Consider the following 140,161-nt stretch of genomic DNA (forward strand, 5'->3'; position numbering starts at 1 on the left):
GGAGCACCATTATTGACATGCCATACTGAACCAAGCCATTTAGGTATGGCCTTGTGAATGTAAGAAAATTCTTTCTTTCTAGACAACATATGAAAACTTGAAAACTGGCATTAATCTGCAAGATTATAGAAGAAAGGCAGATATAAGTAGAACTTATGCAATCAGATTATATCCAGAATGTTACCATGAAAGCTTTATGCAGTTGCATGAACGTAAGGGCCTAACAGTGCAGTGGCCAATGAGGATGGTTCATGAACTAAGGGCAACCAAATAATTTGAGTGATACAAAGTGATTTATGAACAAATACCAATATTTTGCAGATCCCAATTATGCATCAATGAAAGCAATAATTTTAACAAATGACTCCTCCTTATGCCTGCCTAGCTAGTTAGAATATACTGTAGAGAAATAAGGTTATTAGCAATCATAAATAATAAAAATTTTGGAAAATATTACTTGCAGGTCTTGTGTCCTCAAAGGAGATAGATGAGGCAACAACCTTGAATGGAAGAACAGAAACTGAACAAACTAAAAGATTTTGCAATTTACATCAAGGAGAGGACCTCATACAAATGACCATGGTCCTGATTGGTTTAGAAGGATACATGCAACGGAAATCTCATGACAGCCAGCAACTCGACATAGAAATGATGGTTTAGGTGGCAAGCTTCCTTGTAAACTTTAGGTGGAAACAGTGATGTGGAGATGCAGGGTTAACTACATCTAATAATTACAAACAACTTTAGGTGTAAGCTCCTGATGCAGAGTTAACTACATCTACATGGTAATGATCTACATGTTACCACCATTACTATGGATCAGAAATTTAAACCTGAAAGCAAATAAAATGTAGGCACAATTTATCCAAGCAACTTCTCACTTCCTTCTTTTCTGCTTGAGACAACATCTCCAAATCCCCCTCAACAGATCTGCAATAAGTTGATCCATGTTATTTCAATGAGCAAGGTATGCTTTTAGAAAAGTAGTATAGTTTGCCAATGAAAGGAAAATATTTCAGATGTTATTAACATGGAAAAGAAATAAAGTGTAGATGAATCAATAACCAAAAATCAGTTCATCTACAAGCATTCTCTAATAGGTAAGATGGACACTGGTAATTTTGATGGATGCACCGGAGCAGGACCTAAAGGATTCCGTTTCGGGAGGAAATTATCTACTCAGACATAATATTAAAACAGAGTTTGCACAAAAGAAATCTTTCTTGATTATTTTTTCCTGCTAAATGTGCTTGCTTTTATGCTTCAGTTTTGCAAAAAAAAAATAGTTTACAAGCCTTAAATCCTTGCATAGGCAAAAGATACCGACAAGGTAGCAAGAGCATTATGCCCCACTTATATTTATAAAAGTAGGACATGTTAGGCAGTTCAGACTTCAGACAAAAGAATTAACCAAGTACCGTATCATCAATAAAGGTAGAACTAAATAATAAACTTTAACATAAAGTACTAAAGATCATGGTTCTTCAAATGATCGCTCCTCCTATTTTGGCAAGTTTTTTTGTTGACTTGTTCTTTCAGAAATTGTGGGTGGCCAATTACAGCCCATATTTGGTGAAACAAGTACACCAATCCTTTGTAACGGAGGTCAATGCAGTATCCAAATTCATACTACAATAAAGTAATCTTTTTACAGTCAAATGTTAAATAGGTAGGCGGCTTAGATTAGATATGAAGGAAGTAAAGATGAATGTATTCATTTGATAAGTGATCAAGAAGAAATAAAATTGGTAAAGGACGGCTTCATAACTAAAAGTCTCAAACCTGATACAGAAGTTCCAAGGCTTCCCAATGCTTCAGTGGCTGGTTTAGATTCACAGATAGACAGCGATCACATAGTTCCATTTGAATACAAAGTTGCTCGTTCTCAAAACAAGATGTGAAGTATCAAACTATGTTCTCACGAGAACCTGGAAACACATGACACCGATGTTACAAGTTACAACCTTCCTCACAAATGCAGCTGAAAGAAAAGGGATGTTCTCCTGCACAAAACCAGTAAAACTGTTAGCGAGGAATGCAGATGAGCAGTCAGGACAGCACAATGTTACTGCACTAACACACACTCAATAAGAGAAAAATCTCATCTTACCCACCTTATCGTCATTGAATTCGTTGGCCACCTGCGTCATCTCCAGCGTGATGTAGTCCGAGGTGCTGCAAAATAGCAAGAAGATGAATGGGGTTAATCTGAGACTGAAACCATACTGTCAGAAGACCAACACAAAGCTCGAATCGGAACCGACCCAAAGAAATCCTGGCTAAGGATGAAGCAATCCTTCTCCTCCATGGGTCCGTCCGCGTCCATCAGCGAGGCCTCCTGTGGCAACAGGGCCGGCAGCAGCGGCTGAGGAAGCGGCGGCGGTGGCGGGGCCGGGTCCCCGTGGTAGCCGTCCTCCTCCTCATCCAGGAGCGTCTGGCGAGGGCACGCAGTGCGGGGAGGCGGTGGCCCGGGAGGTCGAGGGCGAGGGCCGCGTGGGACGATCTGTTTCTAGGATGGGTGGGAGCGGGACAAATCCGCCGCTGCCGCCTCCTCCGCGCAGAGGGTAGGTGGCGTGCGGTGGTGCGGCGACGGTGCGTAGGATCCTCGAGTGACGCGGAAGGGGCGGCAAAGGAGGTGCGCGGCGGGGCGGCGTAGGAGGTGGAAGCCGTGGTGGCGGTGCAGCGCTTGTGGCGGCGGCAGTGCGGCCCGAGGCTCTCGCGGGGTGGCGGCTGAAGGGAGGAGGAAGGAGGCCTCGGGAGGTGGTGGCGGAAGGAAGGAGGCAATAGGACTCGGGGGCTGGTGAGGATTGGCAACCGGAGAGAAACAGGAAAGGGAGCAAAAGCATGGAGAAGAGAAGTACGTGATACCTGAGCAACTGAGAAGCCTTGATTCTTGAAAAATCTTGCACCAGCTTTCCTTCCTTGGTGGAGTGCTGGAGGTGAGGGAAGGCTGCTGGAGGTCTGGCCCGGTAGGCGCCGGATTTGGCCCCCAAATTCCGGCGGCGGCTAGGGTTTCCCCAACCCTCCTAGAATTCAATTCTCCCTAATCCTCCCCCAACTGCTTTTTCTTTCCTCTCCTTTGGAAAAGGCACCCTTTGAACTCCAGTTGGGCGCCGGGATGGAGGCTTCGGACGCCTCAACAGCGAGACAATGCCATGGCAATGTACGGAAGACTCAACTTGATCTCCAACCTGAGCGGCTGCAACAAACACAAGTAGAAAACAAAATTAATCAGATCTTCGCGCATAGAATGTGAATCGGGCTCGAGATAAATGGCCATTGGATTGGAGATTCGGGAGCGTGCGGGGTCTGATCTGTGTACCATGGAGTAGACGCCGGCATAGGTGAGGCCCGAGCTGCCTCATGGCGTCGCGTGCCGCCCAGCCGTCCTCTACCGCCGCCATCGAGGCGCACTACCACGTGCTCTCTACGTCTGCCGCCGCCGCCGTTAGGCTAGATGGAATCGAGCTGCAATGAGTGGATGGGGATGGAATGCCGGTGGTGGAACAGAGCGAGGGGAGGCGGCTTCGGCCGAGCGCTGAAGGGTGGGGATGGAGTGAGGACGGTAGCTTTGTCGAGCGGTGGGGGTGGCGGGGGATGGAGCAAGGAAGACGGCGGCGGCGGGGGATGGAGCGAGGGAGACGGCGGCTTCTATTTTGCGAGCCGCTGCGAGGCCGCTCCGCCGCCCCTCCCTGCTTTCCGCCGGATCCAGATCCGGCACGAGGCGTAGAAGAGAAGGCGGGCATATCTCGGCAGAAGGGTGGCGGCGGGGGGAGCGCAGAAGCTGGCGGCGGACGGGACTGCAGACAGGACCTCCTTCGCCTCTTTGTTTTGGAGAAAGAGAAGCATTTTTCTCTTTAACCCCCTCCCTTCCCTCCTTTTTCCACCCGAGCCATTCCTCTCTTTAGAATATGGACTGCGGGTTGATTCCTTCAAAGTTGAGGGACTTTTTTGCAAAATGACCACGACGGACGAAAATTGCTGGCAGAAACGTTACTCGCTTTAATAATAGGTATAGATTTATTGATCAGTGAACCATTGCGGGTGGGTAGCGAGAAAGCATTTTTTATATGCCAAATCTCAGTCTCCAACCGGCAAGATGTGGTGGAGAATGCGCTAAAGCACTCTTGCTCTAGTTGCTTAATCCGTTGCTTGTTTGGATAGACTACAATTATGGAACAATGTAGAGTGTGTAAGCAATATTAGGTGGCTCTCAAAAGAGTTGTCTGCTTCCCACGGCAATGCTCCATTGCCTACTCTTAGAGCCGTATCTTCTGAAAAAGAACTAAATCACTGAATTCAATCTTGTCAATGCAATAGTGAGTTTTATCCCTCCTAGAATTACAGTACCCCAGGCTTGTACTGATTCGCGCACCATACTATAACCCCGGTACCAGTGTGAGTGTACCATCCACAATGAAAGGGCCGAGGCTTTTTTGAACGATCTCAATGAGCGCTTCACCCATCACTGGTGAAAAACCTACCTTAATCCCATTTGGTAAGCGTATGTCTCGAAGGACCAACCAGGACTAATCATTCGGGACAAAAGGTCCCCTCTTTAGTCTCGATTGGTATTACCAACCGGACTAAAAAGGTTTCAAAAAATTTTAAAAAAAAAGTGCCCGCTCCGCGCCAGGCCCTCGCCCGCCGGCGCCGCGGCAGCGCTGCTCCGCCCACACTGGGCCCACGCCCGCCCACCCGCTCATGCCCCCCCCTCCGGTGCTCAGCTTGGAAGAAAGGGCCTGTGCGAGATAAGGGAGGGGAGAGGAGGAGATAAGGTGGAGAGAGAGGGGGGAGACTAAAGGCTCGAGGAAGTGTTTAGTCCCCGTTGAAAACACAACCGAGACTAAAGGGGGGGCCTTTAGTCCCGGTTGGTGTTTTCAACCGGGATAAAAAGCCCCCTCGTTCCACTAGCCGTTACAACTGGGACTAAAGGGGTCTCTTTAGTCCCGGTTGATATTACCAACCGGACTAAAGAGGCCCCCGTCGGTGGCCATCGGTGGTGAATTTTTGACTCAGGACTAAAGGCTCTTTAGTCCTGGGTCCAAAGACAACCGGGACAAAAAAAACGTTGGATGGAAGGTCTCTTCTACCAGTGCATGGAAAGATCACAAAGAACTATAAATAAAGCTAGGCAACATCAACAAGAGCAATTCTCAGTTAGCTCTTCTTTCACAAAACACAAATCCTTTTTGTACGAACGTGTCCTTGTTGACGACTATTAGCGCGCCAATTTGAACCGCAAGCGCACGGATCAGTGTAGCTTTTCCCTTAGAGTATTCATCCAAGGTTTATCAATCCGTGGAAACAAGGTCACAAGATCTAGACTAACTAAGCATCGGAAAACATGATTCTGGTTGCAGGATGGTTGTGAATACAGATGAATAGACATGAGTAGATACGAAGCATGAGCAGATATGAACAAGAGGTAACTCATCGAAAGCAAAGCCTAGACTATACATATGTTGTAGTTCTAGCTAGATGGCAACCAAACACATGGTTCTCATTCAAAGCATCTTCAAACCACCACCTCCGGTATGACTTCCAAAAACCCCCGCCTTACACGGTATGAGACCCTATCATGATCCTACCTATCAGCGCACAAAGTCTAAGGGCATGAAAATAAAGCACACGTCTAGCTGTTATGATAAATCAGGCATGCAAATCTAGTCACCATGACTATAAGAACACCATATGCAATCTACAACATTTATAGATTGGAATAAGCAAACTCATAATAGTAGAAATCATAGAAGAAGGCATATGGATCACTATTGAATCGAAACTCATCTATTACTTTACCATGAATGATTGTTCATGACAATATCTCTACTGAGGCCATGCCCGCGACTTGTGAATCCTAGCTCCAGAGCTCCGGCGTGGATCTTCCTCGCAGGGTGATCACACCTTCCAAAACCTAGCCTAAGCTAGCCTTCAGACAACTGCGTGGCCCTCAGCTCTCTGTAGATGGTTGTCCCTCAAGTTCCTCGGCTCATTTCGCTTCGAATCTGAACTCATATGCCTCGTACCGATGGAAAATCGGGGTATTTATACCCTACAGAGGTTGTCATCCAAAAGGGAAGTCAAATGGTCGAAGGAAAGGCCCAAGCCAATCGGCCTAGGGGTGTCTAGGCCGATCGGCCCAGCCCTTCCTTTTACCCCCTCGCGTCCAACTTTATCGCCAAGTCTTCTCTAATGTTCTAGAAGCTTATTTTCACTTGCATGTAGCCTAGCTTGATGATAGCTTCGGGATAAGATCGATCCTTGATAACTTTCCAAATCTCTACTTGATCTTCTTTGATCCCAAACTCATCTTGCCATATCTTGTGAAACTTAGCCCCTAAGTCTTCTTGGAGGAGTGCTCGCCAAAAATGAGCATGATCGGGGCCCTGAAGACCCTAGGCCAATCGGCTTGGGCTCCATAGGCCGATCAGCCTAGGCCCTTTTTGGGCCCGTTGGCGTTCGTCTTTCTCTGGGTTGTTGCTTGTACAGGACCTTGTCCAATTATGCTCCATTATAGTCTAATTTCCTACGAAAACAAAATGTCCTGCAAAATACAATGCATTTGCAAAAACGGCTCGATTATTGAGTATGATCAATAGTTATGATATCATTTGTATGCCAATATTGAAGATAAACAGGGGTAAAAGTGTGTCAATAATAAGCATCAACAGTCCTTCATACCTCTTCAGTCCGTTTTCACTCCGTTTAGCTACCGGAGTTGTTTAGCTTCCTTTCATGGTACTTGTCATAGGTATAGATGTCTAGATGGCCCGCGACCCGACAGGCTGCCCGGAAGCCCTTTTTTTGGCTCGATCCAAGCCTGGCCCAGCTCGGCAGCCTTTGTGCTCGTGCTAGCCTGGCCTGTTAGCTCGTGCCGGGTGTGGGCTGTCACCCCAGCACATCAGGCGGCCCAGCCCAGCACGTAGTTAACAAGCCGGCCTGGTAGCGGCCCGCCTCTCCGCCAACGGTCGGGAGCCTGGGGAGGGGGCATATATAATCCCCCCCAGCGGCTGCCCCTCGCAACCCCACTCCCCCAACCCTAGTCGCATTCCCTACCCGTCTTCGCCACCTCCTCGGCTCTCCTCTCTCTTGGCTCCTCCGTCGCCGCCTCGCCTCCGGCTCTGGTGAGATCTCTGGCTCTCCGCGCTGCGGGACCGCGACTTTGTTCCGCATCTTGCATCTCTTCCTCCTGTCTCCTCCTCGGCTCCTCCTCTACTGTCTTCTTGTCACCTTCTATCCTCCTCCTCTATGCCTCCGCATCTCGCCACCGTTGGTCGTCATCTTCACTATCTTGCCGTCGACCTCTCATCCTTCTCCGGCTCCGAGCTCCGGCTGCACAGGTAACTCCCTAACCCTAGTCCTTGGATCTAGATCTCGAGTTCTTGTCATCTCATTTTTGTGTTTGTGTTCTTGTTCTCGTGTTCGTGTCTGTTTTCTTGACTTTCCTCATCTGCTTTTGCTTGGCTGCAGGTCTCGGGCTGGTGCGCCATGGGGTCGCACGCTGTTGAGGAATGGAGCTGTCGAGGGCGGAGGTGGAGGTGGGCTGCAGCATAAGGTCGTCGTGATGGACGACATGGAAGAGTACACCATCAACGATGACCTCAGGGCCTGTGGGCTGCCCGACGACGACGAGGATGACCTAGCTGCCAGTGGTGAGGATTGTTGGGTAGCTCTGTTGCTCCGATCAATGTGGATGGCGGTGATGATGCCAATGCTGTTGGAGGTGCAAGTGCTGGTGTCGGCGCGTCTGCGACTCAGACGCCGTCCACAATGCTATCCTTGACACCATCTGCCTCTACTAGCACTAGTTGTCGATTGAAGCATGCCAGGTCTGCTGCCTGGAACGACTTCGAGGATATCTATGAGACTTTGCCCACCAGCAAAAAGGTGAGAGTTGCTGCTAAGTGTTGTCATTGTTCTCATGTTCTTTCTAGGCGTTCTTCTGCTGGTACTGGGTATTTGCTCCGGCACCAGAAGGTATGTGTTGCTCAAGCTAATCATGTTGCTCTAGTTTAGTCTCATCTTCAGTTCAATGCTGATAGTTCTATCCATACCTGGGAGTATAAACATGATGTTGCTCATAGGGAGTTGTGTCGTTTAATTGCTAGACTTGATTTGCCTCTTGGTTTTGGTCACAAAGATGCATTTGAGGAGTACATTCAGCGTGCTCACAATCCTCATTTTGCTAGAGTCTCTAGTCAAACCACAACTAGAGATCTAGAAAAGTATTTCTTGGATCGCTGCGCTTCTCTAATTGAATGTTTGAAATTTGTTTCTTCTGTTTGCCTGACATCTGACATTTAGGACTGCAATTTCTTATTTGAACTCTTCTAACCAACGCATTGCTGAATTTCATAACTTTTGCATTGTTAAGGGGTACGCCCTCGTAAGTTTGGTTTGGATATGGATGTGAGATGGAATTCTACTTATCTCATGCTCAAGCACCTTATACCATACAAATACACCTTCTCTATCTTTGTTGGTGCTAATTATGACTTGGTTAATGGTGAGCCACTACTCAGTGATAGTCATTGGACTATTGCTAAGAAGATTATGGAGTTTCTTGAAATGTTTTATGAGTCACCTATTGTTTTATCTGGTGTTTACTATCCAACAAGTCCTTTGATGCTGCATCATATTATTGACATTGCTGGTCATTTACATGACAAAGAGACTGATTCATTACTCAGTAGCATTGTTACTCCTATGAAACTGAAGTTCCTCAAGTATTGGCAGAATATCCCTCTTTTGGATCCTAGAGCCAAGATGAGAGGTTTTCATAGTGTTCTCTCCAGTTTCTTTCTCAGACCATTGGTGTTGATTATTCTAGTTACTTCAGTGAGGTAAGAAGTGAATTATATAAATTGTATAACAAGTATGAAAACAAGTTTGGTGCATGTAGGTTACAGAGGCCCCCTCAAGTAGCAGGATCTACCGGTAAGAAAAAAACAGCATGGGGTAAGATATTTGGGGCTCCTGGTACTACTTCCAGTGGTTCTGGTTCTTCAAATTTTGCATATACATCTTCTCTTGCAGGCTCCTGGTACTACTTCCAGTGGTTCTGGTTCTTCAACTGCTCTAGCATCTACATCTTCTTCTGCTATAGCATCTGTTTCTGAGTTGTCTTCTTACTTGGACAGCGACACAATCACATGTTATGATGATGAATTCAACATTCTAAGTTGGTGGTATGAGCACAAACTTACATATCCCATTCTGTCCATACTAGCTAAGGATATTATATATGTTCCAGTTTTCATTGTTTCTTCGAAGTCTTGCTTTAGTCTAACTGGCAGGGTGATCGAGGAGCGGTGACGGCGGTTGCTGCCTCATACGGTGGAGATGTTGACCTGCATCAACGACTGGGAGTTAGGAGATGCAAGGGCACAACAAAATGGGCCTACAAACTGGACTGCCACATCAGCATCCACATTGGCAGCCATGTCAGCAGACATGTTAGCCTAGTGGTGACATGACCATTCAATCCATGACAGTTATTTTCGTCACTAATTTTGGGCTTGGGTTGGGCTGTGCGGACCTAAGTCTATTTTATGACGGTTTAGAAACATCACGGATTGGGTCGATCTGTGATGATTATGCAGAACCATCACATAGGTTAATCTGTGACGCTCAATACATGACATTATCAAAAATCATCACAGATGTTGTTTTATGACGGTTTTTCGGTGATCTATGATGAAATTTGACCGTCATGATTTACAGGTTTTTTTAGTGTTGCTGCCTCTTTCTTTATGCGAGGCGTCTAAAAAGGCAGAGGGAGAAGAGAGAGTCAGCTAGGGTTCTCAGTGAGGGCGTCACTAGTTTTATTCAAGCTACGGGTGTCGGCGTCCATCGGATTGAGAGGGATGGCTGAGATCACGCAAGGATTAAGCTGGATCTGTAGTTGTTTTTGCCGAAAGTGGGGGTGCGCGGGATTTAAGTGGGCTAGGTTGAATACAGTCCGTGGTTGTTTCAACTCCAATAATTTATTCTTTAACATTTTCGGCTGCACAACTACTAGTATAAGCTGCCCGAATCACATTAAAGTTTTATGTTGATATTTATTTACCGCATTTTTCATGCATTACTTTTTTGAGAAAACAGGAAGGGTTACCCCTACTGATTAGATACATATATTTAAAGGAGAAGGACAAAAAAAACAAGTTTCGAGCAAGAAAAAAGAGATAAAGAAAATTAGCAAAATTATAATAGAGAATAGTGCTTGGACTGTTCCTTTGCTCGTAGAATAACTAGAGCAAATTTCCTTTTGAACCCAAACCAACAAGGAGAAATATTAGGTTGGATGCCATTGAAAATCAAGTCATTCCTTGCCAATATTAAGGTATTTTTATAAATAATTGTTATTACCAATAATGATAAATTACTTTTGGACATTTGATACATTTTAAAAATAATCAGTACATGTCATAAATCTAGTTCTCACCATGTGTTTTGGTCATGCTTATTGGACTAGGGGCATACTAGGATTTTTCTTTTCAATGGATGAGCATATTTTGCTTGTAAAGATATATGATCCTTCTTCCTTCCATTCATGTGGTAGCACCGTAGCAGGCTGCCTGCAGCCTATGAGATGCCATCAATGTATCATGCGTGCAGATCTTGTACACCATGAAATGAAAGGCATGCAGAAGAAGAGCAGGTCGAGGAGAGGGGTGATGCTTAAGGCCGGTACGACTTTGGATGAATATGATCAACGAGTAAGGTTAGTAATTTAGTATATATGTTGAGTCAGGGATGTTGGTACTATTTTTTGTACAAATTAGTAACACTAGCAAATAAATGTCCTAATTAACGTTGCAAACTTGCAAAGGTCTCAGACGAAGGATTAGATGGAAGGAGCATGAATGTGAATCATTCTTTTTATGTGGACTGTATCTTGTAAGGGAGCACAAAATAAAAACAACACAATCGATTTTGAATTGCAAACTCCAAAAGTATAATGTAAATTTAGCTAATCTTCCTTTTAAATAATCATTTCAAGATAACCATATCCGTGTAGTTTGTGTAGACGTACTTAGATAAAACAAAATAATGAAAATTGGAATATTCTCTAACTCACCCTCACACTTTAGAAAGTTGAAAATGGACATTCTCTAGGAAGGACCTCGGTCTGAATCCATTGATTTATACAACAGGTTTTCATAGCGATGGACTTCTTAGCAGGGAGTATTGTGTCGCATCGCACATCGTGCTTTTCATGGTTTCTCTTTGCTTATTTTTACTCGGATGTCATGTTTGCATGGAGAAAACATGGTTGTATAGTACATACAAGTTAAAGGAAAATGGCTGAATGCTATATGAAGGATATCTTCACATTAGGAATGAGAAGTACAAGGCTAGGAAAGAGAGATAAAAAAAGTTACATCACAGTTTGGGGAAGAGGCAAGTAATATTTCAGTGGCACTTTGCTAAAGAAAATTGTGTTTATAGTGTTATCATTCTATCCATTATTTCTCTAAACCCTCTATTTTCTTTTGCTACAACTCTTACAAGATGTTGGGGGAAGTGGCAGGTTGGTACCGGTGGTGCACAAGCACATGCACGTGTTGCAGGTGATAGTGTTTCTAGGGACAAAAGAAAAGGGTCTAAAGATTAAAGGTCAAAATTAACGTTCAATGAAGCTCTTTGTGCTCCAATGTCTGAATCTTAGCGAGCACCATTGGGTGCAGAAGTTATGAAATCCTTGCTGAATGGTCCCTCTTTCTTGGCTTGATATTCTTGAGATTAATCAAGAAACACCAAACAGCCCTGAAAATAGGATATGCATTTTGTGCTACGATAAGACCATGTACATTTTTTTAATAAACAACTCAAAACACTCGTCATAACCAGCAAACTATACGGCTTTTAGAAACCCGTATCTTTAGAAACCGATATCTTATGTGATTTTCGGTGTTTGAGATTGGCCATCGGATGCTTATCCTTCTCACTTCTTAGCCCTAGCCTGCATCCCGTGAGTCGTGAGTTTGTGACCCGCCGCGGCCCCCGACCTGGATGTGCGCTACACGCCGCACCGGCTACAGCGCCGCCGCCCCCGCGCCGGACATGCGGACACAGATCGGGTGCGATGGTAACTGCCACTGCAAGATAAGAAGTGGCCACATCTGAGCCATCGAATGGACAAGCAACGACTAGGATCGGAGTCCTTGTTTCTTCTCTTCTCCTATCCTTTCTCTGCTTCACCCGGACGCCGCAAGGATGCCACGCCGTCACCTACTCGCCTTCGTGAGAGTCAACGCTCCTCCAATGCCTCTTCCTGCCGCTCGGTGGAGGCACCACTGCTCCTCTTGCGCCGGAGCAGCCGTCCTCATCCCACCTCCTGGAGGCGCAACGCCGGCGCCAAGCCAGGCGCACATATCCAAAAAGGCCAATGCTGCGCCATGGACGATGCCCGGCAGCAGCTCGAGGAATTGCCGACAGGGTCTGTGCGTGGTCCATCCGACGTGCCAGCGTGTTAGTTAACTAATTTCTGCAGAGCTGAATTACAGTCGTAAATGAGCAAATCCGATCGATGTGTTGCTTAAGCTTTGTGTCTCATCGCAAGCTGCTAGCACGTCAAGCTGCACAATCTGTGTCAAGCTGGAGCGCGCCTGTTGCCGCAGCGCCGGTTGCGCAGAGCCGGCAATTGACAGAGGGACATGCAGGGCCAAGAGCCACAAGGTCGTCGGCCCGTCGCCGCGGGTCTCCTCACCATGCTCGATCGGTGGCGTTCACGGTTCAATTCGTCGCCGTTGTGCAAGTCCTGTAGCGGTGGCGAGACGTGCGTGCACCTGTGCCTCTGGCGAGGTGTGCATCGTGCCCATCCGGCATCCTAAATTAAGGCATGTCTGAGGTCCTGGGCAAGGAAGACATCAGGGAGGAGGTGCAGCACCTGGACAGGAGAGAGGGAGGCGTGGGGAGTGGGAGTAGAGGAAGGAGAAGGGAGCTTGATTTGTTTTGCACGTTGGATGATCTTTAGATGGCTGAGATCTTGCAACTGCTTAAGTTGCAGTAGCTAGTATAACTGCACTGGATCCAGGGACCCCGCGCCCGTGGCCTCGCCGTCGCCTTCTCAGGTCAACGCCGGACCGCGAGGCTTCCCCAGACCGACGGCGACGCTCCCCTCCCCAAGCTCACCCGGGCGCCTGCCGTTCTCTTACAGGCCGGCGAGGTAAGACCCAGCCGTCTCTTGCTCCACAGCTCTCTCTTCTCTCCTCCGACGGTTCGTGCTCGTCCAATTCTGGTGGGTGGTGGTAGACGGCCGGCGACGAGGCGGGTCCTCCTCCTCATTCCTCTCTCGGATTGAGGCATGGTGGTGGCTGGGTTAGGGTTTCCGGTTCGGGGTCGTCGGGGGAGGGCTCCATGGCGGGGTCGAGGCGGCTGGAGTGGTAAACCTAAATTGTACATTGAATTGGCATGACCAAACTGGAGTGGTAAACCTAAATTGACAAATTGGAGAGCTAATAACACGCATATGCTGATTCTGTCACAGATCACACTGGGAAATATGTTTTAAGTTGGTTTTGGTGTAAATAATTCTGAAAACACTAATGGATAGATCAACATAAGAAATTGTATCAATCAACGAGGCTTTTTATAGGGTATCTCAGGTACCCAAATTTGATATATAGGGATGGTAAATTAGCTCTAAAAAATTAATTAACCATTACCAGCCCCAGTTGCAGTTACAGTTTGTTGAGGCTCTTGTTTTGTAGACAATAATTGTTTAATCCTAGAAGCTAGTATTACAAGGAAAAAGCAAAATGAAACACATTTGTCTTAACTGAGAGTTATTTTCTCATGGGAGATAGATCTGTTTACAGTTCTTTGAACAGTCAAATCCAAATTTCCTTCAGATTTTGAACACTTCAGCTGATTGTTGGAGGGGCCACGGCCCCCTCTGGCTTGTGCTAGGCTCTGCTACTGGATAGCAATTTCTGAATCAATCAATGGAGCGTGTGAGAAGGGCTGTGCATGCCGGTTCTTGGTACACAAACAATGGTACTTACCTTCCAGACCCCACAATAACAATTTTGCAATTCTTTTAATCTTTTATCTTGTTGCATTTTAGATGCTGCTTGTTTTGCTTGTTTGATCTTATTCAACACTTAATTTACATAATTGATGTAGTTTCGACACTGGTCATTATTGAAGAAAACCGTAACCGTTTAGTTATCTGACAGTTTATTTGCTTGGAGTGGAATAATGTGATACTCTCTCTGGTTGAATTACTTGTTGTTTTAGCCTCTTTTACATTCTTTAAAATACCTGTTCTACAACTTCTAGGAACGCGTGGCCCATTTTTTTGCCAGTCTTACCTTCCTTGATTGCATCATTGTGAACTTCTTTCCCCATGCATGCATGCTTTAGAGAACATTAATTGAGGGTAGGATGGTGATTTTATCTACCTCTTCAGCTCTTGCATCCAAGTCTAAAACAACAAGTAATGTGACTAGGATGAACTACATCTTTTTTGTTTTGCATTCACCAACTTTAGCATTGCCCCAAAAGTTGTCTCAAGATGACATTCATATTTTTGCATTTGCCACCTTTGAAATTTTCTTCCCGCAATTTTTTATAGAATGTCCGTTCTATAAATAGTTGTTCTTGGCCATATAGGTATAACTAGTGCTGAAGCCACATAATTAGCCTAATTGTTCTGCATTATCAGTTTATCACTACATGGTGGGTGACACATTGAGTACCAGGCCACTGGTTTTATAAACTTCCAGGACATCAATGATTGATGCATGCAGGACATTGTATTTTGCTGTTCATTAATCATATTTATAACAAAATGAAATTAATCACTGTAGCATTTGCGTCCTGTATTCTTTTCAATGCAGCGAACAAATGCAGAGGCTACTTGTTGATTAACTTTTAGGGATGTGAACAATGCTTACTATTTCTCCTTTTGATTAAATCTTTGGTTTTGCTATTTTGGTTGCCCTATCCTAAAATCTAAGCACTGCTTGATGTTCACAATTAGCCAGGAAGCTGGAAGAGGAACTCGATGGTTGGCTGGGGGCAGCTGGTCTAACCAAGTCTCCTGATGTTAGGGCTGTAATTGCACCGTAAGTTGGTGTTTATTGTAGGATGTTAGATTTATGCTGATTACTGTTCTGTTGTAACATTCTTTACTTACCACTACAGCCATGCTGGTTATTCATACTCGGGGCGCTGTGCAGCTTATGCCTTTGGCAACATCGATCCGACTAACATGTGAGTTATCTAACACATTACCATAGTTTTCTTCTAATATCTCCAGTTCTAAAAACAAATCAATGCTCTTGTTGATTCAATCAGTGCTCAGTGTCATGGATGTTTTCATATCTATGTAAAAGCTAGTCTTGTCAACACAATAGTGGTCCTTCATTTAGGTGAAAACAAATGTCATAAAATGCAAACAATATAATGGATTCCATTTTTATCCTCTTAAGTTGCTGCTGCACTGTCCACTGACCACTAGTGCATTTGGTCCTCTCTCTGGGACACTAACCCCTTTAGAGAGTAAAATTACTATTTTCATTACCTGTACCAGAATGTACCACTTGCGTCACTTGGATGATGTTAACAGCAGTTAGTTTATTGCAAACATTCTTCTGTATCATTGCCACACATGTTTTCAAGTCAATGCAAAACATTAAGTTTTTTACATTGTTAAATTTCAAATACAATGTATTATAACCTGCTTGGTTCGATTCCAAATATTGCCAAGCCAAAATCACGGCCAACCAAAATCATGACTTGCCAAAATCAGGGAAGGCCAGACTTAGGGCATGAAAATTTGGTATTCACTTGGTTTGGTGACAAAATATGGCTACCAATGCCTTTTCTTCTTGCGAGCTTCAAGAAGTTTCTAGTTGCTAGCCATGATTTTGGCTACAAATATTGGTATGCCAATCTTTTGGTTGTAAACCAATTGGTAGCTAAAATTCTTAGGCTTGCCCTCATTTTGGCTTGGCAAATATTGGGAGCCAACCAAGCAGGCTTTTACTTTGTATATTGTAATTGGTAAAGGCTAGAAGTGAAGTGATATTCGCACATTATTTCACTGTTGTTTCCATAAATGTACTTCATCTACCCCTCAAAAAAAATGTGCTTCATTCTACACTCTGACATCATTCTAGGAACTTTCAAAACATGTGCATGATTGGTTATTGTAATTATTTCTGTACATATGCTTCCTAACCATATAGTATCTTTTTTTCTTCTCTGCATGTGTTTCAGTTCTCGGGTGTTTCTTCTTGGCCCTTCCCATCACTACTACACTCCAAAATGTGCTCTAACCAGGGCTACTGTCTATTCCACCCCAATTGGGGATTTGCCAGTAGACCAGGAAGGTGGATGACTCAATCTGGATGCTTGACATTTTTCAGCCAAGTTCTGTATTACATGCTGTACATATTATACATAATCAATCAACTAGTTTTCATTAAGAATAATATGTTTTGCTAATGGTATCGTGTGTATGGTGTTGCCTGCATATTCCCTTTGTACTATTATTGATGCCTGCTCCCTGGTTCTAATATAGGATGCAATGTGATCAGTATTACAGGGATTGTAAAACTACATTCCACATAATCCTGGGGTTCATCACTGTTATAACTAGATATAGACATCAACATGCATAATGAGACATCTCTAGATATTTCTCTGATATGGCCAGTAGGTGTTGCTTGAGCTTGTGATGACCTTGAATAGATTATTTAGCCCACCGTGTCGATTCATTCTAATTATGCATGATGAGTTTGTCCTTTCAATGAGGCCAATCCACTTCTTTGTGAACATTTTAGTACATTATTATACTAATTTTCCAGATACTGAGGAACCGCTGCACAAAAAAGTTTAAATTTAATGTATTCTATCTTAATCTACTGGTTTCCACCTTTGCAGTCATTGAGGAACTCAGCGCTACTGGAAAATTTGAATTTATGGATCTTAGTGTAGATGAAGCTGAACATAGCATGGAAATGCATTTGCCCTACCTTTCTAAAGTCTTTCAAGGGTAAATACTTTGTTAATATGTCTGACCCATTTAGTAGTTTCTTTGGAGCCAAATTCTCATGTCTATACATACTTACATTTTCTCTCTTTCTATGTTGATTTGACAGACATACTGTAAAAGTTGTCCCTATCCTTGTTGGCGCACTTAGCTCCCAAAGTGAAGCCATGTTTGGACAGCTGCTCTCTAAATATGTTGATGATCCAAATAACTTTTTTTCTGTGTCGTCAGACTTCTGCCATTGGGGGTCCCGGTAAGTGATTAGCGTTTATGTGTCTGCTTACTCATGTTTCATGCTCGTATTATCATGGGGAAAGATTATGAATTCTGGACATCCTGAGTGCATTTCATGCATGTCTATGGCGTACGGCATGTCGGACCTACTGGTTGACCTCACTTGCCCTCTGCACCACTTAATTGCCATCAGAAACAGCCACTTCATATCAGATGAGGCGGGAGAGAGAGCAGTTGCCATTGTCGTTCTTGAGCCACTGTTTTCAGTAGTCCAATACTCATGTTGTTGCAGCCTGTAGCTTACAATAATTTGTTGTAAAAATCTCAGGGCAACAAGGATAACTAGGGTAATTTCACTATGGAAATAGAAAATTGAGAGGACTGATAAAGGGCCAAGGGAGTATAGATAGGATGGGGAAGGAAACCTTGCAATTTTCTTTCTTGTTTTTTCCTCTTGCAAGCTTCCCCTATTTAAGCTCAAAAGGGTATGACTCTTGTACCACGCCAAGCCCATTACAACACAACCCCAAGCATTCCCATTTTACTTCCTCACACTTGTTTCTTGTTGCACAGCACTCTCTGCTTCACCTGGTGTGACAGCACCGTCCCCTTGAGATGCAGCTTGTCCTCAGTCGCTGCTATGGTTTTTAAAGCGTTAAGGCGAGGTGAGGTGAGCCACCACCGCCTTATCGCCTAGGCGGGCTAAGGCGGGATAAGGTGGGCTAAGGCGACACCTTAGGCGAGGCGAGCCACCACCGCCTTGTCGACTAGGCAACGCCTTAAGGATGCCTTAGAAACACTGGTTGCTGCTACAAATTTTTTTGGGCAGTGCACAATAATGCCCTATTCCCAAATAGCCATGAGAACTCTACCTCAGCCGGATCTGTAGTGAAAAAATTACCTCTCTTACCAAACAATGGTTCAGTATAACCATTTAGCTTGTCCATAGGTTTGGGGATGGTACGCTGAACTAAGCTGTAATTTAGTGTCCAGACCAGCTAGTGTTTTGTCTTGATCTTAGACCAAGGCTCATTTACTTATATATTAACATTATTGTTAGGTTAGATTATGGTGATTACATGTTCTGGTTTGTATTAGTGCTATTAAAGCGTTAAAGAAAGGCAAGGCACTAAAAATAAACTTGGCTAGAATTTACCTGTGTTCACTAAGTTGGTGGACAGAGAAAAGAAAACAATTGGTGCTTCTTATAGTCCCAGGAGCATATTGGTGGATAAGTGCATAATGATCTTTTAGTCCCAGGAGCCTGAACTGTAGTGCTAGAATGATGTCAGAATGTAGAAATAGTCCTGCAATAACTCCAACAGAGAGTGCCCCTTGTACTGAAATTGGTCTTCTGTTGGTGAGACTTGAGAGCCTCAAGAACAGCTCTTTTATTTGCTCTTCTTTTAGAACCAATGCAAAATGCCGTGGTACAAGATCATTGCCCATGAAGCCATCTGTCCTTCCAGAACCCCATCTCCAATTTCAGGAAAAAAGAAACCTGCTAAAAGAAAGCCTGACCACATTCATGTACCTAGGTAGGGAAAATGGACCATGGTCGATTGGGCTCAGTTTTTTGGGGTCATAGTCAACGCGTTCTTAGGGCCCAGTCATAAGATCTTGTTATTACCTCTTTAAGCATATGAAGATTTCTTTGTTGTTGATTTTTTTTCTTCATCTAGTAAACAGAAATAAAATTTTGTTGATCCCTTTCTCGCATCAGGTTCAATTATACATACTATGAGAAGAAACATGGTGCCATTCATAAATCTATTGAGGCCTTGGACCGTATGGGCATGGAGATCATAGAGACTGGTGATCCTGTTGCATTCAAACAATACCTGCAGGAGTATGAGAACACCATATGTGGACGCCACCCCATCAGTGTCTTCCTTCATGTATGTAAACCGACTTTCTTGGCTATGGTAGTTAATGCTTATTGCTTATCCTTTATTTTACCATGTTCTCATCCAGTGTGCATCAATTTTTTTCAGATGTTGAAACATTGCTCAACAAAGATTAAGATTGGCTTTGTTCGCTATGAGCAGTCAAGCCAGTGCAAGAACATGAGGGACAGCAGTGTGAGCTATGCATCAGCAGCAGCGAAGGTTGACCCATCAGGGGAAGAAGAGAACAAAGATTGAGCGAGCTATGGATTGTCTGATGTAGTTGCGAAACCTTGGCGCAACATGTGTGATTGGTTTGCGCTGGTCCTGTCAAATTTGTTAGCATTGGCACGATGCCAGTTTGTAATAACAGGGCCTGGTTAAGTGCCGAATGTATCTCCGGAAACGCCGGGAGACTAGGCAATCAATGAAACTTTGTTTGGGGATGTGTTTCTGTGTGTCTGCAGTCTACCTGTTGAGCCGCGTGAGGTGATGCCTGTCTTTGAATCAGGTAACTTTTACGCGCAAATGTGGTTCTCTGCTCACTGATGCAGCATCACCAATTGAGCTTTAGTTTGTCCGGATCATGTACAGTGAAACTAGCTGATGGGGTGTTGGTTAGTACCTGCTTAGCCGTTTGGATCAGCCAGCAAATGAAAATGGAACTGATATTTTCCATAAGGAAAAAACTAGCGGAAGTTGATTAGAAGGCCTCGCTGCAGCCCCGAGAATGGCCCATGGGCCCATTAAATTGGTGTGCCGTTGCCTCTTGCACGTTGTGGGCCCATCACGTTGTGCTGCTGCACCCGCCGTCTCGCCCCCTGCGTCCCTAGTGTTCTCCCTTTCGCAGTCCCTCCCCTAAACCCTAGCGAGTTTCTAGAATCTTCCAGAACCTCTCGCCGCCCCCCAAAGTCCCTACCCCTCGCTCAGCAGCCGGCGCCATGGACCTGGACCCCGAGGGCATCTTCCGCGACGACAGCGACGAGGACGATGACAACGTGCAGGTTCGCCGCCCCTGTGTTATTTTTCCGTCCACATTTTTTTTAATCTTTGGCTTAACACGCCTGCTGTGACGCCGTTTGATTTGTGGATACTCGATTGCTTGCTCGGGGAAACAGGAGAGGGAGGCAAACAAAGAGATGGTTGTCTACCTCGTTGATGCATCACCCAAAATGTTCACCCCCGCGACTACCCAGGTGAGGCACTGGTTGCTTGCCACCTAATTTGACAAGCTCGATGCATTTTCTTGCTGTGCGTGGCTGTTTCGAAATTGAGGTCTAGGTTTTTTTTGGCAAGCACTACATCAAAATTTGGAGTCTGTTTGTTCTGGTGAGTCTTGCCAGTAGTTTGTATCTGTTACAGTTAACTTCTGTTTTGGGGGTGTAAAGACTAAAGACCACGGGCGGGGAGTAGGTAGCTAATGTCATTATCTTTTAGAGTGCTTTCTCATGGATTAAGCTAGTTTTAGTCATGATTTGGGGGATGCTATGGTAAAAGTATGAGTTTGGCTGTTTTTCTTGTATTTAGTAATCCATACATTGTGTGGTTATGTTTTGACATAACATTCTTTTATGGTTTTACTTCATAATGTAGCATTCTTTTGTTATGATTTCTTCCAGGCAGATGAAAAGCAGGAGACACATTTTCATACCATAGTTAACTGCATTACGCAGTCTCTGAAGACACAAATCATTGGAAGATCCTATGATGAAGTTGCAATATGTTTCTTTAACACTGTATGTGCTTGCTCAACTCCGAAAGCTTTGTTTTATTGCTTTCTATGGTTGTGTTTCTAGGGATTTAATTTGTTAGATAATGTATTTTTCTATCTAAACTGTAGCATTTTATCATAATTCACAAACATTTATGAGGAGAAAGGGAGGACTTTCAGTTTCAGCTTAGTAGCCAATTCTTCTATGTGCATTATGTCATAATTCTATTTGGCCTGTTGCCAGCTTTACTCAGTATGCTACCCCTGGCCACAAATAAAATAAGTGATATTTTGGACACCAACACAATACCCAAAAGGTCCAGAACACAAAGTTGACTAGTGGTTTCTACTGTAACTTATTACGAACCTAGTAAATATGATATTATGATAGTATATTTTGAACAAATCTACACATGGTTATGGATATCCAATTTAAATGTTAATAGCCAGACTGCATGCATCACAGTGACCCCCCAGTGGTACTCGTTTTTTAAGGCATGGTTACTAAACCTGTTGAATAAGAAGTGAACTTGAAGACTACAGTGATACAATTAACTTGCAGTTGCATTCAGTATATAATGAAAGAATCAGAGTCGGGATTTGTGAATGATAGGTTCTGTAAGCTAGACACCGTGCTCCATTTCAATTGTTTTCTGAAAGGTGAATACTTATCTGGCTTTGCATGAGTTGAGTATTCACAATTATATTAGATTATTAGTCATTTCTTGACAAATCTGCAACACTCCGTGCTTGTTTTCCTTGTACTATTTATTAACTGTGTATGATAGCATTATAAAGTAGAACCAATGCACTGATACTGCAAAGTATGCTGCCTTGTGGCTTGATCTAGTTTACTCACAACTCTTGCAGAAAGAGAAGAAGAATTTGCAGGATTTGGCAGGTGTTTATGTTTACAATGTTGGAGACAGAGATCCACTTGATAGGCCCACTGCAAAACTGATTAAAGATTTTTCTTGCATAGAAGGTGACACCACTATATGAATTGTTACTTGGTCAGGCATGGTCAAAGTTGGAGAGAAATGCATGCTAAGCTTCTTTTATACACTAAATGTTATGTGGACATGTGGTTCATAATAAGTTTTGCTCTGTTTGGGTCTTCCTATTTTCCCTACATATCTAATATTGTCTCCACCCACTTTCTCAACCAGAGAAGGTAGTTTCCTTCTATGGTTTACCTTTATGTCCTAACTTGTGTAGCAAACTATATGTGCCTAAATCAGGCTAGAAGGTGTGATAAAAAAGAAATCTAAAATCTGACATCAGGTTGGTTTTGTGTTCTTAAAAATTAAGTCTAATGTGATGGCTTAGCAGTACTCCCTGACTATATTATCATAATCATCAGGTTTCTAGTTAATTTTGTTTTGACCTCACGAACAAATTTGATGGGTGTATCATAAGATGATAAGAAGTATACGAGATACTTGGTGTATTAAATAAAAGTCAGCAAAATTCTGTTTTATTTCTGGTTCTAAAGCTTGTTTCAACTTATGGCAGATTCTTTCATGAGCAACATTGGAAGTCGATATGGAATAACTGCTGGATCTCGGGAGAACACCCTTTATAATGCTCTTTGGGTTGCACAAGCACTGCTGCGCAAAGGGTATGTCCACTTCCCTCCTTTTGCTTTTATGCAGTGTCATAATTTAATAAATCTTGTGGGCTATTAACATGTTCTGTAGGATTTATACCTCTACCTTTCCTGGAGCTGGAGTAATATGCGCACTGTGCAAACTAATCTAGGTTGCAGCAGTTTATGCTGAATGTTGATGTAGATATTTGTGTAACAAAGAATGTAACATGCCATGAGTGCTATGACATCCTTTTAACGCACTTCTTGATACCCGTCTGGACTTCAGTGAATCCACATTCCTCTTTTGAAAATTTCCAGATCTGTGAAGACTGTCAGTAAACGAATGCTTATATTCACCAATGAAGATGATCCTTTTAGTGCTATTACAGGAGCTGTGAAGACTGATATGATTAGGACAACAATACAACGTGCAAAGGTATGTCTATATCGCAGATATGTATTGTTTCATACTACACGGCACCCACATATCCAAAATGAAATTTTATCTTCATTTTTTATCCTCTATTTACCATATCAGTACTTGCTTTCCTACAGGATGCACAAGATCTTGGCCTATCTATTGAGCTACTTCCACTGAGCCGGCCTGATGAGGAATTCAACGTGTCCCTTTTTTATGCAGTAAGATTCCATTATTCTTTTCCTTTCCTCTCAGTGTTAATTGCTAAGTAGATCTGATTTCCCAGGATTTGATTGGTCTGGATGGAGCTGAGATAACGGAGTATCTGCCATCTGCTGGTGAAAAGTACTGTTCTTGAAGCATAAATGTTACTTGTTTGATTTTTTTTAATTAGGTCATACATACTTGATTTGCATTTTATTCTTATCATCTCCTTGCACAACCTTTCAGTCTTGAGTTGTGGATGGAGATAGCTTGTTCTACACAATCACATTTGACTAGCATTTGTTTCTGTGTGGACTTGTCCTTTTCTTTTTTTTAACAGGTCGCAAGAGCTTTGCCAATTCGTTTGAATTAATGGACATAATTTTACATTACAACACCCTTTCATGTGTACACACTGAGAGAATAAAGGGGGAAAAAGCCATATGCACCACGCCTTCATAGAAAAGTATACATTTATATTTCTAGACTTTCCCGTCATAGAAAAATGAAGTTTGTCATGTTGGGAACTTTTGTTCTGAGTTCTCCATGTGTTGTTTTGAGAATTGAGAGTATATCGTACTAAGGTGAATAAGAATTATGAGCTGCATTTGAGCACATAAATGTTTTCATAAATTTTTGTGGGATTCTTGCATGAACTACCAATAATAGAACTCGAATTACTTGCATCTGCTTGGTGCATCTATGAAAAATGATTATATGTACTGTAGTGGTTTTGGAGACTTAAGTTATGTTGATGAAGTATTTATTCTTTGTTATGCTACTGGCCTGTTGATCTCTAATATCATTTGGGAAGATTGTGCTTCCTCTGAATGAACATAATTTCTTACTTTCACATAATTTTTTATTGTTGTCTTTGAAGGTTGGAGGATATGACTGATCAACTGAGAAAAAGAATGATGAAAAAGCGCAGAGTAAAAACTCTTTCATTTGCAATTACAAATGATGTATGTATAGAAGTGAATACATATGCGCTGACCCGTCCTACTACTCCAGGCATGCTCTAACTTTGGTCTATTCTGTGCTTCTTTACATAATGTCATTACGAGTATATCTAAGTATATGCTCGTTACTTATTTTTGTAGGGACAATTACATGGCTTGATTCAGTCAGTAACATTCCACTAAAGGTGAGCCTACATAATGTCATTACTTAGCTTTGGTGAAATTTCATCCCCTGCAATCTCTTTATGCCTGCTTTTATAATTCTTAAACATATAACGACAATCCTTATACAGACTGAAAGGTCTTTCATATGCAATGATACTGGGGCTCTACTTCAGGATCCACAGATGCGTTTCCAGATGTACAATGAGTAAGAAACACACTGTCACTGTCATGTATTTGTTTGATTTTTCATTTTGGGTGGTGTTTCCCTGTTGAATTGTATTATCTGCCTGCTGGCTTCAACATAATAAAGGAAGCTCGACTGCATGCTTGTACAAATTGATTTTCGTTTCAAACTCCTTCAGAAACTTTCATTATGAACCATTTGAGAAAAGCCTTGGGAGTTGGCATGTGAACCAGCCTCAGGATGGAAGAAATGGATTCCTGTTGAGTATGGCGTGTTTGCAGACATAGATGATACTCAAATCATCTCCAAAACTCAACCCGCACCCTCATATATTGAAAACTGTGCACTGTAACACCATTGATTTGTGCTATGCATACCAAGCAAGACATTCTTGGGTCTCATTGTTGTGTATTTGTGATCTTAAGTACTTACCCTATTCATGCAGCACGGTCGTCAAATTTTCCGTCCGAGAACTCTCTGAGGTTAAAAGGGTTTCAAGTCATCATCTTCGCCTTATAGGATTCAAGCCATTGGATTGCTTGAAGGATTATCATAACTTGCGACCATCAACATTTATTTATCCCAGTGATGAGGTAGTAACACTACCTTTTATGCTTCCGGAATTGCACCATTACCTAGTCAGAGTCTGAACTGGCAGTACTGCAGCTATATCCTTAATGCTGAGAATGTCTGTCATTCTCCATGCCGTCTTCTCTAGCTTGAGGCAGATAATATAATAGCTGAAAACTTCAAATGTTTTTGAATGACAATATTTGCATCTTGATTAGATAAGAAGTCTCAACTTGACACAGTGCTTTAGATGCATGCTTCCTTCAACCATGGTTTGACACTTTGTATCATGTAAGTTACTAATTTAAACCAAATTAAACCTTTGGTCATATCTCGATACTCTTTTTTAGAACCCTACTGGCTGTAGATTAATTTAGTAAATGCATGGCATATGTACAAAGGTTACAGGAATAAAATTACAATAATGTAGAATATCTACAAGACCTGACTACAGGAGCTGATAATACTACAGAACTAAAGGCTATACATCAACCAAAGTTTTTTGATTTTAACCAGTTCTCTAAATGCAGTAAAAACGAAGTGATGTTTTCATAGGATTGTTATGCGATAGGTATTTATTTCTGTCTTTTCCCCGCTCTTGCTCAGAGCTTCTAAATGTATTAATATTTTATTCTAGGATGCATTTGCCAGATACTCAGACTTACCCCATATGTTCTGATGCAGCATATATTTGGAAGCACACGCGTTTTTGTTGCTTTACATAGCTCAATGTTGCGCCTTGGAAGGTTAGTTGCCATCACCTATATTTTCCTTCAACCTTTTGTGACCACTATATAAAGAAAATACAATGCAAGAAAATATTGACAGTTACAATGTAGCTATAGCTACCTTAAATCATCACAGTTCATTGTGAATTGTTTTTTAGCTCTCATGTAACATTTTGGCCATAGCTTGCAATTATGTAATATATATGCACAGTAAAACATAGTCACCAGCTATGGTCGGCACTGTGTCTTGCAATAGCATGCCAATTCAACTCTTGAGTCTCAGGAGATAAGTGGTTCAGCATGTTCAATTTCCATGCCTTGCCTTGCTTAGCCCAACCTTTGCTACTAAGCAAGGAAATCCTTGCTAGTGGAGGCCCTCTTAAAGATGAGTAACCTTTTTGTGGGCAAGCTAAGGCAAGGGAGCCTTCACTTCTTGCACAACAGCAAATGTGCTGAGGTGTCCTAACAGAAGAAAGTTGCTTATTTTACCAATGTAAATTTCAGGTTTTGCATGTCTACACGACCATGTTTAACAACTTAAAATATATGTATGCTTTCAGGTTTGCGCTTGCATTTTATGGGAATCCAACTCGACCACAACTTGTGGCCCTTGTTGCTCAAGTGAGGGACACTTTCTTTCCATGTTTACATTTACTGCACAAACAGTAGCTGCTACACAGTATTAGTTCGTCCACCATGATAATGTTACATCAATATTATTGAGTACTGCACGTCATGCCAATTGCACTAACAAAATTCGCTCATCAGTTCTGTCAATTTGAATTGAATCATTGATTGCATCTTTGCTTGAGCTTATAGCATGGCACGATGTATGTCTGGAAGATGGGTAGTAACCAGGCAAAATGACCTTGCTCTAATTTTTCATTCTACTAATTACCTGAATGTATATTTGTAGGTCAGATTAATAAACCCAAAAAGTGGGGTTCTGCAAAACATCATTATACAAATCTATTTTTATAAGATGACATGAATTGTTTGTATGTGATTTGCTAACATAGACCTGCTTTCCAAATGAACTCGGGGGGTAAAAAAAATACAGGAAGAAGTTACTTCCTCTGCTGGTCAAGTTGAGCCACCTGGCATGCACATGATCTATCTTCCATACTCCGACGATATAAGATATCCTGAAGAGGTAAGGACTGGCATTTTTTTACACTTTACCGTCCGCCATAAGATAAGCATCTTACATTCTTACCTTGATTCGCAGGTTCATGTGACTTCTGATGAAGCACCACGTGCAACGGATGAACAAATCAAGAAAGCATCAAGTCTATTGAAACGCATTGATCTGAAGAATTTTTCTGTATGCCAATTTGCTAACCCAGGTAAGTAGCTATGAAGTCATAATTGACGATACTAACGTTAAGCTGTATTTTTGGCCTCCAAGGTGCGCTGCCCCTGTGCTGCACTGTGGACTGTCCCAATATTTTTTTTTGAAATGTATTACATTTACAAGATGTCTCTCTAATGTAGAGTTGTCTGCCAATGCGAAGCACAGATTTTATTCTAGTTTACATAAATGCTCCATGGCCAAATGCTGCTTATTGTACATGCCCTATAGCCTTTTGGGCTAACATGTCACGGAGCATCAAGATGTTATTATAACATGTTCATTAACTTGCACCATCACTGACTTCCTAAATTATCTGACGTGACTTCTGTTTCTTTGATGTCAATCAGCTTTGCAAAGACACTATGGGATTTTGGAGGCCTTAGCTTTAGGTGAAGATGAGATGCCAGATATAAAGGATGAGACCCTGCCTGATGAAGAAGGCTTGGCTAGGTACTTGTTTTCTTGGCATTTGTGCATGCTAAACATGACACGGAAAGATAAAATAGAAATGGCATATTTCATGCTTAAATAAGCTAATGATATGCCTGTATCCCCTACAAAAGCAATATGCAGTAGTCACATGTTACCCTGTCTGTGCGTTGTGTGGGATGTAGTTGAACTTGAAGCTCAATATGTTCGTTTGCCATTCTTATCTCAGGCCAGGAGTTGTTAAAGCTATTGATGAATTTAAGGCTTCAGTCTATGGTGAAAATTATGACCAAGAGGAGGCTGAAGCAGCAGCAGCAAAAGCTTCCCGTGGTGACGCTTCGAAGAAGCGGAAGGCAATCACTGATGCAGCCTCGCTGAAAAGTGCAGCTTATGATTGGGCGGAATTGGCAGATAATGGAAAGGTAAGTAGTCACGTCGTCTTCCGAAGATTATATATACCCACATGCTAAAGTTTATTTGGCAGGTTCTCGTTCTCCTATGAGTTATGACAGTCTATATGCAAACAGAATTCAACATATAACATGTCAGTGTGATATGCCAATGCATTTAGAGACCACCTGTTTTCTGCAAATGCCAATAAGAAATGGCATGCTCAACAAAATTCAACTATTTATGTACCTAAAATGAAGCCTCTGTACATCCTAAGCTAACATGACAGCAAGGAGCTATACTGCAGCTGCACTCATAGATCACTCCTCGTTTGGCTACGATAGATTTTCTTGCTCTACCTGCTGGGTTTCGAAGCAGCACCATTCATGTGAAACTCTACAAATTCTAAAAAAAATATGTCTTTGTCATTTGCAGTTGAAGGACATGACAGTCGTGGAGTTGAAATCGTACCTAACCGCGCATGACCTCCCCATCTCTGGTAAGAAAGAGGCACTTATCAGCAGGATCTTGACTCATCTGGGCAAGTGAAGCCACTTACGTGAACTTGGTTTTCCCAAAAGCCAACTGTCCTGGACTGCTGTCTCATGGGTAGCTTGAAAGCTTGTGTACGATCTCCCTGTGCGTGCTACGTGCCAATTTTGTATAGCGATGTTGCCAAAACCAGTTGCCAGTTGAACTTTGTTTGCTAGTTTATCTAGAGGTCGTGTGGTTTTGCCCTTTGCAACATGCATCATCGTATTCTGCTAGAATGGTTGGGAGACCCACTAGATAAAACACAACTGATTGCATTGAATTAAAAAAAACTAAAAAGAGAGGGGGGGGGGGGGGGGTGGGGGGATCACCAGGTATATATGCGCACTATTACAATTTGCTAAAGTGCTTTAGAATTTACAAAAAAAATTACATCGGTCTTCATTAATATTTGTTTATTACTCCTTCCGTCCTAAATTTACTATTTGTCAAATTTATCTATGTGCATTGCAGAAGCTTCGTACCTTGAAAAAAATCTAAAATAAATACAGCCTGTTCGCTTCAGCTTATTCAGCCGGCTTATCAGCCATCAAACAGTATTTTCCTCTCACAATAAATCAGCCGTTTCAGCTTTTCAGCCGGCTTATAAGCTGAAGCGAACAGACCCATAGTAATTTGGGATGAGGGAGTACAAAGATCATGCCCACTATATTCGCGTCGCAAGACTATAAAGAGATCTTTACTAATATTTGACAGATATGGATAATATGAAAGTGAAAGCCTTAATTACTGGGCATAGGATTTGAAAAACATGGCGGTTCTGTATTTACCAAAGTGATTTTATTCTTTGGTTTGGTCAAGTATAATTGACTACGGAATTAGATATGTTCAATGCACGTGCAGAGAATTCAACGACGTATCACGTTTAGGGTGCGTTTGGGACTGCTCCGCTCCAAGTTTTGCAGTTCCATTTCAAATTCATCTTGCCAAACATCTTCAGCTCCACTAGTACCAACTCCAGAAAAAAGAGCTCCACCAGTACCAACTCCAGAAAAAAGAGCTCCACTAGTACCAACTCCAGAAAAAAGGTGGATCTAGGGGTCAACTTCAAATTTTTTCTGGAGCATCTCAAAGGGTGCTCCGAAAATACTAGTTTCGAACCTTCTCTTGGAGTTGGGTGAAAATTACCTACCAATACCATTGGTTACACATACCGTTTCATGGAGGAAAAAAAGATCGAGGCTTTCCTCCCCCGCGCGTCTATTTCTCTTTTGCTGCGGCCACCGCTAGAGTTACTAATTAACAGCATAGCAAAGATCTAATTAATCTCCTTAGGGTTGCCTAGGCCCTCCCAGAAGTGAGTCTTAAAGAGGTAGAAGCAGCTCACACGGCGGAAAATGATGACCTCGTTCCACCACTGCCAAGTGTGACCGTGAAGGCGGTCAACATCTTTGGAGGATGGAAGAACGGTGAAGACAAGGGGGAGGTGTCGTCATACGCCATCCTAAAGTTGTGGTGGTCAAGCGTAGCGCCGATGTAGACCGACGCGGTGTACCAAGGATCGTACCGGTGCTGGTCTCTGACATAAGCCGCTGCCACTCGGTCGACCTTACCCTCCTGGAGATCAAGATGTTGCAGCACCGGCAAGGAGAGGGTGGTGTCCAGCACCGGCACATAGAAATTAGTTTGATTAAAGAGGGGGCAAGGTCGAATGCACATACAAATCGATACAGAGACTAGGGAGAGAGCCCTGTACTTGAGCCAAGAGGAGATGCGACAGGGTTTTCTGGCGCTTGAGGCCGGCTGAAGAAGAAGAAGTGAAGGCGTGTCGCATTTATAACTGTGGCGGAACACCTCGGATTAACTTAGCTAAAGCACGGTTAAGTCGTCTAACACGCAAATCCCATGCTTTAATCAAGTCAACTCGACTATCCGTCGGATTTCATTCGATTAAACCACTTAAACAGGACCGAGTTAGCATAGCTCACACGAAGGTGAGTGATTCCAGAGAATACAACAGATCAAATAATTAGTGCAACGATTCCTTACACACTGGTTCGAAATCAGAATTTTACAAGGTTCAAAAACAGCGGAAAAAGGTAAATATAGCAGAAGCTAGCACCGGTGTCGGATGTCCCTGGTGAGGCCAAACAAGACATAAGTGATCCCGCTCCTCGCCGTCTGAGGAGGGATCCCACTCAACCGTCCACCCAGGAGGAAGCTGGGGCGGCCAAGTGCCAACAGCAGCGAACTCAGGGGCTTCAACTTCACCTGAAAGGAGATGCCACAAACAAGGCTGAGCTTCTAAGCTCAACAAGACTTAACCGACCGGTGGGAAAACTACTCCAGCACTTCTAGACATGCAGGACTCTTTGGCTGAGGGGTTTTGTTTGCCAAAAAGCAACTATGTTAGGTCCTTACTTTCAATATTTTAGCTCAGATTTTAAGTTTCTTAACCAGTCTACATTGGCAACTTATGCTAAACAAACATAGTTTCCAACAACATGTGTAGAACAAGCATCGAGTTCATCTCATCATCATGTTCCATCTTTACTCAGTGTAGCATAGCAATCAAGCAGTCTCAAACTGTGAGAGGCAGACGAATCGATTCGAGTTCCTTAACCATGCATGGCGAATCTAACCTCACGACATCCACGCACCACCGAGGGTCGCTTCCTGTGTCGACCGTCCCCATCAATTTCCTGACCCGTGTCGGGCCCACTTCTCTTGGTGCAAGGTTCCACAGATCCGGCCTCTGCCGTTCCGTGACCACACTTGCCACCACATGCGGCCGCAGGGGAACTTTGTTCCAGAGACAGTGGATCGAACCGCTCACGTCCAGGTTCAATCAGGTACTAGGCTTCCCCATCCCATAATGGGTATGAGATTAGTACTTCCAAACACTTGATCACGAACACCACCACTGTCAGGCCTTAAACAGATTCAAGTAAGCAGACGGGGCGATTAGCCGACCACCAAAAGAGTTCACCAAGCCCTGCCCCGTTCATCGTCCTTATAGTTGTAACCAGAAGGAGAACAACCAACTCCTATAACTCGCGAGTGATAGGAAATCACTCGACTTCTGCCGAGCCCTATTAAGCATTGCAATTACTCGGACTCAACAGACTAGTATTCAGATCAAGGGAACTAAGTCATGCATCTATGGTTTCAAACAACTCCTATAACGTAAATACACATACATATGAAGGAAGACATGTGCAAGTTTAGAAAGTTGGGTTCATGCTCCGGAGCTTGCCTTCGAGCGGGGTGGAGGCGAACTGGTCCTCTGCGGGTTCTGCTTCAGCTTCTGCGGTCGGCGGCTCAGCTACTGCTTCGTCTTTTGGCGCCGGATGCAGTTCGTATGTGGCGTCGGCGAGATTCAGCTCTACACGGAAGTGCAATGCAGGGTTAAACATTTAGACGGTTATTTCAACAACACTTGCACGTTTTAGCTCAGACACTTGTAGCAAAGCTACAGGAAAGGTGTGGAGGAGTTCGACTTCAGTTGGTGGAGAACAGGATAAACAGGGTCGGATTGGGAGAAACTTATGATCTGACCCTTAGACTTAAGGAATAACTGTACCGGGGTCCTCAGACTTAACACAGAGAAGTCCGCAAAATTTTACACAGATACCCTCGGGTCAAAGAAAAAGATATAGCCGAGCCCTCGGGCGAGGCGGATAAGGGTCGGCGAAACAGATGAGGTCGAGCGAGACGGAAAAAGGGGTCGAGCGAACCGGGAAGGGGTCAGCAGCTTACCTTCAGGTCTACTGGTGAAGTCTTGGGGTCGGGGAGGAACAGACTTAGGCGGAAGAACTAAGGCGCTAAGGCTTAGGCGGCGGCGAGGTTCGATGGTGCTCCGGCGGCGGCGGTGCTTCTTCTGGACAACAAACAAGCTCTAGCACCGTGCGGAGGAACAAGCGACGGGTGGGTTGGGAGAAGCGGCTTGAGCGGAGAGGGAAACTTCCTCAAGAGCTTAAGCGGCAGTGCTCAAGTGCAAGCAGAGTATGGTGTGGCGAAGCAGCGATGGCGAAGGAAACTCCGGTAGGGGCTCTAGTACTCCATTTTATAGCTGCGCGGAAGAGAGAGAGTTTGAGCAGCACGAAGATCGGGAAGAAAAGGATGGAGTGCTCTACCTTAGCGGCGATTGGGCGGTGATGGGGCGGTCAAAGCGAAGCTTCGGAGACAAGGTCTTTGGTCATTGGGCACTGGAGACAAAGCCGGCGCAGGCGCGGTTTTGCCGGGATTAAGAGTTGGCGAGGGCGGGCAGGGTCTGGTCGCGTCAAGCGGCGGATTGTGGGCGGCGACTTGACTGACGTGTGATAGGAAGGAAGGCACTGCAAGCGAGGTCGCAGCAGGCGAGGTGACAGGGCGAGCGGCGGCGCGAGCGAGCGCAGAACAGCGGCTTGCCGGGGCGCGTTACTGGCAAGGCGGAAAAAGGAGCTGTCTCTGCCGGGGCCGTGGTTGGCGAGGGCGGTATCGTCGTGGAGGGCGCGCGTGGGCGGCACGACTGTGGAGGAGACGGAAAAGCTGGGAAGCATCGGGGCGCACCGCCGGGGATTCGGGCGAGGTGATGGGTGCGGGATGCGAGGCGGTCTGGCATGGAAGCGGCAAAACCTCTGCCACGGCAGCGACAGGGCGCCTTGGTGCGGCCGGCGAGGGTGCGAGCGAGACGAGGTGAGGCGGAAAGGGCTGCAGGGGCTTCCGCGCGCGATTAGGAGGGAGGCGCGCTGATCTATCTTGTCGCGGCCGGCGACTGGGCGAGGCGGCGCGCGTCGGGGAGGTCGAGCCACGCGGCGGGGAAGCTCTGAAGCGGGGCGCACGCTGGCTCTGGCGCGTCTGACTCGAGAGATCCATGGGATCTGGTTTTGGGTCCACCTTCCAGACTCTGGCTCTCCCACAGCCCTCAGATTTGGAGGAACACCGGTTTTGGGGACTTAGAGAGAACCGGCGGTTTGGCTGGGTTTTAGGGGTCGGGGCCGAGAATCGGACTCTAGGCGGTCAAGCTCAAGAAAGGCTGAGTCAACTGGATTAGGGACTCGTCTTAAGATTAACTCGGCTGATTGAAACCTGGGTCGTTACAATAACAAAACCACCGCTCCTTCGCCGGCAAACCTCCCAAAATAACCGGCTGCATGGACGATGTAACATTACACGTTGCTGGAACATGGACGGTTGCCATGTTAATAATCGGGTAAAAGAAAGAATCGCGATGTGCAGACGTATGATCCGTTCTTGGAAAAGTGAATATGCCGAACTAACATTTGCTTCTTTATTTTGAAAAAGATGCTTGATCTGAATTTTGACAAGGTGGGCAAGGATTTTCTTGCTTTTGAAAGAAAACCAAATAGGATCACATTATTTGCTAATAATCGTCCCATATTGATTTTCAATCTCTCAAAAAACAGATACACTATTCCAACTACATTCTCATTAAGTGAAACATAAAATTTTTGAGTAAAACATTCCATCCAAAAGGAAACATACCAAAATGTTCGATCCTTTGTGGGAAAAATGGTATTAATTTTGGCAAGGTGAGCAAGGATTTCCTTGGTTTTGAGACAGTCTAATAGGATTACATTATTTGTTAATATTTGTCCCATATTGATTTTCAACCTCTAAAAAAACAGATGCACTATTCCAAATACAATCACATTAAATGAAACATAAAACAAAGCAGTAAAACAGGGGGATTGATCTTCCATCCAAAGGAAATAGTTCATTGATCTTACAAATAAAAGATAACGGCATAGCAAACATGGTTAGGGTTCCAACAAAATCTAAAGTTACTAATTAACAGTATAGGAAAGATAAACATAAGGCAACATAACCAAAGTGACACTTGCTATTCTTGGCGAGGTGTATATAGGATTATGGAGCCATCCAGTACGGTTCGTCAACGATCATGAGCGGCGCCGCCCCATTGAGCAGGAACAGGTCCAGCACGACCCCCTCGCTCACTGGGACAATCGATGCGGTGAGCGCACTTAGCATCAGTGGCCGACGCCGACCACGGGACCCACGCGCGGCCGGCCCGACCTCTAGACCACTCCACCCACTGCACACTAGCTTCAGGTGGCAACGACGCCTGGTGGGAGACGGGGGGTCGCGGTATTCTAGCGGCGGCGTTAGGGCTTCCCCCACGTTCCCTTGCTGATCAGCAACGACCTCCGCGGGTGCTGCAGAGCGTGCGGGGCCCCATCGGGCTGGTCCTCCACTGCGACACATTCATCGCGCCGCAGTTGCCGCATCTCCCCGCCATCACTATGGCTATCAAGGACGGTGGGAGGTGGAGTGTCAAGGATGGCCATTGTATCGCTTCAGCTCAGACGTAAGGGACGCAAGGAATGGCGCTGTCCATTGGAGGAGATGTTGGCGGAGGCAACGAACAGGCACCGGGAGTCGTGTGACAGCAAAGAAGGAATAGTGAGGTTCAAAAGGCGATTAAATAAGGAGTTCCTCGCCTTCCATGGAAAGTTGCACCGGCTTTCCTGGGAAGCTAGGCAATCGGTGCCTCTCGATCTGAATGCAATTGGTTATGATTCTTGGCGAAGCTAGATCTGAATGCAATTGGTTATGATTCTTGGCGAAGCTAGACGTAAATTCCATTGTCAGAAAAATGAATAGACCGAACTAAAATGCCATGAGTGTGGAGTTAGTCGAAAACATTTGAGTAGCACAGTGGTGGATAGCAACTACCACACAGCAAGGATTGCCTTGCCAAGTCTTGGCAAGCAAGGCTAGTGGGCAAGCTTGGGTAAGACAACCAAGCAGACCCAGAGTTTCGTCCATGGTTTCCTTTTTATTTGTTGATGTCGCACTCTTGGAACAACAAAATAAAATCATGCAATGAGATTGGCAAAAGTGACAGTACATCATTAGCATAATATTCAGAAACATAAGGCAACATAACCAAAGTGACACTTGCAGAATACATCATCAGGAAAATATTTAGAAACATAAAGCAATCCTATGGTACTTTACCATTAGCTACCAAAATATAAGAGTATCATCCCACAATAAAAGAGGTCCTACGCACTAAATGCGCCCTCGCTTGAAACGAGGCTCATCGTGACCACGACCACGCCTTCCTGCCCACTATGCAGCTCTGGTCTGGTATTGGTCGTACATCAAGGGGTCTCGTGAGGCAACATCGCGAGGCGGACGTCCTGCTGCAGCCGTAGGTGGTGTTGCGAAGTCTTGGATCGCGCCCTGTGTAGAGCCTCCGGGGCGTCACGCAACTGTGAAGCACTGATCACGTCAGACTTGGGTCTAAAACTTTCATCTACCCATGCATGGACGCTGGACATTTGTCCCTTCTCCTCGACAGAGTCCTCCGAAGCCCCTCCGCGGGTCTGTTATGCAACCAAGGAGATGGTATTGTTAGTTTTGTTGCGTATTTCAAATGGAATAGAATACATTCATCATGTACCGTAGTGGCGTAGCACAGTGCCTGGTGCAGCAGAAGTGAGCCCCGCTCCACTATAAGCTCCGTATATATGCGGGGCTGTGTTAAGAAATTATTAGTTAGTAAGGTTAATTGGACAATATTTTGTTAATGGTGTACGATAAAATAACGTTCACGTACCTATCGGGGTAATACGGACAATGGACGTGCCGGCGGGGGCATGCCAAAACGGTGGTGGTATCGGTGTGGCCCATCAGTACTCTCCACATCTTCCTGCGCTTCAATTTCAGCACCTCCCACTTCTTCTTCCATCTGACTGCTAGATCCAGCCTTCATGAATAGTTGAACATACCATATGAGCGGTAAACCGCACCTCGTGCAACCCTTTACATAAACTCGGTAGCTCGGGGTTCCTTCAAGCGAGAGTAGCTCCCAAAAATTTATGTCGGGCTGTCTCTTCACTACAGCCCTCACAGACACATCTACTTGATCTCTATCAACACCGAAATCCTTACAAAGCCACCTGCATATGCCCCCCAAGTCCTCTCTCTTGCTCTTGGTAAATAGTTGCAGAAATACGGAAATTCACTCAAATCTACCCCTTCTGGACCATATCTAACCTCTCTCGGACCGTAGAAGACTTAAAAATATAAACTATCCGACGTGTCTGCCAACATACATGAAACGAGCAGTCCAAATTACTCTCAATAACTTAAATCAGTTAACTAGAACGACACCTTCATTTCAATAAACGGTGGAATCATTTAATTCTATCATCCACAATAACAACTATTTAAGAGTAAACTAACCTTACGAACTAAGGGCCAGTTTGCTAGGGTTCCGGCTCCTCAATAAATGACTCCGGCTCTGGCTCCTCTGGTGGAGTGGCTTCTCCGGCTCTGGCTCCTCCTTTTGAAAAACCGTTTGGCAAAATAGCTCTTCCGTGTAGTTTAAAATTGTTAAATAAGATGAAATACCCATAATACCCTTTCTTTTTCCTTTTCTTTTTTTTCCCTATTTATTTTCTTTCTTTCTTTCCTCTTCCTTTATTATCTTCTTCTCTTCCTTCGTTATCCTCCTCCCACAACAGGCCTCCCATTCCATCGCCTCCAGGCCGTCGCCTCCTACCGTCACCTCCGGCCTTCGCCTCCACCCACCTCCCCGCTCGTTCCTCCTCTCCTTCCCTCTCCGCCGCCGCTGCCCATGCGCTAGTCCGCGGACGACTGCACGGCCACCCCCCAGGCGCGTACGCCTACGAGGCCGCCGCCGACATGCACCCCAGCCCACGCATCGCCGTCGAGGCGAACCCCTTCCGCCTCCCCTCATCCGTCGCAGGGGCCGCCGGGGGTGCATGAGGAGGCGCCGGATCCCCCGCCGCCGAGGGTGCAGGAGGAGGTGCCGGATCTCCCGCCGCCGCTCCGCCGTGGGCGAGGCCGCCGTCTTGTGCCTGCAAGCGCGAGGAGAGAGGGAGCGCACGCGAGGATGGGGCGCGACAGAGGGAGCCGCACGGAGCGATGCGCTTCTGCCTGTCGTGCGGTGGCAATTGTGCCGTAAATTTGGTGAACTCGAGGGGCAAATAGGTAACAGGTGCGCTGGTGTGCGGGACGGAGCCGCAAGGAGCCAAAAAACCAGCTCCATGTCGCGCGTGCAAAAACGGCTTTGGCTCCACCTCGCTCCTCCCTGGGAGCTGTTCCCATTCAAACCCTTTGGCCCAGCTCCACCAAAAACGACTCCTGGAGCCGTTTTTGGAGCTCTACCAAAGGAACCCTAAATTTATCATAGGCCAGGACAATATACGTGACAAGCATGAAGGTTCCTACTAAATCTAATAATTCCAACTACCCCTATAACAACTACATTGTCAATACCTAAACAAAATATAACCGTAGAAATGCAAATAATATTCATCTAAATTTAATCTACATAAATCAACAAACTAAATTTAGTGTGAACTAAATACCTAAGCTAAATCCACTGTACTAACTAAGCTACATTTTCCTATGTCTAAAATCTGCTAGATTTTTTTCTAAGTTTCAAATTCACTAAACTAACTACTAGATCTATCTACTACTACATCTATCCACTACACTATCTACGTTAACTAACCTACAGGATTTAAAAAAATACCTGAAATGAAGTGACGATCGAAACTTCAATCTCCCCTCCCCTCCCCCTCCTCCTCCCTCCCTCCTCTCCTCTCCTCTCGGTCTCCCGCTCGCTCGCTTGCTCGGTCTGGCACTGGTGCTTGGGGCGCGGGCACGGGCGCGGGCATGCGCCTATTTATAACGGGAGGCCTCGTCGGCTCATCCACTAGTAAGGGATGGCTTCCGCCTTTTGAACTGGCAGGGCACCCTTACCGCTAGATGAAACGGCAAAATTTCCTCGATACCGGCGCCATTCGAATCCGTAGGCGGCCTGCCGGATGGGGGCGGTAAGGGACTTACCACCATTTCACCTAGTGATAAGACCCTTTACCGCCGTTTCAACAGGCGATAAGTACCTACCGCCATTTGGTCTGGCGGCATAGGTCCATTTTTACAAATTTTTTGTTCGACTATTTATTTCTACAAAATCATAAAAAATATAAAAATAAAAAAAATTCGAGCCATAGACAATGCGGGTGGCCAGAAGGATGCTCAGAACATTTTGCCTTCTTATCTGCTCGTGGTTTGAAGAAACTCCCTCCGTCCCAAATTATAGGTCGTTTGATTTTATTTGATTCATAGACTTTGTTGTGTACTTAGATATACTCTATATCTAGATGCATAATAATACATCAAGAAAAGTCAAAACGACCTATAATTTGGAATGGAGGGAGTATAAACTATTTAAATACCATGAGTTGAACATATAAAAATTTGGATGCTATTTTCCCCCAAATTCTCGACTTTTGGGGTTCGCTAAGACCAGCTTCTTGCTGAACCCAAGTCGTGCTATTCGGGTGCGAAGAATTCCGGACATGTCGGAATTTGTATTTCTAATGTGTCAGCAAGCTCTTGTCCCTGAGACGCTCTGTTCAGGCATCTACAACGGTCAACCTCCCCTCGAAACTCGTTATTTTACCGCAACAATTATCGTTCAGAGTAACCAAACAGATAGACTTCATTAACAACCAATTTAACCATGCATAAATGATTTTCATAGCAGAAGATATCTAGTTTCCCATAGAGGGTCAATACACCAAAAGCTATTATAGACGACGAAGCTCGATGACCAATTTGTGAGGACATTACTACAACGACTTGTCTATGAATGAAAAAAAAACAGAGATATAATAATTCATTTAAGAAAAAAACAGTTTTCCAACGGCCCTTGGTAGGTCTTATTTGGATCTACTCCGTACTGTGAGAAAGCTTCTGATTTGTAACTTTTTGGAATTTTGAAGTTTTGGATGTAAAAGTTGGAACAAAACTTGCTAGAGCATTTCAAAGCTCCAATGCACGGAGCTAGAGCTTTTAACAGTTGGATATATTCCAGTGGGAAGAAAAACAGAAACGTGGCAAATCGTGGCGTTTTCAAATGAATATACCTGATTGGCCACTGCTACTCATGCTTGCGTCACGTAAAACACACACGAAGCGCTTGTTGAGTTATTTTAATTTTTGCGGATGGAAGCGCTTGTTAAATTAGAATTGACAGTAGTACAGACGGTGATTATGTCCGTTTCAAAATATAGGTTATTTTAACTTTTCTAGACTACGTATATGGTATATCTAAGTGCATAACAAAGTATATGAATCTAATAAAGTTAAAACGATCTATAATTTGGAACGGAGGGAGTATTATGCATCTAGACATACACTATATCTAGATTCATAATAATATCTATAAACTTAGAAAAGCAAAAACAACCTACAATTTAGAACCGAGTGAATATAATACTATATCTAGAAGAAAGGAGCAGTTAAACGTTAATTAATTTAAAGACCCGGGTAGGTCAAGCGACGAAGTATCGGTGGAGCACAAATCCAGCCGGTTCTTTTTCGGCTTGACCGCGAAAAATTCCTTGGGTAAGCCACCATCAGCCGGGTGCAGGTAGTTATCACCTGAGCTGACAAATTCGTCACTTATCACCTGAAGATGGAGCAAATGCATCTATCTGGCCCACAAGGCCCAACTTTAGCAGGAGAAAATCACGCCCAAAGAGAAAAGATTCTACATGCATCCATGCAATCTTGATGACATCATCCACGTGCATGCAGTCTTAAAAATTAAAAAAAGTCATAAATCACAAACCGAGCATCCAAATTAAATTCCAATTACACCATTGTGTTTCTTACGACAAGATCTTCAAAACAAGATCACACTCAACTATGTTTAGATATTTTTTAAAAATATTTTTTGAATACAAAATATTAAATTTGATTACAGCGAACAAATACTTGAATAATCAGAACAAAATATTGTCTAATATGAAAAAAGAATAACAGAATGAAGAAATAATTATAAACAACAAATGAAATACTAAACATCACGAAGATTGTAACCATTGAATTTATTATACTTATTATAAGATTTTCGAAATAAGACCCAACTTGATTATGTTTTGATGATTTTTTCATATTTTTTTATCAAGTTGCTAGTTCTTAAATGCGATGCATATCATTCTGTTTCTGCATACGTGCAAGTGAGAATCCATGCATGCAAACAAGGAAAAAAAGATGATTTGGAACATGATACACCTAAACCAAGTGTGCAAATTAAATTCTAATTGCATTATGTTTGTTATGACAAGATCTTCAAAATAAGATCCCACTTGACTATATTTTGATCATTTTTTCAAAAATATTTTTAAATATATAATAATTAATTTTGGCTAGTATGAATAAATAATTATTTTCTATGAACAAATAATGGAGAAAGTGATTAAAGTCATGAACAATTTATTATATATGAAAAACAATAAAATTAAATATCACGAACAAATACGTCAACATTACTGAACAAATTATGTGAACTTAAAGAACAAATATGTATAGACCTGGAACATTATATGAACTCACAGACCAAATTGTATGAACTCACGGAATAAGTATTTATACAGCGAGAATAAATTATATGAACTCACCGACTAAAATTTGTACACTTGGAAGAAATACACTATGGACATATAATAATATTGTAATCCACGAATCTACATGGTTGACCAGTTCGGTCTATAAAATGAACAAATAATTTAACATACTAATAAATAATTATACATGAAGAAAAAATGATCGTATAATGATAAGAAAAAAATATTTATACATGGCCAATAAGTTACTAAAAAGAATAAGAAAAAAAGAAATGTTTGTACTCAACGATTAAACGAGACTACATTCTTAACCAATTCAAACTATAAAAAGCGGACAAATAAGTTACCATCTCCAAGGAATGAGGCTATATTCACTCAAAAAATGAGTCTATAAATTTAATAGGTAACTTTACACTACGAACTAATAGCTTTTCCTAACAACTAAATATACTAAATAATAACAAAAGTATCCAATAAATTAGTTTAAATACAATTTTGAATGTACCACATGACGTAAAATGATAAAAATGATAAAGAAACATAAAGAATGGGAAGGAATATCAAAAGAGGATTAGAAGTAAAAATAAGAGAGAGAAATAAAGGAAATGCATATAAAAGGGAAACAAAACAAATGAGTAAAAAGAGAATGGTGCCTCAGCATACAAGGAGAAAGTCATGTCGCTGTCATTCATTCATGTGCAGAATGCATATGTGTATTGTGTAGCAACACGTGAAAAGGAAAAAAAAAGCGTAAAAGTGTTGGGGGAAATATCAACGACATCTCCTGGACAGAACTTAAAGGTCCAGACCCATCTAAGGTAGCAAGATTGCCGTCAACCCAATATGAGAGGAAAGGTCCAGGCCCATCTAAGGTAGCAAGATTGCCATCAACCCAATATGAGAGGGAGAGGCCACGTTCCGCCTCGCTCGACCCGGAGTCCCGGGGTCGGACACTCCCGACCCCTTGAAGACAAAACTCCGCCTCGTCCGACCCAGAGGGTCGGGGTCGGAAGTGCCCGACCCCTACCGCAAAAACTCCGCCTCGCCCGACCCTGGGCGCGGGGGTCGGACTCGCCGGGTGCACAAGATGAATATCCGCCTCGGGCGCGGACTGGAGGATCAGGACGCCGATCTCGTGGGTCCCCCTGTCAACCTCGCCATAAATGCGCCGCGGCCCTGTCAAGCCAAAAGGGAGCGGCATCCCCAACGCAACCGGTCACGAATACCCGCGCACGGCCGTGCGGCGCGAGCCGCAGCGGCCACGGCTCCCTCTGATTTGCCGCAGGGTACTCATGACCCGCGCCGAACGGCACAGGAAGGCGCATCGCTTGCTCTCGCGCCCCGCGCTCCCAATGACGGGGATGCGACGTCCGGGTCTTACGGTAATCGGGAGGGCAACAGAATCGGACCTCCTCCCCGACGGGCACGGGTGCCGAGGCTGAGGCTCATCATCATGCTCGACAGCGACGGTGACCAGGGAGATCATCGACAAGATCGGAAAGGAATCGCCCTCCCTCGTGGGACGCGCTGACAGGGGCCAGAGGCCGGAGCAAGAGCGGCGGCCTTGGGACCCTCCCCTTGTATTATTTTTCTACTTAGCTTATCCCTTCTACTTCTTCTCCTGACGCCTGGCTCAACTGTAACCCCGAGCTCTATCTTGCGCTATAAAAGGAGAACCGGGGGTCCTGAGACAGGGGACGCGGGCTCTCAAGAAAACAGTACACACTCACACTCCCTTAGAGCACGAGCATACTCAAGAGATCTGGGATCAATTCCCTCTCTTCCCCATCTGTAACCCCCACTACAGAACCCCGCGTGGGTAACACGAGCAGCCTCGATACTGGACGTAGGGCCTTCTTTTGCCCGAACCAGTCTAACCCCGTGTCTCCTACGCCACCATCCGAAGCCTTACGCGCATAAAAGAAATTTACTAGTCTAGAGTCTTGATCCGCAAATCTTGACAACGATAAAAAGAAAAATAAAAAGTGATACATGCAAATGGATCGTGAACTTCAGGGCCGGCGTGCACATCCACTGGCATATCTACCAATCATACGCTTCTTGCTATCCTGAAGGTTGAAGGTAAGCAAATCATAGAGATGAATCGTCCACGTATACTTCTATTTTATAATCCGCAAAATTCTTCCTACCCACGTGAGTACTTGAGCGACACCAGGAATTTTATCGCATATGCGATACATATGTTTCCGCCCCATCGGCCGGTCACCATCGCGCGGCGCCCTTTTCGCAGACTCCCCGGCACCTGTCGCCCCTGCGTCCACCCCAGCGCCCCACGTCTCCGCCCATCACCCCCGTCGGCTCCACCCCCACCAAGTCCCGACGCGGCACCAATTTTCAAAGCGAGCGCGGCCCCCACACCTTGCGTGGCACCACGCCCGCGCTCCCGTCCACCCCTCCCGCTCGCGGCACGTCAGCCACGGCTTCCTGGTGCGCCGAGCAGAGCCGGTCGACACGACGCTGCTGCTGTAAACGTCGCCGCTGACCCGCGACCCCGAGCGAGCGAGAGAGGGAGAGAGATCTCACGGCAGCGGCACCCACCCACCACCCCCGCTTGCCTCGTTCACCCCGAAACCGACACCCCCAACCCAAACCGGAGAGGCGCGGCGCGGTCTGTCCTCCCCTTCCCACGGTTTTCACAGAGCCGCGCTCCGCGATCGCGACGGCCGACGGGCCACTGCCGATGGCTTGCCCATGCTAGCTACCCGCTGCGCGCGGAAGCAAACGTGTCAACGAATGCCAGCGGGGCACGTCCGGGGGCGGAATGAAATGAAACGACACGAAACGAAATCGTGCCGAAAGTGCGTGCGTGCGTTCCTCGGCGGGGCCCCGCATGCAAAGTACTCGCCCGAGGTGCCGAATCGCCCCGGCAATCCAAAAGCGGCCGCGCAAACGCGTCGTGTCTCCCCGGGCGCCGAGTCAAACGGGACACGAGTCCTCGCGCCATCAGGAGGCGGGGCGGCGGCCAATCCCCGCCCGGCACGCAGCCACCGCCTTTCGATTCGCGACGATCGCATCGAACGGGTGGGGGGGGTTTAACAAAAACACACCCGCTGCCGCCGCGCGGAGGGACACATGTCGCGCTGCGTGGCGCACCGGATCGCGGTGCCGATCCGGTGCGCCGGGTCGTCGCGTCAAGCAGCGCCCGCGTGGCCCAATCGCCGGCCGCCACCGCGCGCCAGCGGTTGGGTTCGTTCGGTCCGGTCCGGTGTGTGATTAGATTACACCATGAGGTGCGCGTTAATAATGCGGGTGGTGTGCGTGCTTATGACCAACCCGGCGTGACAGCGTCACGTGTCGCGCCCGGGCTGAACAGCGGCGGGTGGACGTGTCGGGCGCGGCGAGCCCGTGCGGGGGGACGTGGACGGCCCAGATGCGGTGGGCGCCACCCCAGCTGTCGGGCCCCGCCTCAGGGGCCGCGCGCCCCGCCACGCGCCCCCCCTCCCGCGCCGGCCGGGGGGCTTTAAGATGGGCGCACGGCACCGGGGGACCCTCTCTCAACTCTCTCGCCGGTCGTGTATTGTGTATTCTTTCTTCTCGGAACTCGCTGCTGGTGGGTAAGGCCGGGGAAGCTTCGAGGTTGGGTGGGGTGCTGCTGGTTGATGTCGATGGCGCAGGTGTGCTGCGACTCGGCGGCCGCAGCGGTGGCGGCGGCGGTGGCTGGGCCGGAGGCGGAGGCCCGGGCGAGGGCGCGCGCCGAGAGGAGGCGTCGGGCAGGGGAGGCCGGGAGGTGGAAGCACGCCGCCGCGGCGGCGGCGGTGGCGCCTGGGTCGGCCGAGGCCGTCGCGGCCACGAGGAAGCGCCGCGTCGACGCGGGGGAGCTGCTCGTGGCGCGGAAGCACGGGGCGGCCTCGGTGGCCGGCCGCAGGAGGGAGATGGAGGACGCCGTGTCCGTGCGCGAGGCGTTCGTCGCGCCCTCCGCTGCTGTGGACGAGGGGCGCCCCGCCGTCGGGAGCGGGAGGTGCGATTTCTACGGGGTGTTCGACGGCCACGGCTGCTCCCACGTCGCCGAGGCGTGCCGGGACCGGATGCACGACCTGCTCGCCGAGGAGCTGTCCACCGGCGGCGACGGGGCGGCGCTGCCGCGGGAGCCCGCGGCCTGGACCGCGGCGATGGAGCGGTGCTTCGCGCGGATGGACGCCGAGGTGGCCTCCGCCGGCGGTCGCGCCGCGGCGACCGCCAGCGCCAGCTGCCGCTGCGACGCGCACAAGCGCGACCACGTGGGCTCCACGGCCGTGGTGGCCGTCGTGGAGGAGCGCCGGGTGGTGGTCGCCCACTGCGGCGACTCCCGCGCGGTGCTCTGCCGCGGCGGCGGCGGCGCGGCGCCGGTGCCGCTGTCCTCGGACCACAAGCCCGACCGGCCCGACGAGCAGGAGCGGATCGAGTCCGCGGGCGGGCGCGTCATCTTCTGGGAGGGCGCGCGGGTGCTGGGCGTGCTGGCCATGTCCCGCGCCATCGGGGACGGGTACCTCAAGCCGTACGTGTCGTCGGTGCCCGAGGTGACGGTGACGGACCTCGTCGAGGACGACGAGTGCCTCATCCTGGCCAGCGACGGGCTGTGGGACGTGGTGAGCAACGAGGCCGCCTGCGAGGTGGCGCGCGCCTGCCTCCGCAGGGGCAGGGAGAAGTGGTGCGCTGAGGCCGCCGCGCTGCTCACCAAGCTGGCCCTCGCCAGGCGCAGCGCCGACAACGTCTCCGTCGTCGTCGTCGACCTCCGCCGGAAGAACCACTAGCGCTCGCTCGCTCACGCTCCGTGGTAGTAGTACAGTGGGATGATGCACAAAAAAGACGGGGGGATGTAGTTGTAGCTAGTAATTGTACTAATAGTTTTTTCTTTTTTTGGAATCATTTTTTGGCTGTATTTCTCCCTGAATCAAAGTTCAGAGGAGCGCTTAGATTAATTATTATTATGGTGTAACCGGAATTCGATCCGGATACCATTTCGGATGAAAAGGGTGTTCAAACCATCTAAGGCTGAGATGGTCAGACAAGAAGAATTCGATGCGGATCCAATCTTGGAATGATGCTAATCTTGTCTCAAAAAACAACAGATCATCTGAAAAGAAAAAAGAGCAACGGGGGACAGCACGTCGTTCTGAACAAATCGAACACACCTGTGGAATTCCTGTGCCTCTGATGAGAAACAGGTCGTGCAACCATTTTACTCAATCGGATCGGATTTGAAAAGAATGATTTGTAATCTCCGGACAATCTGGCTTGATTTCCTGATTGAAATCATACACGCATCATACACGCATGTGTCCACCAGCCCAGGATTTTTTCAGGTTTGGTGGAGATTGAGCACGCTAATGCTGAAAATTGGGCGCTGAAAAGGTGACGGTAATCAGTCGGACAAGGAAGAGCCGATTTTTCTCTCACTCCTAACAAAACTACAAGCGCACGCCCCTCGGAGATTTTTCTCGAACTAAAAATTTGCATAGGTGCACGCACATGTTAATCCCATCCTCCTCCTAATGCGTCAACGTTTGCGAGCGTGAACGCTCGTCAGAAAGTTCCGCTGGAACTCAGCAGGAAAGAGAGGCGGACGGAGGGACAGCGCGCAGGGCAGGGCACCAGACCTGGAGCGTGGAAGGACAGGACAGCGCGGCTGACTGCTGGCGCGCTCCAGCTGTTGGGATGCTCGGCGAGGGAACCGGCGGGGCACGCGCGGCGAGCCGAGAGCTGTGGCGCCGCCCGGGCGACACGCATCTGCGCGTCCGGAAGGTTTGGGGTTCGGGGCGGATGGACGAACGGTGCCCGCGGCCTGCGCAAGCTGTAGTAGGATCGACGAGCCCGGCTGGGCTGATGTGATGTGATCGGCGGGCAGGTGGTCTCGGGAAACCCGCAGAATCAGCGATGCACGGGCAGGTCTCTCTCGTCTCGTCGTCGTGGAGCATATGTCCGGCTCCACCTTCATCTCGTGACTGCCGTTGCGTTCTCATGTGGGTGTGCGTGTGTTTGCAAGAGCTGCTGTTTTCTTCACCACCACAAAAGGGGTGTACATCCCGGGCAGCAGAGCAAATATGATGTTTCCATATAGAAAAAAACAAACATAGGAAAAAAAAACTGCAAGGCATTTTGGACAACATAACCAAAGAACAAGCGCAATACAAAAAGGTGCGTAAAAATAAAAGAAGTGCAAAAATGAGAAAAATCAATGTCTGAGCCCAGGTTCGAACTGGGGACCTTTAGTGTGTGAGACTAACGTGATAACCAACTACACCACCCAGACAAGACGTCCGTGCTTCTTATGTCATTTATAAGATTAGTTAAGAATTCTGTTAATTTCGTAGTCTGCTGTAGTTTCGCTTTCTTAGCAGAACTGCACAAGGACCTTTCGCGAGGCAAAAACCCATTCACATTCATGTGAGAACCTTATATACTTTTCTGGGCAATACCGTTTCCAGGTTAGTACCTGCTCCTTCACTCTTTTTTAATTTTGCAGGTACGCCTAGACTTATTGCAAAAATGTAGTATGCGCTCTCTAATTTGGGCCGGACCTGCTGTTAAGCAAGGCATATGGACCGGGCCAACTAGGCTATGTAGTATGTGTGCGAGAGCATCATGAGAGAAGACTAGAGGCCCGGCCCGGGTTCTTTCACACGAGACTGGAAGGCCGTTTGGGTTGATGTCAAGCAATGATGTTGTGTCGTGGAGCGCAGCAAGGCAACCCCCAGGCCCCAGCATCGCCATGCCACTCCGTCCATGAATCAATCCCTGCTGCTGCACGCCTACTCTCGGAGACAGGCAGGCGGAGGGCATTTCGGATGTGCGTCCCTCCGGACGAGAAGAATTCCTAGTGCAGAATTCCACGGTTCCCTAGCTAGTTGGGTTGAAACGAAAAGGAAAGAGAAGATACTCACTCTTACTACTGCATCATCAATCATCAGGACGGAGCCTGACTTTCTGTCTTTCTGAATGTCATGCCGCCCATCAGTGCTTGCTCGACAAACAGTAAATTTTCCAATATGCTTTTCAGTGGCGCCATCAGCAGCAAAATTTCTACAGTCAAGCTCAGTCACGTCAGCAGCTGGATTTGTCAAATCTTAGGATTTTACACCAAATGACGAGTTTAAAAATTAGTGCACAGCCAGTTGCGGTATGCCAGTATTCGCATGGAAGATAAAGAAATAAAAAGCATGCATCATGGTTACGCATGGCAAGTTCACATTTTTGGAGGGGAGGGGCCATGACAAAAGAGCAGCAAAAGGCATTGCCATGGTTTTGTACATGCAATAGACTACATAAGAATGAACCAAGACGGCGTAGCGTGTGTGCCATGGCAATAGCTCCGAGCCTCTATTGGTAAGATATTAGCAACAATCTCAGACGGGAACTTACAAGATGCATCAAGCATGTATCACGTGCCAAATTCAACTCGCGACACAAACATTCAGGTAGTGGGTAAGGGTTGTTGCCCAATTTCCTGATTTTCTCTAAATTTCGAATTTGAGGATCAGGGCACCATAAGTATGCCAACATTATTGTGTCGGATGGTTATTCTTTGGATTTTCCACAACAACATATTTTTTGTTTCCAAACTACTCCCTCCGTTCCAAATTACTATTGGTTTTGGCTTTTCTAGGTACCTAGCTTTTGCTACATCTACATACATACATCTAGATCCATATTAATTTGGAAAAGCTAGATATGTAGCAAAAGCTAGGTATCTAAAAAAGCCAAAACGAATAGTAACTTGGGACGCAGCGTGTTCGGCTGCAAGCCAGCTTATCAGTTGTACGCAGCTTATTCTCTCTCACAAAACACTATTGAATCATTAGCAAAAAATCACAACCGAACGCCAGGTAAGCTTAAATTATCAGTGTTGCATGGAAGATAAACAAACAAAGGCATGCATGCATGATGACCACCTTGACAAAGCAGGCAATGGCTTCGTGCGTTCACATCTGGAGTGGGCCATGTCAAAAGGCTAGAAAAAAGGAAACGGCAATGCATCCCTCTTTGAGTCCTCAAACCAAGCAGCAAGTGCTCCAACTATTGCTTTTCTTCTCACTTACATTTACTCCTATAATATTTCACAGCATAAGTTACCTTTCTTTTGTTGCTTTTCCATTGTTTCGATTGTGTTGGTTTTGGCCATCATGGTTGGCAATCACAGGATTCCGCCGGCACTTGCGTTTCATTGGCTGCTGAAGGTCTGAGAAGTCCAAGATTGCAGCTCCTAGAACCCTAGTGGGGTAGAGGTGCCTTTCGTCAAGAAGAGATTCATGGAGCCCACAAGCATGCTATTCTCCAATTTCAATCATGGATCCATTCCCGGGGGGGAAGGGGGGGGGGGGGGGGGGGGGGGGGGGGGGGGTCCATGAGTGACATCTCAATGGGCTCCATGCAGATCATGCACTTCCATTCTAATGTTCATTGCAGAGAGTGCAGTTCTTACTCCTGCCTGAAGTTTACACAGAACATCAGTTGATTGTCTAACGAACAGGCACAGTTGAGTTATTTTTGACCTTTTCAGTAATATCTGCAGTTGAGCAGTTCAGTGCAATTTTTTTAGATCCATCTGTACTATTCCACTAGTGCAGATCATGAGTGGAGTATATTATCAATTAAAGTGTGCGCTTGCATTGGACTATTTCCTCCTCTAGGTTACACATTTGTGCATGGTTACCGAAAGGGTGATAACTGATAACAACACAAAGGAAGAAAATAAAAGGAGGCGTAGAATGTGCAACCACAAAAATAAAATTAAGAAAGTAGTAACATAGAAGAAGCTAAAGCTAAAGTGCTAGGCACTGAGCACGCAATCATCCTGTCAATTCATGCAATGAGAAGCCGCAAAGGTCAATTCGTTTGTCTAGGCACACTGGTCCTATTGTCCTACAAAGAACTCATGGACAGTTGGGCTCCTCATGTCTTCAGAACTACAGGCCTGTATTTCAATCAAGTTCTTGCCACTGAAAGAAAATGTGCTGTCCATGCAACTTTCTGTTTGTAGGATGATAAAAGTACCACGTGTTATTGCCAGACGAACAAGAACAGAAGAGTTGGGTTTTTTTAGATTCATATATATAGTTGGTAACATGGTGAAAAATAAATTGCCATGCATAACTGAAGCTTCTGGCTATTACGCTGCCAATCAGACATGTGCAGGTTCTAGTAGTTCTGTCATTCCACATTATAACAGTGTCAGTGGCACGGCCAAATGATTTCGAGCTGCAAAAGGAGACGGAAAATCCGCAACATCTGAATCCACACAGCCACGGGGCATGGCAAAAGGGTAGGTACTGTGCAGCCTTTGTTCTTCCTGTTTCTACTGCAGCCGCCATGAAAGCTGGACACTGTCACAAAAGAAGCAATGGGACCAACAGTCTTACTCCAATCCAATCAGTGAATTACCAAAAATAAATTCCAATCACTGTCACAAGTGTTCGTTAAAATATGCTGCATATTTTAAGAAAAAACGTCTGAGGCAATCATTGGTTAGTACCTGACGTACTGTAGCATGTTTAGATGGGAGTTAAAATGGTGAAAATTGTTCACATTTTTCATAAATTCCATGGAAATTGAACTATTTTGTTCAAAACTCGCCAATTGTTGCATCAGCATAAAGGTATCATGTTTTCTATAGTCAGGTTGTGATCCATGCAAGTTTTAGTTCATTAAACACCAGCATTTCCACAAGATGTTCCAAAGTATCTTACCAGTTCTGGGTGGAAAGGTTTGGAAAGCTAAGCGCCTAAGCACAAAAAGATGAAAGTAGACCACCACAATAGCACTACCCAGTCATGAACACCAAATATTTGCCACAGGACAGATTGATAGCAACCAGAACTTTTCATTCAGAGCAAAAGGCTAGTAAAGTTACAAGCTTTGGCGATGTTTCAGAACTAGCTAGCTGCTACCAGGAATGCGCTTCTCAGGATCAGATATGATGCCAAATGGTATGGAGTACATTATCCAAGAAGATCAAACACAACTTTTATTCATTATTCTTCAGATGGGTTTGCCTCAGGTCAGATGGACAGAGGTGCCAACTTCAGCATCGGCTTGTTCTCTTCCTTGACCTCCAGCAGCATCTTCACCACGGCCCTCATTGGTGGACGGCTTTTTGGAATGTTCAAGACGCAGAGTAGTGCAATCTTGAGAACCTTGCACATCTCATCCTTGAACTGCTCCGCCTCAGAGAGAGTGTGATCGAGCACAGACTCCAGCCCGTTCTGCGCAATATTGGCAGACACCCACGTCACAAGGTCCATCTCGCCAATCTCTGGTGCCATCGGCTTCATACCGGTGACAAGCTCCAAAATCACCACACCAAAGCTATATATGTCACTCTTTTCAGTCACATGGAGACTGTAAGCATACTCTGCAGTGCACAACATATCACTCGGGCATAAGAACTAATATGCAATATATGTCAGCTCTAAACTGTATGTTCAGTTTACTAGAAGACATTTCAAAAACTATATAGAGCAAGTGATGAAAAAGATACTCTGGAAAAGCACAAATTAAAAAAGGCGAAGCACAACAACTACTTATGGAAAAATGCAGAACTATGATTAAGCATCAACAACTCACCAGGTGCGATGTACCCACACGATCCTGCGATGACTGACATGGTGGCCGGACCATCCCCAATAGTCTTTGCAACACCAAAATCTGCAACCTTGGCACCATACTCCGCATCAAGCAAGATGTTGTTTGACTTCACATCTCGATGGACAATTGGGGGCTCGCAGTCATGGTGCAAGTAGGAGAGTCCTTCAGCAGCGTTAACAGCAATCTTATACCTCATCGGCCAATCCAAGATGCTGCGTTTTGCACTGTGAAGCATATCCCCCAGGCTACCATTTGGCATGTACTCGTATACAAGCAACCTGCAGACTGTGTTTGTGATGCTACAGGCAAGCTTTACAATGTTCCTGTGCCGAACTTTGCTTAGTGTGGCAACCTCAGCCTCAAATGAGTCTATCCTTTTGCTTGCCACACCGACAGGCCAGAGTTTCTTGACAGCCATGGCTTCGCCCTCAGGCCCGACAACAGCCTTGTACACCTTGCCTGCACCACCCTGGCCAATCACATTGCTCTCGTCAAGGCTATTCACAATGTCCCTCTCACTGAAATCCACCCTGTGGTAGGATGTGAGCACCCAGCTGGACTTTCCATCATCCAATTCAGAAGCATTGATCTTGTGCAACCTGCACTTGTAACCGAACCAAGCAAGGCCAATGAGTAGGATTATCGCAGCAGCAATGAAGATGTAGACAATCAATTTGATAGTGTTGTGTCCTTTGGCATCAGGATCCCCATTGCTCTGACAGAACCCATGGCACAGGCCAGGGTTACCCAAGAAGCTTTCTTGGTACTGTAATCCGTTGAAGAGAACGGGTAAAGTCCCTGAGAGCTTGTTATAGGATATGTTGAAATGAGTCAGCTTGAGATTCTGCAGCTGCACAGGCAGCTGACCGGAAAGCTCATTGTTCGACAAATCAAGCGTATTCATCCCAATAATGTCCCCAAGCTCTGAAGGGACGTCCCCACTGAGGTGGTTATCCGAAAGGTACAGCTGTGACAATTGCTTCAACTTACCAAAATCCCTTGGGATCTCTCCAGAGAAAGAATTGTGGCTCAGATCAAGATTGTCAAGTAAGGAAAGGTTGGCGAGCGACGGCGGCAGTGACCCGGAGAAGCAATTGTTTGAAGCCTTGAACTCTTGCAGATTGGTCAGTGTACCCAGCTTGGCAGGCAGAGCACCAGTGAACCGGTTGTCCTGCAGGAGCAGCTTGGATAGATTCTTGGCACCAGCAATGGCAGGGTCAACCGTCCCCGACAGTGCGTTGCCACTAAGCTCCAGCAAGTAGACACCCGGCAATCCCCAGAATTCCAGCGGCACCGGACCGGACAGCCTATTGCTCGACAGCCGCACTCTGATCAGTGTGCGGCATTGCCCCAATTCCACCGGAATGGCGCCTTCAAACTCATTGTCCAGTAGCATGAGTTGCTTTAGCTTCCCGGAAGCGCAAAGCGTCGCCGGAATTGGACCTGACAGCCCGTTGTCCGACGTGTCCAGGAACATGAGGGGGCAATTCTTTCCAAACTCCGGCGGCAACGGCCCGGAAAGCTGGTTGGCGAAAATCCTCAGGTCGTACAGACTTTGCGCCGTCCCCAGCGTCGCCGGCAAGTGACCGGACAGATTGTTCTGGTACATGTGCACACTGGCAAGGCTCGGAGCCGCGAACATGTCCTCCGGTATATCCCCAGTGAGCCCGTTCATGGAGAAGTCCAGTGAGTGGAGCCTCTTGAGGCCTCCAAACCCCACCGGAATACTCCCGGAGAGCTGGTTCGCGAAGAGCTCGATCTGCTCCAGAGAACTCAAATTCCCAATACTTCTTGGAATCTCGCCGTGGATGCTGTTCCTTGAGAGGTCCAAATTGACAAGATTCTTTAACTTTCCGATGGAAGCAGGGATGGTACCATTGAGGGAGCAGTTGGCGACGAACAGCACGCGGAGGTCGGCGAGGTCGCCAATCTTCATCGGCAATGGCGATGGCGAGAACAGGTTGTAGGCGAGGCTGAACTCCTGGAGGCCGGTGAGGTTGGCCAAGAACGCCGGGAACTCGCCGGAGAGAAGGTTCTGGACCAGGTTCAGCACGAGGAGCGACCGGAACCCGGCGCCCCACTCCGGCGGAACCTCGCCGGAGAAGCTGTTCCCGGCGAGGTTGAGGTGCGCAAGCACCGGGAGCGCGGCGAGGCAGGCCGGCAGCGGGCCCACGAACTCGTTCGCGGAGAGGTCGAGGTGCTCCAGGGAGCGCAAGGAGCAGAGCGCGGCCGGGAAGCCGTCGCCGAGGGAGAGTTTGGAGAGGTCGAGCCCGGCGACGGCCGCGGCGGAGTTGTTGGCGCAGGAAACGCGCGCCCAGCGGCACGGCAAGCCGCGGCCAGAGCCGGCGCCCCAGCCGGCGAGCGCGCCGGTGGGGTCGCGGAGCACGGACCTCGCGGCGAGGAGGTGGGCGGCGTCGGAGGAGGCCGCCGCAATGGCCTGGAGCAGGAGAAGCAGGAACGCGAGGAGGAGGAGGCGGGTGGCAGCCATGGCGCCCGGTGGCGGTCTGGTGGAGAGAGTGGGGAGTGTGGGGTGGGGGAGGTTTAAGGAGGGAGTTGCCTTGCGGTCGCAGGATTGGAAGGCTCCCTGGTTTTGTCTCTTAGAGAAAAGTGCACATTGAAAGGAGAGAGTTTTTTGCTAGGGGACCCAAGAGTGTACACCCAAATAGTTATTTAGCACAAAACATGTCACTAACCACGCCAATTAAGGTTATTTCGATGAGTCGGCTTGTGTGAGGTGGCTAGATGCATTTTCGATGGAAATAGCATGGTGTACCAAGTGAATTGCGAAGGATACGTTTCTTCAGTAGGTCACCACGGTACAGTTGTCACTGCGTATTTATTCGACTACTCTACTTGCTAGGTCAATTTTAAAGCATTTGTCGATATCAAAGACGTTATCAATGAATTTATGTAGTAGCGACAAATGACGTTAGAGATAATAGTGGTGTGATTCAAGTAAGCGATGAGTTGGCTTGCCAAAGTAAGAGAAGTCAAGTCGCCGCAAAATAGGTGTCGTTGTATTTTTTTCTTGCATGTGGAAATATATAAAAAAATCTAAGTGGCATTTTTTTTCAGCGATCGGATGCATTGTACACTTATCTCAACAAAAGAGGAACATATACCTAGATTATTTTTTTCTTAGAATGCGTGGAAGTGTTAAGTAGTGTATTTTGAGCCAATGTTTTATTTAAAATATCTTTTGAACGTGTAAGGCACACGAGATTTTATTAGCTTTATTTTTTATCTCCAAATCGAATGTTCTTCCAAGGCTAGTGAATTAAAATACTCCGAAGCCATTTGCCATGCTTGAAGTTCAATAGCACGGTTTTACTCTTAGAAGATACAAGTCGAACGATTCCTAGTATGCGTTAATTGATTCGGTAGCATGATTTTACTCAAAATTACTGCATCGGCTAGTTGAAGTAGTTGCTGGGTTTTTCTTTCCCCAAAGTAACAAGCATCCTTTGGGATGCGTGATGCTGTGTGACCTTAGCATGCCACAGGGAGAGGCCGGTTCGATCAGTTTTGAGAAATGCGGGAAGCATGTTGCAGCGAAGGCCCAGCCCCCTCCTCGGCCGCGCGCGGCTTCTCCAGCGGTCGCTGTGCGGTTACTCCGGCGCCGTACGGCCCCGGCCATGCACCGCGCCGTGGAAGGGCCCTCCGTTTCGTGTCATGGGTTCACAGCACCGTGTCCAGGAGCATGTGTCGCGCAGTGCCTAGCCCCGTAGGCCTCTCTCTAGGCTCCAGTAGTAGCAGCCGCAGCGAACTGATGGCCAGGCCAGTCCACGAGAACCGGAGCGGCCCTCCCGCCAGCCACAGCCAGAGGTCACTGTGTCAGTGTGCGAGTCCAGGTGTGAAACGCGACGTCCTCGTGGCATTTGGCTTGGTCCCGAGGCGGCCTGGCACCCGGAGAGAAAAGGGGAAAAAAAATTATGGCGCCTTCCCGGCTCCAAAGTTTCCAAACTGACGCTTTTGCCCGCCCCAAACAAAAAGTTCCGTTAGCTGCTTTGCATTGCTCTCAGTGATGACTCGCTCCGGTGAACAGGCGTCGGCCGTCGACCCGTCCTCACCTGCAACAGCCAACTGAAGAAGCGTTTGTGCCGGCCGGCCGGCGTCGTTTGCTGGAAAGCGGGCTGCCAGGCGATGCCAGCCGACGGCATCGGCACGCCGCCCGTTTTTGGATGGCTGCTGGATACCCCCTGCGCGGAGCGCGCGCAGGCAGGCTGGGACCAAAGGCTGGAGTGCGCGCCGGACAAGCGAGCGGTTGGGTGTGGATTGCATGCGTGGCGCGGCGAGGTGCGCGCCCGGCGGCGTGCCGAGGTGACGGCCCGCGCTTGGAGCCTCGCGCGCGGTGCGGGAGGGGAAAGGGAAACCCTAGCTATATGGGGTTGAGTTGGAAAGCTGAAACAGTTTTCGATCCAGTCCGGGTGGGTGCAGTAGAACACCAGCGATCGATTGTCCGGCTGGATGTCGGACTGGGCGGGGAACGTGAGAGGACAGGAAAGCCGTATCAGTACCGGTTCGTAACCCACCTTTAGTACTAGTACTAGTTGCGCAACCGATATTATTAGTTCGGTACTAAAAGGGAGCCTTAATACCGGTTAAAATAACCGACCTTCAGTACCGGACCAACCGGTACTAATTTATTTTTTTTCTATTTCTTTTCTTATTTTCTTATTTTCTTTATTCTATATTAGTATTTCATATTTGTTTCCTTTAAGTTCTAATACCCTAATATATATAAAGTTGTATTTATCTATAATATTACGTTTGAGATAATATTTTATATAGACATATTATGCATACACATATATGAATAATATTATATTGCATCAAATTTCCAAGTTCAACATTTCGGATCAAGTATTCTGAACCCGAGTCCTGACGTGATGCAGATTTGATCCATTATTATGGAACTCCCCTGCTGGATTTACTACCTCGTCCAAAAAAATCCACAGAGTTGTTCTTGAATTGCCCTGATTTTTTCATTCTCGAGGAGTGCTACCTTTATGTCTTTCATCTGTGTCATTGGCAAAGGTTATCATATAGTAGATCAATGGGTATGCACAATTAGAACTAATTTATTGTTAAGAATTTTGTCTACGTACTCTGATTTCGTGGTCGGTCACATGCTTCGGACTTACAAAGCCATGGATGAACTCACATACGTAGTATCCGCATAAATTATTCCCCGGATCGTGTCTCAAACATTATATATATAGCAAAAGAAGTTATAAAATATTTGTTGTGTTCAAAAAAGTATCACGAGATGTGGAAATTCAACACATACCGGGAATTCAGGCTTCAAATCAAGTTCCTCCTTGAATTCACCCGCGTGATGTCAACGGAATCGAGCCCATGCTTTGTTGAGAATGTCTATAAGGTTTTTGTACTGACCTCTTGGTTTCCTCAAAGATTCCATGACATAGACCACGCTTCGATCAACCACGACAACAAGGAGTATCCAATGGAAGCTGTACATATATGCATAGCCAAATCTAGTTAGTCTTATGTTTAATTGCTAGTTTGAAAAAAAAAGAGATGGAAAACACGCTCATTTGAATTTGTACGGTAGAAGAAGTATGTACTTCTTGTAATGTTGGTTGTCGAGGAACTTATATATGTTCTTCAAGGACCGATTTGGTCTATCTCTCAGAGTTCACTCATTTATAATATTCGAGTCCATAAAGCCTATGTCATAATATCATTTTCTCCGACAAGTTTGAATCTCCATCCTACATAGTACAAAATTGAATAGGAGTTAAGACATCGCACAATGACTAGAGCAGGGATTTTGAAGTTAGAGCAAATTAAAGACTTACATAATTCAGGAACTGATGAGTGACTTGTCAAGTGTGTCTTGATTGTAAAGGTAATAGAGTTCCTCCAGCAGCATATTTATAATATCTTCCCCATGGAAATAATGTTGATCTCCAATTCGAACTTCGAGCATGAGTAAACCATTGGTTGAAGCCTCCATGTACCATTGGTGCAATTTGTACATCTTCGTTGGAAGATGGTCCACCAATTGCAGCTATACAAGAGGTTTCCCTAACTTATATATCCATTTAGCAGCCCCAGGGTGCTTTGGGACGTGATCCTCCCCTCGAAGTTGAGCTGGGGTGATATTTGTATCTTTGGTGAATTGAAGTAGATTCTGATCAAACTCCGAAAGCACCTTAAGCGAGACAATCGATTGGTTGGATTGGATTCCGAGCTGTGGAATACTTGACCCACTTTTCTTCTTCTTCTAAAAAGCTTTTGTTATTTGTCGGTCGTAGTCAGATAGCGGTGGTTTCTCTGTCTTTTTCTCCATGCTTCTAATGAAAGCCTAAAGTTTAATCCTATCAAGTGCTGGATCTTTCTTCACAGGAGGTTTTGGTGCGAAGTGAACTTACCTCAGCATCCACTACTATGCGGAGTTCTGCATCAGTCATATCACAAGGTTTCTTAGGCTTTGGTTGCTTCTCCTTCGGCTTATTCTACTTCTTCGTAGCCACAGTAGGCGGAACTGAAGGTGTCTTTCCTTGTGTAGCCTTGCTCATAACAAGGGAAGGTGGAATCATGCTAGGATCCCTGTCAGCTGGTGGACTCATGCTAGGATCCCTATGTGGTAGTGGAGAGGGTGCCCTGGCAAATGACGTAGGTGATCTTGCCCTTGAGCCTTGAGGAATGATCCCAAGGTCGAGGGATTCAGCTGCGTAATTCTTATGTAGCACTTAGACCATAGAATCCAACCATGGATGGCTTCTCCTAGATTCTTTTCCCCGTCACCTCTAGGGATCTCCAGTTCCAGGTCATCCCAACCGTCGACCACTCGGTTCACCCCAACTTTGGCGTAATTTCAAGCTGGAATCTCCACACCATGAATTCTTTAGCCTTGTGTCAGTTGTTCAGCCACACTATAAGCCACCACGATGAGCTTATTTTTTCATGGGAGTAACAAGCTCACAAGGGGCTCTATGAGTGATGTCGTCCATGGGGTGGCGTTGGTTCTCCTCAAATATGTCAGAAGATCCTTCAACTGGGGCTTCCGTGGAAGCGACGTTGCTTCAACGCTGAGAGGGGCTTACGTCAACATTAGCCTCTGATGCTGCAGTTGCTTGTTCACTGGCTTATTTGCTATGAGCTAGAGACACACACCGATCAAATGCTTGCTCCATTCTTACCTCTGTCAAAGCTACATGTTCCTGCAACTCTCGCAGCTGTTGTGCGTATTCGGGCTTACTTCTTTGGCGATTTCTATAGGAATCAATGTGCTCACGAAAGGCAAACTTCCATGGAATTACTCTTTTGCCTCGACAACATCCAGAGTGTTCTGGATTACCTAGTGCCATAGTCAGCTCATCCTTCTCTCGATCAGGCATGAAAGATCATTCAGTCGTTGCCTTTATTAAGTCAACAAGCCTCATAGCCGCTTCTCTTAATTCTTAGCCGAACACAAATGATCCATCTTTGGGATTGAGCGTGCTTCCATGAGCATAATACCAATCCTTTGCTCACTCCGGCCATTTGAGAATCTGCGGTACTATTCCCCTAGCAATTATGTCATCTTCCATCCTCTCCCATTTCATGATCCCCTTCTTGTAACCTCCTGGTTCAAAAGGATGAAAGTATTTCTTCTTCTGAACATTATCGGTATTGGTTTTAGTTGCCTTATTACTCTTTTGCGACTACTTGAACTGCACAAACGAATCCTAGTGATCTCTTAACTTCGGGTGCTTCGTGAAATCTGGTGTAAGCCCCTTCTTTATGTAGTCTTTGTTAAGGTTCTTTTTTTGTACGTTTGAAAAGCAATTGCACCCTTCTTGAAACTCCAATTTTCATTTTTGCTTCATCTACACCTTCGAACGTGAAGTTTTCTTTCATCTGATCCCATATCATTTTCTTCTCTCGCTTAGGGACCACGCTTATGGGGATCGTGCTTGTGGAAGTGACGCTATCATTGATTTCAAGGTTTTTCCAATTCAGAAAGTTTATTGGGATGTTATCTCTAATAAGAAACCTAATTTGATTCACCAATTTGATCTTAGCATTGTGTGAAGCAATTGGTTTACCATCTTCATCAACTTTCGTGATGATGATACGGCCCTCTAAGTTCTTCTTCTTCTTGCCTCGTTTCTGTTTAGGCCTACTGCTCGATCCAGATGGCTGAAAATAAAATAACTATTAATTTCTAATAATCTTGATAAGTAGAGAATTCAAATCATGTTTACATATAATAATTGCTATACCTCGCCTTGTTGCCCATCATTGCCTTCCTCGGCAATTGGTTGCTCCTCATTGCCATCACCAGACATGTTGAGGTAGATATCAGTCTGGCTATGATCAACCTCTTCGTTTGGTTGATCGTTCGTGCCACCTTCAAGAATCAACTTCATTAGGTATTCCTCGTCCAATCAAGCTTGCTCGTCCTTTGATCGTGCCATTGTAACTAGTATAATATAAAAGGATTTATTCTAACAAATAGTAGGATTTAATCTAAGAATTACTAGAACTTAAACAATTTTGTTAGAATAAATGACTACCAAAATGAATGACTAATACTTGTACATTTTCAAAAAGAATGAAACACTTATAAAATTACTAATATTTATACATTGTAAGAATAAATGACTACACTTATACAATTTGTTACAATATAAATGACTAATATAATACAAATGACTCATATAATACAATTTTGTTTGAATAAATGACTACCAACAATATTTAGAGTGAATTGCTAGAAAATGACAAAAAAAGAATAAAACACTTATATAATAATTGACTACAAAAATATTTGCAAGGAATTGCACATTTGTATAATTGATTGAACTATTTGATGAATTCTGTAACAGCGAATGACAACATCATAAAATTTCTAGCAACTTCAAGAATTAACAGGATTTTCTAAAAGTACCAAAGTAATTTTCACTTATTTTTATACATTTCTAAGAATTAACAGGATTTTTTATAATTCCTAACTACTTCAAGAATTTTTCTATATTTTCTAGCTAATTCAACATTTTTTCCTACAATTTCTAGCTAATTTCATATGGTGCAGAAATAAAGAAGATAAAAAATATGACGCCAGCCGGCCGTGGGCTTACGTTAGCGGCGAAGACGCGAGCCCACGGCTGGCAGCGTTCGGTCGCGTGGGAGGGGCGCGGCGGTCGACGGGGGAGTAGCTGGCGGAGTAGCCGGCGGCGGCATCAGGATGGGGGAGGAGCAGGCGTGGCGGAGTGGGGGACGGCGGCGGCGACGCAGTGAGGGGCCGGGGGCGCGTGGCGGTCGACGAGCTGGGGACGGTACCGGTCGATGGGGGCAGCGATGAGGGCGTACGGGTTGGGATGGCGACAAGGGTGCGCGGTGAACGAGGCAGGGAATTGGCGGTCGACGGGGGTGGCGACGAGGGCGCGCTGCGGATGAGGCAGGGCGACGGCAGCGGACGAGGCGAGGCAGCGGCGATGGCGACGGGGGTGGCGGCGTGGATTCAGATGACGTAATGCGCTAAGTGTTGGGGACGAAGATCGCGCTAGCACTTTAAACCCCCCTAGTACCGGGCAATAACCCTACCCGGTACTAATGCCCTTTAGTACCGAGTGGTGCTAACATCCGGTACCAAAGGCTCCCCCTTTAGTACCGGGTGTATCTACCACCTAGTACTAAAGGGGGTGCACGCGCGAAACAAAAACCACCCCTTTAGTACCGGGTGGACCTACCACTCGGTACTAAAGGGGTTGCATCCTTTTGTTTGAGTTCCCGCCTAAACATCTTTTTATTTTTCTTTCTTTTACAATTGCTATTGTGTTAATTTATTGCGTAGTAAATCAAATAACATTCTAAAAATTGCAAAAAACTTAATGTTGATTAGATATACACTAAAAAATATTAGATGCGGTCAAATATCAAACATAGTAAAGTTATTAATTTAAACTTACTAATAGGTTATAATGGTCATAATCTTATGTTAACTTTAAAATTCAAAAAATAGATATTTTGACCATGCAAAAATTTAGAAGAATAGTCCCTATAGTCTTATTAACATGTTTACCATGACTTAATCATGTACCTAATTGTACGTAAATATATTATTTAATATTTTATGTTGCTACAAAAAATCGAAATATTTAATATTTTAACCATGCAAAAATTAGTTCTTATTTAATAGGGTGAGATTTTTGCAAATAGTATTGTTAATAAACCCAACGGATACATGACATATCATTACAATGCGTTATTACATTAATTTGTTCTTTTGTTGATAACCACAAAACATAGCATAATGGTTCTAATACATTGCACAACATCATCTAAGAGAACGTTAATAACCTTCCTCTTGACGAACGTCCCTTGGTTGTGATCACGGCGTAAGCATGGAGCGTCCTCTTTAGCTAACGGATGCTTGGGTTAACCTTGATTGAAAATGGAGCAAGATCATTGAACCGCTCATAATCTTCTGAGATGTCAGTTTTGTCCTAAACTCTAACGATTTTTCTTTCCTCTAGAACAACTATATGGCGCTTTGGCTGGTCATTTGAACTTATTAGCACCCTTCCTTATTGGTTTGCATGACATGTCCTTCACATAGAAAACTTGAGTCACATCATTGGTCAGGACGAATGATTCATCTCTATCCAATCTTGTTGAGGTATACTATTGTCATCCCATGGTTGTCTGTCGTTACGACTCCTCCAGTAAGTTTCACCCATTGGCACCGAAACAGAGGGATTTTCAAAGGTCCATAGTTCAATTCCCATATCTCCTCAATGACACCATAGCATCTGTCTTTTTTTCCATTGTTGTCTATTGTATCTTTACGGATACCACTATTTTGGTTTGTGCTCTTTTGATCTTGAGCTCTCATGTAAAATGTATACCCATTTATCTCGTATCCTTGGAATATCGATACTGAGATAGATGGACCCCTTGCCAACCATGCTAGTTGTTCTTCAATCGTGTCATCACCCATCAGTCGTCACCGCAACCAAGAGGCGAAAGTGTCAATGTGATAACGTGTAATGCAGACCTCAGTCTTCCCTTGGTTTGAGGACTGTACAATAGGCTTGTTCTCCTCCATATATGGAGCGACCAGGGATGATTGTTGCATAATCGTTAAGTGTGCTTTACGAAATGTATGCTTATTGATGTCCATCCGAGCTTTCCTCCCTAGTGTACCCTTTCCCTTCAGTCTCCCCTCGTAGCGTGATACAGGGACTCCAATCAAACTCAGGTCATCAATAAAGTTAACACAAAACTCAATGACCTCCTTTATTCGATATCCCTTTGCGATACTTCCTTCTAGACGGGCACGATTACGAACATATTTCTTTAGAACTGCCATAAACCTCTCGAAAGGGAACATATTGTGTAGAAATACAGGATCGAGAACAAAAATCTCTTCAACAATGTGGACTAGAAGGTGGGTCATGATAGTAAAGAAGGAAGGTGGAAAAACCATCTCAAAGTTGATAAGGCATTGCACCACGTCATTCTACAGCTTTAGTAGATTGTTTGGATGGATTGCCTTTTGAGAAATCATATTACGGAATGCACATAGCTTCTCAATTGCCATTCTCACATTCTCTGGTAGAATACCCATCAGTGCAACAGGCAGCAATTGTGTCATCAGGATGTGGCAGTCACGAGCCTTTAGATTTATGAATTTCTTCTCTTTAAAATTTATTATTCCCTGTACATTCGAGGAGTAGCTTGATGGGACCTTGATACTATTTAAGCATTCAAACATGATTTCCTTCGCTTCCTTGCTGAGAGTGTAACTGGTAGGATGCAAGTAATGTTTATCATCTCTACGTGCCACAATTTATTTAGCTCAAGCAGAAGCCATCTTTATGTACCACAATTTATTTAGCTCATATTTGCAAATGACTAAACTATGAACAAATTCTATATTTTTCCCACAATTTACTTAACTCAAACATAACATATAAATAAATTTTTTTAATTGTAGCTTATTCTAAAAATGACTAATTACGTACCTCTATTCATCTTATTATCTCTGTGTACCATAATTTATCTCGCTTACATTTGCCATAATTTATTTAGCTCATATTTGAAAAGTACTAAACTATGAAATTATTTCTCTAACCTCATATCAATTTCTTTGACTAATACGAAACATAACATCCAAAAAATTGTAGCTTATTCAAAAAATTACAAATATGAGCTCTAAATAACACATGCATATAAATGAAAATTTTCTCCATTGTACCTTATTCTAAAAATCACAAAGTACTATAGCTATAAAGCATAAATCTTAGTATACTAACCATGTATCAAGGGAGGATGAAGTTTCTAACCTTTACAACACTTATATGAGTGAAATCCTCACGAAATGATCTTCAATCCGGCAGCACCTCCCCTATGGCGCCATGGATAGGACGAAGCTCGAGCTGTGGTGAATGGCTCGGGCAGGAGGAAGAAGAAGGCATATGGATAGGAGGCAATTTAGTACTGATTGGAGGCACCAACCGGTACTAAAGGGTGCACATTAGTATCGGGTGGAGCCTCCACCGGTACTAAAGGCCCAGTGACACATTAGTACTGGGTGGAGGCTCCAACCGTTACTTAATGTGCACCCTTTAGTACCAGTTGGTGCTCCCAACCGGACGAACCTGAGGGACTGACCGTTAAGTCCGGTACTAATGATTCCAATCGATACTAATGTAGAACGAAAGGTGCATTCTGCAGTAGTGCCAACCACTTCCCGGCTGGATTTTGGAAGGCCTCGCAGCGCGCGGGATGGCCGAGGGTGCTGGTGCGCGCGGTGAGGTCAGGCTCGGTCTGGGAACGGACGGCGAGCGAGCGCTCGGGGACCGGGCGGTTCGATCGGTGCGTGCCCGGCTTGGCAGGGGAGGACGCGGAGGAGGTGCGGAGCATGCCGCGTGCCGCGGCACGCGATCGCCGGGGTCCTTGTAGCAGGCGCGTGCGTTTCCACTTTTCACTGGTTGCTGGCCGGAGAAAGTTCCCAAAGCTGCTTTCATCTGGAACGGACCCGGGTGGCCGGGTGCGTGCCGTGGAACGCGATCTGATCGATCGTCTGGCTGGAGGCCGGGCGAGCAGGCAACGTGAGAGTCCAACCAAATCCCGGACGGCTTTGCGGTGGGCGCCGGGCGCGCAAGGCGGCCGAGGGGTGCAGCGCGTGATGAAGGCCCCGCCGCGCGGGAACGGACGCCGGCCGGGGACCTGGCGGGTGGGTGCGTGACTGCGTGGCAGGGTCCGCCGAGGCGGCCCGGAGCACGCGATGGGTCAAGCGCTGGACGTTCGTCTCGGTCCTTGTAGCCGTGTGCGTTTCCACTTTCTCACACGGTGTTGCCGCCCGGGCTGGAGAAGTTGATCCTAAAGCTACTTTCATCAGGAGTTACAAAGATCCGGAAGATAAGAACGCCACGCCTCTCCCGATTTTATTGTTGGGAATGCACACCGTGCATACACGATCCCATGGAATCGCAAGGAAGATCAGAGTCTGACAAGCATGCACTCCTACTAGTGGATCCGATCCCTATAAATTCGCTTGTGCGTGCTAAATTGCTCCCATATTGGAAACTACCATATACCACTATGCATGATTACGCAAGCTCGCCACGCAATTAAAACCAAATCTAACAAGGACGACGAATTCAAGTGTAGCTAAAATTGAAGAAAGAAACAACTCGACATGCATGAAAATAGGTCAGATCGGGCAGTAGATTTTACCCTTTGAAAACATCAAGCAACAAGGTACACTCCACGCCATCCATCATGCACCTCGACGCGCTCTCCATTACTGCTTCCGTAAACAGCAGAGCAATGGAATCTATCAAAAATCTTCGCTCGTTCGGGTAAAACTAAAGAAATCAAGGACTTCGTACCTATAACCAAGCAACATGACTACATGAGGCGTCAAGCTTGAATTCTCTGGATCCGATTGAAGCTACAATGGTGGAGAGTCCGCAGCGGAGAAGCTTCGACCTTTGGAGCAATAGCTGTGACGAGGGCGGTGGTCGAAGAGGTGAGCCGTGCTCGCTGTGACTAAATACACGATAAAGCGACGATCACCCAGTAACGACAAGGACACGCGTTCGGTGAGGCCGTGGGTTGACAGGTCAAGAATGTGCACTGACCAAAGCATTCACAGGAACTGACATATGTATATGGTTAAAAATGCGCTTATTTTTTTAATATCTTTAGCGTGGCATTATCGGCCACGCCTAACATTTATGAAATTCTTGAGGGCGTAAGACATACATTTTTAATATGTATTTGCCAAGTGCTAAATTTCAAATTTCAATAGATATGCTTTGCATGATTTCTCAATTAGGAAGCAAACACATTGTGCAGCGTTGTTTGTTTGGAATGGTTTCTAATAGAAAGACCCTTAAATTTGACATGGAAAGCAAACAGCACGAAGTCACATTGATGGGTTCTTGTAACAAGGATATTCTCAGGGAAGGGATTAAAGGTAACCAGGCGCAAAGAGATCCCAGGCCCAACAAGTTAGAAGCATGCGGAATGCGGCCCAAATGACGCTGCAGCCTACCTCCCGACTTCCCTTGGTCGGGAGCCGAGGTTCGCGGTCCGCCAAATCCGACCTGATCGGGCCGGGGCCTGTGAGGGGCCCATAGCGCCCCACCCACTCCTTGACGAAGGAAGATCTTCGCTGTACTTGAAGCATTAAATGCAGGATGTGGCCTCCCTGACCGCCTCACGCGGGGATGTGACCTGGCGAGGGGTGCCGACCTTTGGCCAGGAGATCCAAGGGTGAGGCTACACCCTTCGAACCGCCCAGGATGCCTCGCAGGACGAGGCCATGTGCGGTCGTACGCGCCCACGCGCCCCGACATCATCATCACCCTCGCCACTAGGGTGACCCGTCAAGGTCAAGACCCTACCCCCATGACGTGTCCCGTACGAGCTCGCAGGCGAGGCGGGGCCCAACGCCAGGCATGATGGCGTGGGATGGCTGTAAGCCCACTAAAGACATCATGGAAAGCCGGGACGAGCGACACACCCCGTCGAGGCCACTAACCCACGCCTACCCACTTATTACCGGTACGGACGTCAGCAACGGCTCTCATCCCGTTCACTGCCACGGGGTTGGTGGACGGAACTGGAGCACGCCGCGGGATAGGCTAGGCCGTGCGTAAGCGGCCCACGCCACATAGGAGTCACCATACAAGGCATGCAAAGCCCATGACCGGCCAAGGAACAGGACAAGGAAGCTCCTTGGCGTAGGGAACACCCAACCACACAACAACCCCGACCTCTGAGGTTGAGGACTCCCTCCAATTCTCGAAACAAACTGTCATCCAGTCCCTGGCTTATATAAAGGGAACCGGGCCTTCTTTCTCCCTTTCTCGCACGCATTTTCATTCACACTCACACACACCCACGCATCGCACAAACACTTTCTTGCAAGCACCCCGTTGTAAGCCTAGTGCACTCGATCCAAGGAACACGACTCCTGCCGAAACTGGATGTAGGGATCCTCCCGAACTAGTATAACTCCTTGTATCTTGGGTGCTAGCAATCGGAAGTGAGGAGAGCGCGACGTTCACTAGTTGGCGGTACAAAACGCCGACACACACATTATCATAGTTTTCATAATTTTTATGTTAAATATCTTTATAAATACAGAATACGTATATAGTAGTATGTACTCCCTCCATGCTGAAATATAAGGCATCAAGGGTTCAAACTTTGTCCCCAAATATAAGGCGTCCTAGGAATTTTTTGCAAGTACTCAATCAACTTAATTAAAAACTTGCCAAATATTTCCTTGTTAACTGGAAAACTTGCCTTGTATTACCATTAGCTAAGGGTATATGTGACATTTGCCCACTTCCTTAATTTGTCTAAAAAATTCTAGGATGCCTTGTATTTCAGGATGGAGGGTGTAGATTGGAAACATAGGAATCTCAAAACTTACTTGCATAATATGGCTATTGGCTAGTGTGAACGAGTGCCCAACCTGTTTGACAACTCGCTATTGGAATTGACTGGCTACAAGTCCATTTTCCAAGGCAACTTACAGGTTACTACACGCGAAGGAATACCAAGGCTTGGAGCACTAGACATAGCCTTGTACTAGGCTCAGTGATCGTATTTAAACCCCAATCAAGGTCAAGTGTATTTCCGGTCAGGTGGGCTCAACCGCTCAATGCAAGTTCAACACGCTAGCCCATATGGCCGCCCGACGTCAAATCACTGCTGCTCCGTGTGAATCTTTGGGAAGATATTGGTTGCCTCTTTGGTTTGAAATGAATTACCTTTGATATCACATCAGCAATAAGCATGTTTCTAAGCTTAATAAACTTTGGATAATGGAATTAAAATTACCATCTCTGCCTGTCAAATACTCAAATAATCAACAGAGCCCTAGTCGCATTTCAACCAGAATGTTCATCAAAAATTTTCTCTGCCTGTCAAATACTCAAATAATCAACAGAGCCCTAGTCGCATTTCAACCAGAATGTTCATCAAAGATTTTCGAATTCTTGCTCAATTTCTCGATCCAAACAAAACATGCACTTCAATTGTATTATATACTGTAACTACGGACATCATAAGTCATCTTTTATCAAATTAAATTTGTGATTGAGATTCCATCCACATTTAAAATCTTTAAATTTCACTTTACATCTTAGATATGCGCTTAATTTGTTTAATGGACCTTAAGTTTGAGCTATAATTTTAACATAGAAATATATATTATCATCACTTCCTCTATATCTTTATAAATGGTGACACACTTCATGTGTATATATCTTAATTATTATATTATATACTGGTGTATATTTTTAATAAAGGTATCTGGATTCATGGGTAACCTCATATTATTTTTAAAAATGACACATGTGAGTAATATAGATGCAAATTTAAGGAGTTATTTTAAGTTATTTTTTAAGTATTATTGGTCGGCAATTTAGTTGCAAATTTAGGGGGTTTATTTTAAATTATTTTTATAATGGTATTAATGGGTAATTTAGATGAAGATTAGGGGTTACTTTTGTTTATTTTATATAATGGCAGAGATGGATAATTTAGATATAGATTCAAGGGGTTACTTTATGCTATTTTCATAATGGCATAGGTGGGTAATTTTTTAGAAAACATAATAGATTTAAGGAAAAAGTGTATTTTTCATCCCTTAAATATTGCAAAAGTGTGATATTCATCCCTCATGTTTCATTTGGTGCAAATCAACCCCTTAACTAACTAAGTTGGTGCATTTATCATCCCACCTTAGTTTAATAATAATTTAGTGCCAACTAACAGTGGTTTATGCGCATGTAATCATCTGACTAATCATTAAGCATAATATGCCGAGTCGAAGATATAAAGCTCACAAGAAAATTCAGTAAATCCTCTAAATTGGCAACATATAAAAATTTATGGGAAAATTTGACAGAACCAATTCACACCAAACTTTTGATTCAACATTAGACGTGACTAAGCGATGATTAGTAAGATGATTACATAGCATAAATCCATGTTGCATGATACTAAACCATCATCAAATAAAGTTAGGGATGATAAAGGCACCGATTTAATTAAAGGGTTGATTTGCACCAAATGAAACATGAGGGATGAATGTCACACTTTTGCAATACTTGAGATGAAAAATACACTTTTTTCTAGATTCAATGGCCATGAAGCTATGATGATTTGAGTCTCCCGATTGATAAATATTTTTTTAAGAATTTTTAGTATTTCTCTTTTTCTAAAGTGTCCACTGTGACTTTACCTAGAGATTTCAAAAGAAGTCTAGATAAGATGAGAAATCGGGAGCCATGGGAACCACTTAATTATCTTGCAAACAAAACCAATTCATTCTAATAACGAAGGACAACCAGTAAATTAACTATTGAGCACTAATCTGTTTTAGAGTTGTTAGAGTGACTTGTTTTTTAATTTTAGGACGGTGGGAGTAGTTCTTAAATGTATAAGTTTGCAATATTTGCTTGTAATATTTTCCGTGCATAGTTCCTATATGTTTTCTACACAGCATCTACTTCAGTGCGGTTTCCACATGAACGCAGGTACCATGCAGTACCTGGAGTTCACTGTTTCACGCTACCTCCTGGGACTCTGAGAGAGTGGGAGCTCGAGTATACCTCGCCATGAATCTTTGCGTAAAAATTCGCACCTGAACTCGTCACATGAGCAACTGTACTGCACGTTCGCTTGCGTTTCCCTGTGCGGTGCCTGCAGGACGCAGGTTTTCACCGTGCTGTACGTCTTCTTGGATTCTCAACCCGACACGACAACCCTGACCTGCAGGAGCGAAGATATTACGTGATCAACACCGTATATATGGTCCTTATTTTTCCAGTAATCCAGTGCCCTTAAGCATGGCCATTCTATTTTGTTTTTTAACTGGTCATTCTATTCTGCTAACATAACCTAATTATTTACTTATTCAATTGCATGTTATGTTACTTAGGAACAATTACAACCTACAAAAAAAATCTACACCTAAAAGTGATGTAGTCTTGGAGATGATTCGGAAGAAGAGCGGAGACAGGGCATGGAGTGAGATGAAGCAGCAGAGATCTCTGTTCTTTACCGCTTACTTCTCAATCCATGGGCCATGGGCCATGGGCCATGGCCAAAGCTCTCTGCTCTCCTTTTTGCTGATGTGAGAGATGAACCTGCACCTGCATGCCTGTACGGCACCCCTGTGTTTCTTTCACGTGAGCTTGGATTCGATTGGGGCTCGGCTGCTCTTTCTCTGTCACACATTCTCTTCCCAAAACGGTTCTCTAGCATGGGATGCAAGGATCAAACATGCCAAGAAGGGGTGTACTGATCTGCATGGGTTACAGATCGAACCGGTCAGGCTTTAGTATCACTATAATATATGGTGGATCAGATTGAGTACACCGTGTTTGGGAAAATATAAGCAAAACAAACCATCATGTGACCAGAATAAACACACACGGACAGGTCTGTTTCGAATGAAGGAATATAAAAATTAATTATGCATGAAGTATAGAAGAAACAACTCGGTTTCCAAAGTGAGCATACGAAAGCATTTTCCACGGTACAGTGAAGACGCCTTAGCTTGTTTGGAACATGATAATTAATTGTACGACTCAAAACACTCTCACCAAACATACTAATTGATATTTGCATGCGTAGAAGATCCATGTCCAACTGAAAATCGTCCAAGCGTTTTTTAGTCATCAACAGGACATAAAAGAGCAAGAACTTTCCCGCAAAAAAAAAGAGAGCAAGAACTTGCTAGGAGAGAACAAGTGTTAGTACTCATTTTTGAAAGATATAAGTACTCACTTGTCTTCAGCTAGGAGCACTTGTTTTCTTTTTGGACAAATGACAATGAGTACAAAGCTAGCTGCGAGTACTACGTGCTTGCTGTCTTGCTGAAGACACCTACTGCATTTAGGTAGGGATAGGATGTGACTGTACAGTCCAACGTGGATAACGAGTTGGATTGGGAGTCCCTTCGCGTAGATTTCATGGCGTAAGCAGTAGGTGTGCAAGCAAGAGCATCATGTGCGTACTGGCTGCTAGGTTCTGACCACCGGATAGAAAAAAAGTAGTAGCCAATAGGGCTGAACTTGCAATTGTGACCCCAGAGGTACTCCCGCGTGAGATTCTCGACCAAAAGGGGAACATATCCATGACAGCAAGCCATGAAAATATTGGACATGACTAGGGATGGATATGGATGTATGGAAATCTGAATTATCTGAATTTTTATTCGCTAAAAACATTAATATGGATATCCGTATTCATATTCATTTTTAATATGAATGTATCCGGATTCGATTTTCAGTATTAATTTCTCTATCCGATTCCATATTCGTATTCGACAAAAATGTGGAATATCTGACACTACTCGTATCCGTGAAGAATAAAATACCTAATGAAACCATCTAAAACTTATTTTTATGACTAATTACTAATTATAAATGGTGCTAATTTTAATATTATTAATAAAATAATGATGTACACCATTTAAATTATTAAAAATGTCTACATGGCAAATGAATAATTATGTTAATCTAATATTAGTAGTGATATACAATGTAAATTTTAATTAATTTTAATATGGCTAATCATATTAATTTTAAATACATTATATTATTTATTTAATGAATATATTATAATTATATGTATTAATGTACTTATTTTTATTTTTAAAGGATATATATTTATGAAATATTTATTTTTATTTTGATATATTTAATTACTTAAATATTTATTAATTAATATGTTATTTTCAATAAGCTATCTATTATGTATTATACTCATTATTTACTCTTACTACTTGTAACATGATTTGTTATCAACTATAAACCATCGATAAAGCAAATTGATTGATACTCGTTATGACGTTATGTTCCAAGTCCGAGTAAGTATCCGAATGCGAATCAGAATTTGAACTATCCATTTTATATTCATATTCGTATCTGAATTCGAATTAAAATATGGTAAATAGTGATATCCGAATTTGATTCCATGCATATTCGATCCAAACATGAGCAAAGTGCGTACCAGGTAGGCAAAAAGCTCGAAACGATCCAAGCCGAAAAAATATGACCAAGCCCGTCCACGAATAGCTTTCGGGCCGGCCTTTTCGAGCTTTTTTCAGACCAGGATCGACCGACATATCTTTTTTAATTGGAAAATAAATCAAAAAATAATCGGGTCAGGCTTGGCCTGCTCGGATTTTTTTTCGAGCTAGCAAAATGGCTGCCATGCCCAGCACCATAAAGGCCACGAGCTGGGCTTAGCCCGGCAGGCTCGGGCCGGACCGAGCCAAATTGGCTCTCGTATACTTTTCCCCCTTGGATAAGATATGTTGAAATATTGTAAGGGTATGCATGCGTACGTTTAAAAGGATGAGTGTGCAAATGTGCATGTGAATGTCTGTGTAATATATCTCCATAGAGAAAAACAATCTACTTTGTTTGAACGATGTGTCCTTTTTTTAGACAATTCTCTATTTGACACAGGAAAACTACTAGTTTCTTTCTTGACCCTTAAAAATTTTTTAGTTCCCTATTTGACACTGAGTTTAACTTTCGTTCCTTATACGACACTCTATTAGATTTTCCATTTGGGAATCGTTAAATACTCCGCAAAAAGATAATTTTACCCCTACGAGCCCCACCATCCTTCTCCCTCATCTCCTCCCCTTCTCCCTGTACATGCCTGCCACAGCTAGCACTCAGGATGTAAGTGGGTCGCAATTGGGTCAACTGGTGGCTGACTCAGACTACCCATTAGGATTATTTTTGGGTTTTGGGTTACACTAACCCATTGCAACGCTTACCCCGACGACCCAATGGGAACCCAAAACACCAAAACTGCCAATGATATCCGTTGTGCCCAGGAAGCTCATGCTTCTCCAATCTCCACGCAATTATCTAAATCCAGCAGCTATGCAGATTTCAGAGCAGATATGCGCCCTCGACTCAATGTAAACATGCAATCCACCGGAACAAAGAAACAACTCGTAGTGATAAGAAATTAAGCACTGCTGAGAGGAAAAGGAAAGCGGCAGATAGAATCGAGCACTAGTTTACATTAGCTAACACCATGAACAGAGAAGGGGAAAAAATATCGAGTCCCTGTCCTTCCTAGTGTGCGTCGCCGATCACTCGACGCAGGCAGCAGCGGATCCAGAAATGAGCTCCACCCCGGGTTAACTAATAGAAGGCTTAAAATCTTACTAGCCATACACTATTAGATATAACATATTTTTCAAAGAGCATAAATAATTATATAATTCTCTAGATTCCAAGTGTTCAACCAATGACTCAAATAATACATAGAACATTGAAGGTAGAAAAGTACCAAATTAAGAGTCTTCCATGATAAAAAAAGAACCATACATGTTTTCATGAATTAACACCACTTCCACTTGTTCCGATATCCTCAATTATACATAAAAATTTTCAACATCTCAGCCATATATAAAGCAAGATAACATTATGTATTAAAATAGACTAATACAAGTAAACAACACGCACCTTGAGCCCTCGTTTGGCAAATTCATCTTACGATTTCTTAAGCCTTGAAAGCGCTTTAGAATTTTTTTCATCTTCAATCGACGCAAACAAATCTCGCTCAATATAGCACATCATGCTACTATTCAACCAATCATCATTCATTTTATTTCTTTGTTCAGTCTTGATAATATTCATAGCAGAGAAGGCTCTTTCAACTGTTGTTGTTGCCACCGGCAAAATTAATGTAAGTTCAATGAGACGATACACCAAAGGAAAAGTTGTATCTCTTCCAGTCTGAACCATCTTCTCAGCAAGGTTACCAAGATCAATACAAGTGTCAAAATTATCATCATTTCTGACTTCATCAATGAATATACGAAGGTCACCCGCAAGCTTTATGCAGTCACAATCATAGAAGTCATGTTCATAAATCTTAGCAAGCTCAACTAACTTCTGTACTTCAAAGTTGGCAAAAGAATCTCTCGGATAAAGACAAGCAACACATCTCAAGAGTTGAGTTGATCTTTCTGGAAATTGATTGTTTAACCCATAATAAACTTGATCAATCACAACATTGAAAATTCCATGATGAAAATGATGATAGTAACTCACTAATTTAACACCACGACATCTCGAATGACCTCTAACTGGTATCATATCTTCCATATTAGGAATTTCTATATTGTTGAGTAGGCAAAACTCATTTACCTCTCCAAAAAGAGCATCCCAACCATTTTCCCTCATTTAATTCATATTTCTCATCACAGAGCCAATTAATCCTATTGCACGAACAATATTTTGAATTTTCTTTTGCAAACATTGTGACAAGCCTTGAGTCATCCCCAGTACTCTGATCATAAGATGTAATATGAACACAAATTCAAATGACTCCATTCTTTGAATCAATCCAGAGGCTGTAGTTTTCTTTTCCCCATCAGTTCCATCTTCACTAATATTCTCCAACACCTTTAGTACAGAGGACCACATGATCATAAGACGTGCCAATATTTTGTGATGTGTACCCCATCGTGTATCACCAGGCCTAGCAAGACTAGTTTCTTGGTTTTTCCCTTTCCCAGAAAAAATAGCACTACTATCTAACTGCTCAACAAGCTTATCATGACGATTTTGAAGGAGTTGATCTTTCCTCTTGCAAGAAGCACTAACAACATTGATGATTGAAGTGACATAATTGAAGAAATCAAAAGTTGAGTCACAACACTTGGCTACAGAAACTACCACAAGCTGCAATTGATGAGCAAAATAGTGAATGTAAAAGGCATATGGGTTTTCGTTCAATACTAGTCTTTGTAACCCATGAAATTGTCCTCTCATATTTGAAGCTCCATCATATCCTTACCCTCTAATCTTGGAAATAGATAGATCATATCTTCTAAGCATAGTATCCAATGCTTCTTTTAGTGAAGTTGATGTGGTGTTAGAAACATGTTCAATGCCTAGAAACCTCTTAATCACACTTCCTTTATCATTGACAAACCTACAAGAGAAAAGAGAAAATAGTGTTACTTGAAAGCAACAAAACAAAACCAACGAAATAACCAAATGGAGAGGAGGTATATACCTCACAACCACAGCCATTTGTTCCTTAATAGATGCATCACGAGCCTCATCGACAAGCACCGCAAAACAATGATCTCCTATTTCACTTTTAATTAACTCACTTGTCTCTTCTGCACAAGCCCTAGCCAAATCTTTCTAAACCATTAGACTACTCATTTGATTATTCCCTGAAGCATTTTCACCGGTCACAAGTGCAGCCTTAGGATCCTTCTTTCTGTACCATTCAAGCATCTCCATAAAGTTCCCTTTATTTCTTGATGTTTTAGACTCATCATGTCCACGAAAGACTAGAGCTTGCAAAAGGAGAAATCTAGCAATGCCTGACATGATACTTAAACGAGCTTTATATGCCTCCTCTTCTGCTGCACTTGTAACAGTCCACACATGTTCAACACTTTGCCTCTGATTTTTGAAATCAAGTGCACACTTTCTTGCATTATTATGAAAGCCATCAATTGATTGAGCATGCTCCTTGAAACAATTCTTTGCATTCTTCCAATCTGTAAACCCAACTTTGGTGAATGTATCATTACTATGAAACCCAGCTTGTTGTGGCTTAAAAAGATAGCAATAAAATCAATAAGTTGCATCCTTGGCTACACTGTACTCTAACCAATCAAATTGATCAAACCATGATCCAACAAATCCTCTTGATTGGCCTTTACCATCTTTTTTCGTTTTTGGAAACTTATGACCAGTTGCCTGTATGGACCTATTTGTAGATATGCTCTCCTTGCCTCATCCCTAATGTCATGATGAAAATCATCAATTAGTTTCCTTTCTCCTGGATCAACAACTATATCTCTCATATTAAGTTCAATCCGTGATCTTTTTTCTCAACCCGGCTCTCTACACTTTCGGCACTACTCTTTTTAGCATAGTATTTCTCCATTCTAAGTTATGATTATGAAATATTGCAATTGCAAACTAAGACTCAAATACTTCCTGCTCAAATCAATGAAATGAAATATTCATTACTTTGCATAGACATAGCATAAATAGACTAGCAGTCATGAATTTCTATGTAAAAGGTAGCAAACTAGCAGTCATGGAGCAATTTAAAAAAAATAGCATACCAAAGCAATTTCAGCAGGGGGCCGGCCGTCGGCGTGGCCTGGGGCCTGGGGGCGCTGGGCGTGGGTGCGCCAGGCGTGGGCGTGGTTGGCGGGGTGGCGGCCAATAAGGGCCCGTTGGGTGAGTCGGCGATGGGCTGATGGCGACTCGGCGAGCACCTAGCGGTACGCGGCCTGCCGGCAGGGGCGCGGGACCCCGGGTGGCGGCGCGCGGCCGACGCCCGACGGCGAGCTGGGGCCTGGGGACGCGCCGACACGGCGCCTGGGCAGCGGCCGGCGGGCGCTAGCTCCAGTCCCTGCGGATGGGAGGCGGCTGAGTTGGGGGTGGACGGGTCACGGGAGCAGGCAGGCAGTGCTAGGGTAACGGCCTGGGCCAAGTTCTCTTTGGGGTAGGCTAATGGGCTAGAAAGCCTTTTATGCTATTTTTATGAAGGACTTTCCCACTACTCTTGGGCCGCGCCCCGGGCTGCAGCCCGGGCAACCTGGGGCCCAGATCCGCCCCTGGACGCAGGGCCGCATGCACTGCGTGGCATAAGCTTGCTCCCGCGTTCTGCTGTAAAATCCAACGACCTCGGCGTGGCTCCGCCCATCGTCTCCTAGACCTTCCCTTGCCATTCGACATCCTGACATGCCCACCGTCATCCAATCGGACAGCACAGCTGCAGAACAAAAGGCATCTCGGTGAAGTCGAGGCTATAGCCATCAGATCTCCACCCGCATCGCATAATTGATGAGGCCAATTGATTCCAGTGAAAGCGAGGGCATCTCTGATCCCTCTTCAGCTCGTCTCCTGGTGGTTTTTGCGCCTCCCCCGTTCCTCCTCGTCGCCGCGGGGGCTGGCCGCGGCCCTCCACCGCTCTATTCCCGCTGCGGTGGTCGTCCCCTCCCCTCCCCACACGCTGGCCGGGCGAAGGGCGGCGACGGTCGGGGGAGGTGCGGACGAGCCCGTGCGGTGTGGAGCAGAGGAGGGAGAAGGGTGGTAGGCTCACGGGGGCAAAATCGTCTTTTCGTAAGGTATTTAATAGTTTCTGGACGGAAAATCCAGTAGTGTCGTATAAAGAATGAAAGTTGAACTCGGTGTCAAATAGGAATTAAAATTTTTTGAGGGTCAAGAGGAACTAGTAGTTTTTCTGGTGTCAAAAAGGGAATTATCTTTTTTTTTCTCCATGTGTAGTTGAATTTAACTTCCAAAATTTTCAAGTGATGACGTACATAAATGTCGGTCCTAGGTTAGAAAATTATTTAAGAATTTTTTGTGCAATTTTGTATTTGTAGGGTTAATTTTGCATTAGATGGTCCTAACCTCTGCAACACCTGCATTTGGAACTTAAAGTCAAACTTGTGGTGTGGCGAAAATTGGACCAACTAAAATAGTACGAGGGGTCAGTCGAGCTGAAAGTGGACAGCATATATTAATAAAATGGACTTCTTCCTTCTGTTTTTGTTGTGCCGAATGCAACCCTGTTCTATGCTGTGCGGTGAAATTATGATTACGGTTAGGTGATGCATATCGGAAAAAAATTGGGGGAGGGGACATTTTAATACAGAACATTTTTTTATAATTGTTTTGTTTGATTTACTTCCAAAATGGAATATAAGTAACCTCATATGACTGAAGAATTCCCCGGAAAGCCTTAGTTACTGTTTACCTCGGTAAAAGCGCGATTGACTGTGGGCGTATGCGTGTCCACGCCTGGCCGTTCGCATGCTGCCTACGCTGCCATACACGGCGCAAAACAAAGGTACGGCGCATATTGTGCGATTCATCCTTGTAAACCCTATATAGATGACTAACTTTCATTCACTGTGAGTATACTTAATTTGACCAGGTGTTGGTTAACAAATACATAGTATATTTTTGAAGTAAAATGCATTTCTGAACAGAAAGAATAATAGTCAACTGAATTTCCCAGAAGTCTTTTGGTCGGCCCTGGGCCAGGGTGAAACGGTGACCGTCTACAGCCCCATTGGAGCAAGGCCTTGCAAAGTACATTGGATCGGGCCAGCTTGAAGCAAGGGAAGCTGGGCTAGAAAACACAAATACATTCTTTTCTTCTTTTTTTTTTTGCGAGTTAGGATTTCGATCAACTAACACGTGTTTGTCTTTTTATACTTGCAGAGATTATTTCAATGGTGTTGGAGATCTTTAACTGTGTTCGGCTGTGATTTTTTCCTGCTGATTCAATAGTGTTTTGTGAGAGAAAATAAGCTGCAGTACGGCTGATAAGGACTGAGAATAGTGTTTTGTGTTCATTTGTTGTTACGGGTGTGCCTATATGCATTGTATTATATTGAAGAATTGTAATGATCATGCTTTTTTGAACTTCTTTTGAATCTCAAGTCCATTACTCCTCAAGTTATTTCCTCTATTTCTATCCACAGTAACCTCATGAAAATTTCTTTTGTTACTTGCCCACTTAACTCAGTGAAGTACTCATGCCACATCACTCCCAAGGAAATATATAGTTTTTTTCTTTCTCTGCATCCTTATACAACTTGTGTATTAAGTTCAAATGTCTGTGGTATATATAACTTCACATGTAACTTGTAAATATCTGTAAAAAAAGTCACCACAATTTAGATAAGTCGGGAGCATGTGAGATCAATTTAACCCACGAAATGTGAAAACGCATTGTTCTCTTTTTTTTGTATTATATTGCCCCATTCTCTATGAAGATCCATGTTTATACTCATTTTGGGGTGTGAAGATTTATGCCGTTCATACGCCTACTAGGACAATACCTTGTCAATTGTACAAATCATATGCTGGACAGGTGCGAGGACAGCAAGATCAAACCCAATGGGTTTGTATTATATGAAACCTGTTACAGTGCACGCTGTTTGAAATATTTTGTGCCCTTTATGCTGGTACTTCGTGCTAGTTTTAGTTTATAGTCTGAAATTGTTGGATAATTCAAAGAAAAATAAATCAAAGAGAGCAAACCCAAACTTTGGCGGATTCATATCCCAAACAACCCAAAAACTCGGTAAGAATGTCTCCGGGCATTTCTTTTGAATCAGTCTGGACAATTCTTGATTCCTGTCAGTTGTCATCGCTTGCAACCAAAGCCACAATTAGTATTTCACTGAAACCACAAGCAACTATGACATAAACAGTCGAAAACGGGCTCGCGTTACTTCGCACGCGACAAACTCACAGATCAAAGCAATGGCGAAAGTACAACCAAACAATCTTTCACCATGCCGCCATCTATCACCACACGGAAGGATATTCGGAGCTAATCGAAGAAGGTCGGAGGGGAGGAGATGATGCTTGGCAAGAGCTCCATGGACTTGGTTCTTGTCCCCTGTGCGCTGGCGGTCATGGTCGGCTACCACCTCCTCCTCCTCTATCGCATCTTCCGGCGCCCCCACACCACGGTGATCGGCTACGAGAACCACAACAAGCTCGCCTGGGTCCAGCGCATGGCGCGGACGGCGGAGCCGGAGGAGGTCGCGCTGGCGCTGAGCGTGATCTCCGACGGCATCTCGGCGTCGATCACGCTGGCGTCGCTGTGCATCGCGCTGGCCTCGCTCATCGGCGCGTGGGTGAGCAGCGGCGCCGGCGGCGCGAGCGAGGCGCCGGCGGCGAAGTACGCCTGGCTCCTGGCTTGCTTCCTGGCGTCCTTCACCTGCTTCGTCCAGTCCGCGGGGTGCTACGTGCACGCCAGCTTCCTAATCAGCGCGCTGGGCTCCGACGCGCCGGCGAGCCACCTGCCGCGCGCGGTGCTCCGGGGCGGCGGCTTCTGGGCCGCGGGGCTCCGGACGCTCTACCTCGCCACGGCGCTGCTCGTGTGGGTCGTCTTCGGGCCGGCGGCCATGCTCGCCTGCTCCGCGCTCACCGTCGCCGTGCTTTACCTGCTGGACGGCAACTCCATGCCGCCGCACCGCCACCAGTTCTTGACAACGGCGGGCCCATCGTGTTCTCCCAGTTGATGAATTGAGAAGCTTGTCATGTTCTCAAAGCTCTTCCTTGTTGTAGCAGAAAATGTGTGACGTTCAATGAGATGGCTTAACTGAAAGAGTTTATCACAATTTTCTTTTCAGCATAGTCATGCCCGGCACCACATTCACAGCACAAGGCATGCCAAGCAAGATTAGTTGTTAAGATTCGTAGGTTGGGCATGACAGAGACAGGACCCATTACACTGTAATACACATGTTCAGCAACATCTTAAGGATATTATCATGTTATTCCACTAAATCACATTAGATCGTACAGTTCTTATTTTCCAATCAACTATATCAGCAGATAAATAAGCATTGTGCACTTAGGCACAAAAACAACCCATAAAATGGGCTGAACCATACTGCCTACTACATTAAGTGAGCATATATTACCTTCCAGCATGTTGTACATTAACCGATGAAAAAGTCTATAAAGAACTTGAATACCAAAGAATCAGTCACAATATACGTTCTACAGGTGGTTTGTATACACACAGTTACTCATGTATAAATGATCCCATGGATGAAAAGAACAAAAACCAAGATTAAAACCATCATGAACATAAAATAAAAGTGTGTATATGCCTGAACATGAAAATAAATAGGCTGATGAGGAACATAAACCTTCAATCCAAATTTTGTACACCTGTGAGAATTACATGATATAACCCTCTAAAAACACTTGCTGCCTACCAGTGACAGATGGACATTTACCGAGTGGAACATAACCCCTTGTGACATAAAAGACAAAGTTAAACTCTTTGCTCTCAGCAAGGAAACATCAGTAGCTCCAATTACAACATTTTAGCAGGGTATGTTATGTAGTGAGGTGTGTGGAGGGGATTCTAATATCAATTAGTGTGGAACAGTAGTGCATATAAACCATACAAGGAGACCATGAATATCAATGACACTGCAAAACGTTAGTTTTTGTCCCAGCCTGGAATTAAAACTTTTAACCTCTAAATCGTTTTTCTGGTGTACCAACATAATCTCATAACCAACCAGGCTAGGCAACACAAGGGAAGTCATATTTTCAATTACCAATCATATGATTGGGTGAGCATATGGTTCCTTTTCATGGTCGTATGCGATTTAGGATGAACAACACCCTGACTTCTTCACAGCAGAGACATCATCCTTGCCTCCAACATTGATGGTTTGTCCTCTTGGTGGAGCTGCAGGGTCATCGCCAATGTCGAGGGCCTTCTTGCTGACCACACGATAGATCTGAGTTAGGACCTCGGTGAAGGCGCTCTCGACGTTCATGGACTCCAGTGCGGAAGTTTCCATGAAGAAGGTACTTTCCCTCTCAGCAAAGCCCTTGGCATCCTCCACAGATACAGCCCTAAGGTGTCGCAGATCAGCCTTGTTGCCGACAAGCATGATGACAATGTTTGCATCTGTGTGATCCCGGAGCTCCTTCAACCACCTCTCCACATTCTCAAAGGTCACATGGCGTGTCACATCGTACACGACCAGTGCGCCAACAGCCCCTCTATAGTATGCACTTGTAATTGCCCGATACCTACAAAGGGAGGATAGGATAAACTTTAGCTCTGCTGAAATATTGAAGATGTTGCAGAAAAAATGTTCGTGAAATTTGCCAAGAAATAAAACATCAGAGCTGATTAAGTAAATAAGTCATATTGGAGCCAGTTACAAAGAATATAATATGTTAATGCCAAAGTCGGGATTATATTCTAAGGAAAATGGCAAATGCAGGTCAAACAGATGCTGTCCTACATTCCACATCAGGTGCCATGATTGACTGGATGCATGGCAAGGATAATGAGATGGAACTAGACAAACAAAAGGAGACAATCCTAGAAAGACTCTAAGCTTTACACAACCATTGCAGATTTTACAATTTGAAGGAGAGCTGGCAAAGTACCACCATAGTAGGTTAATTTAGAGCCAGCCTAGCAAACAAGAGGTGCCTTCCTGTTAATTACAGAGGTTGCAACATAATTTCTTTTATGAAGCCAGGAGGGTAGTACAAAATGTAGAATCACCTAACATGTTATTAGATATGATATGACAATGACAGGACATCATTAATGTCATGATATTGTGTATACTTTGACGACAGCAATGGTAGGAATTAAATTAGAGTGCCCATCTTGCAATTGCAATGCTGCTTCTTCACAGATGAAGAGAATGCCTCACGATCATTACAAACATTCAAGTCAATGTAAACCCAGGACTACAAGGTGTGAACAGATTGCACAAGGGAGGCCACAATTTCCCTCGTTTGTAAGCTGTACGATCCGAACTGGGACAATGGTGCATTTAACAAAATGAAACTACTAATTTGGTCCAACACGATGAAGCCTAGCAGAATGAGCCTAGGATTACAGTACGAGAGAATCCAACAGAAACGGATTGAATTCCTTCAAGAAACGGCAGAGAAATCGGCAAATGAACCTGGCAGATGGACCAACCAAGAAATCGAGAAAGGAAGGGGTAGTGAATGGGTGGTAGATTGATACGGTACCTCTCCTGCCCGGCGGTGTCCCAGATCTGGGCCTTGACGACCTTGTCGTCGACCCTGATGCTCCTGGTGGCGAACTCGACCCCGATGGTGGACTTCGACTCGAGGCTGAACTCGTTGCGCGTGAACCGCGAGAGCAGGTTGGATTTGCCGACCCCGGAGTCGCCGATGAGCACGACCTTGAAGAGGTAGTCGTAGTCGTCCTCCGCCCTGTACGCCATGGTCGGTCGCTCAGCCCCGGCAGGCAGGCGCTTCCGTTCCTTCCCTTCCTTCCTTCCTGAACCGGCGGTTCTTGGGGGCAGGAGGACGGGCAGGTGAGGCCCGCAGCGCTTCTCGGGGCTGCCGCGGGAGGGGAGGCGGAGGCGAGGTGGAGGAGGAGGGGAGGCGGAGGCGAGGCGTGGGTGGCGCGTATAAGAGGAGGGGGCGGAGGCGGGAGGTGGGGAGAACGTTGAGGAGGGAGGGGCGGCGGAAAATAGCAAGCGCCTCGCTGGCCGCCTGTGGTAGGTTCCCGTCCCGCCTCGGTGTCTCTGCTGGGCGTTTTGCTCCTGCAAGGAACGAACACATGCGGCGACAGGCGTCCACCCGGCACATGACGCCGCTCACATGCCTACACATGAGGATGGCCCAAGAGGAACTGTCAAGCTTGCAGATGAATGAAGTGTCCTTGACATGGAATCCAACAAAGATGAATGGAAGTATGGAACCTCCCTCGGTGTCTCTATGAACAATGGACAAGAATTTTGTTTGTTCAAGCCAGTTGTTTTGACATGTAAACAGTAGGTGCAGCTTATGCCTGACACTGCCAGATATTAGGACGAGTGAAAAAACTGTAATTTGTGGCAAGTAAGCAACATTATAATCCGTCACCAAGGCGTGCATGCACGTTCGTGTTTAGTGGCTAAACATGTCAGGACAGAGTTACCAGAAATCTTAAATAAGGCGTTGAAACTTTAAACATGAAGAGGTTTAGTTTAGTTGCAAGACTTTCATCATCAGGATTCAGGTTCTCCTGTAATCCCTCAAACTATGTGTTATGGTAGTAGTTATCAACTGAAATGAAGGGCTGCAGAGAAATACGACTCACATGACAGAAAGATGTGCAGGCTCTGAAGATCCATCCACTAGAATGAGCAAAACCTTCAGCTCCATGCATGCACAGAGTTGCCTGCTCCTGAGCTCCTCGCTGGTAGATCAGATGCATGATACCCCCTTGCAACCAGATAGCAGCACCTGATTGATCATGCAAAGCATGCATACCTGAGCCAATGGAAGAACCTTTAGTTTTGCCATCACTGTTATTCTGACGGAAATGGCATGGCAATACATGCCTGCAATTGCTTTCTGCAGTTTGGTTTGTCACGTATATTCAAGCTCAATAGAGGATGTTTCACTGGATAGCACCATCCTCTTGAATATTCCAATGCCACACCTGATAACAGGAAAGCAAGTAGTTTCAACTTTTTTTACTTTTCATCGGTAGAAAATTAATAACAAGTAAGGTGGTTGTTTTCCACTACTTTGCACCTAAGCTGATAGTTCTCCCTTTGACCTCTACCTATTGACAAACTACAAGGGATGCATCTTTTTTCCAAGGTTTCTCCAACAGACAAATGCTAGCAGATTGTCCAGGTACAGTTCATGTGAGACCAGAACATGCAGTCAGTACATTTGTTTTCTCTCTAGGTATCTTTTGTGTTTTGCCTCTGGAGATATGAATCTCAGTACTCACAAATACACTGCAATTCCAAATTAACTTTGCAAATCACCTGGATAATCTTTTTGAACCAGAAATAAAGTAGAAAGCCTAGTGGCGAACATGGCCAGATCCAGACATCAGGATGCCCACTATTTTTGTCTGTAGTCTGCATTGCATAATCATGATTTCGACATCCACAGTCTACTACATTTCCTTCAGAATTTCTTTGCATGAATATACTCATCATTACCAGTAATCACCACATGAACATGAACCATCTCTAAAATGGTGAAAACGGTTAGAATCCCGCAATATGATCAGCCTGCCCTCAATAGCAGATATATACTTGAAAGCAGTATGGCAGTCTTCGCATACTCTCAGGTTTTTTATCACCCTGATGGGCCTCCCAGGAGGAATCTTAAGAATACCATAAGCAACAGCAAGCTTCTCACTGTGATACTTGAGCATGTGCTCCTTCTCTTCCTCCTCCACATCATGCAAAACCATATCTGTAGCAGATACATAGCCTGCTTTTTTCATCCTCATGTCAAGGTCTTCCAGGAAATCATATATGTCTTCCTTCTCAGAATGTACACAATCACCCACTGAGAAAGTGTGGACTTTGTTCTGCACTTCAATCCAACTGAATCCTGGAACCTTCTTCACACCACGCTCATACATCATAAGTCTCATTTTATCCACATCACGCCATTTGCCAGAGGATGCATATATATTTGATAGCAAGACATACATGCCAGCATTTTCAGGTTCCAACTCAAATATTTTCTCAGCTGCACTCCTGCCTAGTTCAGAATTGCGGTGGATCCTACTAGCACCAAGTAACGCACCCCACATGGTAGAGTCAGGCTCAAAAGGCATGTCCTTCATAAGATTAACCGCTTCATCCAATCTTCCAGCCCGTCCAAGAAGGTCTATCATACAAGTGTAGTGTTCAGGTTTTGCTGTCACACCAAAATTGTGGTGCATCGAATAGAAGTATGAAATGCCTTTCTCAACCAAACCAGAATGACTACATGCTGCAAGTACTCCAACCTGAAAGTCAGATTAACCAAAACCATTAGATCGGAAGAGAACATCTATTCTTGATTTTAAATTTTACTACACCAGGCCAACTTCCTGTAGGCTTCTTCAGTGAATGTTGTCTAAAAAAGTAGGCACATGCAGATATCATAGTACATGACTTTACTACAAAGAGGGACATATAAATAAACACTAAAGTATCATTAAGTGGATCAATCCTTCAAGTCCATCCAACAGACTTAAAAGACAACGTTCCACTTCCAGAAAGGATGTTCTTACCAAAGTAATATCATCTGGCTTTGTAGAGGTCTTCCTCATTGTATCAAAAAACTCAAGTGCTTCCTTGCCAAAACCATGCCGTGCATAGCCTGCAATCATAGTATTCCATGAAACAACATCCCTCTCCTCCATCTCCTCAAATGCATTGTGAGCTTCCTCCATATTTCCACATTTGAAGTACATAGCTAGGAGTGCATTCCCCACAAAGCAGCCCACACCATAACCAGCCTTAATCAACCTGCTATGAAGTTGCATTCCACACTCAAGTGCAGCAATGTCAGCACATGTGCTCAAAACACAAGCAAATGCTGACCTATTCACCCACTCACCACAACGCCCCATCTCTTTGAACAACTGCAGGGTTTCCTCACTGAAACCACCTTGAGAATATGCAGCCAGCATTGCAGCCCACGAGACTGCGTCCTTCTGTGGCATCATGTCAAAAATTGCCCTCGCCTCCTCCAACATCCCAGCCTGAGCATATCCAGTCAGCATTGTGTTCCATGAAGCTACGTTCCTGCAGGGCATTGCATCAAACAACTCCTTCGCCTCATCCATCATCTTCCGCTGAACAAATGCTGCCATCATTGCATTCCATGATACAGCATTCTTCTCTGGCATGGCATCAAACACTCTCCTGGCCTCTTCGAGCATCCCATTTTGTGCATACCCAGACACAACTGCTGTCCATGTGAAGACGTCCCTAACCGGAGCTGCATCAAACAACCTTCTCGCCTCCATCATATCCCCTCTCCTTGCATACCCAGATACCATAATGTTCCAAGACACAACATCTCTCTGCGGCATTCTATTAAACATCTCCTGCGCTTCAGCCATCTTACCCCACTGCACATACCCAGCCATCAAAGCGTTCCAAGAAATTGCATCCCACTCTGTCCTCGAATTAAACAGCCCCCTTGCTTCTTGAATTCGTCCATTCCGCACATACGCAGCAAGCATGCCATTCCACGAAACAGCATCCTTCTCTGGTGCGAGATCAAAGTAGTGCCGCGCGAGCGAGACAAGCCCATGGTTGGCGTGAGACGAGATCATGACGTTGTAGGACACGGAGTCCTTTACGGGCATTTCTTCGAACAGGCTCCGCGCGTCGGCCAGGGATGAGGAGACCGCCAGCGCGTGGAGGAGCGTGTTGTAGGAGAAGGTGTCGGGCCGCGGGATAGAGCGGAAGAAGGAGAGAGCCAGCGGGAGGCGGCCGTTGGCGGCATACCCGGCGAGCATGGCATTGTAGGTAGAGGTGGAGCGGCGTGGCATCGCGGCGAAGAGGCGCTCGGCGTCCGGGACGCGGCCCGCGCGCATGTGGGCGGTGATAGCCTTGTTCCGCTGGATCACCTCCGCGTTGGGCTTGGCGGAGAATGAGGCGTCGCCGGCGCCGGCCGGGGGCCGGGGGCTCCGCTGCCGCGCGGCGGCGCGGAGATGGCGCGAAGGGAGCATGGGTGTTTTTTTCGAACCGCAGATGCGTGCTTTGCTTGCTGTAGGGCTTTTAGAGGATTCAAAATATATGCCCAAAATTGTGGGTATTTTCCAAATTATTAAGAATTGTAATTGCATGCATGAAATTATCCTTTATACCTTTGGACTCAGCATATTACAATGATATTATGTGGCATAAATTGTCATTAGATGGCACTAAATCATTATTAAGTTGCGATGGGATGGTTAGTGCATCTATATAATTAGTAGTGATTGATGTGCGCCAATTAAAATGTAAGGGATGAATATCACATTTTCAAAATACTTATAGACCTAGAACATATTTTTTTTTCCTTCATTTAGTGATACACGGTATGTTTGGCATGTGAATTTTCGGTGGATTGTTCTTAACAGAGAATCGAGGCACCAAAGATTGCGATGCCGTGCGTGCAGATTGGTCGGGAAAATGATGCAGAAGCTAGAGCTTGGATTATGGAGTGCCACTTCATTCGCCAATTCTGTCGTGCGTACAGATTGCGATGTCGAGCGTACAGATTGGTCATGAAAAGGGAAAGTGTTGTGCAACTTCTATTCGCCAATTCTTCAATCAGATACGTAATCTGCAATAATTTCGCTACGGTGGCACCCCGGTACAGATTTGATAGGTCTTTTCCATGCAACACCCTGGTATTTGGCTAGTTTGTAGAAGAACAATGCGACAAGATTGTACCTGCGCTTGGCTAGCCTGTATAAATGCGCGCGATGACTAGTGCATGAAATTGAAGAGGAGACGCGTGTACAAACCAATTCAGTACCTTCTCGGCTCAACATCAGCATTACTTAATCATGTACCTTTTAGAAATACAAAAATGCAATGAACACCACTGTGATGGTCATTTCCAATAAGTTGATGGGCGTGTTTCTCATTTTGATTCCCTAGACCTCTTGTTTTGCGATCTCGACTTTGGTTTCTTGTCACCACCAGCTCTCCCTGTTGCCTTCCGCTTCCGCTTCAAGGTCGTCTCATCTGCATCCCCAGCCATCAGATGCTCATAGTCTTCCAGGCTTGCAAATGGAGATCGACCACTCTTTACACCATGTTTCTGCTTCTGCGGTGCCACCTTTTTCTTTGCACCACCATTGCCAGCATTAACCATTTCCTCATCACTAGAGTTTCCATCGAAATCGCCCGCATCCTCAAGGGCTTCAGCATCCATACCCGCAAGACTAGCAATGTCGTCATCATCGCTTCCTGATCCTCCATCCATAGAAGCACTATCTGAAATGTCATCCAACTCAACATCACTGCCGTCTTCAAGTAATTCCTTTTCCTCATCAAATGCATTGGAGTCAAGGTCATCATAGTCATATTCTCCATCCTCTGCCAACCCATCTCCGAACTCCTGCATCTCATCTTCACTCTCATCACTAGCATCATCAGCTAAGAGCTCCCCAGTATCTTCATCAAGAGCTGAATCCTTCCTCTTTGCCTTAATAGGGCCAGACTTGTTCATGTAGAAACGGTGGAAAATAATATCTTCAGGAGGTACTTCATTTTCCGCCAATTCCAGAAGCTCTTCTCCGATGAGATGATGATTCATGTCAAGCTGCAGACACAGACATAGGTCAGCAATGAATCAAAAAGCCAAGTGTATTTGGCAGGGTTCAGCATTTATACAGAAAGGCAGTGATCATTAGATACATGCCTCCGCATCCAGTTAGAGAAACAAATACCTAACGCATTATTCTGTCGTACTCTGGACACATGACTGCTCTTTCTTTTGGAGAATGTAAGGGGGGAAAAAGGATACTTCCTTGACATTTTGCACATGAAATGGTCTCCGGTATGCAACTTTGGCCACTATTTTCTACTAGAATGCATTTATAAACAAATGAGATTATGACATTATTTTTAAGGCAACATATTTTTTCAATTTTAGAGACTATACTTTAAGTCAAAGTTTTGAAAGTTTGAGCATATCTCGTCCAAACATCTAGTGTGACTGGAGGGACTGTCACACAGGCGAAACAGTTTAGAGTCAACACAGTGAATCCAAGTAACAATGGCTAACCTTTTTAGCTGGGGCAATTTGTGATCCACCATGCCATTTTCCTTCAGCGATGCGGTTTCCTTTTGGTTTCTTTTCCATGAATTTGTCAAGGAAGGCAGGAAGTGATAGGTCTGTCAGCGGATCGCCACTATAAACAATATTGTTGCCAGATAGCAATGTTCTGGCCATAGTAGAAACTGAAGGGTGCACATGTGAAGCCAATACTGTCAGCTCCCACCAACTGACACGATCTGCATTGCTGACAAAGAAAAAGGTACATATGATCAACTAACCCTTTGCAGTTGTAAAGAACATAAATAAAAACAACAGGACACACTAACAAGTGGAAAGAATTCAAAGAATAGAAGACGTCCACTCAAATCATCCAATAACAGAAAGCAACATTACCCATATATTTCCTGAGGATACGTGAGTAAGAAATAAAAAAATTCAAGCCTCAATATAGCAAATAACTGATATGTAAATATAGGATCCATGCACAGTAAATGAGATTAAATAGACTACCAGTAAGAAGGCTCTCTGTGTCGTGGATCATATAATGCATGTAGTCTCGACGTGTCAGCTGATGCATTGTTTTCACCATTTTCATCCCTTTCTATCAATTTCACTTGCTTTCCACTATCAGAACCATCACCAGCATCAATGTTGTATTTCTCATGAGCAGCTAATTTGTCATTATGTTTATCTAGCACTGCTGAGGCAATAGAAGAGTCATCATGACTCTCTATAATGTCTTCAAAGTGCTCATCACCATCATCAACAGATTCATTCTGGAGCACAATCGCCCTGAAGATTTAAATTTCAATTATTACCATCATGAAAGATAATGATATGTTTTGATTAACAACTAATCACACACCATAATGGTGACTTTGCCTTAAGGACCTCTGACAGAATGAAAAGACATCCACAAGCATATTGAGGAGGCCGTTGAAGAGCCACCTGCCCAGAGAAATTACATCAGTAATTGTACAATCATAAATAGCATCTGTAATATTCAAAGCCTAATTTATTAGTAGTCTACTGTTCCAATGACACCTAGAAAATCTTTTGCTAATTTCGCATCACAGATCCCATCAGAATTAACTATTGGTTTCCAACTAACACGAGATCACAGCTTTGACTGACAAATGGGTCCAACAACCATGGGACCCAAGTGAAGGGGACCAAAGTAAGTCTATAAATTGCAAAGACCAGAACAAGCAAGGCGTGAAAAATGATCTGAAACTACTATTCCAATTCTTCCTCTTTGCCAAATTCCTCTCATGTTGTGGCACCTCGCTAGCAGCCACGGGAGTTGTATGATTGTATCCTGTCCGGTTTGGTCACATCTTGGAGAATGATTCTGGACTGTGGCTTTGGAGAAGGTAATTCTGTAAGGCTCCTGCCACCTATTGTCCTACCTTTCGGGTTGGATTTGATGTGGAAAAGTATTAGAGTATAGCATTAGTGGCAACCTTATGCTATACCGTATTGTGGTTCTAGTTGCAGAGGTAAACATTAGGTTCTGATAATTGACTACTAGAATTGGATGGTTTGGTTCTGTTTCACAGTTTGAGGGCATAATCCCAAACCAGAAGCTAAAACAAACATCCATCAATGGACGAAAGGGTTATACAAATAGCAAAAAATACGAAAACAATTCATTTCAAAGTATCAAATCTATCATTGTAAAAAATGCCATAAAAAGTTGAAGCAAGTAGAGCACGAATTGGGAGTAAGTACATATCGGGGCTATGCTAGCTGGGATGGGGAACAAGAATAGAACTTCCCATCCACATCCCCTAATATGTAATTTCCCCATAAATTGGCAGGTTAAGAGTCCACATTGCCCTCTGGAATTGGTGATATTGATGAAGATGTTGGTCATAGAATCAAAGCGAGCGACTGCATCAAGCATCTCACATCCTTTGAGACAAAAAAAAAGGGAAGAAAAAAAAATACAACAGCTAAGAGGTGAGTTCTATAGTACAGAGATCAGATTTGGTATGTATTACGGCGCAAAAATGTAATCCTACTATGACACATCTAACAGTTACATGTACGCAATTAACATGTTGTGGTGGATATGTGATCGTACAAGAAAGGATTGGATTCAAAATGATGGTATACATTTTCAAAAGTGACACTATACATGACAGGGTCGGGGTGGCACTGATTAAAAGAAAAGATTGTCCAATACCAATTGAGACGCTTTGGACAATCAACGGAGGAGATACCAACGCTTAGCAGAACTTTAGGGCATGATGACAAGGTGAAAATACAAGGAGAGGCAGGGGTCCACCATTTCTAGGTCAGAGAAAGCAATAACGAGAAACTTGAAGGAATGAGCATCCAAATTTAGCTTTGGACAGGAGCATGTGGAAATAGAACCTTGAATATGACCTAGAAAATCAATCATCTTTTTACTAGTTTTGTTTTACTTGCAGTATACCACTATATCTGTCTCTTTTTTGTTGATCTTTGTGGGTTTCATCTCCCACCCCACCTCAACTTGGTTAAGGCCAAGAGACTTGGTTGTGATGAAGAAATTACCAGCATGCCACTGCCAATAGGAAAACAGTCTTTGTGCCATCCATTTACAGGCACACCACCACAGAACAGCCCATATTATGCATATGACAGTTCCATGTTTTGCAACCATATAATTGTTTGCAGTAGTGGAAATAGCATTATATGCCTACTTAATATACTAACAGTTGGTTGTTTTACAGCGGTACTCATACAGACTCAAATAGTATATCTATATCTAAGAGCTGCATCATGAAGATTAGCTATCGTGTTAGAAAACAACAGACCTGCAGGAGCCTCTTTGAAAATGCAGCTACTCTCTTCAACATTACATCATTCTTCATTGCTTTCACCAACAGCCCAAGAAATAACTCCGGCTGAAATATGTACGACATAACGAATCAGATAAAATATAATGAGGAGACACTTGACAATGTAGATGCACAGTTCAAAGCTACTTTCTTGACAGTTGTATTAATAAAGGTAAAGGGCAATTTGGATAATCAAAAATAATTGTGAACCAGCCAATTTAAATTCATAATGCAGATAAGAAAGAAAGAAAAAGAGCAGGGAAGTAAAACCTTTGAAGAAGTAACAGCGGCAGGACTCAAGAGCTTTGCATACAATGCACGATAGAAACGGTCACTTGCTATCTGATTTTTCGTAGATATTTGGAATAAAAGCATCAACGCTTGAACACCAACATTGAAATTCTCAGCATGAGCCTACATGAAACCAAAATGATTAGGTCAAGAAAGCTTTATGTCCTAAACATACATATTTAGTAAGGTACTTCATATCATTATCTAAAAAACTCACCAATCTGAAAAGAATCGGTGTCTGAACTTCCACAATATCATCAACTTCCGAGCTCGCAACATATGGTAATGCCCTATTTACACCCTTCATATGATGAAAGGATTAATAAAGAAAACGCAGACACCAATCAAGCAGCAGTTGTAGCAAACATAAGCAAAGACAAATGTATGAGCAAAGTTTTAACTCATGAGTGATCTGTAGAGTGTAATACATACAGTTAAAAGTGCAGAGAGGATTCTGGAGTCCATCTCCAAATCTGATCCTGCTGTTGAACTCACTTCATTGTTTTCATGGGATTTGGAGTCCTTAACCTTGTTAATTCCTCCCTCTTTTTTACCCTTTTCTACATTTTTCTTGCTGTATTTACTGCCTGTATCTCCTTTAGTATCACTAGAGCTCATGAGTACCTAACATATTGTGCAATAGAACAATAAAACTGATTGTATATCCTCTATGTCAAACGTTGGCATTTGTACAAGTAACAAGATATCAAAATGAGAAAAACTAAAAGGCAAAAAAGATATGAATACAGTTTGGATTCCGAAAAAAAATCTTGACAAAAAAATAGCACATGTTTTTGAATACTTCAGTATTCCCTCCGTCCCAAATTACTATTCATTTTGGCTTTTCTAGATACATAGCTTTTGCTATGCACCTACAAATGCTATGTACCTTGAAAAGCCAAAACAAATAGTAATTTGGGACAGAGGGAGTAGTTAGCAAAATAGTACATGAAAAATAGATGTGACCAAAAGCAATAAAACCAAAAGATGACAAGATCAAGCCCAAATGCTAATTAGATACACCATACAGGAAGTACAGAGATAATAACTACTGAAACACATCAAAATGTTGGCTGGCAATGTGCCAAGCACTGAAATAAAGTACAATCACAGGCTTAAAGATTAGTCTATCAGTATATCACTAGCCCCACCACCCCCAAGAACCGCTTTTACTGGCACATTGCCCTTTGAAATTGGATGTGCCACAACAGCACCTTCCATGTTCAGTGGGTTCAGGTCATCAATCTCCAAATTTAGCCAGGACTACCCCGTTAAGATCAACCAACCATATGTTCATTGAGGTACTCATACCAGATATGCACATGTGATGGGAAATAAAACTTAAACAATGGAATACAAAGGCTAGTAAACTATTCATACAGTAAGCATAGAAACAACTAAATAAAGCTGAAACGTATCCAAACCTTGAACAGTGCAATGTAGACATCTACCAACCGTTTTGCAATTTTAGGCCCATCTCCCTTGTGTGTAAGAAGAATCTGGCTCAAAAAATTGACCTGTATAAAATCCCACCAATTAAAAGGCTATGTAAACCATATTTCTAATAATTACATCGTAGTTTTGGTAGATAATTCAGCAAAATCCAATATTCCTAAAGTATTCCTTGTCTATGATATTTTGAAACAATACTAGCATAAGAAAATGCTATTAGCAATTACTTACAGCCTGGTACTTGGCCCTAAGCCCAACATGAGGTCTGAAGAGAAAAGAATCCACCTCATCTATTACAACAATCTGCAAATTGAAACAGTTCAATGAGGCCAAAAAGAAGATAAATTTTGTGTGAAACGCTTTGCGTGCAAAATTTTACATAATTAACTGTCTTGATTAAAAGCACAATCCTTGTCAATTACAGAATTCCCATCCATGTACCTTCATATTTGGATGAGCAGCCAGGAGACATGTTAACAGATATGCTGCACTCGATGCTGCTCTCCTTTCAGGATCTCCAAGCTGCAGTAGATAATTTGCATGAGAAGCGAGATTATATCTCTCCTAGTAAGACTCTATGGCAGCAATTCTCGTAAATGATCTTAAGTATTTTGCTTTTCAATCTAGATCATGCCAGTTCTGCATATATTGAATTAAAAGGAGACAGAAAACAGGCAAAAGAACGGAGTTCCATAGTGTAAAAAAAAAAGAGGCAACGCACCTTGTTAACAAGAGCTGTAAGTAACCGACGTTCCTGCTCTGATTTACTTTTCAAAAGGATGAAAACCGTCTGCAATAAATAAAATAGGAATGATCCAAACCACATTCATATCATTACATAATCTATGAAGTCGAAATGAAAAGATTGGAGTGTTTGCGTCATGATGCATGCTACAGCAACTCTACAGAACCCAAACTGATGTAGCACTGGGCCCAAGCCATATCATGTTTCCTCCTTAGGTAGATTAGTAAGTTAGAAACTGTGAGGGATTGCCATTGCTATCTTCAAGGTATGTTTTTTAAGGATTAGATTATATTCCTCTACATGCTTAGGAGTCAGGTAAACCTCTCCATATAAATAGATGATGCATCAGGTATCGGCTTATGAATCAATGAACAAGTCTCCACATTGTTGCTCCTGATCCAGCTAGCCATCTATCCCATGGTTGGTTTAGCAAAAATCAGCATTGAGTTCCAAACAGTTCCAAACTTCCAATGAACTCCAGATGGTTCCCAAAAGATGCAGATAGAATATGCAATTAAAATTAAAATTAAAATTTATATAACAAAGAAGTCTATTGGATTTTATATTTACCAGAAGCTACTGCAAATGCAAATACAATTTCTGTTGGAAATGGCTAGCTCCACTAATAATATATATAGTACATGTTCAATTAGAAGATAGAATTTGTGCTAAGATAATGTACAGTGTTAAAGTCAGTTTTCACAAAAGATTACACAACTCTGACCAACCTTCATTGCTTTGTCCTTGAGATTTGGCAGCATATCTTTTACCGCATCCTCCAGCGACATAACAAACTTTTCGTATCTGCAATAGTATCAATCTGAGCATCACCGATCGCGATAAAATCATCAACAGCATAAAAGATCATTTTATCTTGATACATAAAAAAGTCCATGCAGATGAATATCCGATATTTGGTTTCTCCAAGGTCACAGACTCACAGCATTTGTTAGCAACCAAACAAGTTAAATATTTGGTTGTGCAAAAAACATCAATAAGTATCTTGATAAGAAGATATTTGCAAACCAAGTACCAACACACCAATGAATTGGGAATATATAACATGAGAAAGAGAAATACCGAACTTAGAAAACATATATAGAAGGGAAACATCTTCAATGCATAACAGTGTTAAACTAAGCCATATTTTTCCTATAAATCTTTTTAAAAGCAGAAAGAATTGATAAATTACAGATTTATTTCTGTTTTTTTCTGAGAGGGACAGATTTCTCTCTGTTGGATGTATATGTATGTAGCTTTTATTAGTTCCTTGTGAATAGTGTTCTGAGCATAGGTAAACCACATACACTCTTTGTACACTGGACACTTGCATCTGGAGTCAAGACAACACAGCATTTACCTGAAACGCAGGATAGCTCTAAAGGTTAATTCAGTACCTCTGTTTTAAGCAGTCCTCCCAATGCCAGAAGAGCAGAAGTGAGTAGCCATCTTTTGTTTCAGGTAAAATGTCTAGAGGGCGCTGGATAAGACTCTTCAACTTACGATCAGGTAATAACCTATCAAGAAAAAGAACAAATAACTAACATGGCACACAAAAAAAACTGTGGTAATTAAGAAAACTTGATGTTTGAGAACAAATTTTGTAGCTTATGTTCGAATAGTCACTTATAACACAGCTGTTGACCATAACTCAGTCCACTTATTCACATGCGGCCTAGTTTATGCAGATTACCTTTATGCAGTGGAGCCTGAAAAAAGTAGAGAAAATAGTAGAAAGCAACTAGAAATCCACAACTTTTTCCTTTCTTATCTATATCTAGGCTAACCTTGTAACCTACCAGCAATTTCTTCCCCCACTTTCCAAATGACTACCAGTCTACCACAGCAGTAAATTTCTGCAAGCAGTAGCATTTCAATCCTTCATTTTGCTACTACACAAGCTCTGAGCATAATATGCATGTAATAATAAAATTGAAAATAAATCAGAGAAAGGAAAACTCCTGCCAAAAGTGGGGAGGAGAAATCAAGATAGCCTAGTGTAACTAAAATTTCAGGGACAAACATACTACACCAGTCAGAAGACAGAAATTACATTCACATGCGGTTTGGGTCATTGGGATGATATACAGGATTGCAGAACTTCAATGAAATGGTACAGTAAATAAAACATGAATAAGAATGGTAACTAACTGTAATGCATGGTTTGCATCAACAGGGCCCCCCTTACACACAAAATATAAGAACAATAACACAGATCACTCAGATGACACCCACAAAGATGGATTCAATTTGGCGACGATCTCCACAAAACATCAACTAGGAAAGGAAGCTATTGAATAATGCCAGTGAATACCATGAAGATTGGTTTAAAATACTGTAAGAAAAAACTTAAATTATGAGTAGCATAGCAAAATTTCAGAAGGTACCAGAAGATGCTAACCTCATGAGGAATAACTCTTTCAATGCATCAAAGCCTGTGAACGCATACCTCTTACCAACTTTTGATGTTACCATACCTGTTGTGACCGAAATAGAAATGTGAGAAAGCGAAAGAAAAGAATATATTCAAACTATTGTGGTGTAAAATCTAGGTATTCTCAAGATAACAATTACTATGATTGGTTCCAAACAAGGCAAATCTTGCTTACCCAAAACATGTCAGCAAATCTAGTTCAATGTTTTTTCTAATCTGAAAGGCTGTATTACCTTGTTCAACATACATAATGATTCTGGATAATTAGCAATTGCCGCTAATTGTTGTCAACACTATAGTCACTTGTGTTCCTTTTACTACCTAATCACTTAGAAGCATAGCATTTCGGTAGTGAAACTCACCAAGGAGGGAGTCGAGCGCCCTCATGTTTGCAATTGGATTGTCCTCAACGAGACATGTAAATGCAGACACCTTGTCAGCTGATGTACCAGACTTTGCTGATATCTCCAGGAGCTTCAGGTCACCATGCCCCCGCCTCACCGTGTCATATTCCCTCGCGTACTGCGCCATAAGCTTCTCCGCCAACTCCCGTTTCTGCTCCACTATCCTCTGCATTTCCTGAAGCCCGACGGCTGGAGGGGTCTGCTTACGGCCACCCAGGACCTTCGCCTCCAGCTCATCAGCGTCAGTGTACCACTGCCCTGAGAGTGCCGCCGCCTTCATCAGCGGGTAATTCGTGGTGACAGCACCAGGTTTGGTGGTAGTAAGGGGCCCATGTAGCTCGAGAGGGTGAGGCTTCTTGGAAGGTTTAGGGTTTTGATGGGGGTTTGCTGTGTTCTCAGGGGTTTGCTGGGGTTGTTCCGAAGGAGGTTTTGGGGGTTTTTTCATGGGGCCGGACTTGCGGAAGTCGGAATCGTCGAAGCCGCCGGCGGGGTCGCCGGCGCCGTCGACGAGGCCAAGGGAGGAGGCGAATGTGGCGACGTCAGACTTGAGCGCGTCCATGTCCTTCCCATTACCTTCCCCGGCCGAGGGCTTCTTCGATTTCTTCTTGGTGCGCTTCGATTTGGGGTTCGGCTCTGCCATGGGTAGATGCGGCGGGAGCGTGGCTGCAGGGGCTCGAGCGGCGGGAGCGTGGCAAGCAGGGGCTCGAGCGGCGGGAGCGTGGCAAGCAGGGGCTAGAGCGGGGTTGGGGAAGACGAAGGGCGAGGAGGAAGAAAGAACGGGCGGCGGCGGTGGCGCGCACACACAGCGAAGGGTCCTAATGGGCTGGATGGGCTAGGGTTAGATGATTAAGTGGGTTTGTCGGCTGCCTTTCTGTGCGGATGGGCTGGATGGGCTAGAGTTGGCACCCTCATTCGAAAGTCCTATCCATCTTCCGGAATGTGGAAGCTTATCCACCTTCCACTTTGAGATTCGTGTAAAGATCATAAATGAATGGCGCGGATTTAATCTTCCTCCTCACTTTAGCGAACACAACCTTGAACTCCGCCGCCGCTGAGGGCTACCTTGCTCGACGAGCCTCCGCCCCATGCTCCGACGAGCCTCCGTCCCTTGCTCCGACGAGCCTCTGCATGTTAGGGTTCGGGGTTAGGGTTAGGATTGGGGTTGGGGGTGCTTGGGGGCTCCATGTCCGGAGCTATAAAAGAGATGGCCCCGGTCGCCGGTCCGGCGGTGGTGGGGGTGGGTGCGCGGTACGGCGAGGCGAGGCGGCGGGGGCGGGGGCGCCGCCCGCCGCGGTGGTGGTGGAGGCCGGTTGGGCAGGGCAAGAGGGAGGCGTCGGACTTAAAGCCGTCGAGATGAACTCCCAGCGATTAGGGATGGCCGTGGTTGAAGGCAGCAGCTCCGGCGGCGGCGCCGCCGGAGCAGGGCGGGGCTGTGGAGGAGGCGGGGGCTTGCCGGAGGAAGAAGAGATGGACGCAGCGGCGGCGCTGCAGAATTGCAGAAACATCCGATTCGGAAGGAAAGGGACGAAGATGTTTCTGTCTTCTGTTCGATACATAGGACGCCCCCATTCGAAATGCTTGGAATTGGTGCTCCCCAACTTTTCTACTGTGCGATTTTCATTCCTCAAGCATTTGCAAATTTGCAAGCATCCTGTAAAAAATAAGCGGCCACGTTGCTCAACTCAACATAGGAAATAGCTATCGAACGAACCTACTTCCTTCGTCCCAAAATGCTACTCTACTCATTTTGAATTTTCTAAATACATAACTTTTGATATGTATATGTAGACAATATATACCTAGATGCGTACGTAAAGCTATATATTTAGAAAAGTCAAAACGAATAGTAATTTGGGATGGAGGGAGTACTTAATAGAATGCTTTGGCTTGAGAAATCACATCATCTAGATGGATGGGTCCATCGAAGAGTCATTGCATGAATTGTTGATAGCCTGAACACATCCATCATCATTGAGCTAACGATGTGTTTGTGAGGAATGAGATGGTAATGTTTCCAAACAAGAATATGTAAAGTTCGAAGGCATTGGAACACCCCATTTATCAAATGAAACATCCTCTAATATTTCAAATAGTTTCTTTGTTGTTACATAAAATCTCTACCTATAATATTAAAAGCGAGTAAGGCTTCTACCTCTTTTTCCCCGTACGTCTATAGTAAACCGAAAGAAAATCGGAGAAAACCAGGGTAAAGGAGTGAAAACCGGACAAAAACCGTCCCGCATGAACCGGAGAAAAAGAAAAACTGCTAACCTCCCGCGTAAAACCTAAATCCCTCAAAAGTATAGAATTGAGTAGAAATCGAACGCCTGATCCCTAATTGCGGATGCTTCCAACCATCCATGCTATGTTTCATTTGTTGTTTGGAAGCATGTTTTATTCTATTTGACCTAAAATTAGGATATGAGCACACTTAACCGTTTTAGCGTGGCTTAGAGTGACGTAGAAGGGAGAAGAGAGGAGTGGAGATAGGATGGTGCTCAATGGACGCCTGGGTTGATAAGTTTGAGCTCTTGGGGAGAGAAAGAAAATAAATGAAGAAAGAGAGCGGACACGAGCTAGACTAAAAATTGAAAGTAATGAAGGTCCGATGTACACCTCACGAACGGAGTACCGGTTCCTAATATGTATGTCTTAATTTTATTATATTTTTATCTAATTTTTAAAGTGAGGTGGCTATATAATAAATCCATAATGTAGCGGATAGATTAGAGCATATAGCACGATGAAAAAATATAGAATAAAAGGCTTATGAGGACTAACAAATTCTAGCTGAAACAAACAAAGCAAGCTTCTGATACCTTACTTACCAGCAATGGAACAAACCAATCAATTCAGAGAATGAGCCTCCCCTTTGTTTGACATTGGGTAACTAACGCGAGAGCCTGAACCCTTACGTTAGTGATCGACCTAATATCAGAATATGTACAATACTATATACCAATCCAAGCCTCGATGGGTCTCCACCGTGCGCAGGTTTAAAGATTAGAGCAATGGAGATGTACAGAGACGGAAGGATGGATATGCAGTTCGGATCCTGCGGGAACCAGTGGCGCGGCACCCTGTTTTGGTGTCCGTTCGATCGCGGAGATCGGCCTGTCCATAAGCAGGCAAGTAGGTATGTGGAAATTTGTATAAAAACCCTCCCATTTCTCATTAATTGGTTCCAAGTCTAGCGAGGCCCTCCATCCACAGCACACGCGTTGTTTTTTCTTGCGTTGCACTCTCTTAATTTCAAAATATTGTACACCAAGAAAGAAAAATTCAGAAATCGCATCGATTTTGCAAATAGGCGCCCACCGATGTTTTTGCACTTGACCCCCCACCGCTTCCACCGCGATCTTATCCCTTTCGTTCCCGGACCTCTCATCTCCGCCGCCCGCTCCCAACGCCGTCGCTACCGCCGCTGCCAAGTCTTCGTCTGCCCCCGAGCCACACCACTCGCACAACCCCGAGCACCAGCGCCACTCCTTTCTCCCATCTCCTCAGCGAGTAGGGGGACGTCAAGGTGTCAGAGATAGATCCCCAGTACCCGTAAGTAAGGAAGAAGATGGACTCATAGTAGGATTCCCCTATAATCCTAGTAGAACTCATACCCTGTAATTCTACTAGGACTCCTACCTCGTAACCGGCTAGTAATCCTACCCCTTGGAGTATGTAAAGGAGGGCGGGGGTACCTATATCGGCAGAACCACAACAGAGGACCAAATCCTGAACACCAAATAACACCCAAGCGCAGGGCGCAATATACAACACACCAAACAGGACGTAGGGTATTACGCTACTCTGGCGGCCCGAACCTGTATAAATCTTTGTCTTGTGTCCTCGCTTTTACCTTCAAGTAACCAATCTATCACCTCGGGATACCCCTCGGTAGGTTGCCGGAGCAGGAGAGGGGGGGGGGGGAGCGAGAGGGCAGCCACCGACGACGGGCAATGGCACGCCACCGCAGCCGCAGCCGCGTTCGTGTGGGCTGTGAGGTTGCTGGTGTGGCAATAAGAGGATGGCGCGGTTCATCCTGAGCCTGATGGAGACCTTCTACGTCTTCAGAAGATGGCGATGGTATGGACCGAGAAAAAAATCACTCCCAATATTACCATCATATTAGAGTACAATTTGTTTCCGCCTTGCATAAACCACTTGATAAAATCTAATCTAACTTCAACAACTGGTCATTGCACGACAACACTGACAAATAGGGAAAAGATTATGTTAGAGATAAAAAAACAATTATATAAATGGAGCAAACAGGATCTATGTCAAACTAATAGTTAACCGGCAAACAAAATGTATAAGTTAACCTGGTATGGATGGACAGGAATGAAGGGGATTGGAGATGGAGGAGGTAGCCCTACGGCTTACCTGTATGCATGTGGTTGGGAAGGATAAACCTTTTCTTGTCTTTCATAAACTCAAAGCAAACATACGTCCTCCTAAACCGATCTCTGTAATTAGTAGGCAGATTCCATAGAAAAGAAAGGGTATGCACATGTGTTTTTCCACTCTCAAAAGTGCAAAACAAAACATAATACTCCGTCCTTCTCAAATTATAGGTCGTTTTGACTTTTCTAAATTTATAACTTTTATGCATCTAGACATACTATACATCTAGGTGCATAGGAAAATCTATGAATCTAAAAGATCCAAAACGACCTACAATTTACGACGGAGGGAGTAGTGTACAACAGTGAACCAAAGTTCCATGACCAAGTATGAATTTGTGACAGTATTTCCCAAGAGCCTTTCACAACAATTCCCGCGGGAAAAGAAAATAGGTTGATAGCAACATGTTCAGAACAGTCAAAGTATAAAGCATTCTGTTGTGTGCAATCTATATATACTGAATATTGATCAACGGTTCTGAATATTCAGTCAATGCACTTTCCAATGCTATCAATTAGATATATAAAATATGTTATCAATCAATCTCTAAAATCGTTCACAAATTGTGCATTGGCATTATTGTCTTAGCACAATATATCCATAAGGATGTTAAAGAAAGGTTCAATTAATTGGCATTATAGTGAACAAATTCAGAAGCATAAGGAGGAGTGGCATGAGTTGAGCACTAAGGGAAAAAACCCTAACGGCTTATTTGGTTGGAGGTAATTGGTGGGAGGGAAAGGGAGTTTAGAGGAAAGAGATTAAAATTCTATTATTTATTTGGTGGGCATGGGAGTTTTAATGGGATGAGAAATGAGAGTTTAGAGGGGCAACTCCCACCAATCACTTCCCAGGGGAGGGGTGGGAATTTATTTTAAGTGGAAGATGAATACATCTACACCGTTTATCATAACTTAAGATAAAATTTTCCACCTCTAAACCCTCACACCAAACAAGGGATATCTAGTCTCGCTTAAACTCCCACTCTTAATTCCCTCCAAAAACCAAATAAGAGAATGGGACTAAAAATCATATCCTCAAGTGAATTCCCTCTACCAACTCCCACCACTAATTCTCATGTCTCTTCCCATTAGTTGCCAAATGCACTGCTCAGAATTCTGTTTCGCTAATATTCTATTGCGTGCATTCTATATACTGAACATTGCTCGGTGGTTTAGATTATTCAGTCACCACACTTCCAGTGCTATCAGTTAGATATAAAAATAGACTACTAATTGATCTCTAAAATTTATCTCCACGCGCGCCTGCATTGTGATTATTGTCGAACAGCACATTGTCGAGGGGAGTTTGCCATGGTCAGGGCGCTGTCAATGGGACTCAAGGGAGGTAGAGATCCGAAAAAATCTTCACCAATACGTAGCTAAATTAAGGAGGGGAGAGGTAACACGTGAGGGATGCCCGTGCTTGAAGGGGAGATGCAGGGCTGGCATGTTGAAGGGGATCGCAGACTGCGCAAACCTCCAATGATCTTTTGAGCCGGCTGCCATCCTAATGCCTCTGGATTAAAGGACCTTGCTAAGGGGGGAAGATGTCATCATAGATGAGGAATTCGGTAGCCGATAACAAAGGAGGTGGAGTACGTGTTGTTGCATGCGAGAGCCTTTGTTGCACATAGGCAGAGCAGTGACGGCATTTCCTAAGGCAGGAGGCCACAAGCCATGGCACGAGGTGGTAGAGCCGCAGAGGCAGATCTAGGAGCTAAATTTATATGGTGAAAAATTGTTGATTAATTTAGCTTCAAAAATTTGAGTGGGGGCATGTGCCCGCACTAGGACCACATGGGTCCACCCTAGCGAGGCAGTCATCGACATGTGGGTGCAGATTGTGATGGGGATACTAAGGATGGCAAAGGCTCAATCGCGTTGAGATCAAGCAGGGGAGTGACACCACGGCTGTTAGGAGAAGAGCGAAAAACTGAACGAGGATGGGACACCATCGATGAAATCTCGAGTGACGTGAAGAGGAGCAACAGTGTGACACCAACGTGACGGACAAACGGGGTGTGAAGAGGAATTGCTCGTTTTATTAATAGTGATGGTAACATAACCAAGTTTTAGTAGCACAACAAAAAAGCAAATACATGGGTTGTACCATTAGCCATCTCTTAAAACATCATTTCTCATAAAATTAATTACTCGGTTAGCTTTTCTAAACATCATATATTTTAAAAACGAATGCCGTATAAAATTTTAGCAAGCCTACCTTTGTGGTTTTTATGCGAGTGGCTTTCATTTTTATTTTTCACGGAAATCGGATCCTTCTGCAGTGAATAGTGGATAATAAAACTGGTTCTTCTCATCGTCCCGTGACAATGACCCGATCGAACAATTTTTGGAGCATAAGGATTCAGGCAAGATTGATCGAGAATATGCCACGACGTTGACACCAAGCCAAGGAATCTGCCACATATACATCATGAAACGTATCTCTGCATTTTTTTTTATTTTTCCTCTCCCGTTCTTCCATTTTCAAGGAACAAATTCGCCAAAGTGGGCCCGTGCAACGAGACCGAATCATATGCGACAAAAAAATCTCCTTGCTGAGCCCACGTGGCCCAAAAGGCCCAAACGTTTGCCGACATCTCTCATTTCCGACACGAGCGGCGGGTCGGGTCGACGGAGATGGGTGGCGCCGCTGTGGCCGTGCTCGCCGCCGCCGCCACACGCCACAACCGTGCCCCGCTAGCCTCCTTGATCTACAGGGTGGCGCGAGGGCTCCACGATGCTTCAGCGGCGGCAGCGGCAGCGGAGGAGGAGAAGGCGGGGACGCAGAGCCGCCGCCGCCGGCGGAGGAGCAGCAGCAGCCTCCTTCTTGGACCGGATTTCCCCGACACCTGGGACACTCCACCGCGTGCTGCGTCAAGAACGCCGCCTCCGCGGGACACCGGAGGTGAGCGGGGCTTACTGGTCTGGTAAATCTCTGGTTGAAGGCGCCATTTTAGGCATGTGCTTATTATGAGTTATGACCGGGCTGGGAGAAGCTGTTGGATGGAACTGTCACTATTTTTTTAAAAGGGATAGGCTGCCGTAACTTGGTGCTTATGATTCATCAAGTTAGCATTGTGGCATGAGATCAATTCGTGTAATTCACGCAAAATCAATGCTCAAATCCTATAGTATCTCAGTGTAGAAAGCTATCGTGTTACTAACGGTTCATGAGCGTTGGTGGACCAGAAAATAACTTGAAATGAAATGCGAGTTGAGGTTCTTTAGTAGCTCCTGTGCAGCTGTGCTAGCTAGAACTAGAAGTTTCTAGGCTGTTGGTTTAAGCACCAGTACAATGAAAGGTTCAGAGGGAAATTCAAGCCCTATTTGATGCAAACTGAAAATTGGATTAGTGTACTATTGTTGCTTGGTAGCTGCTCTCAGTAAATATATGTTTGGCCCACAGCTGTATCAAAGTTTCAAGTCAACATCTTTGGTTCTTGGCCAATTTGTGGACATCATCTATCATTGTTGTTCAGCATCTTATGCTAAAATTCTGATGCTGTGGACTATCACTTTTGTCTTTTGTAGCTGATTATGATTGCACCGCGACTATCATTGATGGCAAATCCATTGCGGAAGACATAAGGTTACATATTGCTGAAGAAGTCCGTCAAATGAAAAGTGTAGTTGGACATGTGCCTGGTCTAGCTGTCGTATTGGTTGGTAATAGAAGAGATTCTGAATCCTATGTGCGATACAAAACAAAAGGTTGTGAGGAAGTTGGGATTAAATCTTTGCTGGCAAAGTTGCCTGGAAATTGTACAGAAGATGAAGTGATGGATTCAGTATCAAGATTTAACGAAGATCCTTCTGTTCATGGCATCCTAGTACAGCTACCCCTACCACAGGTAATGTGTTCTACTGTCGCTGCTTTCAAAAGGTATGATCTTTGATTTAGTTCGTAAACTAATATCATGGGGGAAAAATCCATTTGCACCCAATAGAGAAAAGTTCTGTTCAATGATTCATGCAAACTACATTTTAGTTTCCATTTTATGTATCTGTCTGATCAAGGTTCATCTTAATTTCTAGCAAGCTTTGATATATTATATGCTTGATATTGGACATACATGTTTATCTTTGTCTTATTTGTGCTAATTTGTATAAATCAGCATATGGATGAGGAAAGGATTTTGAGCGCCATCAGTCTAGAGAAGGATGTTGATGGTTTCCATCCTTTGAATGTTGGTAATCTTGCTCTCAGAAGCCGAAAACCTTTGTTTTTGCCCTGTGCTGCAAAGGCTTGCATTGAGTTGTTGCTCCAATCTGGAATTGAAATCATGGGAAAGCATGCTACTGTGATCGGGAGAAGCAAAGTTGTTGGATTGCCTACTTCCTTACTTTTACAGGTAAAGCTGTCACAATTTTGTGTCACATCTAATTTTATGCATTTTTTACTGTGTTGTTATATGAGGATAGTATATTGACATACATTTGTCTCCAGAGGCATCATGCCACTGTCAGCGTTATCCATGCCTTCACAACAAATCCAGAGGCCATTACCCGTGAATCTGACATTGTGATATCAGCTGCTGGAGTGGCCAATCTTGTAAGAGGAAGCTGGTTAAAGCAAGGTGCAGTTGTTATTGACGTGGGGACAAATCCAATTGAGGTATAGACTGTAGTTTTTTTACCATACCTTTGCTCAATAAGGTTGATACGCTTTTTCTGCATTGCCTCTACGATTATTTGTCCACTGTTACCAGTTTATTTCCTTGGTAATGATATCTAAATTAACAGTGTAAATTATTCTCATGTCAAGTTCTTCTAAAAGTCCAGTAAATGTTTTTATGATCCCAACTTGCTTGGGACTGAGAGACTTTGCTGTTGATGAAAAAAGAGAGCAATGTAGTACATGGTTGAAGTTACTCAATACTCATCTAGCAAAACATAATGAATTGCACATCTACATTAAAGCATGGCACGTTTAACTGGTTGTGCAATGTAAATTTAAAATGTCACCTTTGTGCAAACAGAGTTCCTGTAGGCATCACTAGCTCACCACACTTAGCAAATTGGAGCCACATTGTTTTTATTTCCCCCCCATGTTATAGCATTTAGCCATCAGTAATTTCTGATGTTCTTTTCTTTTTCAGGATCCAACCAGTGATTATGGTTATCGCCTAACCGGAGATGTCTGCTTTGAAGAAGCTGTGAAGGTGGCCTCTGCTATAACTCCGGTTCCTGGTGGAGTTGGACCAGTGACGATTGCAATGCTTCTCAGCAACACACTTGATTCAGCAAAACGGGTTTGTGGCCTAAGTGACTGAACCCCTGAACTGTAATTTTGTCATGCCTATCCTTTGTAAATTAGTTCATCTTTTCCTTTCCTCCTTCAGTTTGGTTGCCATATTTTCACAACTGTAATTTTAGTTGTATGAGGGCCGGGATGTACCATATTTTTGCTCAATAAATATTGTACGCTTAGCATTGTACACATAATATCTTTTGTTCATCGACAACAGCAACACAAAAGCAAGAACTCAACTTTAAGGCACATGTACGGTTCCTCGTTGCTTTTCAGAAATAGGCCTGACACACCATATTGGTTTCCATGCCTCATCGACAAAATCACATGATTAATCACAATGCTTAACCAGCAAACAGAAAAAAAAACATGTTTCAGTGGCAGAAGGCGTGTCAAAGATCAAAATGGGCACTCCCTTCCATTTCAACGGAGCCCGTGTAGTTCGAATTGTGCATTTGCAACGCAGTAATCATCATACTGCCAGAAAACATCATGATTTGCATCATTTATTCTTTTAACAGAAAACATCAGATGTATAGCTATTGTGATGACATATGCATGAAGAATTTCATTGGGGGAATGCCATTTGCATCTCATACTGCTTGATGCAGTTGCAGCAAGATATTATCTTCAGAGTAGTTCAAGTTTCTGCTCTGCCACCCAGGATTGTTTCGGCTCCAGTTGTACTGTTTCAATCTACATGACAGTTGACTAGTTAATCATATCATCAGCCGAATTCACGCAATTATCAACATTACCTCCCCATGATTTCAATCAGGAAACATCAACAGTTGAGAAAAATTCAAATTGTGCAGTTGTTGTAGTACCTTTGCGTTTTCCACACAGACAAAATCTTTGTAGCAGGCCTCCATCTGCAAGTGAGGATTCCACAACACTGCATCTGACCAACTGCATTTCAAAAATAACAACTTTAGCAATGTGGACTACAATGTCAAAACATACTCCTTTAATTTACAGATATCCACCTACTTTGAATTTGAGATGGCAATTTTGTCACCCAATCCATTGTCCAGGATGAGCTCACTTGGTGCACCAAGGTAGATGCAGTCAACGAATCCTGGAAAGGTCACCTCTTCCCTGTGTGGTATTGAGTGGCTCAGAAACTTTTGTTCAGCAGCGTACACCAAACTTACTGATGCAATGAGTGTGCCCAGTGCAAATATCTACTAGGTGATGCAACTGCTTTGAAAATCTCTTACACAAAAGCAACACTAAATGCAAACATTACTTTATGCTCCCACACAGCTACATACAGTAATATACATGTAAATACGACAAGAAGGTAGGAAATCTCAATGCTAACTGCGTTTTGTGCATAATGTGGAATAGAGGGTGAGTGAGATGTCCTCATAACTATCGACCAAAATTCAAACTGACCTCTCTTCTTTGCCCTCCAAAGGATTTTTCGGGTCAGGATCCTTATTGAGAGTCTTGCAACCTTTCAGACCTTTCACAGAAACGCCAGTTATGGAAGCCTGTAAACCAAATGTGTGAACACCAACTACATGGTATCATTGTTCTTAAGGTGGTATGGCGTCCTATGGTGCCTTGAGTACGCTTTATCGCCCTAGGCGACGAGGCATAACTAGGTCCTAGTGGCACCTTGGGTACGCCTTGTCATTGCCAAGGCATCACCTAGATGATGCCTTAAGAACAAGGTAGGGTATTTCACAAAGGAAATACAAAAAAAAATGGTTCCAGGAAAACTGCAACTTACACGGAAATAAGTGTGGAGTGCTGAGTTGAATGAGAAAGGCTTGTCATCCGTATTTGTTATTTTTAGAGTTGTTGACAAGCTTGTAGAGTGCAGGGAAACCTACAAATATTTCAAAAAAAAAACACATGCTCAAACCCATATGATGCAAAGGTTAAGGCTACAACTTCTGTTGTCAAAGGTTATCACTTATCAGTATCAGTGTGGATAGAAAGCATCACGGCACATAGTACAGTAGCAGATTTTAACCTTATATAATGCTTGGAAGCTAAAATCCCACATAGAACGGCTATAAGAGTCATCTTTCAGTTCCAAAGTTACAGCTGGATCTCCTTCGGTGACTTCTGAATCTGTGATAGACCAATTCACATTCCGTGCAAACCCATGCTGTCAAAATTAGCTTTAGTAAGTAAAAAGAGTAAAATACACATGTGTATCAGCATTTTGTAGTAGATTATAAAATGTGATAAACATTATGCTACATAAATGCATCATTGTATTTGGTATAACCAAATATCAATAATGACTATGGGAGTGTTTGCTTTCCTTGCTCGGTCCTGTATCGCCTTGCTGAGCGAGGCTACTGAGCAAGTGCTCCCGCTTGGTTCCCTTGCCTAAGTGCCTTGGGGTTTGTGCAGGCAAGATTTGGCTCGCTCCTGTGGGAGAGCTAAATCGGCTCGCCTGCCCCGGCAAGCTCCTCGTTGCTCGCGCCGACTAGGCGAGGCAAAGCGAGGCGAAAAGGCAACGGAAGCAAACGCGCCCTATGATAACCAATCAAACCTAGTAGAAGTGAAGGAATTCCTGAACACAAAAATTTGAAGGCTAATTTGGAGTCCATTGCTTGATTTGCTAAGACATGTTCAATATTTGAATGTGACATCAGTGAAACTTTACCATTAGGGACCAAAGATCCATCAAAATTAATGATTTGTGTCATATTTAGTTACTATTCCTGTCCACAAGGTTACAACAGAAAACTGGTTTCACAAACCTGCTGCATGGGACCTGGGCCAAACTGGGGGAAACAATGTGGAATTCCTCCACTGCTTTCAAAAAAGTATACAGTTAGCATTCTTGTTAGATAAACGCCTGATGTTCTATGGCATATGGTTTCAATCCAACCTGATGGGTTTCTGCCCATTGAACACTGCATCTGGTCGAACAAACAGCAGGTCCTTGCCATTAGGGACTTTGAAAGAAGTAACGCATGCTCCGAACAGATAGATCTCAGCCTCGCTTCATGCATAAAATGTTACACAATTAGTTGGCACTAAAGTGAAAATGAACTGAAAGTGAATGATAATATATTTTTGGTTGCAGCGGAAAAGGTGAAATTCAGGATAATTTTTCTATATGCAAATGTAGCTGCCAAGTGCAGAGAAATCCTACCACAGGAATGCATCCTGTAAATACTATTGACAAATCATAATGTCTAGGTAAACCACCGAAGAAAAGCATGGATAATTAGTCAACTCTGGTTATCTGTCGTATTTTCCCAAATCTAGTATTGGCGATTCGTGCTGCATATGCAGTTGATGCAACCCAATGGTCCCCTTAACTCTCACCTTAAAAAACTCAACCAAGTTCCCATCCCTACAAACTCATCTCCTAAACCAAAACTACTCAGTCCCTTCCCCTGAAGATTCAAGAATCACATACAGAATGCACACCGAGATTGATCACCTGATGTTCTTCGCAGACAATAAAATAAAATAATTACCTTCCGTGCGGGGATTTGAGATCGATTTTCTGGAGCCCGCCATTGCCCTCCGACACCGCCACGCCGGGCGCGTACACCTTCTGCCCCACGCTGGCCATGGCCACCACTGCAGAGCGCCTGAATTCAAGAACCGATGCCGGGGCAAGCAAGAATCGTCAGTTCTTACCGACACGCACATGAATCGATTCAGATACGTGCAGATTAGCAGCAGTGGAAGCTGGTACCTGAACCGCCGAGGTGAATTGCAATAGGAGTTGGAGACGAAGGAGAGTGAAGGGAGCGTGGAGGCGCAAGAAGCCGCCATTTCTGTTTGGCCCCAAAGGTGAAGATGCCTGTGCGCCCCTTCCTCGGAGAAGCTGAGACTTCGGTGGTGTTTTTGCCTAGTTTAGAGTGGAAAATGCTCAGGATCTTCTACGGAGAGCGCTGTGTGCGTCACTCATAGATGTGAGCAACTTTTAGTGCCCTACAATTTTCCTTTTGAGTTTTCTACTTTTCTTTTTTTAATCAAAGGAAGAATCGTATAAATCAAAACTGATTACGGGCGTGTTTGGTTTGAGTTGCTTATTTTATTATAAGTAACTTAAAGTTGCTTATTTAGAGTTGCTTATTTTTAGTTCAGCTGTTTGGATACCCTTGCTTATAAGCATTGAATGAGGTGTATATTGTCATGTTTGCCCCTAATCATTGAGAGAGAGAGGAAGGGCAACCAAGCATTCAATGAGGACAAGAGGTGTAAAGTGAATTGATAAGCAACCCCATAAGCAAGAGTGATTGGTTTCATAAGCAACTTATTTGCTTATTTTAAGTTGCTTATGCATAAGCATGTGAAACCAAACAGGCCCTACATCATCACGTCACACACAAAGGAAATAAAATTATATTTAAGAACAATCCAGTACTGCTCTTCGTCTTCATAGTACTCACACATCATGCAACTCCAAATTTTAATTTAAAACCTGTATAAAGATTTATATAGAAGGCTGCATACGCATACGCTCAGCAAGCAGGCTGAGAACAAGCGCCCAAAGAACAACGACCAACACCCCTGTAGGTTGTACCGAGCGAAATCTTCTTCTTCCTTCCTGTATCTTTCTTCTTCCTCTTCCTGCCACCGATGAAGAAGAGAGACTGATCCCAATCTACCCAACCCAAGACTGATCAACATCATCTCAAGGGGCAGAATTATTCTCACAAGCCTTTCGTCGTGGTTGGATCTAACCACGACAAAATGGAGAAGGGGTTAGAGAAAATTATTTCACAACAGCAGCATCATCCCCGCCTCGATATCGCCATCCGAAAACCTAATTGTCCATATCGTCATGCCAAGGAAGTTGCCAATATTATAGTTGCCACCATCATCTTCATTGGGGTCGCCATGAACAGACCAAATCCACCCTACCTCCTCGCCATTGCCGGAAAAGAGAAGGAGGAAATAAATCTCCAATACCACAAACCGCGGCATGAAAAAAATCTAAAACCTAAAATTGGACTCGATCTATAAAACCTATTAGAGAGATGGATCCCACTCCCTTTGGTATCCGGCGAGATGTCGGAGGTGGGAAGGGAGGGGGACCAACGGTGATGGAGGCGGAGGGCCGGCGGCGGGATTGCGGTGCTGCCCGTGTCACCCTTCGGGACGACACAGGGGCGATTTGTTTTTTCCATCACGTGGGCGAGCCATTCCCTAGTTTTCTACTTTTCTTTGTGTTCGGTTGCCTCATTTTTTTTATCATTGCTGGATGCGATCTCTTTGTCATCGTTTATCCAATATAAGTTTGAGTCATTTTTGAATGGGACATTCTTAGATCTTACTCCCTCCGTTCAAAATTATAGTTTATTTTGGCTTCTCTATAGACATATAGTATATCTAAGTGCGTAACAAAGTCTAAGAATTTAATAAAGTCAAAACCATCTATCATTTGGGACGGATGGAGTAGCGCGAAGGCTATTCTACATCTCTACATTAGATCTGAATTTTGTAGAAAATGGAAACAAAATGACCCATCCTAACTCCAAATTCATGATTTCATTGAGTTAGAAACACCCACCTTTTAATCATTCTTGGAAGCTAAGCTTTCCCAAATTCTACTTTAATGTTGTATGGCGAGTTCTGCAAATGCCAATCGGTCTAGTATTTCCAACTTTCATTTTCTCATACATTTAACTGTCATATCTCTTGTATTCTTGTACGCTTGCATGAACAATTTTTCAACACAAGCACAAAAGGAGGTTACAGTCTTTCGCCACACAACGGATCCGAGGTGTTTCGTCAGAGACACCTTTTTTTCTTTTGAGATAGTCGTCAGAGACACCTTGTGGCCTTGAGGACGGTACAAAACGCAGCTTGTCCCTTACGAGCAATTTTATTCTGGGATATGCCCTTTGAGCCACTGAAAGGCCTTTGCCATGGAAGGAGGACATCTCAGTGCTTATACCTTTCCTATTGATCCTTTTCCTCCTTTCGCTCTCTTACATATTCATATTCTCTGATTCATCTCAACGGCAAATTTAGCATCAGCCAAAACGAAATGAAACTAGCATGTGGATTCAACTAGTTGAGATAATTTAACACAAATTTTGACACTGACTGGTAACATTTTGTTCGTAAAATTGATACATCTTCCCTCAGAATTTTAGACTAAATGCTACAACTAAATTCTTGACACGTTAGATTTCTACATACAATCGTAGCATTTGATAATGTGAAACAGCTTCGTTGCCCTTCAGTCCTTGTGATCTGAAACCAGCAAATTCACAATAGAAACCTTAATTTAGTACAATTTCAGCATCAGAAATCATCGTTTCAGAATCTCACAAAAACGTTTACAAATTACAATCCCTTCACCAAACCATTTTTCGCAATTGAAAGTTGAAACAGCGTTCAACTTGTTGCCTCTTCCGCGCTTGATTTCCCGCCATCCTCTGCAGTCTTATTACCGCCAGCGCCAGCGCCACCGCCGTTGCTCGCCGTCGCCGGCGGTGGTACATGATCCGAGACGCACTGGAACCGGCAGGCGCCGGGCCGCGGCTTCCGCGCCGCCTCCGTGTCGCTCCCGTTCTCCATCATCAGCGCGCGAAGGCACCGCCTCCGCCTCGCCGGCCTCGCCGCGTCACCGCCACCCGCCGCCGCGCTCTTCTCCCGCGGCGTCACAACGAGCGGCGGTCTCCTCACAGGCTCCTTTGGCTTATCTTCCTCCTTCGGGGTCGTCGGCGGCGTCGGCTCCACCGCCGCCGGCTCCTCGCGCGCGTTCTTGATGTCCACGTGCACGCCGGGGTTGCCGGCGCTGAGCGTGCTCCCCTCCATCGACGAGTTGTTCACGCTCTGCACGTTGCTGTTCACGTTCGTGGCCACCCTCGGCGCCAAGCCCGGCGGCTCTGCCTCCGCGGCTCCCGCCGGTGGCGCGCTGCCGAGCACCATGCTCGCGCCGACGTTGTGGCCGGCGAGCGTCACGACGCGGTACCCCTGGCCGCCCTCCGGCCGCGGCGCCGCCACCTCGCGCGCGGCGAGGCTCTTGAGGCCGTCCTCGATCTCCCGCCGGTACGGCGCGCGCGCGCCGTCGAAGAGGCGCGACCGCGGAAAGCCGGAGATGGCGATCTTGGTGTCGCCGCCGCGGTTTCCGTCGGCTCCGCCCGAGCCCTGTTCTTGGCCGGTGGGCGGCACCCCGGAGAGCGTCAGCTCCAGGTCCGCCGCGGACGGCCTGCCTCCTCGCAGCTGCGACGAGCCTGAGCTTCGGACCGGAATCGTGTCCGACTCACCGGACGACTCGGCTTGGAAAGGGATATCTTCCACCACGGCGTGTGGCGCCGGCCTCTGCGGCGCAGGCCCTGCCGGAGTTGGTGGCGGCGACGTAGGTGGCGCCTGAGGTCGAGGCGAGGATGGAATTGGCTGCGCCGGCGGCCGTGTTTGCTGCCGCCACGACCCCACATTGCTTCGGTAAGGGAGCCAGAAGCGGAATGGCTGCGGCTGCGCCGGCAACGACGACGGTGGCCGTTGGCCAGACATGGCTGCTTCGGGGTTCGATGGTCTTGATGGAAACGAAACGAACTAAGGTGTTTGCGTTGCATTGGGCATGAAGCTATCTATGTACTGCTAGTTTCATAGGTTTCGATTATCCTCGGTTGCTGATTGCTTTCAACGAGGTGTTGCTTTGAGCATGTCAAGAAAGGTAAGGAATTGGGGCTTTCCTTGGCTTGCAGCTTTGGAGAAAGGATGAACCGTTTGTTTTTCAACTGGCCTTGGACAAGGAAGGCAAGCCGGCAAGGGCATCAGATTGGGCCAGGTTTAGCAATTGGCATCTAGCCATTTAGCAATCTGCAATTTTCACGAAATTTCAATTTACACGTTCCACATTACTATCATACAATAATGCTGTACTGTAACGGTCATGCTCCTGCTGAACATGATGGTCTACCGTGAGGTTAAAGCAAGTACAGTTGCCCTTCAGGCAGTTGATAGTCAGAGAAAGTGTTTCAGGAAGATTAGAATGGAGTAAAAGACAATTGGAACCATCTTGGAGGGGTCGGCTTTGAACTCAACTGAAGTAAAATTTTATTAATATCAGACATATATACTGTTGAACAACCAGCTTACTACATGTTCACAGAGTGCCATCTCACCACTAACATCTACAACCAAAACCCTGATCATTATGACACAGGTAAATTGGCCTTAAAATACAATATGTCCTAAAATGAGCATTTGTTTGTAGCTTATCTTACAAAAATTGACTTGTCAATCTAAGGGAGTTTCCATGCCGTCCACTTTTTCTTCTCTGTCGCCACCTTTCCTTAATGTCACCACACTCTATTCCTGGATGGCTTTTGCTCGCATCACATATTTCTTCAACATCTTGCTTGCCATTTGCATTGTTTGAGATGCCTCGCAGCCGAGCAGTTTCCGCTATCAGGTCATTCACCAGCATCTCAGTTGTCCTTGAAGTGATCCCTCTTAAATACCATGAGATGGGTGGCGGAGGTAAAAGGGCAGGCTCTATAAGCTGATCCAAGGTAATGGCTGATGCAACTCTGCCCCTGCTGCCAGTACAGGATTCATATTCTTCCAGTGTGCATGGATGAAGAGGAAGGCATACATCCTTGTCAACAAATATGGGCTCTATCCTCCAGCAACCCTCAAACTTCCTCATAAAACCTGCTCGTCCTTGTTTAAACTTAACCTGCAAAAGGTATTGCATGAAGAGATGTATCAGGCAACATATAGCATGAGTTGACTAAAGGGAGTAGCAGTGCTTCAAGTTTTTACAGTATGATTTTTTCTGTTCTGGTCAACAAAAACATGAACTGCCAAGATGCCAGACCACCAGAGGAACTTCCAGATTGCTGCCTGCTCCACTTCAACTACTTGCCTTGAGCCTTCGTCAAGCAAGACTTTTCTTGATATTACTTCCTGAAAAGGCAAAACAATATCCATGTCATGATACCTGGCTCTAGGGTGAGGTCCTGGTTCCTTACCCTCTTATGAGAAAATTCCTTGGCTCACTATGTACAGGCCCCCAAGTTGTTTCTGTAGTAGTAATATGCCTGGCCCCTCATTTCTTTTGATGGAATACCCTCATACTTTACTTCATACTATTCAAAGCTCCATTACCCATGCAGTATTACAGAAAAGCATAGAACTTTGCAAGAGTACTGAATATCGAATTATGTCACTAATTTCAAACCAACAAAATAATTATTTTACCCTACCACTCAAGCCAGCTCCTCCCTTAGTTAAAACTGGAAAGATCTCCAAGACATATATGATAAATGAACATCATATAAAAATTTGGAGTTAATGCTTTATTGACAAAATACAACACAAAACTTTTCATTCCACACAATGTGCCACACAATGTGCCACACAAAACTTTGGCAGGGCTCCTCGCGAGGGGCTCCTCGTGCGGAGCCGGAGCCGGAGCCGCGGAGCCACTTTTTTGGGCTCCTCCATGCAGGCCTAAAACGGCTCCGGCTCCTCCCAAATGTGCCAAAAAATAGCTCCGCGGTCAATGCCGTTTGGTGCGGCTCCGGCTCCTCCGTGCTTCGGTAAGCGCACGGAGCCGGAGCCGGAGCCCTGCCAAACTGGCCCTATACAGGAAAAAGCCATTGACGGACCAGTTCTCCTAAGTAGAAGTACAACTGAAGAGTTGGCATCCAACACAAGTGAATCGAAAAGGACTCTAATTGACGGAATGTTTAATGGACATATTTATTGGTGGAAATTACAAACAGAGCTAACATATTTTATAAGGCACCCAGAGCAATCACGAGGACATGGCAGCTTGGTTATAATCTTGATAAGAACTAGCACACCTGTACATACCTTGATATTTTTGAACACTCTCTTGTTTGCTGGGTCAATTATGATGTTGTATACTGCGTCCGGTGGTAATCCTGCCTTGAATCTTAGATTGAGGTTGCAAAGGGAGCCTTCTGGTACAGTCACCTGTAATTAAATTTAATCATTTAATGTTAAATGATTAAATTACATGAACAATTTTGAAAGTACTGTCACATACATTCTTTCATCATTGAGGCTAGCTTTTCCAGAATAGCAGGGAATTCTAAAACAATTTTCAATGCTAAGTGAGTTGAGGGAGTATGTAAAGAACACCCTTGATACAGAGAGAAGTGTCCAGCAACAAATTATTGTGGATACCTTGATTTCCGGCGGCTCGTCAGTCCAACTAGGATTGTTCCTCCAAGCTTGGAGCTGCCTGTCCAAGCTAACCTGAGCAGCAGCAGCAGTGCACAACTCTTTCCCCATCTCTGGCGACGTTTCAGCATTCATACCGTGGCCAGCACCATCCTTCTTGAGGAAACGCCCAAAATGCACCTATGGCAAGTCCCAACCAACCAATTCACATCTGCGCAACGAGTTCCAAACACCTCGATTTTTTAAAGAAGAAACCGACCTTTAGAGAGTTCTGAATCTTATCAGGAATCTGCAAGAAGCTACTGAATCCCAGCGCAGGCTTCTGCAGCAACCCATCTGATAGGCGGCTGACAGCCGGTTCTTGCCTGCTACCGTCTCCCATCAAGAAACCCAATGCCCTGGAGCAAGTCACAGGAACATGAATAAAAAGAAATTCTAAGGCATCGCAAGCAAACGGAGGCAGTGGCTCGAGTGGGCAGCAGTAAATAAAAAGGACAACGAGAAAGGGGGGATCTGACCGCGGGGAGATGGAAGAATCAGAGCTCGTGCGTCTGGTGGCGATTGAGATTGACTCCGTGACCGGAGGGACTAGGAGTGGCCAAGCGGAGATGGAGGCCGCGAGAAGCCGAGAAGCGACGAGGAAGGTTCCGTCGCCGTCTCGGGCTCTCGGCGACCTCGGCCAGTTTTCCTCTGAACTCCAATCTCCATCGATCGGCTACGTCGTGTTTCGGCGATTCGATAGATTCTGATGGGCTTTTTGCTGATTCGTATTGGGCCCCCACGTCAATTGAGCAGGCCGCCTGAGCTTGATGGCGCTACTGGCCTACTGGGAAAGTGTGGATGCGGCGGCGCCATATGCAACTGATGAAAAGCTAAACAAGATCGCCGTACGCCGAGTACATAAAGTGACAGAACATCCACAAAGTTACAATTAGTGATATGTGCTTTCGATGTACTGCAAGCAGCAGTCAAAGTTTATGAATGTAAAGAGATGTTATTTTGTTTGCACTTTATGCCTTTAGGAACTCAAGCTCTTCAATGTGGTATTCTCCCAACTTGTGCTGTTGTTCAACGTTGCAATGGTACTCAGAACATGAGCTCATTTTCAAGTCATGGTAAGCTATCAATCGCGCCAGTCCCGGAGCACTCACGAACTAGAACATCAGGAAGCAAACCATCAGTAGAACCACAAAATCCTGAAACAAAATCTCTGCTGGTACTTGACAAAAACATATCGTTCCGTACACACAAAAAGAAAATGACCACATCAGCATGAAATAGAGTATTACGGGGTGTTTGTTTCTTTAGTCACTCCTAAAATTCCTGTCACATCGAATGTTTAGATACTAATTAGGAGTATTAAACATAGATTAATTACAAAACTAATTGCACAGATGGAGACTAATTTGCGAGACGAATCTATTAAGTCTAATTAGTTCATGATTTGACAATGTGACGCTACAGTAAACATGTGCTAATGATGGATTAATTAGGCTTAATAGATTCGTCTCGTGAATTAGTCTCCATCTGTGTAATTAGTTTTATAATTAGTTCATGTTTAGTCCTCCTAATTAGTCTTCGAATATTCGATGTGACATAAATTTTAATCCGAACTAAAGAACCAAACACCCCCTTAGACGTCCAAGAGCCCTAGCACTCCTGTCAATTGTCATGGACATCAATTTTCTTTTAAAAAAACTTTTGTGTGTTCCTATGCTGGCCGGGAGTCGCAGTACTCATTGAGGTGAGCAGCAGCGAGAGCAGAGGCTCCTATGCTGACAACAAGCAGAGCACCCAGGCCCTTTGGCAGGCCGCATGCTTTCACAAATCACAACAACGACACACAAGAAGGGACTGCTGCTCCTTGACTATCTGTATCAAAAGCAACAACTCTCTTCTCTCGTGTGAGTACTGCATGAACTTCCATCCACGTCCACGACAAAATATCTTTCATTTGGTTTTCTGTGTCATGCAACCCCTTGGTTCGACCCATTGCACTGCACATTGAAGAGATATGCTCCACTGTATTCAGTAATATGGTTGACATTGCTTCGTTTGGCAGCAGTTACTTCAAGCGGATGCGCCGGCATGTGTGATGACGACGCTCGTTGATCAGAGTTCCAGTCATCTTTTGCCAACACTTGAGGCTCCTTGAATTTCTTGTCGGCCTGTAAACCTACCGAAAGTCCAAAGGTAGCATAAGAAACAAAGTCAAATGGACCCGGTTTACTCGTCGTTTATCAAGGTTTCTAATGTTCATGATCGAATGTTCTTCTGACATGCTATTAAGTAAAAATCTGAAACATTTAAGTACTACTGATGAAGAATGCGATTTTCATGTGATAAAACTAAGTACTCCGGTGGATAGCAGTGACAAAAGTTATAAAAGTTTGATTGCACGTATTATGGGACAACATCAATTTTGGAACACAGGGCGAGCCACCATGAGAACCAAACACCCCCCCCCCCCCCCCCCCCCCCCCCCCCCCCCTCCTCCTCCCCCACCCTGCTGGCCTCCGTCCCTCGCTCCACGGCGACCTCCTCCTCCTTCCTGCACCATGAGAGCCCTTAGCTTCTGCTTCTCGCGATGGACTCTCCTTCGCTGGATCCTCTCCAGGACAAGGCCTTCAGCTCCGAGGTTTGGGATCTCTATGGCTGGTTTCCTTCATCCGTTTCAGATTCAGGCTTTCACCTGAAGCGGTCGACAATTGTCTCCACTCCGTGATGGGAGGTGCTTCGAAAAACTTTTCTGTTTTCCAGTTGGATGATCAGGTTTTCCGATTTGCAGTTTTGTGCAAGCGTGTTGGGTTCCTTGTGCTTCAGTTGAACTCGTTTTCTTGTGATTCCTTCAAGTTGGCTTTTCATCCGTGCAATGATTTGGGCTTTCAAGCTGCTCTTGCTTTCTCCAAAATGGATTCTGGCCGAACTCTTGAATGGACTGAGGTAAATCATAAGAAAAAAAGAGTTCATATGCAGATGCAGTAAGATCTAAGCAGGTCCTGCTCTCTGGAGCAAATAAAATTCCTTTGGGTTTTCAGCACGTCTCTCGCTCTGCTCATCGTGGTTCTCTGGTTCTCATTTGAATGGCAATATGCATAATCTGGATCACAATGTCTCGCCTAAGCACCCAAGAATCTCTATCTTCAAAAGGATTTCTTTTCCCGTCGTTCAGTGTTTGAGTGTCTGAATTTTTGGTCAAAGGTTCCTTCTCAAGATTTTCAAATTTTGAATGGTTAACAGCCTGCTTTGAACCATGGGTCAAAAGACCTATATGTTTCAAAGCCCAATACTGTTGCAGGTCTGCATCATTACTGTAAAAGGTGTTTATCTCCCTGTAGGTGTTTAGATCCGGCAATCTACCGAGGGGGGGTGCTCGAGGTAGTGTTTTGGTTAGTGGGGCTCGTCAAGATCATAAACTCAAAGGTAAACATAGACACACGATTTAGACATGTTCGGGCTGCTGAATAGCGTAATACTCTACGTCATGTGTGTTGGTTGGATTGAATTGCTTTGGAGGGAGTCCCTGCCTCACCTTATATTGCCGGGGGCCGGATTGCAAGTCGGTTGGTTACAAGAATACTAATCAGATACGACTAAAGGATTCCTACTCTTATTACAACGAGTACTTTCCTAATCCTCGACTAGTTCCTGTCTTTCGATGTAGACTACGCTGTCCTGCGCCATGATCTCCATATCAGATGCGTCTCGATGTCCAACCCCACATGTAAGACTGTCCAAATCTTCTGGTGGGCCCATAGATATATGTATGACAAGCTCCTAAGTACTTTTTAGTCAAATGCAGTAGTTCCAAGTACTTTTGCAGACTTCACCGACTAGTTTTGGTGCTCTTCAAGTACTTTATGTGGTTGAATTTTCAAAGGTACCCGAAAACTGCCATGCGACTATAATGTGCTCAAGCCTCATTTAACTTAGTCTTGTATCTTTCGACCTTGAATTTTATATGGAAGTACGACGAAAGTCGCACTCCATATGGAGTAGCCCCCGAGCTTTAGGTTGAATCGAAGAATTAGACTGAGGGTAAATCTGTAATTTGCATCACTTTCCCCTTAAAACCCGGAGAAAAAACTTTTTATCGATGGACACGTGGCACACAGCCCCCGAGCCTTTAGCCGACTAATTTGCTGGGTATAAGGATCAACCTTTTGGTCAGCATGATCATCTTTGGAAAGAGATCTTATCTCCTCCTAAATAAAGGAAACTACCAATCAGGTTTCCTGAATCCTAGGGATCCTTTAAATCAAAATTCCTTTTTTTGCACAGTTGTTATCGCATCACTGTTATAAATAATGGAGGAAGTTATCCCTTCCATTATACCCTTGCCATTTGCCTTTCCGACTTCCGCACTATAGCCGTAGCGCCGCCGCCATTGTTCGATCTCCGAACACTTGCGCCGCCGTCACCCAACCAAGCAACCCCCAACGTATGCGATTGAAGACGCTCGTGACATTAAAGATGGGAAGGAAGGCTGCTGCGTCCAAAGTGGGTGAAGGTGAGAAGAAGAATAGATCTAATAAGAAGAAAGAGCCGTAGTTGCTGGCATCGAAATATGAGAAAACCGATCAGACCGCACCACCAAACCCCGTCTGTGCCTAGAAGCGGTCAACTCTGAAGGAGGAGGAAATCAAAGCGCTCGTAGCCACCAAGTTACTCCAAGATCGGCACTTCATCAACTGGAGATCTGCTTATGACGACACCTGCCCATTGGAGACATATCCCAATGAGACGGTAATATTTGCCCACTTTATTGAGCGGAGTCTCACATTGCCAACTTCAGATTTCTTCCGGGATTTGCTAGATTTTTATAATTGGAGTTGGCTCATCTGAACCCCAATGGGATCCTCCATACTGATATTTTCATCCACTTCTGCGAAGCTTTCTAGGGATCAGGCCACATTTTCCATTATTCCGAAATTTTTTTCGTGTGAAGCCTCAGCCTTCAAAAGGTCATACCCTCTTGGTTGGACGCGCCGGGATCCAGATGCAAGAAACAGTGAGTAGCCAATATTTGGGCTACGAATTGATAGACTCCAATACCGGGTGGAAAGAAAAATGGTGCTACATTGGCAACCATAATCCAAGACTCCCTAAACTGACAGGACACTGTCCCTCTTAGAACAATCGCTGGCTTGATGAGCCAAAGCATGGTGATTGCCTGCAAGTACCCGAGCTGGTGAAGTGGATAGCAGATGTGAAGGAACAAGGTTTGACTGGTCTTGGCGTCGCATTCAGCTTCATGAAGTGACGGATTTAGCCGCTGCAACAACGCTGTCACTTAAGCTCTGAGTACACCGGCCTTAACGATCCATCCAGATGCTCTCCAGATGAAGTCAGCACAGATGAAATCATGGCTAGGCTCAAGCGAATGTTCAAATATGAGCGGGATCCCAACTATTGTGCAGGAATTCAGCGCCTTACACCCGCCGAAGCCTGTAAGTACTTGTGGCCTTAGCCCTTGAGTACTTATTTTGAATGTATTTGTCAACTGATTTGTCTCATTTTACAAGAAGATGTTGCTTTATACTTCTCCGCTCCTCCTCCTCCCGGATTTGAAGAAGTCTGTGAAGCTGCTCCTTGCTTGTTTATGCGGGAAGCCATGAGAGGCGATGACCAAGAAGAGGAGGTATTCGAGTCCTCCAGCGGTACTAGTTCTGATGCTACGGATGAAGTCAAGGCCCAGCCATCTGCTAAGGCTGGGTCTTACTCTGCAACGAAGGAACGCTCTGCAACAGATGAACTGGAAGCCGCAATCCCTCCGCCACCGAAGAAGAAATGGACCATTGCTGCAAAATGGGCCGTGAAAAAATCCATGGCTGCGGATAATGTGCCCTCCAAAGTAATTACCTATGAGGAAGGGCAAGATCCTGAGTATCATATTCTCCCAAAAGGTGTCTCCAATGTTACCACCATGTCTAATTTAGATGATACTAGTGGTTTGCAGGTGATTGAGCCGGCAACGGACGCGGAGAAGGCAGCTACTTTGGCTGCTCAAGTTACGTTGCCGATGACCGATGAGGTGATTGAGATCGACGATGATCCGTCATCTCATGATGCTGCTGATGACCATTTGTCTAGTCAAATGGTGGGCTTTTCTGATGCAAAGACAACTCAAAGATCGGAGGGAGTACCACGGGCTGGTCAAAATCACATTGTGGAGGTGCAGATTGCATCGTGTTTTTTAAGAAGTACTTGTGATTTTTTTCAAGAAATACTTGTGTTTTTTCTGGAAATACTCATGTTTTTTCAATAAACTTTTTCTTGCGAACGCAAGAGCACTAGTTTTCCAAGTTTCTTTGTATTTGTTAGGTTTAACAAAATCGATCATTATTACCTCCGAATCATTACATCTAGTTTATGCTTTAGATGGAGGGTAATCTTATTTTATCTTCTAAACAGTTTTTATAAATCTGCCTTTTTTAAATACGCCAACACCTAAGTATCTTACTAGAATATGTTTTTTGGTATCGACCCTTTTAATCCATTTTCCGTATTGAACTATATAGACAAGGATTTTTCCATGACTTTATTGTGGTGAGCAAAGTGAGAAGAACTTTACATTAGAAAGCAACAGCAACACACCAGTTATAATTGTAGGCATGTCGGAATTCGATGCCCTGTATTTTTATTCCTGTTGGGTCATATATTTGTCCTTATATGAGGTTTGTGTTGCCATTATGCTTTTCAAATAGGAACCTGAGTTTTATATTCTAAAATAAGGCGAGTCACCCCACATTTTTGTCCAATCGTGAACCAGCAATGGTCCTATGCATGTGCAAAGCAACCTATTGAGAGGCTTATTTGTGGTTAGTAAATTTTAGCCTGTATTACTCTGGAATCAAAAGTTTGAAGGAGTAAATCTGATTATTATTTGCCACTATGTAGCTGCTAGCTGATGGTCTCAACCTCTCATTTTAACCATTGTTTTTTGCAGTCAACCTCTCACTATGTATCAACCAGCTGAAGGTGCGGAAAATGGCCTTGAGTTCCAATTGTGAGATCTTTCAATTTGGATTGGACCAATGATGGACATTCATGGTGTCGATGGCCCTAGTGAGAGTGTACCTCGACTTTTTGCCTGCTTCAGCAACATATGTTTGCCTTTTTTATTTTTTATTTTGGTGAGGATGACTTTAAGTACATATATCATATGTGTCTTTGTTAGGCAAATTGCTAAACTCTGTATGAATTTACCAAATCATTTCTTCATTGGTCCCTTGTATCAATATGCTCTATTCTAGATATCATCTCCATATTTGGTTTGCTATTTTTTTTTCCTTTAGATACATATATCATATGTGTATTTATTAGGCAATTTGCTAGGAGCTCACCTGCCACTTGAAAAACTCACTAGCATATATTATGGAATTTACACTGCTAGCACATTCTTTTTGTTCAGCTGCCACTTGAAAAACACGCTAGCGGTGTATATATATGAAATTTACACCAGTAGCACATTCTACATTTTCAATATATCATAACTGTTGAAATTTTGTTTCTCATCAATCTCCTGTTTGGATTCACGGTTAGTGTGTTTGGTGTTCCTGTTTGCTCATCAAACACACCCTCCTTTAGTGGTGTTTCCCATCTCTTTCTATCTCTCTACAGTTAGTTTTTTTTCACCCGTAGGTTTTAAATAATAATCACATTTTTGTTGATGTGTTTATATAGTAGTCATATTTTGTTAGCCCGCACAGCTCTTGAAAACTTACAGGTAATTTATATGAATGTTATAGCAGCTAAATTCCTTTTTCTCTTTATGATTCGAAGATTCCTCTTTTTTGGAATTCCCTGGCTAGCTGTGTGTGTTTGTGTGTTTTTTGGAAGGGATTCACTAAGTCCACACTTTGTATTTTTATTTCTTGCACTAATCTTTTTATTTGGTTGTAGTTTTTAATACCCCCAATCTCCAAGTTTTGCTATCCACCTATATGCATCTCATATGTGTTTCCAATTTAGCTGCAATATAACAATCCAACTGTTAGTAAATTTAGCTTACATTTTTTTCGCTTGTACAGGCCCCTGTCAGTGCATTTTGTGTTGGCTAATTCTGTGTAGAAGCTAGTTTCTCTGTACAAGTGCTTAACTCTCTATGGTGTGCTGGCTAATGCTGTGTAGAAGAAGAAAAAAAAGGTACGTACATCTGTGCAAAAAATGCCCCAATCCCAATTTTTGTGTTCAACCTTACAGTGTTTAATAACATCAGCAAGCACGATGATGAAGTTTTTGGAAACACATGCTGCACAAAAAAAAAAAACCACACCACACGTCCACACCTCTGAATGGCATCTATATTTTTTCAGGAAAACCACTAAGATCTCTACTTCTTTTTTCTTCAAAAACTGCACACCAAGTCTGAGTATGACGAGATAACAATTGTGTCAGAAGTAAGCACACAAGCTAGATCTATGTACCCCTGCTAAAAAAACTCAAAAAAACAGTGTGTTATTTCACACATTTGTGCAGGCACTTTGTTTTCACACAAAGTTTTTATACTTTTAACACAATCAATCCTTGCACCTTTTCCCAAAAAACAAATTATGATCTACATGTGCTTTTTTTCAACAGGAAAACTAGGAAGGAATGGATGTCACAGGGAAGGAGGGAGAAAAGGCATATGTAGTTTTCAATTTTTTTTGGCGGGTACAACTTTTTATTTTCCCGCCAGTGTCTTCGACTCTTTTTCCCCTGTATGTAAAATAAATAAATAAGAGTCATGGAACACGCCAGTGCCTTCAACGCTTTTATTTTGCATCTTCTTTTTATTCGTCTTTACAAATTTTATGAAGGCCCGTTTGACCTGGGCTTCCAACAACAGCCGGCCCAAAAAATAGGTTTTTCCGTATTTAAGAAATGAAGCCCAAACACAGTACCGGACCTTGTTGGAGCAGTGCGCCCGGCCCGATCTCATAACGGGCGCGCGAAGTTAGATGGCGGACCCGGTTACACAATACATATCTGCTGCCCAGTATTAACCGCTGGATCTACCATCCACGGCCAGAAAAAAAGTGATTGAGCGATAGATAAATCTCAAATGATTGATGTCTAGACATAGCCTTATTATTACGCATATATGTTTTTACTTTTTCGGAGTCCTGTGAAAAATAAAAGCAAAACAATTAATATACACTGCTCATATTTATGCAGCCACGCAGTAGGTAGGGTGAACCCATGTACGCATAGGCATGTGGCATGTCCATGGCCCTAGATCGAGCCGGTCTTCTAGACTGCTCTACGGTGGATGCTTAGCGTGGGGTTTTTATGTTCTTTGGTTGTTTTTAATCATCTTAAGAAATAGTTGGGTGGTGTGCAGCCATGCATCTTGAATTATAAACTCGGAAGAAAGTAACTTCAGCATGTCTAAGAAGCTGAATGAGTCTTTAAAAAATCGTAGCTCCTCCAGTCAAACTTCAGAATATACACATTTGTTCAGCATGTTAAGCGTTTCTTTTAAATTTTGAGGAATTTCGTTTAAAATATGGGATACGTAAGGTTGCGCCATAACTTTTAACTATAATTACGGTGAACTTGATCACCATGATATGCAGTGTCATGGTTCCAGAATATCTGTGACAATAGTTTTGCTGAAAGAAATTATCACCAGGTGCAAGTTTTATGCCACAGTTTTATACAAAGAATCAGCCCATCAAAGACCAAGTAGTCACATATTTTCTGGGATGGATAACCTTTGCCAAAGATAGTCCTTGGTCAAAAAATATGCTAATATAACCTTATCCCTTATCCCTTATCCCTTCCCACAGTAGAGAGAGGGCGACAAGGGCGAAACAGAGGCGATTCCCGTTTCCGGTGGCGATTCCGCCGGTCCCTTCCTTCTCCGACGGCTAGTTGGAGCTAACATCGATGTAATGTACCACTGGCAGTCCTGCACACAGAATCATTCGAACTAGTCCGACTAAAATATACTAAGGGGTATTTGGTTCTTTAGGAGCTCCTAAAATTCCTATCACATCGAATGTTTAGATACTAATTAGAAGTATTAAATATAAACTAACTACAAAACCAATTGCACAGATGGAGGCTAATTTGCGAGACGAATCTATTAAGCCTAATTAGTTTATGATTTGACAATATGGTGCTACAGTAAACATGTGCTAATGATGGATTAATTAGGTTTAATAGATTATCTCACGAATTAGGCTCCATCTATGTAATTAGTTTTATAATCAGCTTATGTTTAGTCCTCCTAATTATCTTCTGAATATTTGATATGACATAAATTTTAGTCCGGACTAAAGATCCAAACACTCCTAAACTTTGCAGATTCCATTTGACATCATGCTAACCTGTTCTTTAAAGACTAGCGGTGCTCTTTTCTCTTTATTATCCGCAAGAATAATCTGACGGACATGCAGGCCTTCGAGACGGGGTCCTAGCGCCACGATGCTGCCCGACACCGAGTCCGACTCCGTCACTCAGATCAGGCTACACCCGCGAAGCTTAGCTTCCTTACATGACAGGACTTACGATTCGTAGTTTTCTATAGTTATTACTAATGTTAGTGCTAAATAAATTCGCTAGTAATGCGCCATTTAAAATATAAATCCTAGCTTGTAGCGATTTTTCAAAATGAATTTGTGAAAATTAATGTTTAAAACTCTTCAAAGCGACACATGATGTCCAGCCGGTCACAATTTTTGTTGTTAGTTAAGGCCCATGTCACGCTTTGAGAATTTGTACAATCTGTATCACTCATAATGACTGTTACAGTATAATGGATTGACCTTTCAAATTTTTTTCTTATGAAACTATTTCAATGTACACGCATTATAATTTATAATAAAGGAAAACACGTATATGTGGAGTAATAAATCAACAGTTGTGCACACTCAGATATTTATATCTTTGTCTTAGATAAATCATCAGGCTCGTAAATGTTGTGTCCACTGCACGCTTCATTCTATATGCAGTCAGCTGCATCGCCGTGTAAACGCTTTAGGCCTGGTTTGGTTCCATTTGCTTATTTTTAAGCAAGTGTCACATCAATGTTTAGATACTAATTAGGAGTATTAAACGTAGACTATTTACAAAATCCATTACATAAGTGGAGGCTAAACGGCGAGACGAATCTATTAAGCCTAATTAGTCCATGATTTGACAATGTGTTGCTACAGTAAACATTTGCTAATGATGGATTAATTAGGCTTAATAGATTCGTCTCGCTGTTTAGCCTCCACTTATGTAATGGGTTTTGTAAATAGCATACGTTTAATACTCCTAATTAGTATCTAAATATTGATGTGACACTTGCTTAAAAATAAGCAAAGGAACCAAACACCCCCTTATATGTTGAGTCAACTGATGGATCGATTTGTCGCATTTCTTGTGTATTACATGAGCAGTTTTATGGTACCATACGAGCAGGCTCGTTCATGCCACTCGTGCACCTCTCTATTCTACTCCATTCGTTTCAAATTGTAGGTTATTTTGATATTTCTAGATTCATAATTTTCACTATTTATCAAGACATAGTGTACATCTAGATGAATAGCAAAATCTATAAGTTTAGAAATGTAATTCGATAATGCTACCGCTTGGCCGTCCGGTGGATAGTGAAAATATTGGATAAGGGTCCACACGGAAAAAACATATTATGCTTCTTCACCACACGTTGCCTCTACGCATTAGTTCTTATCCTTTCACTTTCCCCTCCTCTGGTTCCTTCCATGAGAAGCTACTCCCCTTCTCATCCGGGCATCCAGCTTCCAGCCCACACGCACACGCTAGATGCTAGTGAGATTGCAGTGGTCATACTCCACACCCCCAAAGGCCAAAGCAGTGTGTCCACCGAGCTCCCGCTGGGCGCCACCGCTGTTGACCTGGGTCACGAGCTATTCCATTCGCGCCATTTGATGACATGGTCGCAGGATGCTGAGTAGCTTGCTCCCGTGCCGGTGGCCGAGCCATACGCTTGCTCCTACTCATGTTTCTACCGGGAGGAAGTCCATGGAAGGGGAAGATGGATGTATGCACCATGACTCCATGAGAGCATTCTACTGTGCTCTAGAGGAAGAAGACTTCATGTTTAGAGGCACTAGTAAGCCACGACGCACCAAAATTTTACGATGTTGCAGTTGGTATTTTGAGATGTTAGGATTAGTGTTTGCTGATGTTGCACTAGCGCCGAGCGCCGCCTGAGGAGCTCCACGGGGAAGGGTGCCGAGCGCCGCTCCCCCGCGGTCAGGGGCAAGCCGCGCCGGCCGCCGCCATCCTCCTCCTCCTCCGTTTCCTAGCGTCGGATCCTACTGTGCAGTGCTCCTCCTGCCAGGGTTTGCTGTATATTGCAAGCGTATGTTTCAAGTGTTTCAGACGTTTCAGAAGAATGTTGCAAGTGTTTCATGTGGATATTGCAAAGTAGATCTAGATGTTACGATGTTGCATATGTTTCACACACATGTTGCAAGTGTTTTATCTGGATGTTGCATTTTTAATGAGAGATTTGAATGTTCCATGCAACACGAAACAGATGTTGCGGCGGGTTTTTTTTCCTCATTATCAACAGATGGCTAATAAAATTTTTCAACATGCTTTTTGATGTTGCAAACGGTGATTTTCTATGTTGCAAATGTTTATTTTCGATGTCACAGACGTTATTTTTTGATGTTGCGATAGGCTAAAGGAACGTTTAATGGGAAGTTTCTCTATTGGACGTCCGGGCGCTAGTAACGCCCAATGCAATTTGGGACGGAGCAAGTATAACCGATCGCCACTTCCACAACCTGCAACCGGCCGCGGGAATCCAACTCCGAGACGGGGTCCTGACGCCACAATATGCTCCCCGACACCGAGTCCGACTCCGATCAGGCTACGCCCGCGAAGCTTGTTTAGCTTCCTTACATATATACAGGACTTATGCTGTTATCAACGCAGCCATTATTGATACACGACTCTTCCGATTTCCTCCGCGGTGAGAGCGAGATGGACAGCGGCGCGATACGCCGGCTCCTCGGCCCACGGGGCGCCCTGTCCCAGCTCATCCTGCTCGGCCTCCTCCTGGCGCACGCGCTGATGGCCTACACCGCGGCGGAGGCGGCGGCCGGTGCGGAGCTCACGGCGAGGGTGGTCGTCTCCGGCAGCATGGAGCCGGCGTTCGAGCGCGGCGACTTCCTGCTCTTCCGCAGGAGCGACGACGACCCCATCCGAGCAGGCGACGTTGTTCTGTTCAAGCAAGCCCACGGCGACGTCGCGGTAGTTCATCGCGTGATCGAGGTCCACGAGCGGCGGGACGGCGGCCGCGTGGACGTCCTGACGAAAGGGGACAACAATGGCGTCGACGATTATTCCGGGTTCTTGTACAGCGAGCCGTGGCTGCATCGGCACCAGGTCATCGCGAAGGCGGTCGGCTACCTGCCCAAGGCCGGCTGGATGAACGTCGCTGTGAATGAGAAGCCAGCGGTTCGGAAAGTCGTCGTTGGGGTTCTAGGGCTCGGAATTCTAGTTACTGCACTTTATTAATTGACTAGGTGATGGTCCGTACGTTACTACGGGCATACAAATTTTAAACGAAAGAATAATTATTATAAAAATGAAGCCATGTAAAACACTACGTATGCACCTCAGCAATTCCAACTCTTCACAAACTCATTGGTGAGGTTTGGTGTACTTAATCAATTTTATAAAACTATTCATCATATTCAGTTTATTCCTATTTCCGTGACCTCCGCTAGTATTTCCTTCAGATTCGTAACTTTCTCAAATAGCTTGGTTATGATGCCCTGGCAGCTGCATCTACTAAAACACTACCAATCTTTGAAGCAGCAAGGAGCACATCCTCTGCCATTTGTTCTGTAAAGCATAAAATTAGATCGTGTTACTTGGTCTAGAAATGTAGAAGTCCTTTAATCAGCAGAAAACTAAAACTGAATGTCTACACAGAATGAGACACTATTTATTTGTCAATTTGCATGTCTGAATCTCTAGAGGAAATTCCATGTTGAAAATAATAAGGCATTGAAGAAATTCTATTGCAACCTTGCTAGGGGGGAATTCTACGAAACACTTGTTTTTTCATTTGTGAAAGGAAAATTATCTTTAATAAATTTGATAACCATGGGTATTCATCGTATCACCAAGAAAAGAGAATGTTCTAGAGACGCAAATATTTAGAAAAGAGGATTCAGAGAATGTAGTGAGCACCTGCTGATAACTGGAGCCCGTAACTCTCCTACAATTCTAACACTTAAAGGCAAGAGTCCAAACAGGTCTCATATTCATGCAGTCGATCTAGAGAAGATAAAAAAGGTAAATATTCTGCATACAGATATCAAAGAAGGCAAGTGGAATTTGAGTCAACCAACAGGTCTTCTTTCAAAAGTGAAAAAATGACTATAGCGAAAACTGAAAGTTTGCAAAGGTCAATCTGTACTGAAATAGCACATACAAAACTACCATAGTACCAAATCTGTTATGACAAATATTTTGCTTTTCAGCACTGCCACATGTATGTTACTGGTCCAACAATTTGAGAGTGAGGCACTGAGGCCTCCCAACACCCCAAAGCTGGAAAGAGCAATTAAATCATGGTTGTCAGTTGTCACTCCAAACACTTCCACCCATACTGTCGGTGGTGAACATGTAAATACCATAGCTTCTCATAGCAAACACCTCGCATAACTTGATCTTGTAGATGCTTCAAATCAGGTGTTTTGTCTGCAGGAGAAGGGCGCAGAAACATTCTGAGAATGGATAACAGGGTGTTCTGAAAAAAGTGAGCCACCACACCCAATAAGATTGTTGAATTATCAGAAGATGAAAAACACTGATAATGGCTAGCAAGGATGGAGGAAAGCTTTATAAGCAATCAAGGGACAAAGGATTGGAACATCATGGATCATCGTCCCATTCTTCATCCGCTTGAGAACACTCCTTGAACCCCTCCATCTGCACAATGGAATGTTCAACCATGTTACACATTTGAATTCAAATATATGATCAATCCTTGAGCAAAAAGGTTTAAATTACAGCGGCATCTCTACATATCACACTATACAAATCAGAAAGGTGAAATTGTTTCACTTATAAAGGATTTCTCCTCTCCAATTAACAAAAGCAGCACCGGATGGATCATCTCGCAATATACTTGCTTTTATGTCGGTCACCCAGAGCAGAGAACAGATGAGATGGCCTACACATCAGCAGCTGCGTTCGAAGACATGCTCGGCGTCTTCTTCCCCGAGCAGAACGCCACCCAAGCCGCCCTTCCATTCTACTGCAGCTAGAGCTGGCGCCGGCAGGCAGCAGCTCGATTTCGCCAGGCGGGCGTGCTGGCGACGGGCGGCAAGCCGCGGCCGTGCAGGTGTGCGGGGGATGGGCGAAGCTTCATCAGCAACAGCAATGCAATCCACCCCTGAGATGTCTCCATAGTCTTGGATGGTGCGTTGAACATTTGCTCCATCCATTGTTAGTGCTCATGATTGTTGGATTTCTCTGGTTGGGGTGCTGATTTTTTTGGCCATGGTAGTTATTGCTCGTGGCATGCACCATCGTCTTGGATTCATCAGCAAGTCAATCGTCTCGATGTTTTGGCCTGCGCCTACCTCGCCACCCCAGAGGAGGTCGCTCGCGTTGAGCTCGCCCGCTCTGGATCTTGCCCAAGCCGGATTCGGCACCCTCGCGCGTGCAGAGCTTGCCTGCGCCGCCCAGGCTACACGGAGGTCGCCCTCGTCAGATTCGGCCCCTCGCCGGAGCTCCTGCGCGTCTCGTCGGCCGTCCGCTCCCGTGCCCTCGCCGATGGGTATCCGCGCACGGGCCTGCGCGCGACGGTGCTTCACGCCGTGGATGGGGGATGATCCCGTCGCTCGATCTGGGGAGGTCGGAGGACCGAGGCGGACCGGAGGCGGGGAATCGGCATTTCAGGGTGGAGGGCACCCGTGGCTCTGCCGGCAGAGTCACGGATGTCGACTCGGACGGTAGATTGATGCTCATGAAAGTTGTCTGAATGTCTTATGCTGTGACCAATGTCGCTGCCTATATTTGAAGCTTTAATTTTTCTATATTGGTGATTTGTAAATTGCAAGCGATGAAAAGAAGTCCGTAGCAAAACGTTCTTTAAGCCACTGAGCCTGTACCCGTACATGATGAGAAAATAGTTTGGCCGATACCAAGGGGGTGTTGGGATACGAGGTGCTAAACTTTAACAGTGTCACATCGGATGTTCGGATGCTAATTAGGAGGACTAAACATGAGCTAATTATAAAACTAATTGCAGAACCATGTCCTAATTCGCGAGGCGAATCTATTAAGCCTAATTAATCCATCATTAGCAAATGGTTACTGTAGCACCACATTGTCAAATCATGGACTAATTAGGCTTAATAGATTCGTCTCGCGAATTATACTCCATTTGTGCAATTAGTTTTGTAATTAGCCTATATTTAATACTCCTAATTAGTACCCAAACATCCGATGTGACAGGTGTTAAACTTTAACAGGGGTGTTCCAAACACCCCCTAAATTATGTCTCCGTTTGCGAGACGTGCGCATATCAAGATTCAAACTTTACAATGATCAACTAATAATTTTACTATTAATTTTATATTTTTATAATATAAACTTTATAGGGTTGGATTCTACTATGATTATAAATTTATAACCATAAACAATATAATATAAGATAAATGAATAATCAAAATTTTACTTGAAATACTGTGCCAAATTATACCATATCTTATAACACATGGATGAAGGGAGTGTGTATAAGAAGGACTAAGTCGACATGTATATCTTTGAAAAAGAAAAAGGAAAGATGTACAATATCAGTGTAGTCTCGTCTGCATGCAAGTAAACACGCGAGTAGGACGGTTGTAACATCCGCAAAATCACCAACTAAAATCAACCGTTAAAAATCACTTTCAAAATCTTTTTATCGTGGAGCTTCCGAAAATCCAAACTCTTCCCGGTGATTTCGCCGTCCCGGCACCCAAGCCGACACCATCCTTTTATCCTCTCCCGTAATTTTCGCCGCGTGCCGTCGACAAACCGCCGCGCGTGCTCCGACCGCGTGCTGCAATCGCCGCCGGTTTCCCTTTTCTTTTCTCTTTTTCCTCATCCCTTTTCTTTTTTCTTTTTCTCCTTCTCTTTCTTCTTCCTTCTTTCTTCTTCCTCCTTCTCTCTCCTCTTCCTTTCTTCTTCCTGGTTTCCTGGCGCCACTCCTCCTGCCGGACCCCCAGCTGGCCCCTCCCTTTGGGTGGCACCCCAACCGGCGCCCCCCGGCATTAACTCCCTGGCCAGCCGCCCCTTACCCCCTGGCGTGCCGCCCGGCGCCTCACCAGCCCGGCCCCCGCGCGTGACTGCCCCGGCTCCGGTGCCGCCTCGGGAGCGCACCGGCGCCTGGCCCCAGCGCCGGCGCCCCCCCACCTGCTCGCCCCGGCGCGCCGCACGCCGGAATCCCCGCCGGTGCCCCTCCGCCAGACTCGCCGGCCCGGCCCCTACCGGCCGCCGCCTGGAGCTCGTCGGCCCCACGACCGGCGGCTCGTCATCTTCCTTTCTCGCCGGCTATAAAAGGGGGCCATCCCGGCCGCCCCTCTTCCAAGCCGCGCCCCATCCTCCACCGTCAGCGCCACTGCCCTCCCCCGCCTTGCTTCCTGCGCCCAGCCACCGCCGCTGCCCGTGCGCTGCTTGAGCGCCGCCGCTACTTTGACCACCGCCGGCCACCCCTCTCCTATCTCCAAGTTCCCGATGTAATAGGAAAAATGGGATCGTCTCCCCTTCCTCCACCTCCTCCACCCACGGCCCGCCACCGATGAGGCCGGTCGGCCGGCCGCCGTCGACCCTTCTCTCCTCCCCACTCTCCCTCTCTCTGTTTCATGGGAGAAGGAGGAAGAAAGCCCAAAATTCCGATCTAACCCCCTGAAGTCCACTATTCGCGAAATAGTCCTCCCACCTCTCTCAAAAGAAACCTCACGGGTAAGCCCCTCCACCTTCAGAAATATTTACAAATAGGTCCCTGGTTCCTCGCAAATCAGTCCTAAACCTCCTTTTTAAGACCCTAATTCATGTTTAACTCGTCATTTCATGCGCCAAACTTCCTCCAATTAATCCCAAATTCGACCACGTCATCCTCCAGTATATTTCCGCCGATCCATATCCGAATTTCCCAAAAATACTCATCCTACCTATTTTTCGTTCGCGTTTTCTGTTCGGAGCTCAACGGGTAAAATTTGATTTTCTTGTATTTATTTGTGTGCCTGTCTGTGTGTGCTGTCGATCGCGGAGTACCCGAGGAGGAGCACGAGGAGGAGTTTGACCGCGAGCCCGAGCCCGAGGACCAGCAGCACGAGCCGGAACTCCCGGAAGGCTTTGAAGACGGCAAGTCCAATCTCACCCTTTGATGCATATTCAATTCCTAGTTTTTCAATACAACCTATCGACTTGTTTTATAAAATGTATATTGTTTTATTGCAAGACATGGTTGGATAGCCACCCCTTGATTGTTACGAATATTCCTTGATATCCTATGTTTGTATCTAAATATGACTTGCTCTGTTTAGATGATAACTACTGCTAGAATGCTTAGTAATTTGTTACTCAACTTCAATCATGATTACAATGATTTATTTGGAGAATAAATGCGTGAGTGTGTTCAAATGGGAAAATGGGTTTCCGGGTTCAAAGGTAAGGAATGTGTAGATAAGATGGATGGGTGTTTCTTGTGTGAAATGCTAGATCGTTGTGCTCGTACCTTAATGGTTGAGCAAAGTTAGGAGATATCCATCTTGTCATGATTAAGGACCAAGTTGATGTGTCATCTTGCCTAATTCAACCATCGTGCAACCAGTCGACCGTTGTATGGGCAACAGCTTAGCATAAATCCCACTAGCTAAACTGTTAGTCTTCGGGTGTGCTGGGGAGCAACGAGAGCCCATGGAAAAGGAGTAAGATCTTGGTGACTTAGGTCCCGGTTACGGCCTCGTGGATGAGGCGTTAACCCGTTGGGTGCTTCCATGTGGACTAATCAGTCTTAGCTAAGGTGGGTAATGGCTTTGTTAGGATCCGCACCGGCACTAAGGTGATCGTGCTGCGGTACCCTACTTGTGGAAAAAGTGTACAACCTCTGCAGAGTTAAAACCTATCCGGGTAGCTGTGTCCACGGCATTGGACGAGTTACGGCTTGGTCACATAACTAGCACTTGGGAATGGATGGTTTCATGGTGTGTGTGTGTTGGATTTTTGAAGTGTCCGACAGTTGTGCCGTGAGCTATGGCGGACGGGGAGTCCGATAGCAATAAAATTTGGATCCTTTGTGTAGGATCAACCCCACTCAATGTTTCGGTTACTAAAGGAAAAGCTTTGCAAAACTCTTTTGGAAAATGAACCCGTGCATGTGTGGAAAATCTAGCTTTATTGCAAATGAACCTTAGCCTATCCTTGCTATATCCTGTGCATATTCTTGATTGTATCCCCCTCCGTGGATGGGGTTGGACTTGTTGAGTACTTTTGTACTCACCCTTGCTTCGTTGCTACAGAGCAAGACCCGGACTTCGTCGCCAAGGACTTTGAGTAGGAGGTTGTGTCCGCACCCAACGCTGCCTGTGGTGTTGGCCTTCGCAAGATGCTTCTGCTGCCGTGTAGTCCCGAGTGCTGTCTTTTGGCAGTCGCTTGGTTAGCCGTTGTTATTTATTTGCTTCTTATCGCTGCGTGGTTTTCACGCCCACTCCCTCGGGAGTTGTACGGTAACTGAATTATCTGTTGAATAAATGTGCTATCAGCCTCCTGGGACTGATATTTGCAACACATTTAGTCTCTACTTATGTGGGAACGCTTCAGGTGGTATCAGAGCTGTTGTTGGCTGTAGGACGCGACCTTAGGACCAAAAAAGCCCTTTTGACCAAAATAAATGACTTACAAAATTTCTTTGTACCTCTGCTCCATTACAAAACTAATTTACACACCCGGTTCTTTTCCAGATGGACGAAGGAATGTGGACCCACAGCCGCTGCACGGAAGAGCCCGGTTTTCCCAAGTTGTTGCTTGTTTGCCTAAAGCGCCTTGGCATCCGAGAGCCCCCCGGAGTACTCCAGCAGGGAATACAAGCGCTACGGTATCCCTCAGTGTGAAGTAATCATTGACATTGGAAGGAGTGCTCGCTACCCCAACATCGAGCCGCTCCAAGTATCAGCTATGGGTTTCTGACACCGAGATACTTACCCAGTAGCGGCTCGGAAGGCTCTTGGTTACTTATGCCAGATGTACGAGATGCACCTCGAGCCAACATCTATGAGGTACTTCCCGCCTGCCGAAAAGGACCATCCGGGTTGGAGAGCCCGGATTTGAGCTTTGGATGAACATGGACGGCGTGAGGAGGACACCACTGTATACCACATGGCCGCTTATCTTGTTAGTTTGGATAAACTCTATGATCAGCAGACCGCAAAGCTGAAGCAACAAGTTCATCACGTTGAGAGGGCGGAAGTTCACATAAGGATGCTCCAAGCAATGCTAAGGGAAGCTAGAGCACAAGTTGCAGCCGCCCGAAGTGGAGAGAGTGCGGCTGTGGAAGCCCTTAAGCAAGCTTAGGACCGGCATCTCCAAGAGCTCAAAGAGGATCACCTCAGAGGGATTGCCATAAGACGGATGGTCGCCTCGGAAGTCGAGGGGCCTCCTTGCTCCGAAGGGAACCCTCTCGCCCTTGAGTACTACAAAAGTCATGGCCTCAAAATTCCACCAGTTGCACCCTTCCTCGATGCTTCCAGAAGAGGCATTGAGATCACGGTGGGAGAAGCCGCAGAGCCCCTTCCCGTGTGTGGAGCATGGAACAAGGAAGATGAGTCATCCCTCCTCATCCCGTTGGAAGACCACTCCATCCAGGGAGAAGGCTCGCCCCGCGAGTAGTGTGCTCAGCTCAGAGTTGCCCATGGGAATGAAGCCGTCACGGTCCGCAGTTTAGAGTTGTACCCTGTAGTTGTGTCGTTGTACTTGGTCGTGTAGTGCATGTTTTGACCTTACCCCAGAAGTGTTGTACCCCCCCCCCCGTGGCAAAATAAATAGAATCGTTTGTGCTTGTTGTTTGTTAGTCTGTGTGATTGTCGATAGGAGGTGGATTTTGTCTCTTCAAAAATACGAAATAATTACCTTAAAGATCACTAAAATCCAAATACTACTCTCATAAAGTCTCGCTCAATCTGCAAATGCCGCCCAAGCGTGCCACCAGGACCTCCCCGAGTCAGGCCCATGCCACCCCTAGTGTTGAAAGGCAGCCAGAAAGGCAAGAACCGCCTCCGGCAGTGCTTTCTGAGGAGCAGGAAGTAAGTTAGCCCGAAGGCAGGGGAGAAAGCCAAGTGGGAGCACAGCAGCCACCGCCCCCACCAGTCATTGATCTGGTTCAAGTGATGACCAACCAGACCCTTCTGCTTGAAGCTCTAGCCAATGCCATCACCCGCTAGAGGCCCCGTGGGCAGAACATGAATGAGAAGTTAACGGACTTCCTCCGGACCAAGCCACCCACTTTTGGCAGGTCCGTCAACCCTCTGGACGCAGATGACTAGCTGCGAGTCATCCAGAGGAAGCTAGAGCCGTTTGGCTGCGATGGCAGGGACAAAGTCCTCTTGGCCGCCCACCAGCTCACTGGGAATGCTCTAGCTTGGTGGGAGAATTACTGCTCTGCCGCCCAGGGCCTCCACTATCACCTGGAATGAGTTCATGACGGAGTTCCGTCGCTACCACATCCCCGCAGCTACCATGAAGCGCAAGGCGGATGAGTTCCGTGAACTCCGCCAAGGCAACAGATCTGTGGAGGAGTACACTTTCCAGTTCATGGAGCTGGCCCGTTACGCTCCGGAGGAGGTAGACAAGGATGAGAAGAAGCAGGAAATGTTCAAGAAGGACTTGAACGCAGAACTGAGGACCCTGCTCACCCCCCAGATCTACCCCAACTTCAACACCCTGATGAACATGGCCATCTTGATTGAGAGGGCCAAGGCAGAAGAGCAGAGGGACAACAAGTGCCGGTTCCTGGAGAGCAAGACTCACCAGTAGGACTGATTCCAAAAGCCGAGGAGCTTCAGTCACCCCTTGCCCAGATCCCAAGCTCCCATGCATTACCGGACCTAGTCCCAAGCACCCGGTTCCCACCAGACTGCTGCCCCATTCAGGAGCCAGAACCCTACCAAGGCCCCACAGAGCAGCGCCAGCCAAGTCACTGGCAACAGCAGGGCATGCTTCAACTGCTGAGAACCAGGGAATTTCATCGCCAACTGCCCCTATGACAACAAGCCAGCAGCATCAGCCTTCTCCAACTCGGTAGCTGGGCCAAGGGCAGCATTGTCAGGAGCCAACCGTGTGCCAGTCGGCAGCAACAACAACCCCAGTAACAACAACAGCCAGCAGATGAGGCCGCCCTAGCAATCATTCGGATGAGCCCACGCCAACCACATCAGCGCGCAAGAGGCTCGCGAAGCTCAGGGCGTGGTACTCGGTGAGTTTCTAGTCAGCTCAGTCTTGGCAACAATACTTTTTGATTCTGGGGCATCACATTCATTCATATTCTCAAGTTTTGTGGAAGAGCACAATATACCCACGGTACTACTAAAGTTACCCCTATTAACCCGGACTCCTGGAGCTGACATTCGGTGTCAACTAGGGTGTTCCCGGGTAAGGATCAATTTAAGTGGGGTAGAATTTTTAGCGGATCTAGTAGTACTTAAGTCTAAGGGGATAGATGTGATTCTTGGAATGGATTGGTTAAGCCTGCATGACGGTCATATAGGGTGTGCTGATAAGGTAGTGCACTTGACCAATCGGGATGGTGCACAAGTGACCTGTCACACTCGAGGAAGTGGTCCAGACCCCATGGTTTTTAGCATGGAGACCAAGACCATAGAAGAAGTCCCGGTAGTGAGTGAATACCCAGATGTCTTTCCTGAAGAACTACCAGGAATGCCTCCAGATAGGGATATAGAGTTCGTAATCGACCTTATCCCTGGAACCTCTCCTATAGCCAAGAGACCCTATAGAATGGCAGCATCAGAGTTGGCCGAACTGAAGAAACAATTGGGGGAATTATAGTAGAGTGGTTTTATCAGGCCTAGCTCATCCCCGTGGGGAGCCCCAGTGCTCTTTGTCAAGAAGAAGGATGGGAGCATGAGGATGTCTGTGGCAGAACCGCCCAACTTAAGCTGGTTTAAGTGCGCCTAATCGCTGTCGGAACAGCAATTATCCGAAACGCACCTAAAACAGCGTAAGTCCGGTAGTCCGTCGAGTGTCCCTAGGACTCCTCGAAGGATCCATGGCGTGTTTCATAACCATACATCAGGATAATATCCGCGATGGGATAATATCAACAAACATTACATTTTTACATACATAATTAAGAGG

At 44.8% G+C, this 140,161-nt stretch overlaps 12 protein-coding genes, 1 long non-coding RNA gene, 1 other non-coding gene and 1 pseudogene across 21 annotated transcripts; 6 read left to right on the top strand and 9 right to left on the bottom strand.

The window, feature by feature from the left end:
• Positions 1–12,947: 12,947 nt before the first annotated feature.
• LOC117844694 (uncharacterized) lies at positions 12,948–19,574 on the top strand. Of its 2 annotated transcripts, none has more exons than XM_034725449.2 (9): positions 12,948–13,174; positions 13,860–14,004; positions 14,993–15,077; positions 15,157–15,225; positions 16,234–16,346; positions 16,900–17,011; positions 17,118–17,261; positions 18,966–19,140; positions 19,237–19,574. In XM_034725449.2, exons 2-9 carry the CDS (start codon positions 13,953–13,955, stop codon positions 19,384–19,386), a joined length of 900 nt encoding a protein of 299 aa, XP_034581340.1. In that variant the 5' UTR covers positions 12,948–13,174; positions 13,860–13,952; the 3' UTR covers positions 19,387–19,574. The 2 variants fall into 2 exon arrangements, with proteins under 2 accessions (XP_034581340.1, XP_034581339.1); XM_034725448.2 differs by having other exon boundaries at positions 12,951–13,174; positions 13,918–14,004.
• Positions 19,575–19,875: 301 nt separating this feature from the next.
• LOC117844693 (ATP-dependent DNA helicase 2 subunit KU70) lies at positions 19,876–28,581 on the top strand. Its single transcript, XM_034725447.2, has 19 exons — positions 19,876–20,132; positions 20,247–20,324; positions 20,748–20,864; positions 21,710–21,824; positions 22,355–22,460; positions 22,749–22,866; positions 22,986–23,069; positions 23,135–23,193; positions 23,933–24,066; positions 24,156–24,199; positions 24,308–24,384; positions 24,809–24,956; positions 25,618–25,679; positions 26,222–26,282; positions 26,722–26,814; positions 26,890–27,007; positions 27,363–27,465; positions 27,674–27,866; positions 28,270–28,581. The coding sequence occupies exons 1-19, from the start codon at positions 20,070–20,072 to the stop codon at positions 28,381–28,383; spliced, it is 1,887 nt and encodes a 628-aa protein (XP_034581338.1). The 5' UTR covers positions 19,876–20,069; the 3' UTR covers positions 28,384–28,581.
• A 15,671-nt stretch (positions 28,582–44,252) lies between these two features.
• LOC117842828 (probable protein phosphatase 2C 68) lies at positions 44,253–45,796 on the top strand. The gene has a single exon (XM_034723352.2). It carries the CDS (start codon positions 44,369–44,371, stop codon positions 45,497–45,499), a length of 1,131 nt encoding a protein of 376 aa, XP_034579243.1. The 5' UTR covers positions 44,253–44,368; the 3' UTR covers positions 45,500–45,796.
• A 1,128-nt stretch (positions 45,797–46,924) lies between these two features.
• Positions 46,925–46,998, bottom strand: TRNAV-CAC (transfer RNA valine (anticodon CAC)). Its single transcript has one exon. It is a non-coding gene; the product is annotated as a tRNA-Val (tRNA).
• A 3,547-nt stretch (positions 46,999–50,545) lies between these two features.
• On the bottom strand, positions 50,546–53,851 carry LOC117842544 (uncharacterized). The gene is made up of 2 exons (XM_034723019.2): positions 51,309–53,851; positions 50,546–51,096 (listed from the first exon to the last, which is right to left on the bottom strand). The coding sequence occupies exons 1-2, from the start codon at positions 53,815–53,817 to the stop codon at positions 50,744–50,746; spliced, it is 2,862 nt and encodes a 953-aa protein (XP_034578910.1). The 5' UTR covers positions 53,818–53,851; the 3' UTR covers positions 50,546–50,743.
• Positions 53,852–56,044: 2,193 nt separating this feature from the next.
• On the bottom strand, positions 56,045–65,313 carry LOC117845739 (uncharacterized). Of its 3 annotated transcripts, none has more exons than XR_011897633.1 (7): positions 65,183–65,313; positions 65,028–65,097; positions 59,564–59,691; positions 57,152–59,480; positions 56,918–57,064; positions 56,438–56,803; positions 56,045–56,349 (listed from the first exon to the last, which is right to left on the bottom strand). It is a non-coding gene; the product is annotated as an uncharacterized lncRNA (long non-coding RNA). The 3 variants fall into 3 exon arrangements; XR_004638124.2 differs by having other exon boundaries at positions 59,564–59,763; XR_004638126.2 differs by lacking the exon at positions 56,918–57,064 and having other exon boundaries at positions 56,047–56,349; positions 59,387–59,480; positions 59,564–59,763.
• A 13,794-nt stretch (positions 65,314–79,107) lies between these two features.
• On the top strand, positions 79,108–79,970 carry LOC117845331 (uncharacterized). Its single transcript, XM_034726335.2, has one exon. The coding sequence runs from the start codon at positions 79,216–79,218 to the stop codon at positions 79,882–79,884; it is 669 nt and encodes a 222-aa protein (XP_034582226.1). The 5' UTR covers positions 79,108–79,215; the 3' UTR covers positions 79,885–79,970.
• Positions 79,971–80,453: 483 nt separating this feature from the next.
• LOC117845332 (ras-related protein RABA1f) lies at positions 80,454–82,776 on the bottom strand. Its single transcript, XM_034726336.2, has 2 exons — positions 82,394–82,776; positions 80,454–81,424 (listed from the first exon to the last, which is right to left on the bottom strand). The coding sequence occupies exons 1-2, from the start codon at positions 82,609–82,611 to the stop codon at positions 80,992–80,994; spliced, it is 651 nt and encodes a 216-aa protein (XP_034582227.1). The 5' UTR covers positions 82,612–82,776; the 3' UTR covers positions 80,454–80,991.
• Positions 82,777–82,855: 79 nt separating this feature from the next.
• LOC117845330 (pentatricopeptide repeat-containing protein At4g02750) lies at positions 82,856–86,878 on the bottom strand. Of its 3 annotated transcripts, none has more exons than XR_011897634.1 (3): positions 85,407–86,878; positions 83,475–85,139; positions 82,856–82,997 (listed from the first exon to the last, which is right to left on the bottom strand). XR_011897634.1 is itself a non-coding variant. In XM_034726334.2 (2 exons), exons 1-2 carry the CDS (start codon positions 86,856–86,858, stop codon positions 84,333–84,335), a joined length of 2,259 nt encoding a protein of 752 aa, XP_034582225.1. In that variant the 5' UTR covers positions 86,859–86,878; the 3' UTR covers positions 82,973–84,332. The 3 variants fall into 3 exon arrangements, 1 of the variants encoding a protein (XP_034582225.1); XR_011897635.1 differs by having other exon boundaries at positions 82,973–83,819; positions 84,157–85,139; XM_034726334.2 differs by having other exon boundaries at positions 82,973–85,139.
• Positions 86,879–87,634: 756 nt separating this feature from the next.
• Positions 87,635–98,205, bottom strand: LOC117843947 (protein SLOW WALKER 2). Its single transcript, XM_034724734.2, has 16 exons — positions 97,016–98,205; positions 96,621–96,696; positions 95,617–95,736; positions 94,948–95,023; positions 94,196–94,264; positions 93,916–93,996; positions 93,706–93,777; positions 93,447–93,539; positions 92,455–92,646; positions 92,240–92,323; positions 92,002–92,145; positions 91,708–91,797; positions 89,769–89,851; positions 89,414–89,695; positions 88,910–89,147; positions 87,635–88,444 (listed from the first exon to the last, which is right to left on the bottom strand). The coding sequence occupies exons 1-16, from the start codon at positions 97,695–97,697 to the stop codon at positions 87,761–87,763; spliced, it is 3,066 nt and encodes a 1,021-aa protein (XP_034580625.1). The 5' UTR covers positions 97,698–98,205; the 3' UTR covers positions 87,635–87,760.
• Positions 98,206–104,038: 5,833 nt separating this feature from the next.
• On the top strand, positions 104,039–106,963 carry LOC117845047 (bifunctional protein FolD 2). Of its 2 annotated transcripts, none has more exons than XM_034725919.2 (5): positions 104,039–104,368; positions 104,995–105,314; positions 105,579–105,815; positions 105,911–106,078; positions 106,563–106,963. In XM_034725919.2, exons 1-5 carry the CDS (start codon positions 104,101–104,103, stop codon positions 106,734–106,736), a joined length of 1,167 nt encoding a protein of 388 aa, XP_034581810.1. In that variant the 5' UTR covers positions 104,039–104,100; the 3' UTR covers positions 106,737–106,963. The 2 variants fall into 2 exon arrangements, with proteins under 2 accessions (XP_034581810.1, XP_034581811.1); XM_034725920.2 differs by having other exon boundaries at positions 104,055–104,390.
• Positions 106,964–107,111: 148 nt separating this feature from the next.
• LOC117845048 (putative glucose-6-phosphate 1-epimerase) lies at positions 107,112–110,554 on the bottom strand. The gene is made up of 10 exons (XM_034725921.2): positions 110,394–110,554; positions 110,170–110,286; positions 109,572–109,685; positions 109,441–109,492; positions 108,699–108,836; positions 108,453–108,551; positions 108,113–108,210; positions 107,705–107,812; positions 107,542–107,623; positions 107,112–107,410 (listed from the first exon to the last, which is right to left on the bottom strand). Exons 1-10 carry the CDS (start codon positions 110,471–110,473, stop codon positions 107,345–107,347), a joined length of 954 nt encoding a protein of 317 aa, XP_034581812.1. The 5' UTR covers positions 110,474–110,554; the 3' UTR covers positions 107,112–107,344.
• A 1,866-nt stretch (positions 110,555–112,420) lies between these two features.
• Positions 112,421–114,557, bottom strand: LOC117846343 (uncharacterized). The gene has a single exon (XM_072292191.1). It carries the CDS (start codon positions 114,170–114,172, stop codon positions 113,051–113,053), a length of 1,122 nt encoding a protein of 373 aa, XP_072148292.1. The 5' UTR covers positions 114,173–114,557; the 3' UTR covers positions 112,421–113,050.
• Positions 114,558–114,694: 137 nt separating this feature from the next.
• Positions 114,695–117,539, bottom strand: LOC117846344 (uncharacterized). 2 transcript variants are annotated; one of them, XM_034727486.2, is made up of 6 exons: positions 117,337–117,539; positions 117,078–117,216; positions 116,822–116,998; positions 116,486–116,608; positions 115,430–115,573; positions 114,695–115,343 (listed from the first exon to the last, which is right to left on the bottom strand). In XM_034727486.2, the coding sequence occupies exons 2-6, from the start codon at positions 117,198–117,200 to the stop codon at positions 114,885–114,887; spliced, it is 1,026 nt and encodes a 341-aa protein (XP_034583377.1). In that variant the 5' UTR covers positions 117,201–117,216; positions 117,337–117,539; the 3' UTR covers positions 114,695–114,884. The 2 variants fall into 2 exon arrangements, with proteins under 2 accessions (XP_034583377.1, XP_072148293.1); XM_072292192.1 differs by having other exon boundaries at positions 117,078–117,539.
• A 12,230-nt stretch (positions 117,540–129,769) lies between these two features.
• On the top strand, positions 129,770–130,306 carry LOC140221886 (uncharacterized; annotated as a pseudogene).
• The last annotated feature ends 9,855 nt before the right edge of the window (positions 130,307–140,161 follow it).

Source organism: Setaria viridis, chromosome 2 (assembly GCF_005286985.2).
Source record: "Setaria viridis chromosome 2, Setaria_viridis_v4.0, whole genome shotgun sequence".
NCBI lineage: Eukaryota > Viridiplantae > Streptophyta > Magnoliopsida > Poales > Poaceae > Setaria > Setaria viridis.

What these genes read in the sequence shown, in the direction of transcription:
- LOC117844694 (XM_034725449.2), top strand. Translation starts at nt 13,953, where the DNA reads ATGGAGCGTGTGAGAAGGGCTGTGCATGCCGGTTCTTGGTACACAAAC. An exon ending in TTCTTGGTACACAAACAATG is followed by an intron (nt 14,005 to 14,992) that starts GTACTTACCTTC and finishes GTTCACAATTAG; the next exon opens with CCAGGAAGCTGGAAGAGGAA. An exon ending in CTTTCTAAAGTCTTTCAAGG is followed by an intron (nt 17,012 to 17,117) that starts GTAAATACTTTG and finishes TTGATTTGACAG; the next exon opens with ACATACTGTAAAAGTTGTCC.
- LOC117844693 (XM_034725447.2), top strand. Translation starts at nt 20,070, where the DNA reads ATGGACCTGGACCCCGAGGGCATCTTCCGCGACGACAGCGACGAGGAC. An exon ending in CAATATGTTTCTTTAACACT is followed by an intron (nt 20,865 to 21,709) that starts GTATGTGCTTGC and finishes CAACTCTTGCAG; the next exon opens with AAAGAGAAGAAGAATTTGCA. An exon ending in ATGCCAATTTGCTAACCCAG is followed by an intron (nt 27,008 to 27,362) that starts GTAAGTAGCTAT and finishes GATGTCAATCAG; the next exon opens with CTTTGCAAAGACACTATGGG.
- LOC117842828 (XM_034723352.2), top strand. Translation starts at nt 44,369, where the DNA reads ATGTCGATGGCGCAGGTGTGCTGCGACTCGGCGGCCGCAGCGGTGGCG.
- LOC117842544 (XM_034723019.2), bottom strand. Translation starts at nt 53,817, where the DNA reads ATGGCTGCCACCCGCCTCCTCCTCCTCGCGTTCCTGCTTCTCCTGCTC. An exon ending in GTGTGGGTACATCGCACCTG is followed by an intron (nt 51,097 to 51,308) that starts GTGAGTTGTTGA and finishes TGTGCACTGCAG; the next exon opens with AGTATGCTTACAGTCTCCAT.
- LOC117845331 (XM_034726335.2), top strand. Translation starts at nt 79,216, where the DNA reads ATGATGCTTGGCAAGAGCTCCATGGACTTGGTTCTTGTCCCCTGTGCG.
- LOC117845332 (XM_034726336.2), bottom strand. Translation starts at nt 82,611, where the DNA reads ATGGCGTACAGGGCGGAGGACGACTACGACTACCTCTTCAAGGTCGTG. An exon ending in GACACCGCCGGGCAGGAGAG is followed by an intron (nt 81,425 to 82,393) that starts GTACCGTATCAA and finishes CTCCCTTTGTAG; the next exon opens with GTATCGGGCAATTACAAGTG.
- LOC117845330 (XM_034726334.2), bottom strand. Translation starts at nt 86,858, where the DNA reads ATGCTCCCTTCGCGCCATCTCCGCGCCGCCGCGCGGCAGCGGAGCCCC. An exon ending in AGCCAGATGATATTACTTTG is followed by an intron (nt 85,140 to 85,406) that starts GTAAGAACATCC and finishes TCTGACTTTCAG; the next exon opens with GTTGGAGTACTTGCAGCATG.
- LOC117843947 (XM_034724734.2), bottom strand. Translation starts at nt 97,697, where the DNA reads ATGGCAGAGCCGAACCCCAAATCGAAGCGCACCAAGAAGAAATCGAAG. An exon ending in CCGCTGTTACTTCTTCAAAG is followed by an intron (nt 91,798 to 92,001) that starts GTTTTACTTCCC and finishes TACATATTTCAG; the next exon opens with CCGGAGTTATTTCTTGGGCT. An exon ending in AAATTGCCCCAGCTAAAAAG is followed by an intron (nt 88,445 to 88,909) that starts GTTAGCCATTGT and finishes CTGTGTCTGCAG; the next exon opens with CTTGACATGAATCATCATCT.
- LOC117845047 (XM_034725919.2), top strand. Translation starts at nt 104,101, where the DNA reads ATGGGTGGCGCCGCTGTGGCCGTGCTCGCCGCCGCCGCCACACGCCAC. An exon ending in TACAGCTACCCCTACCACAG is followed by an intron (nt 105,315 to 105,578) that starts GTAATGTGTTCT and finishes TGTATAAATCAG; the next exon opens with CATATGGATGAGGAAAGGAT. An exon ending in TGGGGACAAATCCAATTGAG is followed by an intron (nt 106,079 to 106,562) that starts GTATAGACTGTA and finishes TTTCTTTTTCAG; the next exon opens with GATCCAACCAGTGATTATGG.
- LOC117845048 (XM_034725921.2), bottom strand. Translation starts at nt 110,473, where the DNA reads ATGGCGGCTTCTTGCGCCTCCACGCTCCCTTCACTCTCCTTCGTCTCC. An exon ending in CTCAAATCCCCGCACGGAAG is followed by an intron (nt 109,686 to 110,169) that starts GTAATTATTTTA and finishes TTATGCATGAAG; the next exon opens with CGAGGCTGAGATCTATCTGT. An exon ending in AATGGGCAGAAACCCATCAG is followed by an intron (nt 109,493 to 109,571) that starts GTTGGATTGAAA and finishes TTTTGAAAGCAG; the next exon opens with TGGAGGAATTCCACATTGTT.
- LOC117846343 (XM_072292191.1), bottom strand. Translation starts at nt 114,172, where the DNA reads ATGTCTGGCCAACGGCCACCGTCGTCGTTGCCGGCGCAGCCGCAGCCA.
- LOC117846344 (XM_034727486.2), bottom strand. Translation starts at nt 117,200, where the DNA reads ATGGGAGACGGTAGCAGGCAAGAACCGGCTGTCAGCCGCCTATCAGAT. An exon ending in AGATTCAGAACTCTCTAAAG is followed by an intron (nt 116,999 to 117,077) that starts GTCGGTTTCTTC and finishes GACTTGCCATAG; the next exon opens with GTGCATTTTGGGCGTTTCCT. An exon ending in ACGAGCCGCCGGAAATCAAG is followed by an intron (nt 116,609 to 116,821) that starts GTATCCACAATA and finishes ATTTAATTACAG; the next exon opens with GTGACTGTACCAGAAGGCTC.